Source organism: Pseudorca crassidens, chromosome 1, assembly GCF_039906515.1.
Source record: "Pseudorca crassidens isolate mPseCra1 chromosome 1, mPseCra1.hap1, whole genome shotgun sequence".
Classification (NCBI taxonomy): domain Eukaryota; kingdom Metazoa; phylum Chordata; class Mammalia; order Artiodactyla; family Delphinidae; genus Pseudorca; species Pseudorca crassidens.
In genome coordinates, this window is record NC_090296.1 from 46,324,594 (window position 1) to 46,468,772 (window position 144,179).

At 38.1% G+C, this 144,179-nt stretch overlaps 3 protein-coding genes and 1 pseudogene across 6 annotated transcripts; 1 reads left to right on the forward strand and 3 right to left on the reverse strand.

The window, feature by feature from the left end:
• Positions 1–6,417: 6,417 nt before the first annotated feature.
• MAPK1IP1L (mitogen-activated protein kinase 1 interacting protein 1 like) lies at positions 6,418–21,547 on the reverse strand. The gene is made up of 4 exons (XM_067735092.1): positions 21,415–21,547; positions 13,154–13,175; positions 11,752–12,459; positions 6,418–10,745 (listed from the first exon to the last, which is right to left on the reverse strand). The coding sequence occupies exons 2-4, from the start codon at positions 13,169–13,171 to the stop codon at positions 10,734–10,736; spliced, it is 738 nt and encodes a 245-aa protein (XP_067591193.1). The 5' UTR covers positions 13,172–13,175; positions 21,415–21,547; the 3' UTR covers positions 6,418–10,733.
• A 1,783-nt stretch (positions 21,548–23,330) lies between these two features.
• On the reverse strand, positions 23,331–42,389 carry SOCS4 (suppressor of cytokine signaling 4). 2 transcript variants are annotated; one of them, XM_067735084.1, is made up of 3 exons: positions 42,080–42,389; positions 29,842–29,953; positions 23,331–29,664 (listed from the first exon to the last, which is right to left on the reverse strand). In XM_067735084.1, exon 3 carries the CDS (start codon positions 29,570–29,572, stop codon positions 28,250–28,252), a length of 1,323 nt encoding a protein of 440 aa, XP_067591185.1. In that variant the 5' UTR covers positions 29,573–29,664; positions 29,842–29,953; positions 42,080–42,389; the 3' UTR covers positions 23,331–28,249. The 2 variants fall into 2 exon arrangements, with proteins under 2 accessions (XP_067591185.1, XP_067591174.1); XM_067735073.1 differs by lacking the exon at positions 29,842–29,953 and having other exon boundaries at positions 42,080–42,387.
• A 28-nt stretch (positions 42,390–42,417) lies between these two features.
• On the forward strand, positions 42,418–111,844 carry WDHD1 (WD repeat and HMG-box DNA binding protein 1). Of its 3 annotated transcripts, none has more exons than XM_067735065.1 (26): positions 42,418–42,542; positions 42,775–42,867; positions 48,352–48,463; positions 52,895–53,046; positions 53,716–53,827; positions 54,003–54,053; positions 55,036–55,131; positions 58,803–58,895; positions 59,725–59,831; positions 60,050–60,191; positions 64,174–64,384; positions 67,014–67,201; positions 69,063–69,247; positions 72,057–72,298; positions 74,424–74,561; positions 76,190–76,346; positions 85,693–85,807; positions 86,676–86,807; positions 88,865–89,088; positions 89,173–89,291; positions 89,482–89,538; positions 91,989–92,032; positions 92,464–92,634; positions 93,258–93,388; positions 95,108–95,246; positions 111,371–111,844. In XM_067735065.1, the coding sequence occupies exons 2-26, from the start codon at positions 42,791–42,793 to the stop codon at positions 111,398–111,400; spliced, it is 3,225 nt and encodes a 1,074-aa protein (XP_067591166.1). In that variant the 5' UTR covers positions 42,418–42,542; positions 42,775–42,790; the 3' UTR covers positions 111,401–111,844. The 3 variants fall into 3 exon arrangements, with proteins under 3 accessions (XP_067591166.1, XP_067591154.1, XP_067591161.1); XM_067735053.1 differs by lacking the exon at positions 111,371–111,844 and adding an exon at positions 98,152–98,970; XM_067735060.1 differs by lacking the exon at positions 111,371–111,844 and adding an exon at positions 98,115–98,326.
• On the reverse strand, positions 46,542–47,801 carry LOC137206862 (Krueppel-like factor 17; annotated as a pseudogene).
• Positions 111,845–144,179: the final 32,335 nt, after the last annotated feature.

Genomic DNA, 144,179 nt, shown 5'->3' on the forward strand with positions numbered 1-144,179 from the left:
TCTGAGACAGGACTTTTTCTGAAGTGCCAGATGCCTTGAATCACTGATGGAGATCTGCATCGCAAAGGGGAAAGAATGCGGCTCTGCATTCACAGAGCTGAATTTTACCCCCTGACTCAACGGGATAATGTGATGCAAGCCCTTAGGAGGCTGTAGTGCTCAAAATATGGTAGCCGCTTAACTCTCAGGTGCTGCTTGGGTCTTCTGAGTCATCTGCACCTCCTGCACTTGGAACATCACACCGAATGAAAACGACCTGTTCACTTTTCTCTTTCTTCTGCTAGACTGTTAACACCTAGAAAAGTGCCTTCCGGGTCCCGTGGTACATTCACATTTGTTGAGTGGTTATGACATCAAGCACTGTGTGCTTTACCTGGATTACTTCATTTAATTCTCAAAACCCTATGGAGTTAGGAATTATTGTTATCCGCCTTTTATAGCTGAGGAAATGGAGGCAGCAAGAGGTTAAGTAACTCACCCAATGTGACATATCTAGTAAGCGGTATATATGGCTGGTCAGGTTCCAGAACCTGTGCTCTTTACACGCTCCTGCACCACTTCATCCTCAGTCTGTGTTTTCCTCGTTTTTCTCCACTTATCCTAATATCACCATGGAGCATACCATCCCTATCATCTCCTCCTGTGTGGGAGGGGCTATATTTATTCTGTGATTCTCTTTGTACTAGCCTAACACAATGCCTTATAAAATCGAATGCTTTTAATCGCCTCTCCACTTGTCTCGTGCTGGGTTTAGGTACCAGTTATGCTCTTTCACAGAACATTTCTTGTTGTCATTGTCAGCCTGGATGCTAGACTGAATGGACCACTATGCAGACCCTTTATGTTTTGTGTTCTTAATGACAACCATCTGTCTCCTAAAGCAATTGAGATCTTCAGTTATCAGGACAAAGGAAAAACTGACGCTAGGCACAGCCCTATGATACTGTTACATGTCTCAGGAATCAGTCACACTGAAGCCTGGCCTTTCTACCTTTCTCAAAGGGAGTCTGGGTGAAACTGGGGTTTCCTTTCACTATTAGGTGCTCAGGCCCCATATGCTTTAACAAGTAAATTGTACATACAAAAGAGTATTACATATCTTTGGAGTTAAATAAATAGAACGAATACTCATGTATAGCCCTCACCCCACTCAATAGAACATTATCAGACTCTAACAAGTCCTCCATGTACCCATCCCAGTTGCATCTCCTTCCAACCCTCCCCCTGGTAATGCTAATATTCTTTTCATTATACAGAGTATGGGCTGTTTGAGAGCAATAATTTTCTGATGAGTAAGTCAGATGTGATTCCCAAGTACTTTGTTATGAAAGGTACTAGCAGCAAATGGATATTCAAACTTATTTTGAGGTTTCACTTTCTATTCAATCGGATGTTTTCAGTGAGCTGTTTCCGATTCTAACTTCACAACCACTGCAGCCTAATAGTGTGCTGAGAACAGATGTGTCACTAAACTGTGGTCAACATGCAAAACTGATTTTTACCACCGTGGGGGACATGTACTTTTATGGCAGTGCTGTCGGAATGCTAAGCTAAGAAGCCGCTGCCTGTGGTAAAGGGCAGGACTCAAACTGCAGGAGGGACGAGGGAGTGTGCTAGCACACCAGCACCGAGGAAACATGGTTTCCAGCAACTCCAAGTACTTCGCCAGGCAGCCATGTGAGAGAACTTGATCGTTCTGAGAACTTGGTCGTGGCAGCAGACATTCTACCAACAGCTTGATGAAGACTAGCGTGGCAACCCCTGAAGCACTGAAACCTTACAGGAGATGCCAAGTTCTAGTATTAAAAAATGTGCTTAAATAGCAAAAACTGGAAAACTATTACTACAGCCAACAGATATTTCTGAAATGGTTTAAGTTTTCATCATTTATTTCCTGCCACTGATGGACCCTATGAAATAATAATTTCAGGGTCCCCTCCCCTCCACCATTATTGTGAATTAGAAACACTCGTGTCAGCCCAGGACTGGAGGAAATGAAATGCAGTTCTACCAGAGGTTTAGTGATGTTTGTATGTAGCAGCTAAAGACCCCCAAAATTGGACATGATTTTCAGTGCTACTGAGTTTGTGAGAAGATTAAGTGAGGAAAGAACTTGGAGCTTTAAGGGAAATTGCTTTCAGAATGGGGGAAAAAAAACACATTTGAGGCTATGAGGCAAGAACCTTTGGACAGATGCCCAGAAACGTAGGAAGCCTTATTCCCATCTCCCCTTCTCTATCTAGCTTCTCTGTTTAAAAAAGGCATGGCTTCCTGTTCTGGGACTAGAATGTGCTCTCTTCTTTGGGGATTTTCTGAAGACAATTGTGGCTGCAATTAAGTGACTGGGATATTTTTCTTCACCTTTATAAGATGCAGTATAAGTTGCACCCTAGATAATATATGTGAAGGAAAGGTTAATTCTATGCTAAAACATGTTTAGGATGTTTTTTATCTCAGGAAACAAACATGGAAAATCTTCACTTGCATTCTATTTTGTTATAGTTAAGATAACCATATAATTTATCCTTAAATCCGGGACACTTTTGAGAATGCAAGGAGGGTACTGTTAATAATTACGCCTGGACAACATAAACCAGAGTTGTCCCAGGCAAACTGGCATGTACGGCCACTTATAAGGCAATCTTTGTGTTTAATAAATATATCATCACATTGTGTAAATTTTAGCCTTCAAGCTTGACAATCTGATTTTTTTAAAAAGCATTAACAGTGATACTATATATTAGATGTGTAATCTTTTAGTTAATGCTAGTACACTAAATAGAATCCCTCCAAGAAAGAATGTTCCATTTTTCCCTCCTGGTGCTTTGAGTATTTTGAGCGTTATTATCTGTTTTATAGATAAGGTAAATCAGCACAGGAAGCTAGTCAATTGTACCAAATCACACTGCCAGGCTGAGCTCAAAACTAAAAACTCTGCCCTTGAATCCCTAGCAATTGTGCTGCTCACTGAACCGTGAAAAACTGCATTCTAGAATTTGATCAGATTTCTATTACGGACTCGCCAGAGGTGCAGACTTGTTACCACCTTTCAGATAAGAAGTCTTGTGAAGTTTGTCAACAGGCTTCTCCTAGTTTACATTAATCTTCTTCATCCCCCTTCTATAAAGAGCCCAAGTACCGAGTCCTGATCGTTCGTCGTGTAGTTTGGGCTTTTTTAGTAAAGATTTCTTTGCACAGTCAAGAAGGGATCCAGGTATTCATTAAGTTTAGTACTTGGGATTTTTCTGTGTTGCAGTAACTAAGCAACAGTTTAGATGTTTTAACTTAGCATGTCCTGCATCGGCAAGTTTAAAAAAAGAACTGTCAAGCCATACTCAGTAGAACCTCCCTTGGACTCTCCCACCCTCTGTACAGTTCCTGTACATCTTGGCTGCTCATCTACTACTAACAGAAACCTCTTTTGTCTCAGCCGCTCTGACAGCCTTGTCCAAGCCTTTCCCACTTTGGGGCAGCTGGATAAGCAGTGTCTTCAATAATCGGTAGGGCTGAAACCAGTGATTTGATCATCCAGGACCTTTTGTAACAATTCTCACATCCATATTTTAACCTACTCTTAATGCTACACCTCTGAATATTATTTGTCTTTGTTTGTGAAAATACAACTCTCCAAGTTAGCAGTTTAAGAACTGTGCTTATTCACCAGACACTAAGGATATACATTTCAAACAAACACTAGATTTTTAAAGTGAATATCTAATGAAACTTATTCAGTGACATAAACTGTGTGAAAGGTCTGCTACATAACATTCAATACATGTTAGATGGATTTGACTTTCCAGGTATACAATTTTGGAAGCAGAACTACAGCACTAAGGCAACCATGGCAGGCACGTGTAAGATGGAGAACCTGTTCTTAGGAAAGCAGCATTCTGCAGCAAACTGGAACAGAACAAAGCTTTGTGATCGGTCACACCTAGGATTCTCAGTTCCATAACATACCAGCTATGTGATCTCTACCGCTTAGCTGTAGTTTCATCATCTGTAAAATGAGGATTAAGAACTGTCCTTGTCTTAGAGGTTTGTTGTCTTAATTGGGACAGTGCATTTCAACAGTCAACTAGACTTGTCTTCTCCTAGATTGTGTATATCTCAAATGCAGGGTGTTAAGAGTTCCATGAGCTAAAGTATGTAAAGTGTACAGAAGAGCTATAGTTACTAGCTCCCAGGAAATGAAGCTGGGTAAGAAGTAGGACAATACATGAAGCTCAGTTTAACTTGGCCTCTTTATCTAAAAAGTTAACCAGTTGAGTGTTTTCCTAGTTTTCCCATAGCTTTGGAATCTACTCAGTGGTTAAGGGGACAAGAACAAGTCAGGATGTCTTGTGGAAGAGAAAAGGCAAGGATCTAGATTGGTAATCAAGGAACTGCATATAAAGGGTACTGGATATCTAAGCAAAATATAATCTACTGGACAAACCCTGTTTTGATGCCATTGTCATGTAAGGAGACCTTGGGATTTACTTAACCTTTTTTTTTTTTTTTTGCGGTACGTGGGCCTCTCACTGTTGTGGCCTCTCCCGCTGTGGAGCACAGGCTCCGGATGCGCAGGCTCAGTGGCCATGGCTCACGGGCCCAGCCACTCCGCGGCATGTGGGATCTTCCCGGACTGGGTCATGAACCCGTGTCCCCTGCGTCGGCAGGCGGACTCTCAACCACTGCGCCACCAGGGAAGCCCTACTTAACCTCTTTTAAAGATTTCCTTATCCCTAAAAAAAAAAGGCTGTCTTTTAAATCTACCTATCTTTAAGGAATGCTCATCCAAATGACCATCTTAAAAAATAAGGCCTAATATAAAACAAGGCAGAGCAAAAACTTGTTAAATAATCCTCTTTTCTTGTGTGACACTAACACTTTAAGCATAGTTTAGAATTCTAGATGGATGGAGATTCGATTGATTTTAGCTAACCTCAGCTAGAGATGTGGTCATCTACAATAGTTTTTAAGAATTTAAAAGCAGCAAAACTTTGTGTCCCCTCAAACACCTTATCTGTAAGTGCTATGAACCAAATTGTGCCCCTGCCACCCTAATCCATGTTTAAGTCCTAAACTGCAACATGATGGTATTTGGAGATGGGGCCTTTATGATGGGATTAGTGTCTGTATAAAAGGGGACAACTGAGAGCTTGCTTCTCTCTCCACATGGGAGGAAACAGTGAGGAGCCGTCTGCAAGCCAGGAAGAGCTCTCATCGAAACTGAGAACTGAACTAGCTAGCACCTTGATCGTGGACTTCCTAGCTTCCAGAACCATAAGAATTTATACTGTTTAAGCCACCCAGTCTATGATATTTTGTTATGGCAGCCCAAACTGCCATACAGTGGAACTGCTCTAGAGAAAGCAGAGAGGAACTAAGCTGAACCTGCTTTGTCTCCTCCTCGTTCTGGGAATCCCAGAGAACTGCAAGATACAGTATGAAAAGAAATTGTTTAATGCATCAACATAAAAACCTGCCCTCATTGAGAATACTGTTCAAATGCGATAGGAACAAACTCTATGAGAAGGCCCAAATTCTCTTCTGGTATTAGAATTCTATTGCCTTGTCTTATCTAAAATAAATGAGCTTATAGTTAGGATTCTATTTTGCAAAAGGACTGTTGCAAAAGGACTAGTGCTAAGTTTTAAAAGGGTGGTAAAAAAAGAACTTGCTTGTGTCAGGTACCCAGGCAAGAATGTGTTGGTCAAAGGAATGTCATTTCACGATGGGAAACCCCCAGCCCTGCTCCAGAGTGATCTTATATTTCACTACCTATTTCACAGCTCCACTTTAGGTGGGTACTTTTAGGAGATATGTTAAGACATCAAATGCAACTTTAAAAATTTATGGTTTTTTTGTCCAAAGGCAAAAAGCAGAAATCCTTTCCGAAAACAGAATATACCACAAATTATTCACTTGTTTATAGCCCCACTCACAATGGGTTTCAAGAAAGGCTAGCAAACCTTTTCCTGTGGAAAGAAAACAGCAACTATATACCAAGTTTAATAATGTGACCCTTACTACAGGCATAGCAGTATCTTTCATAAAAGAAAGCGGGGTGGTGGCAGCAGGGGCAGATAGGGAAAGTTCCCTGACTTCATGTGTAGATAACTTGGTTACAAAGCAAGGCTAGCCTTGAAGGGAGAAAAGGAAATCCTCACAGTGGACAATGTGTTGCTGAAAGAAAGATGGTTTGTGGAGGAGGGGTTGTTCCCAGGCAGCCTGTTTAAATGCCTTAGTGAATGGCAGATCACATACAGAGGGATGTCTCGGGCTGTTTTTCTTTCTCTCTTTATGACAACAAATTTGCAGTTAATCAAGCTTTGGACTTGCTCTGGGAAGCCCAGAATTAGGCTTAAAGATTAAAAGAAATGGAAAAACTGTGAAACCATGAAAATACATTTAAAAAAAAAACTTTTCAGGTGTAATACACAAAAGCAAACAAGTTTATCTTAAAAAATATCAAGTATCACATCCATAGACTATTCCTAATTATAATTACGTCTTAAAGCAACATTTGTCTTTGTTTACAAATACAGCAGCAGGTGATAAAACCTAACATCTCAAACAGATTGCTTACAGTTCATAATACAAACAAATGTGTATGTGTCAAATCACATTTTAGGCAGTTTAACTTAAAATGCATAGACAATTACATACATTAAATTTGTCATTATTAAGTCAATGAAAAAAATCACAATATCAAGAAAAAATACAAAAATATCAAGGAAAAAAAATGCTTTATATAACACGCATAAGAAGTCAAGTTTACTTAATGGCAATAAATCAGGATCTACTAATCAGTGACAGGCAGTGAAAGTGCCTTTATCCAGGGGAAAATTACAGGAAAAACATCCCATTACTTTGCACTCTTGATAGTTGCACTGACAAACTCTACAGTCTTGAAAGCATTTTCTTACTTTAAAAAAAGGTATGCCCTACTTTGTTCTTTAAATGCTCAAAGGCTAGTCTATAAATTCCACCAGCGGCAATACTAAAATATGTTTGTCCAGGTAAACTAATACTGGATGTACTCATCAATTCTGTAATGCCTCCCCCTAGGCTGTAAGCCTCTGAAAGACAGGCATTCTCTTCGTCTCTGTATCTCTGGCATCTGGCAAAGCACCTGGATCATTGACATCTGAGTGTCTGCTGAATGAATGCAGTTTTCAGATGCTGTCTATTGCCAGAAGCTTGCATGGCCATTTCTTTAATACTGATTATTTTATTGGCAATTTTTGTTATACTTGGCAGAATTCTGAAAATAAAACAGTGTCTGTCTTCAATACTAAATATTGCTTTATTAAGATAAAATTATAGTCTTCCCTGAAAGCCACCCACCACTTTCTATGCACAGTACAGTGGATCAGTGTGATTCATCTGAAGCAAGCTTTACGCTTTTCAAAAACTTGAACACTTGAAGGTCTGTGCTTAGGTTGAATTTCCAAGGTTTATAAACCAGGCATTTTATAAATGTAGCACTAGATTATTCAGGGTGAGGAAGGAAGACATTGGCACGAATCTTTTGGAAGTGTAGGCAACTGATTGATATGCAAACTAGGCACAGTATTTTAACTGAAACTCTTGAGTAGAGCTATGTTGATACACACGAATAGTTTCAAAAGCTGTACATCTGACTACAACAGGTAGCACTAATAACTGTGAGGTAAAAACAGCAGGGGAAAAACTGACTTCTTTCCTAGAAAATATTCTAGTATCCCATTGTAGTGGTATGACAGACCAAGGCCCAAAATTCACCCCCTTTCTTCTCTGCCCTTTTATTATTCTCTACTGAAAACAATAAACAGTAAAACTGACAAAGAATGAAGGAGGACCTTGGGTAATTAAAAAAATGTATTGTCTATTCCCAAATAATCAATATATTACTTTACAGAAAACAGGGCTATGGAGTCACAGCTGTAAACAGCCATGTTCAAAAGCATGAAAAAGTGTCAGGCCGGGTCCAGTTCAGACAACCCAAGGCATTGTAAGCACTCCTTTAAGGAGCCTTCATTCTCGAGGACTGAGTGTGTGAATGAGGACCTAAGGTCTATACTTTAATTTTTCATTGTCATTTTTAGGCTCAAAGTTTCAAAATCTAAGATTCTAACTTCAGAGACACTATTTCTCAACACATCTCAACTATCTCCATCAAATTTATCTTAAAATTCCTGCTCTGAAAGTCCAAATGGCAGCATATTCCATACTTCATATCCCTTTAAGACCAAACATACTTTCTAACAAGCAGTCTCTTCCACAAACCAATCTCAGCCTAGCATAACTTGTTTTAAAAGCAACATTATTCCCTTGTAAAGACAAAAACCTTCTTAGATGCTTTCCTCCATTCCTCCCTTGAAACAACTTCTGCTTTTCTTAACTCCACCCTGAACCTAAAAATACCTTTTGCCCCCAAGTACCCACAAGAATTGAGATGCCCCTCCCTCAAGTTGAGAAATGATGCTTGAAAATTAAAAAGAATGTAAAAGTAAATTCTATTCCCTTTGATTTCAATTCTTATATTTAAAAAAAATTTCCCCAAAATCAGTTGGAAAATCCTCAAAAAGCCAAGTTTAAAACGGCAGTATCATCTAGGACACACTGGGCAGTATGGGTCACCAGCAGTTGATATACTTATAAGGGGTAATAATTCCAAATCTTGTATTCATGGCCCTTTAAATCCTTTAGCATAAGATTTTCTCTGATAGTAAATGGTCTCCACAATAAGAGATTCCCAAACTTGCTACCTATTCTTCTTGTAGTCAAACGTTATCCTCTCTAGTGTTAAATATTTTATCTAAAGCCAGAGTTGTCAACTTATTCCAAGGTAGGACAACCAAAATAACCAAAAGGAGAGATATCTTTGCTGCCATCTCACTTTGCCTTTCATCCCTCCAGAGTTAGCTGACATTATGATATTGATTGATAAGTTAAGCTATGACACCTTCTAAGGCTACTGCCTTATAAACTGAAGGCTACAACAGATTCCAAGAGTGTTGCAGATAGCTGCCACTTGTCCCTGCAAAGAAGTGAAAGAAAGACTGTGCCACTATGAAAGGGCTGTCTAACATTCCCCAGTCTGAAAATATCTAAACAGATTAGTTTCAATTCTGAAAGCCTGAATCTATCATCTACTTAAGGGAGGCCTAAAGACTGAATGTTCCTCTCAAAGGTGACAATCTTGCTTTCTTAAAAGGAGGTAGCTATCAAACCATTAAATTGGCAGCATTTGGCATTCTTGACATTTTAACTGTAAGAGAAATAAACTACTAAATATTTTATTTCTAAGCAAAGGTAAGAGCTCCAGCATAAATCTCTCATATACTGGTCAAGAAAGTCACAATACATTTTAGGAACCTAATGAATACATTCAAAATTTGACAAATAACATGGTCAGTTCTATCCCAAATCTAAAAATCGGATTTAAAGATAAGGTGCCAAAAAGCTATTCTGGAGGTTACAAACACCACTTATTTTTAAGTAACACAGTCACACTGCTTTAAACTCAATTGCAGAGATCTACACTTTATGATTATCCTCAGTGTCACAGCTAGAGAATAATTTTTGAGGATGGCACTCATTCTTCTACCTATTTACCTGTCTTACCTGTCAACAAATACAGAACTGAACTGTCAGCCATAAGCACGTTACAAACAGATCCAGGAAAACTATGCAAGAGACGATGACATAGCTTAACCAGACTCTGAAAGACGTAACGTGTTTCGATCACGCTTGTACAAAGAGAACAGTCATGTCTGTATGACTAAGGTTCTCTAAACATAACTTCTGTGTTTGTGATAGACCCCTAGAGTGTGCCAGTTTTCTGCATCAGGATGGAATGAAGGGAAGTGCTCCTTCTAAAGAACCGAGGGGGAGGGGACTACAGGAAGACTCCTGTAGAAGAGTGTTTTGTAGGACTGCAAATTACTTGTTACTATGAAGCAGTTCCTAGGGTCTCTTCTAGTTTGAGGTTCAAGACAAAGGAGAGAAATATTTCCGTCCTTGAGCTCTTTCCGAAGTAATATGGACACATCATAATCTATTCTACAAGTACAAAGAGATCACCAATTCTCTAAGAATATAATTCACATATACATGTTAGCCTGCATTAAAAAGAAAACAGTTTCCATAAAGGGCAGATTTTAGAGCTGTATGACCCATATGGCTAAAAATAAATCAGGTGGAACTCAAAATGAAGTTTTTACTAAAAGCTCAAGGATAAAAATGAACTCAACATCTGACAATAATTACCAAGTTTTAAAATGTATATCCAAAAGATAACCTCAGAAGGACCAGGTTTATTTATCCTATAGATAGAGCAGCTCAAGATGTTGAGAGGCATCATTTGTTTAAATTATGACAATGTGATTGTTTTCAAAGTGTGTTTATTTAGGGGAAAAAGTGATAAGTATTTAGTTTCATAATTTAAACAAATCGAAAATTTGTTTTAAACAAATTGTATCAAAGAGCTATTCAATATACTTAATTACTTTAACTTTCCATAAAAACCGAATAAAAATCACATTTGAATGATTTACTTTTACATTTTTATCTGATTGTTTCCATCAGATGTACTATACATCCAAGCACAAGAGGCAGATATCTTCTGAGAGGTGCAAGAGTTGTTCTTTCATGAATGCCCTCTAAGAATAGTGAAACAGCAATTTTTATATATGCATTCAAGTGCATATATATATATGTACTTCAAAAAGCAAAGCGTCATCTCTTCATCCATTGTTAACTTAATGGTAAGACTGCAATAGAAAAAAGAAAAAGTAAACTTCTAGATTTTGTAAATGGAGTTGATTAACTCCTTGCTGTGGCTTAAAATAAACTTATTGCTTAATAAAGCCAAACAGCTAATCATCTCACTTATTCTGGCATACAATTTACAAAAATAATTTTTTAAGACAATATATAGAGAGCAAAAAGTTACACTAATGAAAAGAAGTTTTAGGGGCACTTTATTAAGGTATTTCTCCTTTACAATTGAGGTGGATGTTTGATTAATCTGGCTGGAGATCTGATTAGTACTTTGTTAAGAATAAATAGATTTTTTCGCCCCTATGGAGCATCTGACTTGGCTCAGTTCATAGGGAAACAGGGTGCTTTTCTATTTGGTCATACGCCCAAGAAAGGGTCCTCAACTAAGATGTCAACCCTACTCCAGCCTGGCTGACAGTAAAGCACACAGCATTACATATAATTGGCAATGCAGAGATCATAATCTCATAATCTTGAGATCAGTACTGTTAAGGATCTAACAAAACGTTGGCTGAGAAACACTATGGACAGTTGCATGAAAGATGGGCAACGTTACACATTCACTGCCCTGGATTCTCTAAAAATCTACCTCTATATCTAGCCAGACTGGCAGAGATTACTTTTAGTGAACTTGTGCTTTGGTGTGATGCTATAAAACAGTACTGAGAAATGTTAAAAAAAAAAAAAAAAATCCAATGAAACACATCTTTGAGTTTACCTCAAGGATGCTGTTGAGGACACTGCTTACTACATTACAAAGTCTTTGGGGATATTTGGGGAATTTTTCTATTTTTAGTACCAGGAATATTGTTTTCATCCTTTTAAATGCTTTACCTAAGTTTACCTGAAGTTTGAAAGTTACTCTTTTTTAATATACACACACCTTTTTTAAAAAGGTTTAAAAGCTTTCTAATCTTCCATCCGAAAGTGCAGACAATCTTTCAGTTGTGCTTATGGGACTATTACTGCATGTTAAATAACAAATTAAACACTCACATGGGGGCCACCGGGCATCGGTGGAGCACCGGAAGGTCCTGAAGGCACTTGAAAAGGATTGTTGGGACTGGGATAGAGTCCTGGTGTGGGATATGATCCTGCAGGGGCAGGATATGGCGCTGGTGGTCCCCAGGCTCCTGGTGGAACAGTGCCCCATGGAACAGGTGGTGCAGCCCCTGGTGCTTGGGGAGGAGGAGGGGCGGGATACGGCCCTGGAGATGGATATGGCATATTAGGGGTAGGATACTGCCCTCCCATTCCTGGTGCCCAAGGTCCAGAAGACATGGATCCCCATGGACCTAAAGGACCAGCTGCAGCTGGATCTGTGGGCGCACCATAGGGTCTTGGAAGCTCTGGAAAGGGCATATTTGGTGTCGGATATGGCCCTGTGGGGCCAGGGCCTGGCACAGTTGGGGCTGGATAAGGACCACCAGGTGGGGGGCATGATGGTCCAGAAGGAGGAAAGGGTGCAGGGGGTCCTGGAGGTGGTCCGGTGGGAGGCACAGAGGGATACATTCCTGTTGGTGCTGGTCCAAAAGGCACAGTGGAGGGTGTTGCACTTGGTGGGAGTCCAGATGGCACAGAAGGTGGAGCACTTGGGTTATTCCAAGGGTTGGAACCTGGCCAGCCTTGAGGAGGTTGGCCGGGTTTTGTATTGCTCACAGCAGAAGTTTTGGCAGGGGAGTGTTCAGGTAGCGCATCTGCCAACTGGAATACAAAACAGGCGTGTCTTACTGACCTTATTCAGGGACAAGCAATGCCAAACATAATTACAAACCCATAAAGGATAGTAAGCTATAGGGTCAGGGATTCTTCAAAAGCCAAGCTGTTCAGTTTTTTAAAAAACAACTCATTTAATACAAAATTTAGGAGTTACCTCAAACAGCAGCTTTACAATGCAAATTCCTCAGAGAAGCTCAAGTTTTCTAAATACAACTGATTAACATAGTGTGATCTCGATCCTGGCTTTACCTCAAACAAGTTATATACCCTCTCTGAGCTTCAGTTTCCTCATTTTCAAAACAGTTTAGGGTTAACCTGAGGCCTAAATGAGATAACTCATTTAATGCACTTAACACAGTGCCTGGTATGTAATTTTCAATAAATGTTGGCTATTATTAACACTATCAGGTTAAAAGAGAACAGAAGTAACCCTTTAAAAAATTTTTTACTTAAGGATTCATAAAGAAATAAATACGACAGAATGCATTTTCAAACATAGCTAAGTAAATTAGGGCAAATCATCTATCAAAATCACATGCTAAAAAAACAAAAACAAAAACAAAAACCAAGAATCACAAAATGCATCTCTTTTACATTGGAAGACTTAGGGCCCACAGTTAGGACCATGTCTTTTTTCTAAGAGCCAAAAAACTTATGAAGAGTAAATGCATCAACTTACCGAAAATTCATCAGACATTTTCCTAAAAACAAGACCAAACAAACAAAAAAAAAAAAAAGAAAAAAAAAGAAAGAAGGAATATTTCAAAACCAGTGTTTAATTTCTTATATATTCTTTAAGGAGCTATGCATACACTATTTTTACTTAAATGGAATCTTAATCATTTATATAATGATTTTCTTTATATAGGAAAAATTTCCATAATAGTTCATACACCTCTGTAAACTTCATCCCTTTTTACTGGCTGCACATCATATAAAAGTGATCCATAATTTAGTTTACAGTCTCAAGTTGGTGGCAGTTTAGGTTGTTCACAGTTTGAATTGTTTTAAACAATGACACAGTGAACATCTTTAAACACCTATCTTTTCGAGTCTATCACCAGGAAAAAGTACAGAAGTGAAATACATAGTCAACAGGTAAAGTCATCTAAGATCCATCTCAAAAAGCCCATGCCAATTTACACTCTACCTTTTTAAAACTCCTCTTCACCACTGGATGTTATTAAATTTATAAATCATTTTCCATTATAATAGGTTAAAAATTGGCATCTTGTTTTAACTTACATTTCTTTAAGTGGAAAGTAGAGCATCATTTAAATTTAATACCACATTTAGACTTCTTTTTCTGTGAATATGCTCATGCCCTTGGACCACTTTTATCAATTTTTATAACTGAAGTATAATTCACTTTCAATAAAATGCACGGATCAGTGTTCAGGTAAACAAGCTCTGACAGTTGCATATGCCCCTGTAACCATCCAAGACAGAACATTTCCTTCACTCCATAGGTTTACTCATGCCACATTCCAATCAATTCCCCTTTACCACTCAGCAATCACTTTCTTAGTTTTCGCTTGTTCCTTGACTTCACATAAATAGAATAACACAGTATGAACTCTATTTTGACTTTGATCATTTTACTACTTAGTAGTACATCTTTTTTTTAATGCGTTGTAAGACATTAAGGAAATTAGATGTCTGTCATATGAGACAAAAAAAAATTCACCTATGCCTTCTAATAGTACTTCTATGGTTTAACTTGTTTAAAATCTTTCTGTTCTTTCAAACAACAATTACTGAATAATCTATCTTATTTCAACAGACTTGACAAGCTACTTTTTTTAAAAAATTTATTTATTATTTATTTATTTTTATTTTTGGCTGCGTTGCGTCTTCGTTGCTGTGCATGGGCTTTTCTCTAGTTGCGGTGAGGGGGAGCTTCTCTTGTTGCGGAGCACAGGCTCCATAGCGCAGGCTCAGCAGTTGTGGCGCACAGGCTTAGTTGCTCCACAGCATGTGGGATCTTCCCGGACCAGGGCTTGAACCCATTTGACAAGCTACCTTTAACACATTATACAGTTGCTATTGACAACAAACACTGTATATACATACATACACACATATATGTAAATATATCATGGAACAGGCACCATGCTAAGTGCTTTAGGTGTATAATCTCGTTTAATAGATGCAGATTCTATTACCACTCCCAGTGTACAGCTGGAGGAAAGGAAGCTTAGCAAGTTACCCTGTTTAAGGTCAGAGCTAGTGACAAGCAGAGAAGAGATTCAAATCCAGGTATCGTCTGACGGTAGAGCCAAGGCTCTTTTTGTTGTTTTTTAAATATATATTTTAAATAAATTTATTTATTTTACTTATTTATTTTTGGCTGTGTTGGGTCTTCATTGCTGTGCATGGGCTTTCTCTAGCTGTGGTGAGCAGGGGCTACTCTTCTTGGCGGTGTGTGGGCTTCTCTCGTTGTGGAGCACAGGCTCTAGGCACGCAGGCTCAGTAGTTGTGGTGCATGGGCTTGGTTGCTCCGCAGCATGTGGGATCTTCCCGGACCAGGGCTCGAACCTGTGTCCCCTGCATTGGCAGGCAGATTCTTCTTTTTTTTTTTTTTTTAAATAAATTTATTTATGTATTTTTGGCTGCACTGGGTCTTCGTTGCTGTGCGCGGGCTTTTTCTCTAGTTGCGGCAAGCGGGGGCTACTCTTCATTGCAGTGCACTGGCTTCTCATTGTAGTGGCTTCTCTTGTTGTGGAGCACGGGCTCTATGTGCGTGGGCTTCAGTAGTTGTGGTGCTTGGGCTTAGCTGCTCTGTGGCACGTGGGATCTTCCTGGACCAGGGCTCAAACCCCTGTCCCCTGCATTGGCAGGCGGATTCTTAACCACTGCGCCACCAGGGAAGCCCCGGGAAGCCCCCAGAGCCAAGGCTCTTAACCACCAAGTCATAGAGCCTCCATCATTTCCCAAAGGTATTGTGAACTCTATTCTTTCCTACTGATCCACACTATAACATCTCATCTTATCAGGGCAGCTTTAAATTTTAAACAAATTTTATGACCTACTATTACTGTTTATTTCAGATTTTCCTGAATATTTTCATGCTTATTTTTTTCTAGATCATTTTGTAAAAAAACAAAACAAACAAAACACAACAACACAACAAAAAAACATTAAATTTACAGATTAATTTAGGGGACATTTCATACATTTAAAGTATAAAATATTCCCATTCAAGAACAAGGTATGTCTTTCTAGTTCCCATCACTGTCATTTATTATCACTCAGTAGTGATTTTTTTTTAAATAAATTTATTTATTTTACTTTTGGCTGCGTTGGGTCTTCATTGCTGCGTGCGGGCTTTCTCTAGTTGCTGGTAGCGGGGGCTACTCTTCATTGCGGTGCATGGGCTTCTTATTGCGGTGGCTTCTCTTGTTGCGGAGCACGGGCTCTAGGCACGCGGGCTTCAGTAGTTGTGGCACATGGGCTCAGCAGTTGTGGCTCATGGGCTCTAGAGTGCAGGCTCAGTAGTTGTGGCACACGGGCTTTGTTGCTCCGCGGCATGTGGGATTTTCCCGGACCGGGGCTCGAACCCATGTCCCCTGCATTGGCAGGCGGATTCCCAACCACTGCGCCACCAGGGAAGTCCCCACTCAGTTTTTAAAAATCAAGACTCCTACACATTTTTTGAGTTAGATTTCTAAATGGTAAACGTTTTCTTGTGGTTGTAAATTGGTTCTTCCATTATATTTTCTAATTGGTTGTTCATATATGGGAAAGCCTTTCAAATTTTAGTGTGTTACTTTTGTAAGCAGTGACATTATTGAATTATTTTATCCTGAAAGTCTCTCAGTTGACTCTCTGGAATCTGCAGATAAAGGATTATGTCATTAGCAAAAAATCATTTTACCTTCTCTTTGCAGTATTTACACCTCTTTTCTCTTTGGCCTAAGCTAGGACTTAAACAATGAAATATTAAATAAGATAGTGTGAGCACAGCAGTCTTCTTCTCAACTCTCCTGGCAATGCTTCTAATGTTTATATATGACTCATTTTTAGTTTTGAGATTTAAAAAAAATTACAGTAAGGAAGTTTCTATCTATGCCTATTTTGCTAAACTTATTTATTCCTATTTTGCTAGTTAAAAATAAAAAATCCAACACTGAATTTCTTCAGATGATTTTTTTTGGCATCTAATGAGTTGATCTTGCAGTTCTTCTCCTTTGTCCCATCAATCACAATATAGTTACATATATATTGCTTAATATTGAGCCATCCTTGCATTTACAATTTTATTATTTATGATTTGGTTATCATGAGGAATGATAAAGAAAATGAACAGGAAGCCTACTGCTGCAACTGCTATAACCCTGCTCTTAATTCATAATATTAAAAAACACATCATGAATGTATAGCAAATACAATTACCTAGTCATTCCCATGTTAAGGTTTGTTTTATACTAAAATGTCACATCACACAATAGTAAATTCTTAGGACTAAAGTTTATCCATGCACAAGTTTAAAGTCTACCTAAGACTAACATTCTTTTCAAACAGGGTGAGCCTTTTCGAAACAGAAAATAGTTCTGTATCAAAGTTCACACTAATTCTGGAGCAGAAAACCTAACCAACTAAGCAACTCAATGAATTTCACGTGGTCTTACAGTTTGCGTTTTCAGAATTACTCATCTCCCTCTTAGTTTTTGAAAAACTATAGTTAATTAATCATAGCATTACATTAAAATATATTCCATTAGTTAATAATATCAAACTGATTCACAACTCTGGCTTTCAAAAGTTTAAATTCAAAATCAAATCCTGGAAGACAGAGGAAATAATAAAGCCCTGACCAAAGGGATTAGAAATAAGTCACTTCCTGTTCTACAGAACTGCATAGTAAAGTGACCTGCTCTCCATGCCTAGAATAAACAGTGTTCATATTAATTGGAAACATTCCAATTTATTACTTGGAGAATACTTTCATCATAAAAAGGTTAAAAAATAGAGTTGGGGGCTTCCCTGTTGGCGCAGTGGTTGGGAGTCCGCCTGCCGATGCAGGGGACGCAGGTTCGTGCCCCGGTCCGGGAGGATCCCACATGCCGCGGAGCGGCTGGGCCCGTGAGCCGTGGCCGCTGGGCCTGCGCGTCCGGAGCCTGTGCTCCGCAGCTAGAGAGGCCACAACAGTGAGAGGCCCGCGTACCGCAAAAAAATAAAAAATAAAAAAATAAAAAATAGAGTTGGACATCACTATTCCAATATGAGAAGAGTTGCAGAATGTAAAAAAAAAACCACCACAAAAACCCCTAGGTTTTCTTATTTCTTTTTTTTGGCCGTGCCGCGTGGCTTGTGGAATCTTAGCTTCCCCACCAGGGATTGAACCTGGGATCCCAGCAATGAAAGTGCCAAGTCCTAACCAATGGACAGCCAGGGGATTCTCCAAACCCTAGATTTTCTAAAAAACGATTCTCAAACATATGGATTATGCTAATTAAGATGAGGCCAATGCAACCTTGAACTAGGAAAAAAAAGTGTAAAATCAAGGAAGATTTTAATTTTCTTTTCAGAATAATCTAAAGCTATCACTTCCAAAACTTTCTGTTAATACTTTATGGCAGTACATGTGTGAAGAATAATCACTGTATTTTTATTTTTTTTAATTTTTGGCTGTGTTGGGTCTTTGTTGCTGCGTGTGGGCTTTCTCTAGTTGTGGCAAGCAGTGGCTACTCTTCATTGCAGTGCATGGGCTTCTCACTGCGGTGGCTTCTCCTGCTACGGACCATGGGCTCTAGGCGTGTGGGCTTTAGTAGTTGTGGCACGAGGGCTCAGTAGTTGTGGCTCCCGAGCTCTAGAGTGCAGGCTCAGTAGTTGTGGCGCACGGGTTTAGTTGCTCCGCGGCATGTGGGATCTTCCCGGACCAGGGCTTGAACCCATGGCCCCTGCGTTGGCAGGTGGATTCTAAACCACTGCGCCACCAGGGAAGCCCAATCATTGTATTTTCTGAGGAGCAATTTTAAAACAAGAGTACAAAATTTCTTTCAACATGCACTAGAAAAGTAAAACATTTCTGTAAGCGTATGGCCTTTAGAGTAAAAATGGTAATTCCATCATGGGGAGGTTTAAAAAAAGTTGAACTCCATAAATTACTAGTGACTATTGGAAAAGGAATATTTCAACAGGCCATCAAATTGTAGTGGAGTCATAAACAGTATGGGACTACACAGTTATGAAACATGGACACCAATCCTTTTATCTGAATCTTTTGACAAAGGCAAACTTTTTAACCAGAGACCATCTTCCCATCAGCAAAACAGTTATAATTCCCGACTACTTCACAGATAAGTAAAATATTTAATAATCTACAGTTATAAACAAGTAACACATTTATTAAGAGTCACTAAGGGAAATCAGGATTTTTGCATGGTTTTGTTTAGTATGGAGAGAGGATACAGTAGTGGTAATATATTGTACTGAAAATATAAATTTTGAATGAGCATATAGGATAAATTTTAGTATTGGCGTTTATCAGATACACTCTAATTTACATTTGGGCAACTCAAGAAATTGGGGATCTACAAGTTTTTGAACATTTTAAATTACTTAAAAACATGTAATTAAAAAATTTTTTTTCCCACAACCTCATGTCAGCCGTATTTTCTACACTCAGATACTTATTGGAACATAGGTGCCAGGTACTGCGTTGGGCCTTGGGGAAATGAATAGTATTGCGTGGAATAAACGCTTAAAGGCGTTCACAGTATGGCGGAGAACTACCATTTAAACAGTAGGTTACCTGGGGTAAGCGCAGGGCTCTATGGGAGCACCTCAAAAAGCTCCTAAAGGAATCAAGGAAAGGAGTATCAGACAAGGAGTCCCGAGGAGTGGTGCCTTTGCAGTCTGGGAGAACAATGAGGTGAAGAGCTACGATAGGCCCTAGGGAAAGGAGAAGTTTGTGCAAAAGCTGAGAGGGGGACAAGGGATCTGTGGGAAGTGTAAGCCAGCAGTGCCCAACCTTTTCAGCACCAGGGGCCGGTTTCACGGAAAACAAATTTTCCACGGAAGCGGGGGTGGGGGGAGGGGATGGCTCAGGCGGTAATGCGAGCGATGGGGAGCGGCAGATGAAGCTTTGCTCGCTCACCGCAGCTCACCTCCTGCCGTGCGGCCTGGTTCCTAACTGGCCACGGACGCGCGGGTCCGTGGCCTCGCGGTTGGGGACCCCTGGTGTAAGCACTTCCAATTGGTTAGAATGTAGAAAATGGAGGAATATGAAAGCCTTAGCAGAGAGTCTCTAGACCAAGGTTTGAATGTCTCTGAGTCAGCTCACCTGAATGAACCTGTTACTTCAACTATAAAGAACGGACCAGTAACAGGAGAGACTAAATGGGACTGGTAAATCAAGTGCCTATAATAAAAGTGCCCGGAAAACAGACACATTATCTTGTCCTCCTCTGTGTGTGGGCATATTGCTTATGGTTAAAAAGAGTGAACGCCAATAGTATGACAGACTACGTAACACTGCACTTCACTGGCTGGCTCTGAACAAGCTGAGCTGTGCCAACCCCAGAGGTGAAAGTAGACAGGAGTAGCATCCACTTCATAGATTTGCTGTGAGACTTACGTAATAAACAACTCTCTTGGTCACTGTCTGGCACATAGCGAAAACTCAACAAATGTTAGCTTTTACAAATTGCTACGATAGGTCCACAAACCTTTATCTACAGTTCTCAGTTCAGAAACCTCTAAAAATGAAAGAAATGCTCCCAGGTCTGGCATAAAACTTACTTGGTGGCAAAACCTGATCTGAGGCTATTTTACAGTTTCCATTAATTCTCCCCTATTCGCTGAACAAATATTACTGTTGGATTAGAGGATGCTGCCCCGACTCTGCTGGTGTGATCTCTCATCTTTGCACCTTATTGTCTTTCTAAAATCTAAAGATAAAATCCAAAGATTTCTGAATTCCAAAACACACTGGTCCCAAGGATTTCGGTTAAGGGGTTGTCTCTGGGTCTCCGTTCCTCCTGGAGATGGGAAAAGGACATTCTAGTACACACAGCTCAAGTTTCTGAAACAAACTAATTTTGAATAGGAGGTTCAAGACACCAGTAGCAAGAAAAATGTCTGTTCTCCCTGCCCAAAGAACACTCCTAAACAAAGAACTTCTGAAAGATTTCTGAAGGCTACCTTCCCCTGTAATGAGGCCCATACAACCACCACGTGTACGAGTATTTCTTTAGTAGCAATGCTATAAAAAAAATTTTTTTCAGTCAGGTGAGTACGATTCGATGCTCCAACATTAGAATCCTCATTTATTAAAAGCACTACGCTTGGTTTTCAGAAGAAAACGGTCCAAAGCCACCAAGTGCTCCTAAATCCTACAAAAAGGGAGTATTACAGAACTCAACACTTCTCATCGTTTCTGTCATGGGTATTCATCTAAGGTATCTGCTAGCAACTCCTCTAGAAAATAATGACCAAAACGTCACAATGCGAAAAATCTTAAACTAGCGTCACAGACTCCACCAAGAATCTGTTTAGGCCTCCCTCTCCCTTTCATTGGAAATTACTGAGTGGGGGAGGGGGTCAGGGCCAAGGGGCGGGAGGCCGGCAGCCCTAAAGGGCCAAACGAACAAAAGGAGTCCGGGATCAACCGGAGCGAACCGGCCTCCGAGCGGGTCGCGCCTGCCCGGGAAGGGGTGGGGGAGGGGCCAGGCCGCTCCCCGCCCCGCCCCCAGCCAGGCCTGACGTCACGCGCGGAGAAACCCATCGGGCGCGACGTCACCCGCCTCCGACGCCTTCTCCTTGGGGGGCGAGAGGGCCGACATCCCGCAGCCGGGAGGAAGACGACAGGGAGAAACCCTTAGCCCCCGGCCCCCAAAGAAGCGACTCAGGCATCTCCGTTACTGCGCCCGCGTCCCGCTTGGGCGTGCTCCTTTGCTCCCCTCCACGACCCCGCCAGCGCCGAGGCAGCCTCACCCGGCAAGATCCGAACCCGCAGCAAGGTCTAGAAGCGGCGATGGGTCCGAGGGAACTGATCGCTGAAGAACTGAGCGCAGCCCGACCGACAGCAGCGGCGACGGAGATGGGGGCGGCAGCAGCACCAGCAGCGCGCGGCTCCTCCTGGCGCCGGAACAGGAAGCGCAGAGCTTCGAGCGCGCTGCCCCCGCCCGCGCTCCGCCTCTCCTCTGGTCGGCCGGGCCCGGCCGCGCGCGCTCCCTACAGGGCCCGGGTGGCACTGCGGCCCGCCCGGCCCCGGCGGCGCCGGCTGTTCCTTGCGCTCGCTCCCGGGCGGCTGTTTTCTCTCGGTGGGCGGGAGGAAAGAGCCCCGATGTTCCGGAGTTCTGAGCAGTCTGGAGGAAACGCCAGTGGCCGGTGGCGTTCTGGGCACCCTGGCGGAAATTGTTAACTTGTCTCCTGAAGAGAAGGTTGAAGGCAGGTTCTGGATTCCCTACGCTTGCGGTCTTTAGGGCCAGGCCTCGAAGCTGGCTAGGTGAGAATGCAGCCTAACCCCGGGACATGGATCCGTTGGCCAAAATTGGAGAGAGCTAAAAGCAATACAGGAAGGGGAAGACGTTTGCAAATGGCTTGACAAATCGATATTAACTAAAGGAACGGATGTCTCTGCAGATTTTTTTCTGATCAGTATTTCTTCTCCCACAGTTCAGTTTTGAATAAACCTTTACCTACCTACTCTATGTCAGGCCCAAAAGATGATGGATTGACACGTGGCCCCAGCCGTCAGGGAACGTGCTAGCTACTAATGAAGATGTCATAATTATGTGGTGTACAAAATATACACACATAACATACATATATTTTAATGTAAAACTTAAAAGTATGCAATATTCTTACAACATTTTACTTCTTTGTTTTCATTTGCTGTTAGTGGATCGGTGGGTGGACATTTTATATAAACTTCTTAAACGACTTGTTTGGGTTTACTCCACAGTACACATAATTCTCATTCTGAAAAATGAGCAACAGAGAAATTTCAAATACCTAAGCCTGGGGAAGACATGTTTTTGGTTAGGGGCAGTGGTCTATGGAAAATAATACCACTAGTGTGAACTACCTACCCTGCCCTAATGGGAGGCAGTGAATCAGCAGTGCCTTGTGGCATGGGAAGCAGTGCCATAGGAAGCCTGAAGCAACAGTAAGTCAGCAACATAGTGCTATATTTTTTTGATATTTTGCTTATCATAGGGCCTTTTGTTTTGCATTAATTCTGATTTTTAAATGTTGCACACAAAATTTTCATTACTGAGTTTATGGTCAAAAAAAATTTGTGCCCACGTTGTGTCTCATTCTACTCCTAGTCACGTGCATTAGAGTGACCAACAACCTCCAGCTTTTCCCATGTTCCCAGTCAATAACCGAGCATGGCGGGAGTTCTAGAGGTAGGCCATTCCTGTCCCATGTGGGCTCCTACAGGTAACCTGTTGGGAACTACATCCACGCCTAGCATTTTTAGAACTACATTGCCCACCCTACCCAATGCTTCCTTCAGTTTCTTTCACAGATGTCAGACATGTAGTTTGGTATGATTTCCCCACCTTCTCCTGCTCTCTTCCCCTTTATTCTTTTGTCTGTGTGTTTATGTGTGTGTAAGCCCAGAGTCTTAACCACTGGACCGCCAGGGAAGTCCCATTCTCATTTATTCTTCATAGGTGTCCATCCCCCTCCAATAAATCTCTTGCACATTTAATCACATCTTGACATGTTTCTGGAAGACCCAAAATGACACAAAAAACTGAAAGGAAAATGTGTAATACAGATTTTAAAATTTCTCATATATAAAGTTGAATGTGCCAGGTAACATACAGTACAATGTTTTTAAAACTACAAAGCTTTTGGATTTTATATATGAAGTTTTAATTAATAAGAAACGAAAATTTATTCAGATCAATTTATTTGAACTCACATCCAAGAAGAAACATTCAACTTCAGGATTAGAAATAAAAATGGGAACACTCTACTTCTTTTTGGGTAAGGGGTGGATATAAGCCTGATAAGAGTACTAATAGCTTTGTGAAGTTACTACTTAAACTCTGTATATTCAAGTATATATCGAGTGCGTACTTGGTTTATACAGAATTTATCCAATTCTAGCAAAGTCAGAATAAGTAAATCTCCTTGAGTTTTACACTCTCAAGTCTGAAAGCTTAGATTTGATTATAACCATGGCAAAAGTGATTATCTTTACTTCCTGCAAATGTAATCAACTTTTAAAATAACTTAGGCAAACATCAATTTCACACAAACCTTATTAAGGGTAGGAGGAAATTGCAACTGTTCATCTAATTGCAGAGTCTAAACCATAAATTCAAATTGTACCATTATCTTTATTGTCAAATCAAGTCAAGAAAGCCTATTACAGGCTAAAAGAAGTGAATGTGAATCTGCAGGGTCCACTAAGGGAATACGTTGAAAACCTATCATCACATTAGTACTTAACAGCTGTACAGAAATTATTTTCAAGTATGCTCCAAGGGTCACCTCTTAACTGAAGAATTAACCTTCAGGAAGTCAAGAGACAAGTATTATTATCTATATTTTATGTGCTAGGAAATGAAAGTAAAAGATTTAGGATTGAGTAATCTATTCAAAATTAAAAAGTAAATTAAAAAGACTGGCTTTATTTGAAACAGGAGTCATGTGCCTTAAATTCCTTTCCATTGGGTTATATCCATTAGTTTACTATTCTATTTAGTCTACATTTCTATTTAAAAGCCAAACCATTTCCAAAAGTTACCTCCATTTTGTCTCCAATATCTAATGTGTTAAGAATAGTATAGACAGACTCTTGTAGTGTTGCTCATTTCTAGTAGACCATTAAAAAAGGAAAACCTCTTGTGCTTTCTGTTCTTTAGAAATAAAAATGGATGTAAAACTGATTATGTAAAACTAAGATTGTAAAGATTTTCTTCCAAAGTAGAAACAATAATCTGCTTGACTTAAAATCTTTTATTCATTTGGGCATTAAATTACCTAACACACAATCTATTTTACATTTAAACACTGTTTCCCTTGTGTTATCTCCAGGAATATTATATAATTAAGTCCACTTCCTGTTAAATTTGCTCTACCAAAATCAATATATAACCTATTTGACTCTGATTATAGCTAAAAGTGACAAAAAAGACTTTTAATGCAAACTAAGAGTATATTTGTAAGAGTTAGGTCTCAAGGCTTTTGTTTCATAGGAAGGAAGCTCTCTATTACATGGATCTATAAAATGATCCAAACTTCAGACAGACAGGAAGCTGATAACTTGATTTATCTTCCTAATGGCTTTGGCTCATGAATAAATGATAATGGTTTGTGTTTTTCTTATAAAAAGAAATGTAATTTGTGTAATGATATGAGTCCTATTTGCCACATTTGCTCTACTTTTCTAAAAAGGATTTCTAATGACTTAGACATTCTTTATATTATTTACAATAAGAAGTCAAAACTTTTAACTGAAAGCCATTTTTTTGACCACAGTTTGCCATTAGCTGACATTCAGGAAGGAACACAGGTCTGATCACCAAATCAATAAATCTAGCCACAGACTGACTAAAAGCTTCCTTTAATCTTCTTCCTATTAGGTCTTCCTTTAAATTAAACCCTTCCCTCTGTGAATTATTTAAGTGAATGGCATGGTTATAGAAAGATCAGATATGATTCTTCATACAAAAATGCTCAAGGAACCTAAAAAATCCATTCAGCATGTTTCAGGAATTATAGTATGAATCAAGATGCTGTAGCTTAAAAAAGGAGAGGGGGGCTTGGGGGTATTCCTGAAAGCTTCAGAGAGAAATAGAAAAGTCAAGTTTATTTCCTGGTTAGGGCAGGATGATTCCCAAAGCACATTTAAGTGTCTGGTCCAGACTAGCTATTAGTGATCAAGTAGTCCCCTTTCACTATCAAGGCTTTCCCCTGAGGTAATGCCTAAAGTCTTAATTTTAATATTTTATCTTGTTTCTTTTAGCCCCATCCTCTCTCACCAATAAGGGCCACACATTCCCACCATGCTGAATGCTTTCTCAACCCTGCAATTTACACTTTTCAAACGCTCACCATGTCCAACTTAGTTACAAAATTTATTGGGTTGGCCAAAAATTTCGTTCGGGTTTTTCATATACGGAAAAACCCGAACGAACTTTTTGGCCAACCTGATACATTTGTATCTCCCCACATTGTTCCTTTCAAAACTTATACTCATTTACTTATACATAATTTCAGTAATTACATTTTTAATGAGTTAAGTTTCTGAATACCGAATGCTCTTCCAAATGTGTCCACAAGTCACTGAGAAAGGGTTAAACCTTTCTAAATTCCAATTCCTTCACGCTTTAAAAAATGTATTATTACTCTTCTTTTTCCTTCATGGTAAACAATTCCTTTCTCAAATCTTACATTTCTACTTTCCCGATTTCTTTTCTGTAGCAAATACCAAAGGAAAAAATACAAACCGTTTCAGCGTAAATGAGTCTCCTTCCTGCTCTCATTAGATCACCTACTTCAAGGCTATATAAATGGCAGTATTTTGAAAATGTTAACAGCTATCAATACCTTGAAGGTGAAAAAATAAGAAAGCCAGAGAAAATATATCACAAGCAACCAGTTTGAATATACGAAAGGCTACTTAGATCTTGATTTTCATATAAATACTAATTTTTACCATTATAAAAGACAATGTAATATTTTTCTTTATAAAATTACCTTTTAACAGAATATTCACTAGCTAGTCATTCCTTAGGTTCTTCTGTATTGATAAAAAGTTATTTTTAAAAGAAAAATATTTAAAACAATATTGTTTCATAGAAACAGAAAGTCTCAATATCAAATTCTGATAAAAAACTATAATTATGGGTAGAGTCTTACCATACTATTAATTTTCTTTCACCAAAGATGGACATTTAGGAAGTGCTATATTGGTAAATAAGATAAGCTTCTCAGTGATCTACAAAAGCGCCACAATAAAGATGAGGTAGTATGAGACTGTCCCACTTTTGTAAAAGGGAAATATCATCTTTAGAAGAGATATTTATCCTGACACTGGTGTTGATATCCCGAGCCTCATCACTGCTAAGAGAGGTGCCATTTTAGTAGCTAACCCTCACTGGAACCAAGACAATCTTGAGATCACTGAGAAAAAAATATGTTAGAAGACAATGGTAACAGATTTTAATTTTGTGATAATTGCTAAAAAGTTATTTTTTTAAAACAATTATTTTTAAATGCCATCTTTATGTTATCAGCAGAACTGCAGGAAAGGGAAATGCTACTTCAACACAAAAGCAATGATGCTTAAGAAACATCTATTCTAACGTGGAAATCTAAGTCAAATTTCTTTCAATACAGGTAGAAGCAGCTTCCTACTAGAGCTAAACTAGCATCAAGAAATCAGTTACTATGATATTAAAAATGCCAACTTGTACAAAGGGGTAGACAACTCACCAGAAGGAATAACTGTCTAGGATATTTATTATTCACTGATTCTTTAAAAAAGAAGAGTAGGCTATCATTCCATCTATCTTATTATATAACATTTCTAAAAATACTTCCCCGTTCTGGGGATGTTAAATTCAAAATATTACGCCTGGTGCCCAGTATTGTTCAGTATGGCATAAGCCACGTATCTCTCAAAATGTTTCCTTTTTGAAGCCATACTAAAGACATGTTAGTTCTGAAAATAGGAATAATTATCTGGAACCTGAAGATCAAAACCATTATTAAGCTCCCTGAATACTGAGCTCCACGTTTACTTCTTGAATCTTTATTCAAGCTCAATTCAAAATAATGAAAAACTACCTAGTTCTCTTTGGTTACCAATGGAAATTTGTGGCTGTTTATATAAACTGTGGCATCTCTCCAAACTAACAGGCTCAGAGTTTCTAAAACAGAGCTAAGCAGAAGCAACAGTTCATAAGTAAATTCAGAAAAACCTTAGTTGCTTTATTACTTTAGTAACTACTAGTTACTAATAGTGTTACCATTATTTTTAAAGCTTCCAGTGAGAAAGGAACAATACTTATGTTCTGAAGATGGTAACTCTTCCTAGTTTGAGAGAAAGATCTACTCAAGGAATAATAAATGACCATGCCACATTATAGAAGAATAAATTCACCCCCAAAATATCATGTCCTCATTTGATTCTTACCGACCTGATTAATCAAATTTAGTAATTCTGCTTTACAGTTAATATTTAAAATTAAAACACATTAAGTTTGATTTTAAGCCATTTTGCTAACCTTTAACATCCCTATTAGTAAATTATAGAAGTCAATTACATTAGTATGGATTGTAAATGACAACACACTCAGCTTTACTGAAGACTTTTAAACCAAATGAAAAGGATGATGGGGAAACTGTATCCTATGTATAGGAATGCCAATGGCATAGGTTAACAAAGCATTTTATATGTAAGAAAGGACAGGATTACTTTTAAAGAAAAGTATGAAATACAGATTATTTAACTGTGTTTGCAATGCCTACCAAACTTCAAATATCCCTGGATCATATGCAAATTACAGTTAAGAAAAGAAAAAAATTAAGTATGCAATCTACATGGTAAAAACAAAAACCAAACACCTCGTCAAAAATATCCATTAACTCCTAGTGTGTAACAATTATTAAACAATTATTATTGTTAAACAATTATTGTATCCTAAGAAAAATAAACTGATCTGGAAGTAAAATTTAGGGCATAAGTTTATTTTGGACTTTAACTGCCCCTGTAGAAAAATTCAAAGTGGCATAATAAGAAAAATAAAATATTAAATGAAAATATGTATATAATCACTCCTGTGTTCCTACCCTTTTCCTAGCATTGCTGTTCTGGTGCATCAATCCTGAGTACTCTAACTTTTGATTTATAGTGATATTCTTTCAGATATAATTTCATGGAAGAAGGAATTGGAAGGGCATCAATGCCATCATAAGTTGTACAGTTACAAATAACTGTTCTGCATATATGCTGCAGGGGAAAGGGGAAAGTCCGAATTAAAGGAGTGGATAAAAGTGGTTCAAAGAACATACAGGCACTCGGGTCCTTATAATGCTCTAGGAGCCCAGTTATGTCAGGAGAATGGAAGACACAAGGATCATGTGCATCAAAGCTAAAGTTGTGATTCCACTGTTCAATTCTAGCATGAAGAGAACGACTATAGCGTCTAAAACTAACGGAGAATAAATAGTCTTCCTGTGCTGAATCTCGCAGTAAAAAGGTACCCTCTGGTTTTCCTTCTAGTAGAGCTTCAGCTGCATATTTATCCATAACGCCCCAGTAACATGGATTATTATTGATCTGAAGGAGGTCTGGTACAAGACAGTGGACATAATCAATCTGGGTATGGTACTTAGGAGGTGTTTCCAGTTGCAGGGTTTCTTCATCAATTTCCCATTTGGGTTTGTTTCTTTTCCTGGAACTTGTGCAAAGTGTTATAATTTCATCATCTGAATCCATATCACTATCTTCTATACTGTTATTTGAAGCCAGGTTCATTATAGAGCCAGTCCCAGGACCACCTCTACCCGAAGAATCGTTATTGGTTATGACACAGGGCTGAACACTGGTATGTGAGAAGCAGTTGACCTCTTCCATGTTTCTTCGTTGTTTTAGTTGACCATCCCTCAATTCAGTCTGAGACAAGTCTGTGCTTACCCATTCATCTGATTTGGGACTTATAGGAGCAGTGTGTCGTTTAATAAAATGCCACCTAAAGGCTAAATCTGATCGAGGTGGGAAAGGACACTTATCTAACATGAGTTCACTGATATGAATTTTTCTTTTAGACGGAAGCCCTGAAGAGTGCCGACTACTACAATTCTTTATTGGAAAACACTGCCCCACAGCATCTTGCAGCTTCTGTTTAAGAGATCGGCCTAAAAATCTATGCCCACAGGAATGATCTAAATCCAACTCGATAGATGAACAGCTGTGCTTCCTTTCTTGGCTCCTTAAAGGAACTTCAGTTTTCTCTATAGCACTCACTGTTTCAGCATCTGAACAACTTTCACTCTTTTTTGACCAAGATAACTTCTTTCCACTCCATACATAACCATCCTTTCTGTCAGCACTTCGACTCCGACTAGTTTTGGGCCTTACATCTACATTTTTACTATTACTTTCACTATTTTCTGCCATTTTAACAAACTGTCCACAAATTCCAGTGTTATAAATACTGCTCTTTCAGTTTTTCCGGTAGAATGTTTCTTCTGGGCACTTTCTGGATATATCTAAGGAAGAAAAAGATCATTAATCGTTTGTCATTAACATTGTATAGATTATATATCAAACCCCAATTATACATAAGATGAAAAGATGAAAAAGGATAATACATTAAAAACAAACTATTAGAAATGTTGGAAGGCAGTTCCAAGATATTTTGTTCCCACCTAAATAAACTACTTTACCTTATGCTAATAATTCCATAGTGCCATGGAGTCAAGAATCTGAGTTCCTTTCCCACAGCTAGTTTCGATGTGAATCAAAAAAGCTAAGCATCCTCTCAGCCAAAATATACATCTGAAATATGAACAATTTCCGGTTTTGAGGTACATCTTATGCCCATCTCTCCTCCCCTTATTTTTTAATTTCACAGCAGACCAAGAAATTCTTTGTTAAGAGATGAGAAACCTATGAGCTGGTGTATGATGACCACTACCCTCCTTCTCTCTGTTTTCTTTCCTATTGATTGAAAATATGAACAGTTTTAAGTTATAAAAGCTGTTAAGAATTTATTAAATAAATAATCATCACTGAATACTAGGAATGTCATGCAAGAATTCCCAATGCAATTTTTGTCAACTCATTTAAATATCTGGTCAACTTCACTATCAGTCTAGGCAGTTTGTAGAAAATTTGGAATTGGATAAAAATTTGTTATTTTATACACACATACACTTCCTTATATTCTTTTTTTTTTTTTTTTTTGCGGTACGCGGGCCTCTTACCGCTGTGGCTTCTCCCACTGCAGAGCACAGGCTCCGGACGCGCAGGCTCACCGGCCATGGCTCACGGGCCTAGACGCTCCGCGGCATGTGGGATCCTCCCGGATCGGGGCACGAACCCGCGTCCCCTGCATCGGCAGGCAGACTCTCAACCACTGCGCCACCAGGAAAGTCCTATTCTTCTTGATAATTTCAAAAAACAAGCAGATAAAGTTCTATAGGGCAATGCCTTTCCTATGAAATTGGCTAGCTATACTAGAATTTATAATGTAAATAAAGTTTTATTAAGACTAATAGTAATGATTGGTCATAGGTAGAAACTACTTAACTATTCTTAGATGGAAAAAGATTTAAGCCCAGAATTGGGGGGAGGGATTCTATAATCTCAAATATTTTACAAATGAAAGTTGAATTTTGAGACTGAGAAAATCAGTTGTACTCAACATTCTGATCATGATTAAGCTTCTGATTATATCAGAGGAACATTAACAATCCCAACAGTCAAGTAAATGTTTAGAACTATGTGAATCTATTTTCATGGCAGTAGGGTTTGAAACAAGCATCTGCAGAGGCAAATATAATTGGGAAGTGCTTAAAAGTGTGAACTAATGACACAGGCTTGCCATATAAAGTACCCCATTACTAAACAATGAATAGCATCGGGTGATTATACGTATTACTTTGATTTAGTGAGCTCACTGGTACGTAATAATTTAAAATCCACAGGGAAAAAATATTTGAAAATCTAAATTTGAAAGAAACATCATCACTTAGTATACCAAAATTATATTCAACAGCATGCTTTGGTTGTTCATTGACTAAATTCCACTGAACAAAAATAAACAGGCAGAAGATACAAAGTAGGCTGAAGTATATGAAGAGTCAGTGATCAGAAGAGACACTAGTTACTAACAGCTTACACTTGTATTTTTCAAATAAAAAATTAAAAAGGAGCCCCAAGCAGATATTTTTTTGTTAACACTACATACTTTCAACTTTTTTATTCAGCATAATAATGTGAAAAGTTATCATGTAAGGTTTAAAATACCTGGTGTTTTTATTTACTTTAAAAATATGAAAGTAGCAGATTATTAACTCTATGATCAACTTTACTCCACTGGGTGTGAGCATCTTCATCTTCCTTTATTTCTATATCAAAGCTAAGTCTGTACCTCTGCTCTCTCTCTCTTTTTTAAAAACATCTTTATTGGAATGTAATTGCTTTACAGTAGTGTGTTAGTTTCTGCTGGATAACAAAGTGAATCAGCTATACATATACATATATCCCCATGTATCCTCCCTCTTGCGTCTCCCTCCACCCTCCCTATCCCACCCCGTACCTCTGCTCTTGATGACATTCCCACCTTTACCAGGGCCTGCTTCCATTGCTAGCTCTTAACTTCTCTCTGCCTTCAAAAACAACCAAGTCTCCTATAAACTGTTTTAGTGATTCCAATGCTTCCTTTAGTTATAATTGCTGCATTCCATATTAAATTTCTTAATGAGTAGTATAACTTGATTTCCTCTCAAAAAGAAAATAGTTTTGTTTTTCTCTAATTATAAAAGAAATAATGATCCAGTTTAAAATAGCTATGTGAAAATCTTTTTGCTCCATCTTTCTCTCAGAAGTCAGCCCAAAACAAGGGAAAATGAGAAATAAAAACAAACCTCATCTTCAATGAAACTAGCAGATATCCATAACCTGAGTGACAAAATACAAGGACAGAAAATGAACAGAGGAGCAATGACTGACTCAGCAGTGGAGAGGAAGGTGACACCAGGCACAAAGGCAACGTTGATGAGAAGCAAGCCAACAGAGCAGGCAAAGTCCAGGACACCCAGAGGTACGAGGTGCTACAGAAAGTATGGATGGAGAACAGGGCAGAAAATGGGGAGGTAGGTTGAAAATTTGCATATGTGCAGTTAGATGTCTCTGGTTGTTACTCTCATACTTAGAGGAGATGGGAAATTTATCAATATTATTTGGAGAAGCTGAACCAGAGAGGCTCAGGACTTTGGATACTAGGCATGGTGAGGATAGATGGGAGGCTTGGGACTAAAATCAGAAAGAAAATTCCCTGCTTCCTTCTTCCATCCAGCTTCTAGAACTCCAGCAGCCAAACTTACACCTCCTAATAGGAGACTGGAAGATACTATGCTGGAGAAACAGAATGGCCAAAGAGAAAAGACCTATAGATGCTGATAACTGGAAATCTTCCAATAAGAAGCTGGAGGGCCACCCAAGCATGCTGTGAAGCTCATCCATCCATAAGCCCAGCCTACTTACATAGTGCTTTCAGGCAGCACTGCTGTGCTTCATTTACTCTAGAATATGGCATGTCACCAGACTTTTGAGGAAAGCCTCTAAAATAAACAAGCGAATAAAACAAAGAACTTGGAGAAAAAAGTAACCATGAAAGCAGCAGGTAATAAAATAGATCTCTTCCAAGTTAAAAGAATATATTATACCAATGAATAAAATGAGGTAGGGACTATCAGAGAATAAGAAAAATTTGGAAATTAAAACCATGATTGCAGGAAAAAAAATATTCAATAGGAAAGTTGGAGGTAAGCTGAGGAAATAATAGGAAAGAGGAAAAAAATGGTTAACTAGACAGAGAAGACAAGAAAATTAGAGGATCAATACAGACTTCACAGAAAATACCAAAATGGAGAGGGAAATTATAAAAGAAAATATATTAGAAAATTTCCCAGAACTGAAGGACATGAGTCTCCATACAGAAGGAGCACAATGAGTGCCCCGCACAAGGGAAAATACACACCAAGTTACATTATTCTAAAATGTTAGAACCCTAGAGATAAAGAGGTGATACCGAAGTCTTCCTACCTTATAGACAACAATACTCTAAGTATTGTATGCTTATAAATCTGTTAAAGAGAGTAGACCTCATGTTAAGTGTTCAATCAATCGATTTATGTATGTAACCCAGCCAAAAAAAGAAAAAAGGCTTCCTGAGGGAAAAAAGTCACAAAGGACTGTAAATAAAATAACATCTGTTTTCTCAACAGTAACAGTGGAAGCTAGAGGATAGTTTCCAACCTTGAAGATAACCAGCCTAACAATCAATCAAATAGGATAAAATAAAGAAATTTTCAGACATGAAAGTAACAACAATTTTACCTCATATTGGAGGATGTGCTCTTCTAAAATAAGAGTGTAAACCTAAAACAAATGGCATAACATAGGAAACAAGGTATTTAACATATGAGAAAGGAAATGTGAATTCCTGGGATGCTTAAGAAGGGAAGTTTCCAGACAACAGGGTGTTTGGCGCTGCTGGAGAGCAACTAGTTCGTATAACCACATAAGGACGTAAGGCTCTTTGTGTAGTAAGAGAATAGAAAGAGAGTAAGGAGGCTAAAAGAGAGGTAAATCCTCATCTATCAGAAGAGGAACTCAACCAATAATGTCTAATAATTGATGCATCAAGAGAGAAGTATAAGCATATGATTTAGAAATGTGAAGATAAATACCAGAAAGACAAATTATGAAAGTAGAAGCCTTTGAGATGGGTAGGAGAGGAATGCGGCATTACTTAGCTTATCTAAGCTTTTCAGCTTAATTTAACTTGAACCTATGTACACATATCATTTTGATGACCATAAATAAAAATAACAGTACTTTATACTCACTGTGAAAAATTCAAACTTAAAGTTATGAAGAAAAAAGTAAAAACTATCCATAATCCTACCACCCAGCAGTAACCGTTATAACATTTTCAGTATCTCTATACATGTACATGACAAGGATGCAGTTCCATAGCACAATGATGGCAGACATTAGAAATATGGTTTGAGCCCAGTTTATTTTGTACTAGCCATATGACCTTGAAAGCTCAGTTTCTTCATCTGTAAAATGGAGGTTACTGATGCTATCTATTTCATTAGGCTGGTGGGAATTAAATGAAATAATGTATGTGAAGTATATACCTAGCTCAGATTCTAAATGTACCAAGTATAAAATAAAGTTTAACATATTTTTTCTTTTTTAAAAAAAGAAACAGATATTACATATGTTTTATCATAGCGCCCAAGCCAGTTTTATAGAAATGGTTCATAAAGGAAAAAATCACAGAAATACCTCTGTCTCTAGCCCATGCTAACTATAAAATTTATGAGCAAATATAATTTTCAGGATGATAACTAATGTTTCAAAATGAAAAAGGATCAATACACTAAATACAGCTGAAACTCAACAGACCATGAAGCTACAGAACAATTTGACATTTTCCCTCAGAGAACTGATTTCCAGCCTTACTCTATACAAGTTTACATGCTAACATAACAGATTTACTTTAGCAAGGCTTACCAACTTGTACATAATAGGTAGCAATCCATCAAGTACCTCTGGATTTTAGGTTAATTGTTCTTACGTATGCTAATGCTGCAGGGATCCATAAAATAAAGCAAAAAATGCCATTGCCCTAGATGAATTTTCCACACATTTACCTATACTTAAAGAGTTAATGCATAGAAAATCTTCTTTTGACTGGTTATCTTTTTGTATCTAAGAACTACAGCCTTATATAAATTTTACATAGCATTCTTGTGATAGAAAACTGAGTTCATGCTTCAGAAGTCCCACTTTTATAAATTGTTATGGTAAAAAATATATTTGGTGGAGCTCCCCTGGTGGCGCGGTGGTTGGGAGTCCGCCTGCCGATACGGGGGATGCGGGTTTGTGCCCTGGTCCGGGAGGGTCCCGCATGCCGCGGAGTGGCTGGGCCCGTGAACCATGGCCACTGAGCCTGCGCGTCCGGAGCCTGTGCTCCGCAGCGGGAGAGGCTACAACAGTGAGAGGCCCGCGTACGGCAAAAAAAAAAAAAAAAAAAAAAATTTATATATATATATTTGGTAAAATATACCGTATCACTATATGGGCCAGAATGTCACTTAATGTTGTAATCTTCAAAGTAGGAAGAAAATTTAACTTCTATTTATACTTGCCTAAAAATTAGAAAACTTAAAATTTATGAATATTGAATATATGATTGACAATGTTCCCATCACTCATTGTGAGATGGTTATTTGTCTGATGAGGTGCTATTCCTGAGGGAAGAGTGGGAGCTCCAAAAAGCTAAGGACTTGATGGCAACCCTCTCCATTTCTTTGTGCCCTTTTAGTGCACCGCAACTGATTCCATGTTGCTGGAATACATTTGTGGATTATATTATCCTAGGTAAGAGAATCTTTACAATACTTTGTAAATAGACACAATCACAGAAATTTTATAACACACGAGGTTTGCTAGTTATTTCAGGGCAAAGTACTTAAGTTGCTGAAATTTTAAGACAAGTTATGTATTTTTCTTTTACAAAATGACAAGTGTTCTAAGTTTGATGACCTTTATTGGGATAATAATTGGCTCTGAGAAGCTACTTAGCAGATACATTAAGAAAAAAGGCAAAACAAAACATTTAACTGGTCTCTTCATGGTTCAGGTAACTTAAAAAAAAACTTATGCTATGGTGAGATCTTTTTAGAAAAAAAGATATTCAGAATTTCCTTCACTATCCCATGATTTTATTACAATAATGATAAAAATGCATCATGTATATAACTCTCGCATCTTTACACTTTAAACAGATGGCAAAAGATCTTCTAATCTCTTCCAAAAGTTGCATTAAATCAAAATTCATAAAATTAAAAAAATTCAATCACATTTCTCTCAATAAAAATAACATTATTAATTTTTTAAACATCTTTATTGGCGTATAATTGCTTTACAATGTGTTAACATTACTTTTAGTGAAAAAATTTTTTTATTTTTAAAGACTAAAAATGAGTTTTAAAAAAGTGCTTTTGGTGTCTTGCCTATACATGTAAAATCTGAATGTTAAAAAAAAAAGTGTAAGGTTCTGAATCTGAATGAGTCCTTTCAAATACCCTATCATTAATCGTTGGAATTTTATACAAACTTCATAGAAATGAAGTAGAAGATGAGATACAAAATGGAAAAAAAGTGACTTTAATACCAACTTTATGTAGTATAGAAATCAACGATGATACTTTGAAAAATGTTCACAAATCAACAATCTTTGTTAGTAACTGCAAAGAAGCTTTTTTTTTTTTTTTTTTTTTTAAAGAAGGTGAAAGAATCACTTGGGAGAAAGTGCTTTGACTCTTGATTCAATAATTAATTTTTTATGAAGGCATCTAAGTTACAATGCCCTGGGGAATACACAGTGACTTTTTTTTATTGTTATTTCTTAATGAGCAAGAGGCAAACGTCTAAAGCAAGTTTATTTAAACCTTTTTCAAAAAATCAAGTTCTCAGATTCACTAGCCATTTGACCCCAGGTTCTATAATCAATTGCACTGAACAGTGATAAACGAATTAATACCCAATGTGACCCTTCTATGCTAACAACAGATTTAAATAACATTTAGTTAGTACTCTTGAATAAGGTTGGGAAGGTGATTTTAATTCAAATTCCTTGAAAACTTTTTTAAAAGCCAGTAATTAAAGGGTTAAACTTCATTCATCTAGAAACTGCATTGTATCTCTATGATGTTGGATAACAGAGCATTATTGTACATATTAATCATTCATTGAACTACTGTGTCTACAATGCTGATGTCTACCTAAGGCCAGAATTCATGTAAATATTAAATTTGATGTTATAAAGAATAATTTACTATACTACAAAGAATTCACAAATAACTTATTATTCTGGTAGTTATTTAACCCTGGGAACTACCTTATCAAATCTATGATTCCAAAGTTTACCTGCCATTATGTGTCCCCAAAACTCCTTGAATGCATTCTGATCACAGTCCATGTTATTTGAATTGGATTCTGTGGGTTAGAGCCCTTGATGTTTGATCATAGCCTAATATTTGAGTTGGATTCTATGGGAACACTTAAGAGTCCATGAATGGAATATACTGGATAGTACAAGAGAGGTAAATTCCTTGGAATGTTAATAAAAAAACATAAAAAATGGGTTTGTTCAAATGAGAAACATCTTTGAAGTATAAAGTGTTTTTTTCTCATTACGAAAGCAATACAGGTTCATTTTCCAGTAAATATTTTAAAATATCTCCTTTTTCATGCTACCAACACACACACACACACACACACACACACACACACACACACACACACACACACACACTGATTAGCACCACTACACCCTTCCTTCCCTTCTCCAAACTTTCTCCACTTACTTTCCTAATTATATTTTGCTTAAGTCAGTGTCCCCCAATCTGAACTCCTGTGTACACTAGTGCTAAAAGATGTTAATATATACATGTTCTAGAGAAACAGAGGTTTCCTTATTAAACAAGTTTGGGAATCACTTCCCCCCTGAAAGATTACAAGGCACCTTCAGCAAAAGGTTCCAAGAGGTCCTTCAGTTAAGAAACCTGCTTAAGCCACAGTTTCCTTTATTTAACTCATCATAGAGCCGTTTTGTGGAAGAAACTGTGGGAGAAACATTAACTTGGGCTAACATTAAAATAAGTGTACATTCCTTGAGCATGCTAGCTAAAGATTAAGAGGAATGTCCAGGACCTGTCACTGAAGAGGGTTAATTTAGTGTGAAGAGGGAACAGAAAACTAAGAGCTGGCACTATAAACTTCTAAAAGTGCAAGAACCAGGACTTCCCTGGTAGCACAGTGGTTAAGAATCCATCTGCCAATGCACGGGACACGGGTTCGAGCCCTGGTCCGGGAAGATCCCATCTGCCGCAGAGCAACTAAGCCCATGTACCACAACTATTGAACCTGCACTCTAGAGCCCACGAGCCACAACTACCGAAGCCCGCCCACCTAGAGCCTGTGCTCCGCAACAAGAGAAGCCACCGCAATGAGAAGCCCATGCACCACAATGAAGAGTAGCCCCCGCTCGCTGCAACTAGAGAAAGCCTGTCCACAGCAATGAAGACACAACGCAGCCAAAAATAAAAATAAAATAAATAAATTTATTTTAAAAAATTTTTTTAAAAATTAAAAGCGCAAGAACCTTAACAGAATCTTAGAAACCAGAATATTTAAGATATTCAATTGTGACTCTTAGAGAATAAATTGGATTGTACAGATGTACTTCTTCCTTTCAATTTGTAATTTTTTAATTATAAAAATAATATATGCTCATTATAAAATATATGGAGCATTCAGAAAAGTTCAAAAAGGAGGGAAAAAACCTGTAATTCAATTACCTAGAGGCACTCAATTTAGACATTTTGGCCAATTTCCTTGTAGTCTTTCTTCCTATGAGTACAATTTAGTCTAAAGAGGAAATTTTTAAGTTATAAAGATCTATAAAAAATTAACAATCTAGTTTTTCACTATACCATATTTAAAAATGAAGCATGGTGCAGATGAAACAACAGCATGAGTTGCTAAATCATCAAACATGATCTAAAATTTAGACTTTGTCACTTACTAGCTATCTCTCCTGACTTTTAGAATCTCATTTAGCTTCAGTGTTCACATTGTTAAATCTGGATACCGTCAGCTGCCCCATGTTTTTCCTGCCAGGATTAAAATCTATGAAAACAGCATACATTGAGCTTAATGAGAATACATACTACGTTCTGTAATACGTTGTCTTCTCAGAACCTTCCATGTAGAATAAGCTAATTTCTAAAAATGAGAGATGGGAAAGTGGCAAAATTAAGGAAAAAGAATGAAAGGAAACAAAGGCTACATATAAGGCTAGCAAATCCAGACAAAAACATCTCAAAAGCCTGAGGCTGAGGATGCTTTGGCATTTGTGAGATATCATAAAGCACTTTCTATTACTCCTGATACTAAACATGCTCTTTTAAAAAGTGTTTTTAAGCTTTAAATTCTTGAAAAGTAGTATGGGTGTAAATAACCAAACTTAATTATAAAAAGTTTGTAATTTCTTACAAGCTAACTTAGTAAATAAACAGGTTTCAACAGTAATAGTAGGCAAAGTTTTTTTTTTAAAAAAAACGATCATAGATTATTCTTTTCATTGCTTTATGATAACTACGTCTGCTTACATTTAAGCTTGGGTAACAAGTTTTACCTACAAACTAGTATAATGTTATTCTAGAATTAAATAAAATTGTTTTCATGTTCTGATAAAACTAAATTCTAAGTTTTATGGCAACAGTTATGACTTGGAGAGGCAGTATGGTAGACTACTTGGATCAGAAGTTAATAGACCTGGGTTCTATTTCTAGTTCAGACAGTTGGTTAGGTGTGTGACCTTGGACAACTCACAACCTTTCTGAGCCTTGGTTTTTTTCATTCATAAAACAATGATTATATCTGTCTCGCCGTAGTAAGGATCCACTGCCACTGTAACAACACAACAGTCAAATATTAGCCGTCTTTGGCCAGCGGAACTGGGTAGGTTGAGAGTAGGACTTTCCTGTATTCCCTTTTACACCTTAGAAAGTTTATACATGCACAAGTATTATTTACCCCCAAAATAAATTAAATAGGCTGGTAAGATTCAGGACACTTTCAGAGATATAAAAATCTTCATATTTCTAAACTGCCTTCAATGTTTTTTTTTCAATACTCTGTTCTCAGTTTTGTTATTACTCTCTTCTTCTAGCCTTATGTTTCATAGGATTAATAATTTTTACATCAAATATCAATACATATTTTATTAAAAAGGAATTTAAAAACTCCTCTCATAAGGCAATACTGATATGCCTCCTGGATAAACTAAGATTATATGACATTTATAGATAATACTGCCACAAGTAGAACGGTAATATATTCATGCTTTCTCACCCTATTGTCCTTGAGAACAACAATATTTGTGAGCCTAAGGGTACTATGAATGGTCACAACAGAGAAATGGTAACTAACCTTCACTGCAATCGAAGCTGCGACCTTGGCATGATTTTCAGTGAGTTCATTCAGCTATCCACTCCTATGAGACATGCACCTGACACCCACATTGGTGACGGACAGCTACACTGGTTTCTTTTTAAAAGCTATATTATCTTAAATAACCAGGCAATTTAAGATTTAAGTTACACATTTCATTACCACACTATTAGTCTTGTACATATTATTTGAATGTCTGTTTCCCTCACCAAGATTGTGAATTCACTGAGGACTTTAAAATTTGTCTTTTTAAAATCTGACTGAAATAGAAATGGACATGTGAAAACATACTGGCAAAAGCAAGAATACATCTTTTAACAGTTGAAAAAATTTAATGGATAATGATTCAAACAACTCCATTTTAAATGAAACCATTAAATGCCCACCCAAAGTACCCCATTAATAACACAAGACAATTAGTTTTATACATCCATGAGTGTCTTCTATATATGGAAGAAGGTGTCATCTTCATTTTAGAGATGAGGAATCTGACATTCAGTAAAAGTAAAGAAGTATATTCAAGGTCACACGAGTAACTGTCAGAGTCAAAATTAAAATCTAGGATTGTTCAACTCTAAGGCCCAAGCTCTTTCCATACATGTGAAATTTGTAAAAAAACAAACAAACAAACAAAACAAAAAACCCTATGAATCAAATGTGTTCATTGCTAAAGCAGAGTGAAAGGAGAGAAGCGCAAACACCATTCATAGTTTTGAAGTCACATGGTGTTAACATATTTTATAGTTACGGCATTTTATAGCTATAAATCTTGTTCCAAATTGGCAGATTCTTCTTATGCTGAGCTCTGAAAAGCACTACACTGAAATCTCACGATGATTTATTTGATGTATTATCGGACTTCTTCTTGAACCCCAGTCTATCCAGTGATATTGGATTTAAAAAAAATTAGAAATCAGTCTATCTAAACAACGAATGCTATCCAAATAAAATTAAGTCACTCGGAAAGAATCATCTCAGGTATCTTTTGCTCTTGTGGGAAATCAAGGATAGGTTGGTTATTTTTCCACAAATCCCAAGTTCTTTTTCAGCCAACCACTCTTCCTCTTCATTCACGTACCAAACCTCAGTGTCTAGCAAGCCTATTTGGAGCCCTAGTACTCAAAGCAACACCTTTCACAATGCCACCACGGTAAGAACTATACCACGGTTTGTCTAAATCTGTTCTCAAGTTTTCCCAATGGAACTAGACTGAAAAACAATGGGGAAAACTCTACAACAGAAAAACGTTTCTCTTATGTCATAAACAAGTTCCGATTGAGAATAGAAGGTGGGTAGCACGAAAAATATCATTGTGAAGGTTTTCATCAGAGACAGGTCTCCCAACATGGAGAACGTGAAGACCCAAGCAAAGCATAAACTTAATGGCCAAGACCTTAGCAAAGATTGTAAGGATCGAATGAAGTATTCAACAATATACTTTAGTTCTAGCTCTTCTTTTACATCTAAATATGCACTTCAGTGAACTTTAGGTGGGGTTTGAATAGGGAAACCCGAATTACTTTCTTCTTAAGGGATATATGTAAAATGTCCTATAAAGTAAGCATTAATGTACACGCCAGACCTCCAGGAACCATGAACTGAGATTAAGTCTTCCTTCCTTTACCGGTATAGAAATGACAAGATGAAGGCGCCAAGGATGCCAAGATTAAAGGCTTGAGAAGGGTCTCAGCTTCCTTTTCTCGAAAGAACATGCCCAAACATCTCGTTCTCTAGCCGGGTCCCAAGGAGGGGCTGGACCCGTACGGGGACCCGGATATGGCTGCCTGTGAGGAGCGCCCGGAAAGTAGAAGCAGACCCCGCTGGGCAAGGCCAAGCAGCAACCACCCTTCCCCCACTCACCTCTCGGAGCGCAGTTTAACTGGGGCTGTCCGAGTAACTGCCGCCATCACCACCGCCATCACTCTGGGTGCTCGCTAAGCTGGAGAAGGGAGACCCAACCACTCCGGCACCTCATGTAGGTCCTCTAAGACTGATGCCTGCCTGCAAGCCCCCACCCTTCGGTGCGGGGTTCTCATCTCAGACGTCGCAGTCACCGCCCCCACCTGCTTCGCCGGCGCTGCCGCCACTTCCGTGTTCGGGTCCCTCCCTTTCTTCCTCACTCCCCCAGCAACCGGCTTTTTCCCTGCCGGCGGGCGCGCAGCTGACGCCACCGCCCAGCGCCCTGGGTCGGGACCGCGCCGGGCGTGGGCGGGCCGGCGCAGGCGCAGTGTGGGAGCACGCCGAGCGCGGGAAGCTCCATGCACCCGTGCTGCTCCTCCACCGGTGCTGCTCCTTGTCGCCTTTCCTCAGTCGCGGAGCTTCGGTGAGTGCTCCCTCCCGCTGCCTGCGTGCGTGCGGCCCAACGAAGAGAAGCGTGTCCTCTTCCCGGCTTAGTGTCGGACAGACCCATCCCTATTCCCTGTTTGTGCCCCTCGGGTGGGGGAAAAGGGGCTGCTGAGGGCGTGTCCCGCAGGAGACTAACCTCCCTTCTTCCTGTTCAGCCCCCGGCTTTCCTGTCCTTTAAAATAATACTGACTTTTATAAAACATTTTCAGATAGGTAAAGGAAAAAATGCCTGCTACAAAGAAGCCGATGAGATATGGGCACACAGAGGGACACACAGATGTCTGTTTTGATGATTCTGGGAGGTAAGGTACTTTGAGAAACAAAAAGAACGTTTCAGGTGTAAATGTTAGAAGTTATTCTTGTATGTCATGTAAGCAGTTCTGCCTAAAATTACTCATCCAGATAGAAATAAGGTTGATATCTAAAACGGCACATAAATGTTCTTAGATTTACTGTTTAATTCGGACCAGCATGGCAGTTTTAGTATATCAAGAAAGCCAACGAGTGTGAAATCTTACTTCCAGAGGAGTTGGAATGATATGAGCTTTCCCCCACATTTCCCCTTTGTTCACTTCCTTTCTGCATCTCACATTATCAGTTATTTTGTCAGAACGGTAGCTGCCTGCTTGTCAAATTTAGTGGCCCATTCTAACTTTTTGGTATTTTATCCTCCCTTGCCTTTTGTGATGCTCTTTTCTTTTTAAAATTGTTTTTAACTTTCTGACAGCTTTTTTTTCTAATTTATTTCCTCTGCTTGATTCCTAAATGATGATATTTTCTCAGGGTTATTCTAGTCCCTGTTAGAGGGGTATAATCAATAAACAATCTGTGCGAGGAATATAAAAGAGTTTTATTTGAGCCAAACTGAGGACTATAGCCCAGGAGACACAGATTAAAGAAGCATTTGAATTGCATTCTGTCGGACTACAAAATGGGGGAGGCTTATAACAGCACAGACTGCAAAATTACATGTTGTTTGTGAGAATTATAATTGGAGTTGCAAGAAGTAAGGGTGCTTGTTAAGTAAGGGTCCAATATGGTTGCCTAGTTATAAGGGGAGACCTTGAGACCATAAGGTTGCAGTTGGCAGCTGCTCTCAGATATTGTTTTGAGAACAGCTGGTGGTATCCTTGAGTATGATACAGTTAAGAAAATTCAAGTTCTTAGTAATGTAGGAACGTGTCTAAAACCGTATCCACAATGGCCACCCAGCTCCATTATTGAATGCTTGAACTGTAGTTACTCCTTTTTGATTTTTTTTTTTTTTTTTTGCGGTACGTGGGCCTCTCACTGTTGTGGCCTCTCCCGTTGCGGAGCTCTGGACGCACAGGCTCAGCGGCCATGGCTCACGGGCCCAGCCGCTCCGCGGCATGTGGGATCTTCCTGGACCGGGGCACGGACCCGTGTCCCCTGCATCGGCAGGCGGACTCTCAACCACTGCGCCACCAGGGAAGCCCTGTGGTTACTTTTATTCCTACAGTAAATGACAAAACATTGTAGGAAGAATGTTCAGACTACTCCAAAAGCCCTTCAAAGGACTTCTTAACTCTAATTCTTCCATATGTTTCTCATTAATTCCGCTATTATTTCATTGCAATTTCCCGCTGGTGTCTCCAGCTGGCACCTGTAACATCTCCCTCGGTGCACCTAGCTGATACACCAAATAGCCAGTAGTGACGGGGATATGAAATGCTCCTCCCATCACCACTGGAGACGGAAAGAAATTGCTCTTTCTAGCGGCTCTTGTCTGACTCCAGTTTTTTATCAGTTAACACCTATTGTCCTTGAAAGGAGGTGTTATGTTACATCAGGAAAGGGTTGGAAAGGGAGAGATGGGTTATCACTGGTTGTCTTTCAGATTTACCTACATGTTGAGGTGAGAACACTATTCATTGCACATGTTATACTACCAAACAAGATCATGACAGAAGCTGGAAGTGCAAAGAAGTCTGTCAAACTCACCAATTTTGATTCAACTAATACTAATGTGTTTTTAAGTGAAAAATCAGGACGAATGCCAAACCAGCTGGATGCATAAATCAGGAATGTCCTGGGCAAACTGAGACTTATAGTCCTCTTATTTATTTCTTATAGAACCGAGACCAAGGTCCTTACTCTGGCCTTAAGGTCATCTTAAATAGGATGACCCCAATCTACTTTTTTTCCCCTCAATTTCCTGGCCTGCCTGCTCCATGTAAACTCCCCTATGCTTTACTAACTTCATATTTTGGTTCATGTAGTTTTGTCTGTTTGGAACTGTCCTTTTTACCAATCTCAGCATATCCAGTCCTACCTGTCCTTTAATTTCCCAATGTAAATACTTTTCTTATGAACCCTTCTGATTTTCCAAGTGGGAATTAATTTTTGTCTTCTGAACATCCATAGTTTTTTATATGGCTTCTCTTTGCCATTTACCTTTTTAAAATTATTATTTATTTATTTAGGCTGCACCAGGTCTTCACACAGGACCTTTGTTGTGGCATGTGGGCTCTTAGTTGCAGCCTGCAGGTTTCTTAGTTGTGGCCTGTGGGTTTCTTAGTTGCAGCATGCGAACTCTTTAGTTGCGGCATGCATGCGGGATCTAGTTCCCTGACCAGGGATTGAACCTGGGGCCCCTGCATTGGGAGCACGAAGTCTTACCCAGTGGACCATCAGGGAAGTCTCACCATTTACCTTTTTTTTTTTTTTTTTTTTTTGTGGTACGCGGGCCTCTCCCGTTTTAGAGCACAGGCTCTGGACGCGCAGGCTCAGCAGCCATGGCTCACGGTCCCAGCCGCTCCGCGGCATGTGGGATCCTTCTGGACTGGGGCACAAACCCGTGTCCCCTGCATCGGCAGGCGGACTCTCAACCACTGCGCCACCAGGGAAGCCCCCCCTTTTTTTTTTTAAATGTGAAAATCTCGTTTTGTGTGTGTGTGTGTATGTGTGCTTTCTTATGACATTAGCTTATTTTTTTTTTTTACATCTTTATTGGAGTATAATTGCTTTACAATGGTGTGTTAGTTTCTGCTTTATAACAAAGTGAATCAGTTATACATATACATATGTTCCCATAGCTCTTCCCTCTTGCGTCTCCCTCCCTCCCACCTTTTTTTTTTTTTTTTTTTTAAGTACCAATGTTTTATTTGGGTGATACAAATACAGAGCATTGAGAGTGAGAAAAGGGACTCGACTCAGGAAAAATGGGAGGCAATGCCAGGTGATAGATTGAGTCTGCTTCATGACAAGCCTGGAAGAGGCACAGAAGGTGTGTCCACTGGCTACTTGGGAGGTCTCCCCACTGGGAGAAATGGTGTCTTGCACCAGTTCAGGGAAGGGAGGGAAGAAGAGGGAATTTATCATCCTGGATTTCTCCCATCTCCCATTAGTTAAATATTACCCCAGGAGCACTAACTCTTCCACATTCCTGGGTTGCTAGTGGGTACTTGAGGTGCCAGATCCCATGTCCAGTGGGGGCATTCCATCCAAGTCTGCAAATGATGGGAGGAGGCAAACTCTGGGCATGAGGCTGGTGAGTGCCGGAGAGAATCTGATTTTGTACATAAGATGTGTTCACAACAGTCCAATACTGTTTTTCTTTTACCAGAAGAGAGAATCTGACATAATGATCGAAGACCTTTCCCAAAGTCACATGGCTAGTAAGTGGTAAATTCAGGATTTGAACATAGTCTGTCTCTGGAAACTGTCAAAGACCAAGATAAGGAACTTGGATTTTATGTAGCAGGCAAAGGAGAGTGGCTAAAGGGTTTCAAGCTGGGAGTGCCATAAGATAAAGAGCTTTTTATAAAGCTCCCAATCTCTACTTTGCTCCATCTTCCCATGTGGCTGAACTTGGCACAAAAGTAGGTGGCCCCAGAGATGTGAGGACACCCAAGACAGTTTTTGAGGAGCCCCGACTAGGTCCAGAGCTCATATGGGCTTCCACACTGTCTCATAATCTTTCTGTCTTCATCAAAGCCTACACCTACCAAAGAGACTAGCTGGTCAGAGGCAGGCAGGATCTGAGCAGAGAAGCCAAAATGAGGGGAAGAGCAGATTGACCTAAAGACCAGAAGCAGGAGGACCAGCCAGCCGTACGTCCACTGTCAGCCGGTGGGTCTGGGGATGTTGGCACCCGCATACGAGTCCTTTGGTGTTGCCTGAGATGGTCAGATCTCATGAATTGTCGGCCGCACTGGTCACATTTACGTCGTCGGTATTTGCTGTGTATCCGAGTATGTCTTCTAAGTTCGTTGGAACGGAAGAAGGGCCAAGTGCAGTCTTCTCACATGCATTTATAGGGCCTTTCACCTGTGTGTTTGCGTTGGTGACTCACGAGGTGGGAGTGCTCAGTATAAGCTTTTTCACAGTTCTCATAGTCGCAGCGGTAAGGCCTTGAAACTGGGGGTCTTCTCCTGGGAGCCCTTTCTTGGGCCCCGGAGTACTGCTCTGCTCTCTGTGGAGCAGGTAAGGGCTGCTTAGGTAGGAAGGGGTCTTCCTGGGAGACTGGCTGTCTCACAAGAGAGCCCTGGGATTCCAAAGCCAGCAATAATGGGGATCCAGCTGGGGGCATCGCAAAGTTGTGCGGTTTCTAGGAGGCAACATCTGATCCAAAGAGGGGAGCATTGCCGGGGCCTCAGTGGAAGGCATGGTTGGATCCAATAACGTTTTAGGTGTTAAAGGGCCTCTGTTAAGAAGTTACTGTTGGGAGGCCAGAATAAGGCATTGTTCACATTCTGATGTGGGACATCATTGGGATTCCACTGGCAGGTGAGAACTGGTGGCCCATTGGGGGGCATCCTTAGATTCCCACCAAAGGTCGGGGCCACCCCTGGAATACTGGGCTCTCCTAAAGGCATCACCTGGGGCCCCTTGAATATCATCATTCCTGGCTGGGCAGGAGACATTTCCGGAGTGTAAATCATCTGGGAAGGAGTGAAAGTCACTTGAGGGCAGTAGCTCACACCGTAGTCAGGCAGCGATGTACTGAAGTGTGGCCCCATTTCACTGGCATTCTGCCTGGGTGCCTCAGCAGAGACCAAGGGGATCCTCTCCGGCTCTGTGCACTGAGGAGCATGTTGAATGCCTGATGGGCCATGATTCCAAGAGGTGTGCACTCCACTGCTTCTGGAAGATGAAGACACGTCCAAGATGGACATTGACTTCTCAGTATCCTGAGTGGGAATGCTGTGGGCAGGTCTCTGAACTGGTGCAGAGCCACATGCCACTGGCTTAGGCCCTTGGCTCCCTGCTCCATCTTAACCTGGGATCAGTTGCACATCGAGACTCCACCATTTACCATTTTATTTTTGTGTTTTATTTGCTTTTGTATGTGCCCAGAGAGGACACATACCGAATGAAGAAAAGCACTCAGAAAACAATTTGGGAGTTGACAGATAGCCATTTGAATAATCGCCTTTGGATAATTGAGCTCTTCCATTCATCCATTTATTCATTCAACATTTATCAAAGCTTCTATTTGTTAGAGACTACTTTGTGCTAGAGACACAATGGTAAGCAAAGTAGACCTGGTCCCTGTTGTTACAGAGATTACATTCATTTTTCTTACATTGTTACAAATGTATAAGGAATTTTATGCCAAGGAGAAACTGTAGGAAGCATAAATTTACCTTTCATTTTACAGAATAGGAGGTTAACAGTCCTTGTTATTGAGGTTTATGTATGTAAAATGAGGAAACATATTGGCTAATACCTTGATTTTATTAGAAAACAGATAAAGTAGCATTCCAAAAAAATTAATAAGCCTAAAACGGGGTGACTTTTTAACGAGTGTGTTTCCTTCACAGTTGTATTGTAACTTGTGGAAGTGATGGTGATGTGAGGATTTGGGAAGACTTGGATGATGATGATCCTAAGTCCATTAATGTTGGAGAAAAAGCATATTCATGTGCTTTGAAGGTATTAAAACAATTACAGCAACTGATATGAAGTGTTACTGCCATGTGATGTTTTATACATGGATGAAAAATACTTCTATAGAAGTTTTGAATATAGATAAACGTTTTCATTTCTCTTATGAAATAATAATATTTAAAAATGTGTAATAATGCCATAATTTGCCCAAAACTTTTACAGGTAAAATCTGAATGGTTTATTAAAGGTGATTAATGGATAGTAATGATGAGCCAATTAAAATATATGCAGGAAATTATACTTTATCTTTTAAGAGATTTAAATGTATCTTTTTTTTTCTTTGAAGGAAAACTCAGTGCAGTTTCAAATTTTTAGCTCACTAATTCAGATAATGAGGAATTGTACTGGAAAAAAGGACTGTTTCATTAACTTTTTCAAGATATATACTTATTTCACATTTCTAATGTTTTATGTAAAGTAAATATAAGAATGAGATGTACTTGGAGAATGGAGATATGTTTTCAGAAGGACTTTGCAAACTAACTATCTAACCTTTTTATTTGTGATGAATTTTAAGTTGAGTGTATTGTATTTGGATAGGAAAAAAAAATCTTTCTACATAATTCATATTTTTTTCAAACCCAGACTCATTAAGGTAGATGAGATGGTCTTTAGATACTTTAGATGCTTTTTAAAAAATGGTCATATATAATGGAAAATGCATTCCTAGGAGAAAAAATATAAATGACTAATGTACATTAAATATGAGCTAAATCTCACTAATAAGTAAAGAAATGCAAATTAAACAATTGGATTTTTTTTCCTGTAAGATTGACAAGGATGAAAAATATTCCTGATCCCAGTAATAGTGAGGGCTTGGAGAAGTATTTATAAAGGAAAAACAACTGTTTTCCTGTGTTTCTCCTTTACTCTCACACTACCATGCTCACAACACTTCTGACACCAGATATATGGGTTTTTCCCCATATCAATAAGTTCTTTGCAATACTGGGTGTCCTACAATTCAGTTCAATTTTGACATTAACTGGAGTTAGCTCAGACCTCACAGGTTAAGGTTCCAGTCCCACAAGACTATCCCCCACTTCAGACACCAGTTGCGAGTATTAGGTCCCCAGATGACCTACAACTTCTGTTCAGCTTGGCTGCAAATGGGGATTTCCATGACCCCCTCCTTGGATAAGATCATTTGCTAGAACAGCTCACAGAAATCAGGGAAATAAGTTTACCAGTTTATTACATAATAAAGGATACAGATGAACAGCCAGATGAAGAGAACATGGGGTGAGGTCTGGAGAATGGAGATGTGGAGTTGGGGTGCACCACCAACCTGGAAGCTCCTTGAACCCCATGTTATTGGGATTTTTATGGAGGCTCATCACATGGGCATGACTGATTATTAACTTCATTTCCAGCCCCTCTCCCCTTCCTGGATGATAGGGGTGTGGGACTGAAAGTTCCAAGCTTCTGATCATGACTTGATCTTTCTGGTGACCAGCCACCATCCTGAAGCTATCCAGGAGCCCACCAAGATGCACCTCATTAGAACAAAAGACATTCCTATCACCCAGAAAGTTCCAAGGGATTTGGGAGCTTTGTGTCAGGAATCAGTCAAAGACCAAAGTTTGGAACAAAAGATGCTCCTGGTGCTCTTATCACTTAGGACAGTTCAAGGGTTTTAGGAACTCTGTGCCAGGAACTGAGGGTAGAGACCAATATATATTTTCTGTTTCACAGTATTTTCACACAACAGTTGCTGGAAGTATAACTGATGAACTTTTTTTGGAATAAATTGATAATGGTGTATCACAGTTAGAATGCACACAGTCATTTCTGGCTATTTACCCTAAGGAAGTACACACATTCATTTCTGTGGACAAGAATATTAGTAAAACCATTGTTTATAATAGCAAAAGAAACAATTGAAGTGTCCCTGAATAGAGAATACATTTTATAAATTTTGGTAGTCATATAATGTAATACTATGCAGCCACTAAAAAAATGCGAGAGTGCTGTATACCTTCATTTGGAAAGATGTTTACAATTAATTGAAAAAATGAAAAATAGAGTTTCATAACAGTCTGTTATAGAATAGTCTTATGTTTGTTAAAATAAAGGATTTAAGTACACAAATATTTGTAATTTGTATATCTATAGAATAAAGTTAAAAAGACTTAACCCCAACAAGTTAATGGAAATTGCTTCACAAGAGTAGGAAAACTCACTGTCTGCTCAGGACAGTTTCGTGGTTTTTTTCCTACAATAAGTATGTACTGCTTTTGTATATGAAAAAGACTTTAAAGAAGAAAAAAATGAAAGTGGACTTATGGTAGTTTCCTAGGGCTACGGTAACAGGTACCTGGGCTTAGGATTTAGACATGTCTTTTAGGGGCCACTATTCAACTGACTACAAGGCTCATGTTCAGTGCTAAAATGTTTGGCTTTAGGAATGGAGTTTATAATTCTTCAATGAAATGATGTTACCAAATAGCCATGCAAAGTTGACAATTTCATTTAAAGCATAATTGCTTATAAATACGTAAATACATACTTTATGGATTCAGTGCTATAGGGAAGTACAATTAGGTGCTTTATTTGAGGACAAAGCAGAAAAAAAATCACCCTCCAAAATAGTGAAACTGGGATATATCAACATATTTGTAGGTAGTAATAGTTAACACTTGCATAGTATTTTACGTTGTCTTTAACAAAGGTAAGGAGAGGTATGTGGAATGATCTCCATTTTATTCTTGGGAAAATCAAAGCTCAGAGGAAAGTCAAATGACATAGTTAGGAACACAGTGGGCCCAAGTCATCCTGTGCTGGGTTCCATTCCTCCCTATCCACCAGGGAGAAGAATAGTCTGACCAGATCCGGACCACAGCTCTGATCCTTTGCATGGTTTCTTTTTTTTAAATTTTTACTAGTTGACACCGTATACTGGTAGTGATTTGGTTTCCCAGTAGATTTGTTTGAAAATGACTTCAAAGCAAGGCCTTTATTCAGATCTCCCAGGTGAGTTAGTGCTGTTATATACTTTAACATTTTCACATGAATAGAGGGCTAGTTAAAGTTTTGTTAAAGAATTACCAAGATTATTTACTAGAGCTAACTGAGGATGTTTAGTCAGTAGTCTACTAAGAAATCTGTCTGTGAAGTAAAGCACAGCCAAGGTTGCAAAATTTCTGTACATGCACACAAGTAAATAGTTGGTGTTTCTGCAGTTTTGCCAAAGAACACTTAGCAGTATCAGTGTTGTGTTGAGTTGGTTATAGCATATTGTTGATTCTCTTCTGGTTTTCACATTTAAATTATTGTTAGCTTAACTTCAACATTATGAATTTAGTTTATTATGGACTTAATTATATACAGTAGTTGCAATGTAGGCATAAACAGTATTTTTCACCAGTTTTCCAGTAATTGAACTTGAAGGTGTTTATCACAGTTCAAATTTGAATCATCTGAACTGTTATTTGAACAAATGTACACATTTCCCCAAATGTTGCTATATAGTAACATGTCATTGTATTACCAGGTTCTTTTCCCATTAGAATGGGAGCAGATGCTGTAGATAAGCTAAGGGTCCTAAGTGCGCAAATACGGCTGAGACCTATTGCTGTAGGGTAAAGTATGTTCATTAACAAACTTGAGTAGTTTGTTTCTTTTGGTAGTTATTTAACATAAATTAATAAATTGACCATATGATATATCGAATTGTGTATGAGGTTGGTAGACTATGATTTAGTGCATCAGGACTTAATTCCTCCTGGGTAAGTAATAAAATTAAGGTGGTAGGGCAGATCCCTGACCTTTTATGATTCTTAGCTAAAAGCTGTGCAAAACAACAGTGTTTGCAGATCATTTTCGGATCCTAAAACTTTCTATTTAGTGTTTTTAAAACACTAAATAAACACTGCGCTTCCACTGCAGGGGGCACAGCTTCGATCCCTGGTTGGGGAACTAAGATTCCGCACGCCCTGCAGTGCGGCCAAAAAAAAAAAAAACAGGAGCCGTGGATTTATGGATTCGCATTTAGACTTTACCCTACTCTGAAAACACATCTAATGATTGTTTTCTGGAAACACAGGGCAATACTAATTGTGTCCATTGTGCTCTTCCCTCATTGAGATTAGCTATGTTTTCTTGTTCTGAGTCTCCTTCTTATGACATTTGGGAATCCACAAAAACACTATTTAAATATTTTTCTTGCCAGAAGTACAAGAGAAATCAGAGGCTAAAAGTTTGGCTGATGAAGAGGGAATTAAATTTTCTAAAGGCAGCAAGTAAATTTTTCTTGCTAATAGCCATTTCAGAAAAATTATATATTGATTATTTTTCTCTTGACATGAACTACATTTATAAGTTTTTTTTTTTGTTTTTTTACCGGATTTTTAACTATGGAGAGACTCCCAGTTAATTAACTAATTTTTGCCAATGTTTCTTTCATTTTTCTTTTAGAATGGGAAATTGGTCACTGCAGTATCTAACAATACTGTTCAAGTGCACACGTTTCCTGAAGGAGTTCCAGATGGTATATTGACTCGCTTCACCACAAATGCAAACCATGTGATCTTTAATGGGGATGGTGCAAAAATTGCTGCTGGATCTAGGTAAGGCTCTTTGATATCAGAAAATGAAATAATATTAGAACAAAATGGCCTCATTCATTGGATTCAGGGTAACATTTTCAGGACTCTGTACCGTCTTTGTTGTTGTTATTTAATTATTATATTCAAGTCTTCTTTCTGGTAAAGGTTTTTGATGACAAACTTGTGCTTCTTTGTGAATTGAGGTATATTGCTTTGCCGACAGCCTGCTCAGTAAATGCTGGAAAAGACTGGGGAAAGATGATAGTTGGATACAAAATTTTAAAAATTATTTTTGGTACAACCTAGACTGTACAATCAGGATTTTTGTTGTTTTTCTTGTTGCTTATTTGTCATAGGAAAAAAATGTAATTGATGAATTGCTGAGTTGGAGTAAAAGGCATAATGCTTTTAAAAATGGTTGTGGCTGTAATTAGATTAGCAAATAATAGAAGCTTAAGATCTAACTAAGGAAGCCACTTTCTAAAAGTATTTATATTTTAACATGAGAAATCTTGAGTTATGTTTTTAGCATCTTTATAGACCAAAACTAAAAGGTAATACGGGTGCCAAATTTCACATGTTGCTATAAAGAAATTATGGCATTTACTCATTACTTTGAAATATTTGGGTCATAGCTTTTGAGAGTCTTTTGTATTGACATTTATTGATGTACGTTACACTTGTTCTTAGTGATTTTCTAGTCAAAGTTGTGGATGTGGCGGATTGCAGCCAACAGAAAACATTTCGAGGACATGATGCCCCTGTTTTAAGTCTTTCCTTTGACCCTAAGGACATCTTTCTGGTAATCATTTTTTTCCCTCTCTTTTTGCATTTTTTGCGAATATGTTTAAAACTGTGAAAGAATTAGCAGAAAGTTTCACACAATTGTTAAAAGCCTCTTTAATTTATCAGTTGAACCAGTCTCCATATAGTATTATGGCTGTAACTATAGAGAAATCTATTGTTTTATTCTGCAGGCATCAGCTAGTTGTGATGGATCTGTCAAGGTGTGGCAAATTTCAGATCAGGTAAGCTCATCAATTTGAATTTAAAGCTTTTTGCCTACTTCCATCATATATTGGACGTTACATAATGTATTATTGGACCAAATTAATAATTCTTCATAGTTTGTTTCTTTTGAGTAGCATTAAATACTGGTTTTGTGATCAACTTCCCCAACAATCTAAGCAAAAGTAAATATGTTGACGACTAATTGATTCTGTATCTAATCATAAAGGGAAATTCAATCATTATATATTTATAAGCTAACTACCATATGTTGGTCCCCAGATGTTGGGGATACGAAAGTAAGGCATGGGCCACACTTGATTTGGAGAGTCACATAACTTACTCTGACCCAGCCTGGTAATAGCTTTAAAGGAGGTATGGAGAAAATGCTTTCTGGATTGGCAGAGGGAACAATGAATTCTTCCTGAGGCAATCAGAGAAGGCTTGGCATTTCTAGGAATGATGTAGCTGATGAGGAAAACATCCCTCACAGATATGCTTCAGCTCATAGCCACAGTTTCTTCCCTCACTTTTGAACTATTTAAAAGGATTGACTTTGACACCTTAACATTTCGTAGTAGATCTCTCAAGTTTATTTTCATAGTTACTTTAAGATTTTAATGTATTGGGGTTTTTTTTGTTTGTGTACGTTTATTCGGTGAGTATACTGTTTGCTTATTCTACATAGGAAATACTCCTATTTGAGTTAATTATTTAAGACTTGTGCTCTTTATAACTGTGAAAAACATAAAGTAACTTAGGTAAATCAAATATTATAATTAGGTTAAAGTGAATTAAGTTGCTTTTTTCCGAGCTATCTATCAGTTTGAAGAAACCACTTATTAAATGTACTCAGTGCTGCATATCTTTTTTGGAAGAATTTTCATAAGGGGAAATAAATTTTCTTTTTTTTCTTTTGGCATTTTATTTTTCATTTTTATTTATTTAAAAAGATTATTTTTCAGTCACAAGACTTACATTTTCTTTTTTTTCCTAAATCAGACATGTGCTATCAGTTGGCCACTGCTGCAAAAATGCAATGATGTGATAAATGCAAAATCAATCTGCAGACTTGCTTGGCAGCCAAAAAGTGGGAAGGTGAGTGACTCTTATTTTGTTTTTTGTTTTGTTTTGTTTTTAAAATATTTATTTATTTACTTCTTTGGTTGTGCTGGGTCTTAGTTGCAGCACACAGGCTCCTTAGTTGTGGCATGCGAACTCTTCAGTTGTGGCATGCATGTGGGATCTAGTTCCCTGACCAGGGATGGAACCTGGGCCCCCTGCATTGGGAGCACAGAGGCTTAACCACTGCACCACCGGGGAAGTTCCTTATTTTGTTTTAATTATATGTTCCAGTCCTTGTTATCTTTGAATGTAAGAATAGTTTTTTTAATTGTAACTATTTCATTTAGATTATAAATTTTAGAGCTCCAAGCAAATTAATTATTGAAATGCTGTAAGAAACATTTCAACTTTTTAAAGGTTCTTTTTTGAAGAGTACATTTGGCAGGAATGAATTGATTTTAACTTTTTCTTTACATTCATGTTTTTTTGGTTTTTTGGGGTTTTTTTTGTGGTATGTGGGCCTCTCACTGTTGTGGCCTCTTCCGTTGCGGAGCACAGGCTCCGGACGCGCAGGCTCAGTGGCCATGGCTCACGGGCCCAGCCGCTCCGCGGCATGTGGGATCTTCCCGGACCGGGGCATGAACCCGTGTCCCCTGCATCGGCAGGCGGACTCTCAACCACCGTGCCGCCAGGGAAGCCCTACATTCATGTTTAATGGGGCAACTTTGGAAACAGTCTTGTTATATCAACTCTTACTACTAGTGTTTAACATTTTGGAGGTACTAGCTGATACAGTTAGACAATAGAAAGATATGAGAGGTTTGAAAGAAGGGAAGGAGAATGCTCATTATTTGCAAATGAAATGCTTATATATGAGGAAATCCCAAGAAAATCAACTGGGGGAAAAATATTACTAATAAGAAAATTCAGTAAGGTAGTTGGAAGCAAAATTAATATACGAAACCTATAGTCCTATATACAAACAGTAGCCATTTAGAAAACATGGTGAGAGAAAATAATGCACTAACTGTGAAATCAAAAAAGATTTTAAAATTTTAAAAAAAGATAAAATAACTAGGAATAAACTTACCAAAAAATGTGAAAGAGCTATGTAAAGAAAATTTAAACATGCTACAAAGAAGAGTAAAAGAAGACTTAAATAGAAAATATGTATCCCATTCTTTTTCGTTATTTATTTATTTATTTATTGAGGTATAGTTGATTTACAATGTTATATTAGTTTCCGGTGTACAGCATAGCAATTCAAAATTTTTATAGATAATATTCCATTTAAAGTTATTATAAAATATTGGCTATATTCCCTGTGCTATATAATATATCCAAAAGGATAAGCTAAAAAGCTTATTTATTTTATACATAATAGTTTGTATCTCTTAATCCCCCACCCCTGTTTTGCCCTACCCCCTCCCCTCTTCCCACTGGTAACCACTAGTTTGTTCTTTATATTTCTGAGTCTCTTTCTGTTTTGTTGTATTTATTCATTTTATTTACTTATTTTTATTTTATTTTTTAGATTCCGCATGTAAGTGATAGCATACAGTATTTGTCTTTCTCTCTCTGACTTACCTCACTAACCATAATACCCTCTAGGTTCATTCAAGTTGTTGCAAATGGCAACATTTAGAAAAACACATAGAAAAATATATCCTATTCTTAGAAATGAATTTTTGTTATAAAGATGTCAGTTCTTCCCTGAATTATCTATAGTTTTGAAGCATTCAATATAAAATATCAGTAAGATGTTTGGGGGGACCAAATAGAACTGATTCTAAAGCCATATGGAAAAGCAAAAGTCTTGAAAAACAAAAGTGGTAAAGTCTAATTCAATCAGATATAACATTATAATGCTATGGGAATTAAAAGTGTGATACTAATTCATGAATAGATATCTATTAAACAGAGAGATAGATCCAGTATATATGGGAATTTAGTGTATTATAAAGGTGGAGAAAAGGAGATTTAATAAATGTACTGGCAAAGGGCATGAATACCAGGAGGTGAGAATTACTGAGAACCATCTTGGAGACTTCCTATCACATGGTGAATCTCATTGTATAGGTATTTGCTGTATCATCTTTTTAACTTCTCTGCATATGTGAAAATTTCCAGAAAAAATTTATAAACTCAACAATATGAAAAGTAAAAAAATAAATATTTCAGTGTCAAAGGACAAATGATAAACTGAGAAAAAGTTTGAAACAATATGACAGAGCTAATTTCCTTAATATTCAAAGAGTTCTTATAAATCAGTAAGATCCCAGTAAAAAGATGAACAAGGACATGAGCAGACAGTGTACAGAAAAAGATACACAGATGGCTTTTAACATATGAAAATACATGCAACCTTTCATACTAAAAGAAATACAAATTGAAATATGATTTTCTATTTTTCATTTGTCAGATGGTCAAAGATCAGAAGTTTGATATATACTGTGTGGAAGAGGATGTGGCAGTTTTTATTAGAATGAATGACCAGTAGTACTAGTTCTAGGCATATATTCTATAAACATACTTATTCATATGCACTACAGAGTATGTATAATGAAAATGTTGTATCATTTATAGTAGCAAAAGATTGTAAACATCCTGAATGTTCATTAATAGAGAACTGGTTAAATAAACTGTGGAATTTATTCCTGAAAATGGAATACTCTGCAACTGTTAGAATGAGGTATATCTGTGTGTCTTCACATGGAATAATCAGTCTTTAGATATATTAAAAACATCAAGCTGTAGAGCAGTAGGTATAGATAGTAGATAGAATGCTACTGTTTAATTGTGTGTCTACTTGTGTATAAGTACATATGCATTCTTATATGGTCTATGCTTATGTTTTTTGCCTTTGGGAAGTAGAAATAGGATTTAGTGATTGGAGGGAGACTTTCTTTTCAATGTATGACCTTTTGTGTCATGTAAACTTTTAAGGGTACATTCTGCACTAAAGTGATAGTTGGGAAATCCAGTATCTATTTCTTCTTTGCTTATGAAACAATCTAATTAATTAAAAAAAATTTAAACATAGTTTTACTATTCATAAATAATACATTTTTTCTTTGTTTTTTGATAAGCATGGAAAGAATATGTCAGTTTTATTTTCTACTAATCTGTTTTTTGGAAGTATATGTAAGAAGATAAGTTTCCTTTTCCAAAGATATTCAAAGTATTTTGGCTCTGTTTCTCTCCTGCCAGCAAATAAGATGAACTTTTAGATCCAAAGGGCTTATATTCCTTAAGAAATAGTGTTAAAAATATTAGTGACTATAAGTTCTCTGTCTTTCAGTGCAAGCAATAATGATCATCTCCCATTCTTTTTTTTTTTTTTTTTTTTTTGTGGTACGCGGGCCTCTCACTGTTGTAGCCTTTCCCATCGCGGAGCACAGGCTCAGCGGCCAAGGCTCACGGGCCCAGCAGCTCCGTGGCATGTGGGATCTTCCCAGACCGGGGCACGAATCCGTGTCCCCTTCATCGGCAGGCGGACTCTCAACCACTGCGCCACCAGGGAAGCCCCATCACCCATTCTTTATCAAAATTTTAAGTAGCTTTCTGAGTTTTGTTAGTTGCCAATTAAAATACAAATTTGCTTTTATGTTTTTTAGTCTTATTTAGATGAATTTTCTGCGTTTTTTCTCTTTAAACTTAATTTAGTGTAAACTTTTGTTTAAATCATTTATCTTTCCTAATAGTTACTAGCAGTTCCTGTGGAAAAATCTGTTAAGCTATATAGAAGAGAAACTTGGAGTAATCAATTTGATCTTTCAGATAATTTCATCTCTCAGGTAGGTTTTGTAAGTGATACTTTCAGTAGGCTAATGGGAATAGTTAATGCATACTTTTCTTTAATACAATTACAGCTAAATATTGTTGGAAATGGAGAACAACTCTGGACTGCTGTGCATGTGTCCACCTTTTACCCCTCAGCCTTTCTTCACTTAGTGAATAACTAGTAGATAAGTCTTTGCTAGGTCCTATCTGACCTTTCTCCTTTGTGAAATTTGGTAAGAAAAATCTTTTAATTTATAAGAAGTCAAATTTAACCCTAGCATAGTATTAGAATAGGTAATTCTCACATTATTAGTAATATTTATTGTTAAGTGAGTTTCACTGAGACTTGTGACTATGGACACTGGAGTTTTAGAGCAGGAAAGGTTGTTAGTCTGTGTTTCTTTCTCTCTCTCTCTCCCTCCCCCCGCCCCCTTCTCTCATGTATACCCATTTTGCAGTTAGGAAACAGAGACCCAGTAGGTCAGCAATGGCTTAGTACGATTCACTTCACTTCCTAGTTCTCTTCATCTTGATGGTGACTGCTAAGAGGATAACTTGTGTTGTCTTTCTTTCTAGGATAAAAACATTTTTTAGCTTTTGCTTTTAAAATTGTGCTAGTGTAATTTTCTTGTGATAAAGTAAAAGCTGCTATTACTTTGATTGTTGAATATTATTGAAAAAGAAAGTTAAAAAGTAAGCAAACTTTGTCTTGCTGTTTATGTATCAGATTTAATTAGAAATTGCATACAATAAGGGTTATAAAAATTTGAATTTGGTAATAAAATGAGTTTTTAGTTTTAAATTATATGAAATTATTATTTATTTATTGTTTTTCTTTACTAGACCCTAAATATAGTAACCTGGTCTCCTTGTGGACAATATTTAGCTGCAGGGAGTATTAATGGTTTAATTATAGTTTGGAATGTGGAAACCAAAGATTGCATGGAAAGGTATGATTCAGTAAATCTTTTGTCTCTTTTTTGCTTATTTCTATTAGATGTTTGTTTTTTTTATTATTAAACATTTCACATCTGCAATCATTAGACTGTTAAAATGCAGACATATAGCTATGTTTATCAAAACTTTTTCTAACTAAAATTTACCTAAAGAAATGTATAGCTTATATTTTCCTTGACAGTGTTTTAAGAATTCACTTTTTAATTTTTAGGGTGAAACATGAGAAAGGTTATGCAATTTGTGGCCTGTCATGGCATCCTACTTGTGGTCAAATAGCTTATACTGATGCAGAAGGAAATCTGGGAGTCCTGGAGAATGTTTGTGACCCCAGTGGAAAGATGTCAAGCAGTAAGGTAATAAGTAATAGGGTAGAACAGTTTCTTCAAAGTCTTTCTGTGGTCATATGAATATGGGAAATACCACAAACTACATTACTTTCTTTGAAAATTATAATTTATGTTATTAGATGTTCAGTAATGCTCTATCACAAAGAACGTTTAAACTTGTTTAACCTAATGTTTCCCAAATACGATTTACTAAGGAACTTCTTTCCCTCCATATAATATCCATTAATATTTCATGGCTTTCCAAGGAATACCTTTGTGAAAAACTAATTTTTTAGTATCCTGGTGTTCTGGGTGTTTTTAGTTAAATAAATGTTTTATAGATGAAAATTAGTTAATAACTGTAACTTAGTTTAGCCTAAGTTTTTCTGTCATGAATTCCCTTAACTCTTAGAGCTAACTATATACTTCTTATGCTTAGCTGCACAGCCTGACTGAACTGCTTTAAACAGGCTGCCTTGTTTTATATTTCCTTGTTTTTGTTCATTATTTCCCCTGAGGTGCCACTTAGCTTGCCTGAGTCCTCAAAGATTCAGATCCAGGGACACTGGGTACAATTGAGTGGTGTTGGGTGAAGGAGGAATACTGTACTGAAAAGGATTAAATGAAAATGTATATACTTGAACGTTGAAATTCCCAGCTCACTTTTCATACTTGGCTCCCAGAGTGTTGTCAGCCAGTCTTATGTTTTTCAGGCAGGAGATTGGAAGATCTTTGGGGAATCCGTGTAAGAAAAAACCAAAAGAGAGAAATTCTTTATTTTATTTTATTTTTATTGAAGTATAGTGATTCATAATTTTTAAAGGATGTACTCCATTTATAGTTATTATAAAATATTGGCTGTATTCCCTGTTGTACATATCTTTGTAGCTTATTTTATACAGTATAGCTTGTGCCTTTTAATCCCCTACCCATATATTGCCCCTCTCCCCGCCCCTCTCCCCGCCCCTCTCCCCACTAGTTTGTTCTCTGTATCTGTGAGTCTGTTTCTTTTCGTTATACTCACTAGTTTGTTATATTTTTTATATTCCACATGTAAGTGATATCATATAGCATTTGTCTTTCTCTGTTTGACTTATTTCTCTTAGCATAATACCTTAAGCTCCAAGTCCATCCATGTTGTTGCAAATGGCAAAATTTCATTCTTTTTTTATGGCTGAGTAGTATTCCAGTATCTATCTATCTGCCTATCTATATCACATCTTCTTTATCCATTCAGCTGTTGATGGACACTTAGGTTGGTTCTATAACTTGACAACCGTAAATAATGCTGCTATGAACATTGGGGTGCATGTATCTTTTCCAGCTAGTGTATTTGGTTTTTTTCGGATGTACACCCAGGAGTGGAATTGATGGGTCATATGGTAGTTCCATTCTTAGTTTTTTGAGAACCCTCCATACTGTTTTCCACAGTGGCTACACCAATTTACATTCCCACCAACAGTGTAGGAGGGTTCCCTTTTCTCTAAATCCTTGCCAATATTTGTTATTTGTGTTCCTTTTGATAATAGCCATTCTGACAGGTGTGAGGTGATATCTCATTGTGGTTTTGATTTGCATTTCCCTGATGATTAGCAATGTTGAGCATCTTTTTGTGTGCCTGTTGGCCATCTGCATTTCCTCTTTGCAAAAATGTCTATTCAGCTTTTCTGCCCCCCCCTTTTTTTTTTTTTTTGCGGTACGCGGGCCTCTCACTGTTGTGGCCTCTCCCGTTGTGGAGCACAGGCTCCGGATGCGCAGGCTCCGTGCCATGGCGCACGGGCCCAGCTTCTCCGCGGCATGTGGGATCTTCCCGGACCGGGGCACGAACCCGTGTCCCCTGCATCAGCAGGCGGACTCTCAACCACTGCGCCACCAGGGAAGCCCTCTCCCCATTTCTTAATTGAGTTGTTTGTTTTTTTGATGTTGAGTTGTATGAGCTGTTTATGTATTTCAGATATTAACCCCTTATCGGTCATATCATTTGCAAATATTTTCTCCTATTCAGTAAGTTGTCCTTTTGTTTTGTCAAAGGTTTTCTTTGCTATGCAAAAGCTTTTTGGTTTAATTAGGTTTCATTTATTTATTTTTGCTTTTATTTCCTTTACTTTAGGGTTCAGCTATGAATAGCATTTACATGGTCATAATAAATCTAAATACTGTAAATTGATCCAAGCAAAATGAGAATATATCTGTATTGGGTGGACAGGAGTAGGAGAATGGTGTATATGCATACAAGGGAAGTAGTGGTAGTTGAAAAATGGCACCAAATCCTCATCTTTCTTAACAGAAAGAAGTTAGTAACATCATTAAATAGGTAATTAAAACTGAAAAATCAAAATATTTCACTGGAATATGATTTACAAGTGTGGAGGAAAGTATCAAAAGAAACAGTTGAGAGCAGAGAAGTAAGTCGGAGGCTGTGCAGAGGATTGTTTTCATTTTTATGTTAAATCTTATAACTGACTAATTTATATGCATGTCTAACGTTGATAAAAAAGAAAATTAAATTAAGAAACAATTTTTAGTTCAACAACAATGTCCTGTTGTATAGCACAGGGAACTATATTCAGTAACCTGTGATAAACCATAATGGGAAAGGATATGAAAAAGAATACATATACATATAACTGAATCAACAGAAATTAATACAACACTGTAAATCAACTGCGCGTCCGGAGCCTGTGCTCCGCAATGGGAGAGGCCACAGCAGTGAGAGGCCTGCGTACTGCCAAAAAAAAAAAAAAAAATTAAAAAGATTTTAGTTTAAAGGTCACCTCTTTCTTATAAAACCTTAACCCTTCTATCCAGAATTGCCCACTCTCTCCTTTTTGCTTTTACTCCTCATAGTACATGTTTCTGTTACAACACCTCTCACCGTAAGTTAAAACCCTCATTTTTGATAAGAAAGTCCGAAAAAAGTTCGCGCAGGCTCAGCGGCCATGGCTCACGGGCCCAGCCGCTCCGCGGCATGTGGGATCTTCCCAGACCGGGGCACAAATCCGGGTCCCCTGCATCAGCAGGCAGACTCTCAACCACTGCGCCACCAGGGAAGCCCCCTCCCGAAAAAAGGTTTTGACCAACTTGAGTACATAAGCTTTTAGGACTATGGATAAAATAGTTAAATATCTTCTTATAGCATTTATCAATAGTTATTAATTTAATTATTCAAATCATTTGTTTAAACATATGAATTTAGAAGTATTTTTTCTGTTCTCTCATTTCTTTAAATGTCAACTTTCCAGAACACAGTTATATGCACTTCCATCTAAAAGATTTGTGATATAGTCCCTTTTGAATCCATTAATGGTGTTCTCATTAGACTTTTATACCCAACTATAAGTTTCCATTGACTTAACATTGTTCAGTTTTTATTCATTCTGTAGGAATAATTGTGATCCTTACAATGTATCTGCTTACTATTCACTTTTTAAAGTGATCTCAAAAATTGTTTACAGTGACATTCAGTACTTGCAATGATATGTTCATGTTCCTAGGAATCAATGATTAATGTTGGATTTATTTGCCACTTTTGTTTTTCTTTTGGTTCTATTTGTTTACTTCTATAAGCATCAAAAAATAACCCAAAGACAAGCTTTAACTGAGATCATTTAAAGTAAACATCTTACCTAAGCAGTATCTTGTTCAAAATAAAAGTAAGTGAGAGAATATCTTATAATGAGAGACTTTGTAAGTACTCATAGGTGACTTCTTTTCTGGAGAATGATTGTGAGGAATAAAATTTTGCTTTATATTTGGGTATACACATGTATTTCTTTACATGTCTGTCTTATACTTCCACCTTATCCGTAGACTATAGGCATTTAAAGTAAGGACTAGGTCTTATATAAATATAATACAATCCTCATAAACATATTTGTTAATTATTTTTACCAAGGCACTTGCTTACTTGGTAGAGTTTATAGGCGCATATTAAAAGATTGCCTTTTGAGTACTTGTGTTTATCTAAGTAGTTCACTAATACTTTCTAATTTGTATTAATTTGTTCAAGGTATCTAGCAGAGTAGAAAAGGATTATAATGATCTTTTTGATGGAGAAGATACAAGTAGTGCTGGTGATTTTCTAAATGACAATGCAGTCGAAACCCGCTCTTTTTCAAAACGGATTATAAATGATGAGGAAGATGATGATGACCTCATGCTGGCTTCAGGTCATCCTAGACAGCGAAGTCATATCCTAGAAGATGATGAAAACTCAGTTGGTATGAATTGACTTTGTGAATGTGATGATCCATCTTACTGATCAATATTTTCAATTTTTTATTAAAACTATTATTTAAAGTCAGTACTGGATTGGTAGAATGTAGCTATAGCATTAAATATGTATGTTGAAAAAGGTTTCAAAACAATGATCTAAGCTTCTGCTTTAGCAAACTAGAAGAGGAAATTAAACCCCAAGCGAGCAAAAGGAAGGAAATGATAAAGAACAGAATTCAATGAAATTGACAACCAAAAGCTATAGAAAAGTCAGTAAAACCGAAAGCTTATTCTTTGAAAAGATCAATAAAACTGATAAATCTCTATCCTGATTGATCAAGAAAGAAAGACACAAATGACTAATATAAGAAATGAAAGGGGTATCATCACCGTGTATCCCATAGACCTTCACTATCCAATATGATAGCCACTAGCCACTTATGGCTTTTGAGCACTTAAAATGTGGCTAGTTCAAATTGAGGTGTGTTTTAAGTATAAAATGCAACCAGATTTTGAAGACAGTACAAAAAAGAGAATGTAAAATATCTTGGTCGTTTTTTACATTGAGTACATGTTGAAATTATATTTTAAATGCAGTATATTATTACAATTAATTATACTTGTTTCTTTTTACTATTTATGGCTACCAGAAAATTTTAAGTTACATATGTAACTCATATTATATTTCTGTAAGATAGCACTGCTATTAATAACAAAAGTTTAATAGGTGAATATTATGAACAACTTTGTGTCTATAAATTCAACAACTTAGATAAAATAGATAAATTCTTTGAAAGACACAAACTACCAAGCTAACTCAAGAAATAGGTAAGCTGGCCACAACTAAAAGATCCTGTGTGCTGCAACTAAAGATCCCACAAGTGGCAACTAAGACCCGGTGCAGCCAATTAAATAAATAAATAAATATTAAAAATTTTTAAACAAAAAGAAATAAGTAACCTGAATAGTTTGGTATCTGTTAAAGATACTGGGATTGTAATGAAAAACCTTTAAATAAAGTGACTGTTATAACTTATATGCTAAAATTAACACATTTGAACATTACCAAGTGAAATGCCAGTGTACAGTGGTAAGTTGTGCTGCATTTAAAGCATATAGGGTTTATAGGATAGCACTCCTCAAATGTTTGGTTTCAGGAGCTCATTACATTCCTAAAATTTTTTGAGGACCCCAAAGAAAATTGTTTGTGGAGTTCTATTTATTGTTATTTACTATGTTAGAAATTAAAACTGAGAAATTTTAAAAATATTCATTTTAAAGTAACATTAATAAACTCATTATATGAAAATAACATTTTTTATGAAAATAAAACAACTCTAGAAAAATGATATTATTTTACCATTTTGCAGATCTTAGCATAGAAGACAGCTGGATTCTTTCATGTGCCTCAGGATTCAGTCTACTGCCATATATTTGTTTTTGTTTGAAGTATGTGAAAAAAATTTAGCCTCACACAATATGTAGTTTGAAAAAGGAGAAGTATTTTAATAGCCTATTGAAAGAATTGCGGATATTCTTCTTCGATGTTGCACCAAAATGCAACAAATGATAATTTCTTAAAGATTACTTGCAATGTGGAATCTGAAAACTTTTCGGTGAACTTTTCAACTCTATTATTACATTAAAATCCATTGGTCTAACTTGAATGGATCTTTTACCATGTTTGATTTTTTCACATATGCATTGTTAATTTGGAAAATACTGTTTCCTGAGCTTTGCAGACCTTCCTAATATTGACACGTTATCCAGAATAATATTTGTTAGTATCATTGCCGGTCTCATCAGAAGTTTTTAAATATTACAAAGCAGTCAAGCTCATGGTGGCAGATACAGGTTTTTCACTATTCTGATTTTCACTTGAAAGCTCCAGTTTTATCATTGACCACAAATTCTGTCAGTTATTTTTCTTAAATGACCAGCTCACTTCATTTTTAAGAAAATGTTTGCCACATACTTGATAAACCATAGTTTATCTGGTATTTCCAATAAAAATGGTGTTACATGAAAAAATTAGCTAGTTCAGCTTACAACTCAACTGCAGAATTGCTTTTTTTTTTGAGACAACCATCACAGTTCTTTTTTTTTTTTTTTTTTTAATTTTTTGGCCACACTACACAGCATGTTTTTTTAAAAAATTTTTTGACCGTGCTGCACAGCATGTGGGATCTAGTTCCCTGACCAGGGATCAAACCTACAACCCCTGCATTGGAAGCACAGAGTCTTAACCACTGGACCACCAGGGAAATCCCCCATCACAATTCTTTATGCACACTTCCCATTTTAACACAGAGAACATTTTTTAAAAATCTATGCAAAGATCAAGATTTAATAAAATTAATATTTTTACTATTTTTACTGCAATTGGTTAACAATATACTGACTACTAATACAGATTGGTTCCACTGCTTTGATTCATGCTAAGGTACCAGCAGTTATACCCTCCATTGCTTTTGAATGATCACTGCAGATGTTAACACAGTGAAAGAGGCAAGTAGTATTAAAATGTTAGTATTACTAAATATGAATGGACAAGGTTATTAGATTTCGTAATACTTTTCTTTTTCAAGGTAATAGGTATTTATGATTCTCTAATTATAATCCTTTGTTTTCTAGATGTTACAATGATAAAAACTGGTTCTGGTTTTCTCAAAGAAGAGGAGGAGGATGATCAGGCAGGCAGCATTCACAATCTACCAGTTGTAACATCCCAAAGGCCATTTTATGATGGTCCTATGCCAACGCCCCGGCAAAAGCCATTCCAGTCAGGTTCTACACCCTTGCATCTCACTCACAGATTCATGGTAAGCCTTTCATCTACATGTAACTTTAAAATAGTTTTATCTCACTTTTAAGCATTTTATCTCACTGTAGTTAATTTTGTGTGGTAAAAATATTTGTTAAAAACCTTGGTTAACTGGCCTGGAACACTTTGATTGGTTATAATTTTGTGCTTGATTTATTTTATGGTTAACTCACAGTTTTAATCTTATTTCAACCTTATTATTGAATGTTGTGTTAAATAAAATTCTGCTTTGCAAAATGACATATAATGAACATAATAAATGTGACTGTATATCTTGTAGTACCTCTTGGCTATACTTCCAAACTTTACTTCTCATATTAGTTTTTATATAGGAGATTGTACTGATTCCAGCACACTAGTTAGAAGGTGTTTTTAGAAAGCAACCACTGGTATAGTATACTATTAGAAGGTGATAAGTGCTATGAAAAAAAAAGCTATCTGCCCCTTTTCCCCATGCCAATGGAATATATTCTCCAGAAGCACAGAGATTTTTCTGTTTTGTTTACTGATAGCACTTAGAACAAGGTATGGCACAATAGGCATTCAATATATATTTATGGATGAATGACTATATTAACTTTTTGTCTTAAGTTTGAGAGCTAAAAAAGTTTAATATTTTTATTTGTTGATTATTTGAGGTTTTCCACTGAGGACTTTGACAGTTGTCCTTCTTAAATTGTATGGTCCTGGCATAAATTTGTAGATAAATATTAAAGGTGATGTTTTATTAAAAAAAAAACAACAACCTTTTTATTGCCATCAGTAATCATCATCAAGTAATAGATCTTAATTTTTCTAATATTGTCAAATACTTTATAGTTGTATTTGTGGTAGGGGAAAGGAAACACTAGGGCCTACCCTGCGTAGTGTGAGCCTGTAGTGTACATGAGTGGAAGACAGGTTTTCCAAATGGTATCAATTTATGCTGCCTTTTTTTTTTTTAATTCCTGTTTTGTGTGTGTGTGTGTGTGTGTGTGTGTGTGTGTGTGTGTTTAATTATTTTTATTTAGTTTTGGCTGTGTTGGGTCTTCGCTGCTGCGAGCAGGCTTTCTCTAGATGCAGCGAGCGGGGGCTATTCTTTTGTTGCAATGCACAGGCTTCTCACTGCGGTGGCTTCTCTTGTTGCAGAGCACAGGCTCTAGGCGTGCGGGCTCAGTAGTTGCAGCACATGAGCCCTAGAGCATTTGGGCTTCAGTAGTTGCCACGCGTGGGCTCAGTAGTTGCAGTGCACAGGCTTTAGGGCTCATGGGCTTCAGTAGTTGTGGCACGTGGGCTCTAGAATGCAGGCTCAGTAGTTGTGGCACACGGGCTTAGTTGCTCCATGGCACGTGGGATCTTCCCAGACCAGGGATCGAACCCGTGTCCCCTGCATTGGCAGGCGGATTCTTAACCACTGAGCCACGAGGGAAGTCCTATGCTGCCTTAAAATGTATATATTTATGCCATAACTATAAACCAGTTAGTTGGACCAAAAGAAATATGCAGTCATATTTGTAAGTAAATACATTTTTGAAATGTTTTGTTTGATGAATTTAATGGTTCAGTTGTCCAAAGGTGAATTGTAAAGTATTTTTTTATGACAGTAATATAATTTTTTAAAATATTAGGTAAAATATTCCATTTGCTAATAAATAAGTATATATGTACCTTCTTCTCATGAGGAAGAGAATAATTAGTAATTGTTGCTCCGATGTTACTACTGTTACCTGAAACTATTTAGAGGTAAGTAAGCTGTGGTTGCTCCCATAACTTAATCCCTGATACAGACTACATTATTTGTTAATTTGTACTATTTTAGTCTGTTGATTCTAAGAACTTTACTCTTTCTCAGACTTGTATTTAACCTTACATGTTTGTAGGTGTGGAACTCTATTGGAATTATTCGCTGCTATAATGATGAGCAAGACAATGCCATAGATGTGGAGTTCCATGATACCTCCATACACCATGCAACACACTTAGCAAACACTTTGAATTATACAGTAGCGGATCTTTCCCATGAAGCTGTTTTGTTGGCATGTGAAAGCACTGATGAACTAGCAAGGTAAATTCAAGATTATTAGGAAGAATTTGTTACTGTTGAACTGTTGTACTAAAATGTTGAAATTCAGTACAGAAAGTTTGTAAGACAAAAAACAAAATTATGTCTTTTATAGTATGGAATTTCAGAAGGAAGAGTTTAGTACAAATAGCAGCACACCCGTAATACCTCAGAACATATGTCTGTTTTTGCTTATTTGTCCCCTTCTTACATAAGAGTAATAAACGGATTAATTGTAAACAAGCAAGCTTAAGTAGTACAGAATTTTTAGAAAATGAAAATTCCCCCCAGAATTCTACTCTCAGATATAACTACTGTTAACAATTAACAGTTAATCTAATCCCAGCTTTGGACAACTACTGATGTGGGTTTTGTCACTATAGATTAGATTTGAAACTTCTCTTTAAAAAAAAAAAAAGGAAAAACACACTAAAAATGTTATTAGTACTATTTGTCATTTTGACTTTTTAACTTGAAAACCTTTAACTTAGATATATTGGTTGCTAGGTAGGTAGGTAGATATAGAGACAAGAAAATTATGATGGAAAAGCAGTGGATGCAGAATCTGTATTTTTTTTAAAGAAGAAAAAATATTTTATTCAGCTTTGTTATTTCAGCCAGTTTGCCCTGTTAATTTTTTCAGCTGATCATAGTGCTTATACACTTGATCATAGATTTTACTAACTCCCAGGTGATTTGAAATTAAAATCCTTCTGACTGGATACGTTAGTTCCTCGCTGCTCAAATTATGGTCCACAAACTAGGGGCGTGGGTCACGTGGGAGCATGTTGAAAACACAGAATCACAGACCCAAACCCAGACCTTCTGAGTCAGAATCTGCATTTTAACAAGATCCTCAGGTGATAGAGTATGCATTAAAGCCTGAGAAACACCAAATTGGGTCATTTTAATATTTTAATTGGTTTCCTAATTTACACATTGTAAAATCAACTCAATACTTTATTATTGAATTAAATCAGTTTACTAAAATAATCACTGTTGACTCAGTGTCTCTAACTCAGAATATCTTACATAATTAGAACATTTATTTCCATGGCAATTTTTTTAAATTGAAGTATAGTTGTTTTACAATGTTATGTTAGTTTCTGCTGTATAGCAAAGTGATTTAGCTATACATATGTATACATTCTTCTTTATATTCTTTTCCATTATGGTTTATCACAGGATATTGAATATAGTTTCCTGTGCTATACAGTTGGACCTCAGTGTTTATCCAATTCTGTGTATAATAGTTTGCATCTACTAACCCCAGACTCCCAATCCATCCCCTCACATCCCCCTTCCCCCTTGGCTCCATGTGCAATTTTGATTTCAGATTGTTAAGATTGTTATGGTTTCCTGATTGATCATTGTTCTTCTCTTTGTTTTCCTAGATATATTATTTCAGAGTCATATACAATGTTATCCTTTTATTTATTTTATTTTATTTTTTAAATATTTTATTGAAGTGTAGTTGATTTACAATATTATGTTAATTACTGCTGTACAGCTAAGTGATTCAGTTATATATATTCTTTTTCATATTCTTTTCCATTATGGTTTATCACTGGATATTGAATATAGGTTCCTCTGCTATACAGTAGGACCTTGTTGTTTATCCATCCTATATATTCTAGTTTGCATCTGTTAATCCCAAACTCCCAATCCTTCCCTCCCCCACCCACCCTCCCGCTTGGCAACCACAAGTCCGTTCTCTATGTTTGTGAGTCTGTTTCTGTTTCTTGGATATGTTCATTTGTGTTGTATTTTAGATTCCACATATAAGTGATATCATATGATATTTGTCTTTCTCTTTCTGATTTACTTCAATTAACATGATAATGTCTAGGTCCACCCCCCCACCCTTTTTTTTTCCCGGCTGAGCTGCATGGCTTGGGGGATCTTAGTTCCCTGACCAGGGATTGACCCGCATCCTCAGTAGTGAAAATGCAGAATCTTAACCACTGGACCGCTAGGGAATTCCCATCCCCCTTTATTTTATTTTTATTTATTTATTTATTTTGACGGCACTGGGTCTTCGTTGCGGCATGCGGGATCTTTTAGTTGCAGCACGCGGACTTCTTAGTTGTGGCATGCATGCCGGATCTAGTTACCTAACCAGGGGTGGAACCCAAGCCCCCTGCTTTGGGATTGCGGAGTCTTACCCACTGGACCACCACGGAAGTCCCTCATCTCTCTTTATTTTAAATTTGAATTTTAAATTACTGTTTAGGAAGTCAGTACTGCCTCTGATTCTAAATACTATGGTATCTACGTTTTGAAGCTTAAGTTTCATAATAACTTGCATGTATGTAAATATGCAAAGAAAAAAGACTGGAAACACAAATCAGATTGTTAGCAGTGGTTGGTAATCTTGCTGGTGGGATTATGATTTTTTTTTTCTTTTTCTCTTTGTTCTCCCATATTGAATTTTCTTTTTTGCAAAGAGAGGACTCTTGCCTAACATTTTGATGCTTCCTTCCTTTTTAAAAATTTGGTTGTGATTTTTGTGTGTATTTGCAGCCTAGGATCACACTCTGCTGATTTTATCCTGCTTTTTTTCATTTAACATTATATTGTGAGCATTTTCCTGTATCTTTAAATATTCTTCAGTAACATGACTATTAATGGTTTTAACATAGTTCATTTTAAGGATATTTCATAATTACTTTCTTAAAGCCATTTTTGTATTATTTGTGTGTAATAGAAAAATAAACTATTTGATTGTTACTGGGTGTAATGATTAGTTATATATATGTATAAAATATCAAATGTGAAAGTTTGATTGTTTCTGTCTTGTTTTAATTTTTAGCAAGCTTCATTGCCTGCACTTTAGTTCATGGGATTCAAGCAAAGAGTGGATAGTAGACATGCCTCAGAATGAAAATATTGAAGCCATATGTCTTGGTCAGGGATGGGCTGCTGCTGCCACTAGCGCCTTGCTCCTTCGCTTGTTTACCATTGGAGGTGTTCAGAAAGAGGTCTTCAGTCTCCCTGGGCCTGTTGTGTCAGTGGCAGGACATGGAGAACAGCTTGTCATTGTTTATCACAGAGGTAGATTTTTTCTACTATTTTATAGTTTTACCATGACCTGAAGTAAAATGGAAATTACTTAAGCTTTTTTTCTCTCTGTTTTGGATTGTATCTCCTTTTGCATTTATTTTAGTATTTGAATCAGTATAATCTTTGTACAGAATTTTGTTGTATTCACTAATAGCAATGAAAATGAAAACATTTTATTTATAGAAAAATTGTACTATAGAAAGAATTCTAAGGTAGAGTTTGGTTAATTGCTTCCATGTCTATATCTTATAAGAATTATCAGAGTTTAAATGCCTCAAAAAATAAACTAACTCCTTGTGTGAAGTACCAAAGCAACTTTGAATGTGACTTAAAAAGTTGTTGCCTCCTTTTCCTCACTTCATATTCTGTCCTCAGTCCCCATCGCTGTGCTAAGGCTGGTTTTATTAAGGTTAGCGATGATCTTTTTATGCTTATTTATTTAAATAATTCCACCAGAAATACTTTCTTCTCTTGGCTTCTGTGATGTCACTTGCCCATTTTTTTTTCCTTAGGAGCTGATAACTCTTTCAGCTCCTTTGCTGGCTCCTATTCCTGTGCCCCCCTCTTAGCTGGAGTACTCCAGGGCGCAGTCACAGCCCCCTTCTCTTCCTTTCACTAGGTCAGGAGCTATTAGTCTTTCGACTGCTTAGCCCTAGTGAGAAATATATTCTATGTTGCTGTTCTATACATACCTGCAGATATAACTAGAATGAAAGTCTCATGGACAATATTTACTCTTTGATTTCATTTTTCTTTAAATTCTGGTTGTAACTCTGGATTGATTTCATGACTCAAAGGTCAAAAAATGCAGTTTGAGAAACTACTTTGGGATATCTCATTAACACCCATGGCTTTAATACATCTATATGTTCATGACTTCTAAATTAATATCACCAGCCCTACCCGCTCCTTGTGTCTCCAGACTTACATATCCAATTGCCGACTTGAAATCTCTATGTAGAGTTTTGATATTTATCTCATACTTAACTTGGTCACAATAAAGCCTCTGGGCTTTCTTTTTCCCTCCAAACTTGCTTCTTAGTTTTTCCATTTCAGTAAACGGCATACTATCAATCTAGCTACTCAAGCCAGAAATGTTAAGAGTTATCCTTTCTTTCCCTCACATCCCCACATTTCTGACTTTGTCAGCAAAGTCATTATCACGTCAGTTCACACAACGCATTGCACATCTGTCTCTTTTTATCTCCACTAAAACCCCAGTGCAACCCAGACATCATCTCTTGGACTGTTGGAATAACCTCCTAACTAGCTTTTTAGCTTCAATTCTTGCCTGCCACAATCCATTCTCCACATAGCAACCTAGGTGATTTAAAAACAAATCCAATCACTTCCCTCTTCTGCTCAGAATCCTCTGATGTCTTCCTATTGCTTTAGAATAAAAATCAAACTTGTTATCCCAGGTGGCAAGGTCCTACATGATCTGACCTTTGCCTGCCTCTTCAGCCTCATCTCTTACCACTTTTTTTCTTGTTACTGGTTCTGGCCCTACTGGCTTCTTTGTGTTCTTCAAACTCACCAAGCTTGTTCTCAACTTAGGCCCTTTTCATTAGCTTTTCCCTGTCTACTGTAGTGCCCCTCCCCCTATCGTTTGGATGGCTGACTCCAACTTGCAAATCATATCTCGGTTTAAATTTCACTTTCTCAAAAGGCCACTTTTGTCTGTCCAATCTAAAGTAGCCACTCAGTCTGACACTCTGTATCACATTAGTATTTTCATCTTTGATCATGACACTTAGTATTTTCTTTCTTTTTATATTAGTTTTTCCTCTCCTACCTGAATATGAGTTTCATGAGAACGCTGACTTTGTCTTGTTTACCATTGTAGCCTCAGTACCTGGTACAAAGTAAGCTCTCTTTAAATACGTCTTGAGTGAATGAATTACCACTTAAAAACACTTTATATAAATAGTCCACGTAACATACTATTCTGCTTCTAATCCCTGAATGGTGCCTCAGGTAAGTGGATTATCTATAAAAAGTACTGCTAATTTAGGAGTTTATCACAAAATAAAATTCAATTCAGAGAAAATAATTTAAACTACATCATAGCTAAAAAACCTTTGATACCTGATTTATATTTACATTTTCTCACTAGGTACAGGATTTGATGGGGATCAGTGCCTTGGAGTTCAACTGCTGGAGCTGGGCAAAAAGAAAAAACAAATTTTACATGGTGATCCTCTTCCTCTTACAAGGAAATCCTACCTTGTATGGCTTGGCTTTTCAGCTGAAGGCAAGATAAATTCATTTATATTAAAGTCATTTCTCAAGAAGAAAATTGCTTCAATATTTATTCCTAATTAATTTGCTTAAAGATAAATTGTCTATATTTTATGTTTAAATTTATTTATTTTAATATATTGGCAGAGCTGGAAACTGGAATTTCCAGGCGAGGTAGCCACTGTTTTATGTACAATATCTCTTCATCAGAATTCTGATTAGAAAACTTACAAAGAGGGAAATAAATTTTTCTGAAAGTTTATTAGCTAGCAAAAAGGAGATACAAATCAGTGTTCAAGTTTTGGCTTTTTTAGCGGATTCTACGTGAAAATCAGGAATTTTCTACTGATTTCCACTATAGTAACCACTAACCACATGTGGCTATATATAGAGCACTTGAAAAGTGGCTAATTTGAGTTGAGATGTGCTATAACAATAAAATACTCTCCCAAGTTTTGAAGGCTTAGTATGAAATTAAAAAAATGTAAAAATTTTCAATAATTCTTTTATATTAATTACATGTTAAAATGATAATATTTTGGATATATTCGATTTAATAAAATATATTATTAACTTCACTTTTTTTTCCCCTTTTGTCATGTGCCAGGAGGAAATTAAAAATTACATTTGTGGCCCACATGATATTTCTGTTGAACAGTGTGCTGTTGTAGACTCACTTAACAGTGGGTTATGACAGATGATTTGAAGGACACTGAGGAGTACCTTATTTTAAGGCACTTGTTAACCCTGTCTTCTGGCTTAAATATTTCTATTATTGGAGATTCATGCCCTTTAATTACATCATTGGAAACTCCAGTTTGTCTTTAAAAAAACCCAACCATTTCTGGATGTGTTTTCTATTGGGATATTAATTAGTCACTTATGCTTTAATAATGTGACCATTAATAACTTCCATTCATATAGCTTTATTTTTTTCTCCCAGTTACCAATCAGATCTAGACCCTGAGGAAACTGCTGTTTGCAGAGTAAGAGGGGTGTGAAGTCGTAGATAAAAAAAGGATAATTAGGGAATTTGCCATGTACTTCCTGAAATGGGAGCAGAGTAGGTGGGAAACAGGGATGCTTACTTGTTTCCTAGGTAAGTCTAGGAGCAGAACAGTGGGGAACTGTTGGGGAACAGAACAGTGACAAGGCCGAGAGAGGGGGGAGGAAGAAGAGTACTAAAGACAGATTTCTCTATATCATCACCTTGCATTAGGTTCTCCTCATTTTTCCAAGTCTCTCTTGACCAAGGAAACTTCAGATTCAATTTTAACTTCTTTACTGAAATTGGCTTTGAAAAACTGCTGTATTCCAGCAGGTGGCATAGTTTTCTCTGAATTGATCAGGGTTTTTTTTCCTCTTTTTTTTGGATAAATTTTAGTCACATCACATGCAATTTTTTTTTCCTTTGATTCAGTTAGGTCTTACTCTATGTGGTTAGTGAAATTTTATGGGAAATAATCTTGGATTATTTGCCTTTTGGGTTTTGGGAGGATTTTTTTGGTTTGGGTTTTTTTGTTTGTTTTTTGTTTTGCTTTTGAATTGAAAGTTGATTGATTGGTGTTTGTATTTGAAAAAGGTTATTTAACAAATATGTAGCTATGTTTCCAAGTGATTTGTTTTTCTGTTGGTATATAGGTACCCCATTTTACGTGGATTCAGAAGGCATTGTTCGAATGCTTAACAGAGGACTTGGTCATACATGGACTCCTGTATGTAACACAAGAGAACACTGCAAAGGAAAATCTGATCACTACTGGGTGGTTGGTATCCATGAAAATCCCCAGCAACTGAGGTGGGCTATTAGAAAATGCTTAGTTGACTCTTTTTAAAAAGTACTTTGAAATTCTTTATTATGCTTATCTTTAAAGGTATTTTAAAAATCTTTAACCTTAGCTCATTTACTTGCTTTCCATATTCACTAAATTAGGAATTTGTTTACATTCACTTTGAAGTTTTCAACCAGTTGCTTGACTTGGAACCTATTGAGCAAAATAGAAACTAAGGGAATTCCCTGGAGGTCCAGTGGTTAGGACTCTGCGCTTCCACTGCAGGGGGCATGGTTTTAATCCCTGGTCGGAGAACTGAGATCCCGCAAGCCGAGCTGTATGGCCTAAAAAAAAGAAAAGAAAACAATTTTATTAGTGTGACTAGCATTATTTCAGCCAGATAGGGAGGGGAGTTCGGGGTAAACATCACATTTCATCTTTTATTACAGCCTTTTATTTTAAACTTTGATTTAGAATTGAATATATAATTTAGTTGCTTTTTGAGATTTTTAGCTTAATTATTGTTATAGGGGAGTGGGCTAGTAGAAATTTAGTAGTTGACTGCAAGTGTAGAATTCTCAGTACATATAGTCTCTATTCAGTATTGTGTTGAGTATTTACCTCTTTTTTGACACCAGATATCTTCTTGGTCTAAAAGACTGTCAGTGACATTGGACAGATACTTGGTGAACAAAGAAGTCTCTGCTTTCATGGAGCTTATAGTCTGACTGGGGAGACAGATAACAGAAACAACTAAATATTAATTACTATTAGAATAAATACTACCCATTAATCTGAGCAGACCCATGATAAAGAATAACAGAAGAGCATTTTCTAGATAGTATGGTCATAGAAGACTCGTTTTTTTTTTAAATAAATTTATGTATTTATTTATTTATTTTTGGCTGCATTGGGTCTTCGTTGCTGTGTACGAGCTTTCTCTAGTTGTAGTAAGTGGGGGCTACACTTCGTTGTGGTGCACAGGCTCTAGGCTTGCGGGCTTAGTAGCTGTGGCACATGGCTTAGTAGCTGTGGCACATGGCTCAGTAGTTGTGGCTTGCGGGCTCTAGAGCGCAGGCTTAGTAGTTATAGTGCATGGGCTTAGTTGCTCCGCAGCATGTGAGATCTTCCTGGACCAGGGCTCGAACCCGTGTTCCCTGAATTGGCAGGTGGATTCTTTTTTTTTTTTTTGGCAGGTGGATTCTTAACCACTGCGCCACCAGGGAAGTCCCAGTCATAGAAGACTCTTAATGGAGGTAGTATTTAGAATGAGACCTGGTGGCCAAGGGGGTCTGTTATGGAAGAATGGATTGAAAAGCAATCCATGAAGAGTAAACAGCATGTACAAAGGCTGTGAGTTCAGAAAGAACTTGGTGTGTTTGAGGAATTAAAAGGATGTAAACATGGCTGGAGTACAAAGAAGCAAGAGGTAGCAGGGAATATAAATCCAAGCTGGTATCAGTAAGTTAGACATAGGCTGCATTATAGGCCATGATAGAGAAGTTTGGATTTTCTTTGAAGTATAACAAGAAGTCATTCAAGTGTTTTATCCAGGGGAATGATATAATCTGATTTATACTATAAAAAGAAAAACGTATGTGGTAAATGGATTGGCAAGGGTAGGACTGGAAGCAGAGAGACCAATTTTTCAACCAGGGGTTTTTCCACTCTTCTGGGGATGTTTAGAAATGTGGGGTATTGTTTTTAGTTGTCACAAGGATTAGGACTTACTCTATCATTCGGAGTAGACTGGAACTAGTGTGGGGAAGTGGAAATGAAGAGAAGCAGATTCAAGATAGAAACAGGATTTGCTGGTAGTTTGGGGGTTGGGAATGAGAGAAGAATCAATGACACCTACATTTCTAGTTAAAGCTACTAGATAAAGAGTTGTACCATTTATAGAAATAAGGAAGATAAAAATGAATACTCTCTTGGGTGTGTTAAGCCTGCACAATATCCAAAGGAAGATATCAAGAAGGTATTGGGGGCTTCCCTGGTGAAGCAGTGGTTAAGAATCCGCCTGCCAATGCAGGAGACATGGGTTTGGGCCCTCATCTGGGAAGATCCCACGTGCCACAGAGCAACTAAGGCCGTGCGCCACAACTACTGAGCCTGCTCTCTAGAGCCCACCAGCTACAACTATTGAGCCTGCATGCCACAACTACTGAAGCCCACGCACGTAGAGCCCGTGCTCCGCAACAAGAGAAGCCTCCGCAATGAGAAGCCTGCACACCACAACAAAGAGTAGTCCCCGCTCACCGCAACCAGAGAAAAGCCCGCTCGCAGCAACGAAGACCCAAAATGACCAAAAATAAATTAATTAATTAAAAAAAAAAAGAGAGAAAATGCTTAAGTTTAAAAAGAAAAAAAAGGAAGGTATTGGAATATATGATTCAAACTCAGAAATTTTGGCTGGTTATATACATTTGGGAATCATCAGATTATAGAAGGTATATAAAGTTATAGTAATAAATGAGAAGAAAGAGACAAAAGGTATCAGTCCAACCCCAAAGAAATTCCAGCATTTAGAGGTCAGTTATTGGAGTAGAAGCTTTTGAATGAGAAAAAGGAAGATTAACTAAGCAATTAAGAGAAAAATCGCCTGAAGAGGGTCATGTCATAGAAACTATAAGTGGAGACTATTTCAAGAAGCAATAATCAGAAAGTAAAATTAAAATGGCTTTCAAATATATGAAAAGATGATTGATGTCACTTGAAGTAAGCTTAAACACAAATGAGAACTAAAAAGAGATTTCTCTTTTTACTTATTAAATTAGAAAAATTTGAAAATTTGATAACACTCTTAGCTGGTGAGGCTGTGGGGAAATAACCACGTTTATGTATTGCTGATGGGAGTGTAAGTTGGTCACAATCCCTGTGGAAGGCAGTTTGTCAAGAACTATCAGAATTAGAAATGCATATGCCCTTTGATCCAGTGAATCTGTCTTTAGGATTTATCCTTCTGAAAAACTGGTACTTGCTATTTCAAGTATAATCCATGGAAAAGAACACATATAATAAATGTTGGCAAGGGTGTGGAGAAAAGGGAACCCACATATACTGTTGTTGGGAATGTAAATTGGTACAGCCACTGTGGAGAACAGTATGGAAGTTTCTTAAAAAGGTAAAAATAAACCCAGAAATGACCCAGAAATTCCACTGCTGGGTATATATCTGAAGAAAACCAAAAACACTAAGTGGACAAGATTCATGCATCCCCGTGTTCGTAGCAGCGTTATTTACAGTTGTCAAGTTACGGAAGCAACCTAAGTGTCCATCAACTGCTGAATGGATAAAGAAAATGTGGTATATATACATGATTTTTTTTTTTTTTTTTTTGCTGTACGCGGGCCTCTCACTGTTGTGGCCTCTCCCGTTGCGGAGCACAGGCTCCGGACGCACAGGCTCGGCGGCCATGACTCACGGGCCCAGCCGCTCCGCGGCATGTGGGATCTTCCCGGACCGGGGCACGAACCCGCGTCCCCTGCATTGGCAGGCGGACTCTCAACCACTGCGCCACCAGGGAAGCCCTACATGATTTTTTTTTTTGCGGTACGCGGGCCTCTCACTGTTGTGGCTTTTCCCGTTGCGGAGCACAGGCTCCGGACGCGCAGGCTCAGCGGCCATGGCTCACAGGCCCAGCCGCTCTGCGGCATGTGGGATCTTGCCGGACCAGGGCACGAACCTGTGTCCCCTGCATCGGCAGGTGGACTCTCAACCATTGCGCCACCAGGGAAGCCCTATATGATTTTTTTAAAGATATTTTATCAGGTGTAACGAGAGGGAAGAAGATAGGTGCAAATGCAGATAGATTTAGTGGATGAAAGGTGACAGGAATTCTTGTCTGATGCCTTCTGTTTTGGTGGCAGATTTTGAAGCAAGATAGAGGGTATTTTTGAAGGCATTGGTTGGCAGTGTGGATGTTTGAGAAGACATAGTCTTCTTAAAGAATATGAAATTGAGCTTAGTAGAAAATCATAGAGGAATTGCTGGTTATTATTTCTGTATGTCGTGTGTTTTCAAAGTCTCCAGATAGTCCATTATTGACATATTTAGTATCAGAAGGAATTTATTAAACTTTTAAAAAATTCTAATTAAGTTTTGGCTGCGTTGGGTCTCTGTTGCTGCACACGGGCTTTTCTCTAGTTGAGGCAAGCGGGGGCTACTCTTCGTTGCACTTCACAGGCTTCTCTTGTTGCAGAACACAGGCTCTGGGCACTCGGGCTTCAGTAGTTGTGGCTCGCGGGCTCTAGAGCACAGGCTCAGCAGTTGTGGTGCACGGGCTTAGTTGCTCTGCAGCATGTGGGATCTTCCAGGACCAGGGCTCAAACCCGTGTCCCCTGTATTGGCAGGCAGATTCTTAACCACTGCACCACCGAGGAAGTCCCTAGTTAACTGTTTCTAACAGTTCTTAGAGTGTAGGTTGTTCTCAGGGATATTTTTACATGTCTGTTTCCAGGAATCAAGTTTTTAGTAACTTGAATGAAAGAATTCATATTTTATCTTAATCAGAGGTTTAGTTTTTAACCTAGAAGGATTTTTACTGTTCCATCTAATGTTTATTCAAGTAAGATGATTCATTTTGTTTGTTAATATTATTATCTTAAGGAAGTACATGAAGTTACTCATTTGCAATGAATAATTTTGGTTTTTCATTTAATATTAAAACTATTTTATCAAGTTCAATTTTTACACCCCCTAATAATTTGTACAGCTGGCTTTTTTTTCTTACTTGCTTTATAGTTAAGATCTGTGAAGAGTTGTAACTCTCATTAAAAGACATGATAATTACAGCTGGTAACATTTAACTTAAATTCAACATGGGAGGGCTTCCCTGGTGGCTCAGTGGTTAAGAATCCGCCAGCCAGTGCAGGGGACATGGGTTCAAGCCATGGCCTGGGAAGATCCCACATGCCACAGAGCAACTAAGCCCATGTGCCACAGCTAGTGAGCCTCCGCTCTGAAGCCCGTGAGCCACAGCTACTGAAGCCTGCACGCCTAGAGCCCGTGCTCTGCAGCAGGAGAAGCCACCGCAATGGGAAGCCCGTGCACCACAACAAAGAGTAGTAGCCCCTGCTCACCACAACTAGAGAAAGCCCGCGTGCAGTAACAAAGACCCAACGCAGCCAAAAATAAATTAATTAATTAATTTAAAAATTTTTCAACATGGGATAAAAAAAATAATGGACTCTAAATTACAGTTTTTAGACTTGGAAGGATTTTAGAAATTGTCTAGGCCAGTGGCTCCTGACATTTTTAAGCATAAGAGTCCTTTTATATGTCAAAGCATTTCATGAACTACAGATGATAGCAGCTTGTACAGTGAGTATCAGTTGATAGAGAAAATCCATAATAGCAGGAAGTTTCTATAGACCTAAAGATTATATTTGAACCTAAATTTGTATTATAAGTTACATCATGTACATGCATGTGAAAATTCTAGTACATAAAGTGGAAACTCTTTTATTCATTCTGCAGACAGTTCATGGTGCCCTTGTGAATGCATGGTCATTTTGCAATAGCTCAGCAGCCCTACAGGGATAAAAAAATGAGAACCACCAGTTTCTTTTGGTCTAGTTCCTGTGCTCTGCCTTTACTCCTGGTCCTTTTCCCCAATTTTTACAGGTGAGAAAACTGAGGCCCAAAAAGATTAAGTAACTTGGGATCACACAGCTAGTTAGTAGCAAAAAAGTTCCTATATTTTCTCTTGAAATACAGGAACAGTGGAAGTTGAGTTGATAAATAGATTGAAAGAATAAACTTATCCCTTAAGGACTGGCTTATTCTAGGGGAATAATTGAATTACTGAGGGGAATCTCATACAGCTGACATTAGAAACACTGAGAAGATAATGCTGAAAAATATATGTACTTGTATATACTGTGATAAATTGATCAGAATGTTTTTCATTTTTTCCTGGCTTTATTCTGGAAGAATCAACTTGAATAAGAATGTTTTTCAAAGATTGGAAGTTACATTTCTCAGTATGGCCTACTGCGCTTCTCATACCAGCTTTCCTTACATTTAGTCACACGTAGAGGATATTAATTTCCTTTCTATTGTTAGAGAGGTCCGTGAAAGCCCAGGGAAGAAAACTGTACAACCATCTTTAGTAGCCTGCTGCTGTGTTTAATGAGACTTAATTATCCTCGCTATCAAGAAATTTATTCTTGGGCTTCCCTGGTGGCACAGTGGTTGAGAGTCCACCTGCTGATGCAGGGGACACGGGTTCATGCCCCGGTCCGGGAAGATCCCACATGCCGCGGAGTGGCTGGGCCCGTGAGCCATGGCCGCTGAGCCTGCACGTCCGGAGCCTGTGCTCCGCACCGGGAGAGGCCACAACAGTGAGAGGCCCGTGTACCGAAAAAAAAAAAAAAGAAATTCATTCTTATATTTATTTAAATCTCACACTTCCGTTTGCTCTCAGTGTTCGTGGTAAAGATAGCAAACCACTTGCTCCTCTGGAAAGGCAGCATTTCATAATGGTCCAGCGCTGGAGCCTGCTGCAGTATCCTGGCTGAAATGCTCACTGTGTAGCCCTGGCCATGACATTTAGACTCTCTGTGCCTCTGTTTCCTCATTTCTAAAACCAGGATGAAGCTAGTACCCATCTCACAGAACTACTGTGAAGATGAAGTGTTGTAGGAGTACTTAGAACAGTGCCTGGCCCTTAGTGAGTGTTCATTGAATGTCAGTTGTTAATAACAACAGTAGTTTTCTTACCGTCACTACTTTAAGGCCTTGTATTTCATGGTTAATGATTATCTGTTTCTATAATCTTTCCATTTAAAATACATTTTCTAACCCAGATTCAGCAGTATTTATGCTTTCTTTTTGGTGAGGAAATACATTTTATTAAAAATAATTTAAAATAATTTTTTTAAAAATAATTTTTAAAAAATTCATTTGAATCAGTACAAAACACCTGCCTTTAATTACTGATGTGTAGCATATCTGATTTCCTACCTCTGTTTGAAATGAACTTCAGTTTAGCAGAAATTGTCTTTATGGTTTCCTCTGAAGATTTTTTTTATTGTCACCACTGGTTAATACATAACTGAGAGTTTACTAATTTTCGTGCCACAATCTAATTTGCTTTCTACAAACATCAGTGTTCCTTTTCTCTTTAGTTTAGTTTTTTACCTTATTCTGCTTTATTTTTTGATATTAGAACATATTTATTTAACGATATTTTATGCAGGCACTTCATATCAGGCATTCTCTTTGGTTTTTAAAAACTCTTAAGAGTTATTTAATGCACTTGCAAACAGACTTTTTTTTTGCAAGTTATGTTCATTTAACAAGCATTTGCTAAAAGTACTGACTACATGTCCTATGCTACATGAAGATAAATTGGGCCAGCAGCCTGGAAGAGTTGGCTGGTAAAGTCATTATCTACTCCTGAGTCAGTGCTCTAAAAGAGTTAAATCCCCTCGAACACTGAAAAGAGTCCCACGCAACACAGATGACAAGCAAAACTCACTAACTCTTAGAAACTTATTCTGGACATTGGCCCCCGTTTTCTCCAGTTTGATATTTTTCAACTCTTTAATATAAGAGAACAAATTTTGTGATTTGTTTGGAAAGGAATTGAAGTAATTTTGTCTCCTTAGTAAACTGTGGTTTATTTTTTCACATTTTATCCTCCAAATGGTTTAGCCACAGTTTCCAGTTTCCAGGAAACTCATTCATTGTAGGCAGAACCCATCAAATTAGCAGTCAAATGAGTTTGTTTTTTCCTCTTCTTCCATGAAAGAGATATCTAACAGAGAAAAGGTCATTTTACTTCAAGTCTTTAGAGCTAAGAAAAGGATAAGAAATATGAATTGGTGCTCTGCTTTGATGTAAATGTGGCTTTAAAAAAGCTATTAGTAAAATCCTTATCAATTTTTCTTTATGATAATCGCTTACTATGCCTAAATAAAGTATTTGAGTTGTAAAATGTTTTTAAACAGAGTCTAAGTCACTTTATAGAAAAAATAATGTTAAGGCAATTAAGATTATTCCCAATGTTCCTCCTAGTTTTGTTAATGTACATATATGCATATGTAATTGCACTCGTCCTTTCTGAATGCACATGTTCTGTCTTCCGTTTTGCATGACTAAAATGGTTTTGTGAATAGGTGCATAACAGAATTACTACAAGAGGTTTTTCAAATGCTCAGTATTCACATTGCCACCTCATACTATGTGGTGAGAACCACTGATTTATGTGAAATCATAAAAGGGGAGGAGGTAGAAAGAAATGAGGATTTATGTTAAAAAATATTGTAACTCTAAAAACATGTTTGTTTTTATTATATTTTCGCAAAAAGAAGGAAAGGGAGTATTTAAATCTTACTAGAAAGGGAGCCTATGTAATATTCCTGGGTAATGCCACTTATTTATTTTTTAACTATTCTAGTGGACATTTGATAATATTAGAAGATATTTATGAAAAAAATTTTAAACCTAAGGGCCTAATTTCTACTTAGTATTTTCCTTCAAGAAAGTCATAACTTAAAGCCCTGATTAAAAGGCTGTATTACCAGATGGCTGTTAGTAAGCATTGAACAAGGGTGTATGTTTTTTAAATGACTTTATGAAAATTAGAAAATTTGTCTATAGTACTTAGAGTGTGCAATTATGTTTTTCTTATAAATAATTTGGAGTAAATACATTAAAAGAATATTCTGCATATATAAATCACTCTGATGAATGGATACTTTTTAATTCATAAATTGCATTAGTACTCAATCCTGATGGGCATATATGAGTGCCTTACATATTCTAGTCAGAAGAGTCCTTGCCAAGGGAACTATTACCGCATAAGGCAACCCTTCATTTAGCAGAGCAGATGTACAGTATAACCTTTTTATAATGATAATGGATTTTCTGCTTCACTCTCACCAATATCTAATAATAAACACTTATTGGACATTTCACCCTCTTTTTCTCTTATATGACACTTTCTACCAGCAGTACCAATATTTCCAAACTGAAGAATGAAAGTGAATATGCTTTATCAGCATTTTATCTTAGGGCGATCTGTTTTATAACATGGATCCCATGACAAGTGTTTACGGCACAATTTCTGTATTTTGGAAGTGGGCATTTTGCTAAGGAAAATCTGAAAAGAGCTGATTTCACTTTTAGTGATTGTTAATTTAATAAAGCTGATGTGAGGAGGGATTTTTGAAGTATGTGGAGGGATAATTTTGATACTTAATCAGGCCTAAAGTACTTCTTTAAAAGAGGAATCTTTTATATATTATTAAGCCAGCTATTGGAATATTATTATTCCAAGTTACTAACTTTTGGAAAATTTATAATGTAGCAGTTTTTATGATATTTTGGAAAGTTTTTATGGTGAGACTGTTTCTTTCCTGACAGGTGTATTCCTTGCAAAGGTTCCCGATTTCCTCCCACCCTTCCACGCCCCGCTGTAGCTGTATTACCCTTTAAGCTTCCTTACTGTCAGACTGCCACAGAGAAAGGACAAATGGAGGTATGCACAAATCTTACCTTGACACTCTGAGTTTGATAATACCCTGCCTGTGACACAGACATTTAAAATTATTCTGATGACCAGTGTTGAGTATTCATTACTTTATAATTAAAGAAATAGCAGTAGCTGTGAGGGAGGAGGGCTGCTTCCAGGGACTTTATCTAAGAGGTAAATGGGTGTGACTGTCAGGGCCTCCCTAGGGTAAGGCGCTCACTCTCGGGCTTGGACAAGTGCCTAAGAGGACAATGCCTTCATGAATTTTGTACCCTTAGGTGCCAGGCTTGCCTCACCTTACTCCTAGCCCTGCGTCATCAAAAGTCATTCGATATCTTGCAGTTAGTTATTCTAAACAAGAAACAAATCAGCTTATAAAAATCTAGTTTACCAAGTTCTCTGAGCATCAACTATGATAGCTAGGAAACTTTAAAATGCTATATACAGTTGACCCTTGACGAACATGGGTTTGAACTGTGTGGGTCCATTTATACATGGGTTTTTTTCAGTAGTAAATACTACAGTACAGCACCATGCAAGATTGGTTGAATCTGAGGATGCCGAACCTCAGATATGGAGGAACCGCATATATATGGAGGGCTGACTATAAGTTATATGCAGATTTTCAACTACACAGAGGGTAGGCACCTCTACCTGCTACATTGTTCAAGGGTCACTGTGTTTCCCTTTTTTTTTTTTTAAGGATAGAAGATAAAGTCAAGCCATAATATCACATTAGAATTGTAAAATAAGCTGTAGAAAGGAGTATTTCAAAAAATATTTTATTCAGAAACTGGTGTCATATGATAAATGTTTAACACTTGCGTGGTATTCAGCTGATAGTTGGCTCTAAGCAGTTTTTCTACTTTTGCAGGAACAGTACTGGCGTTCAATTACGTTTCACAACCACCTTGATTATTTAGCTAAAAATGGTTATGAATATGAAGAGAGCACTAAAAATCAAGCAATAAAAGAACAACAGGAACTTTTAATGAAAATGCTTGCGGTGAGTAAAATAAGTATAGTGGGGAAGGAAAGTTAATTTTTTTTCTCTAGGTTGAATTTCTTAATGGTATGTGAATTAGCACCAGGTTCCATAACCTAGAATTTCTAAGTTGTATCTGGTGGTGTTTTTCTCCCTTAAAAGTTCTGTTTCCCAGTTTACGTTGCAGATTAAATATTTACGACATTGCCTCGTATCTAAGATCATAGGAAGAAATAAACTCTTCTGGTGCTACCTCCCTGTTTTGTTTTTGCCGACTGGTCTGTGTTTTAATAGGCCCTGTAGGTGATTCAGATGCTTATTAATAAAGTTTGAGGACTGGCCCTAGCTCCTGCTCTTATCATGTGCAGCAAATAAAGTTTGAGTGTAGACTTTTAGGTCTGCAGGCTGAGCAGTCTTAAGAACTTTGATCAGGCTTTTAGACATGCCTGCCTTTTGTTATCCTCTTAGGTAAAAGTTTGTCTGTAGCCAGTGACCAGGTTTGGTCCCCTGGATATTTACATACATTTATCTTTAGAGATAAAAAACTTTTTGAAACATAAGATTCATAAGTTTGTGTCCTCATTCCAGGTTGGCTTATGAGGAGGAGTATAATGTAATTTCTTCTGTGCTCTTCTTGCACTAGACTGTAAACACCTTGAGGGCAGTGACCATGTCCTGTTCACTAATGTATGCCAGGCACTGATGTAGTGTCTGATACATAGTGTACCTCAGTATTTCCTAAGAGAGTAAATGGCCCAGACTTTCCATTTTAAAGTTGAGGAAAAAAACTTCTGAGGGCAAAGTGATATCTGAGACCACAGAGCTTATTGTAACTTGTCTCCAAAAGGTGATATTCACTACTGTCACCTCTATGCAACACTGCCTTGCATTTAGTATTAAAGAAATTTAATTAGTTTACTATAGAGTAAGTTTTGTTCCATTCACAAAGTCCCATTTGTACACCAACATGAACTAGTAACCTTTTTATTTTCTACAACATATGTAAGGAAACATGTTTGATTTATTTACCATTTAGCCTTAGAGGAGCTTTTCCGCTGGAGTGCAGTGTTCCTCAGCAGGGTGCTAGTAGCATCCTGTTAGTTCTTTAGCATTCCTGCCCCCAGGCAAATGCCCATAGTTCCACCTAATTACTGGGAAAACCATACTACTTTCATTTCCAAATGCCCTCTGAGGCAGAGTACTGCCCTGATTGAGAAGTACTGCTTACAGATAAGCGATTCTGGAAAGCTTGAGAAGGACATGCAGGTAAATATCTAAAGCATCTATGCTGATGAATCAGACTTGACATGTCTAAGTAACAAAGTAATACTTCTGTGAATTATGAGACCTTTAGTAGTCTTCAAAATATTAGTTTTCCTCACATTGTACTTCAGTTGCCTCACTTTGAGTCGTCAAAATCCATACCAAAAGAAAAAGTCATGATAAATGAATGTTTTTCATTTTATATTGTAAGTATAAAAAATAGAGCAAGAAAAAGGAGGTTGTTTGCTAATTTGGAAGTTGTATAACTGTTTCTGGTAGTTAGAGATCATAGACAATCATACTTAAAAAGCTAATGGGTAAATCTATTTGCCCACCCACATTCACTTAGTAGCATTTGTGTGCCAATTCTAGGCAAAGTAATAACAAATCATTTACAATTTATTCTTTCTTTCACTTTGCTACCCTGTTCTGTGAGTGCAGGTGGTGGAATGGGCAGGAAAACAAATTTAGGAGAACCATTTTTGAATTTTTAAATAAATCTCTTACTCTCCTTGCAATCAATAACTTGAAATAATATGTCATATTTCATTGTTGATTGTGAAATGCACCAGTACTTTACTTATTTAAGTCACTAAGACAGAAAGAAATGCTTCCATTTAAACTGACTCACCATCAATTGTAAGATGGTTCTCAACTTCAGAGACAGATGTTAAAATGTGTAAAAATGTGCCTCTTAGAATCAGGGATACAATATCTAGAAAACTTTTCTCAGTTCTACTAGTAGTATCATTCTTTTATTTTTAAAAAGTTTTACTCAACATAATTTGACTTTTTTCCCCCTTTTTTTCCTTTAGCTTTCTTGTAAACTGGAGCGGGAATTTCGTTGTGTGGAACTCGCTGATCTAATGACTCAAAATGCTGTGAATTTAGCCATTAAATATGCTTCTCGTTCTCGGAGATTAATATTGGCCCAGAGACTTAGTGAACTGGCTGTAGAGAAAGCAGCAGAATCGGCAGCCACCCAAGCTGAAGAAGAGGAAGAAGAAGAAGAGGATTTCAAAAAAAAGTTGAATGCTGGGTAAGAAATGTTTGAGTTTTACCATCCTGAATATTGACTTGGTCTTTTTATAGCCCTTTATTGAATAATATCATTGTCTTTTAGTTACAGTAATACTCCTACAGAGTGGAGTCAGCCAAGGCTCAGAAATCAAGTTGAAGAAGATTCAGAGGATACTGGAGAAGCTGATGATATAGAAGAAAAACCAGAAATACATAAACATGGTAAGATAACATCTTGAAGGCAGTTGAAAGATGAGATGTGTCATGTGTGTGACTTCTCCCCTTTTACTTGGCTGAGGGAAATTGAATACCCATACTTTTTCAAGACATCTTTCCTGTCTGATTGTTGATTACAGAAGATGACTTTATCTTCCCATTTACATTGTATTGTTTTATCTTAATTATTCTGTAGGAGAAAACCCGTTTTTCAAAAGTGTAAATTCCTCTGATATGCCAGCTATTAAGTCAGGTAGGAAAATTTGGATTTTGTAATATTGAGAAAATTTTGAAGTAGTCTTTACAGTGATACATCTACTCAAATACACCTTACTCTTCAGGGCCTGTTTTGTTGTTGTTGTTTTTAATCAGAAATGTTTGTGAAACAGTGGTCATTTAACAAATACTTATTAAATGCCTATTTTGTATCTAGTATTTGCCTGGGGTGGGGGGCTACAGTGGTCAAGTAGACATGCATGTTTGATCCCTGAATAAACATTATAGTACCAGCTGGCTTTTAAAAGTATACATATATATATATGTTTGATTTTAATATACTTTTACATGTGTACAGATTATTGAAAGAGCATATAACAGGTAGCTGTAATCTAGTCAGTGGTGGGGGATGGTTTGGGACCCCAAGGAAGGCCTCATGGAATGTTTATTTATTTTATTTTATTTTATTTTTTATTTGTGGTATGCGGGCCTCTCACTGTTGTGGCCTCTCCCATTGTGGAGCACAGGCTCCGGAAGCGCAGGCTCAGCAGCCATGGCTCATGGGCCTAGCTGCTCTGCGGCATGTGGGATCTTCCCAGACCGGGGCACGAACCCGTGTCCCCTGCATCAGCAGGCCGACTCTCAACCACTGCGCCACCAGGGAAGCCCTATTTTACTTTTTAAATTTATTTTTGGCTGCACTGGGTCTTCATTGCTGTACGTGGGCTTTCTCTAGTTGCGGCGAGCGGGGGCTGCTCTTCATTGTGGTGCGCGGGCTTCTTATTGCGGTGGCTTCTCTTATTGTGGAGCACGGGCTCTAGGCCCGCGGGCTTCAATAGATGTGGCACACGGGCTTAGTAGTTGTGGCGCAGGGGCTTAGTTGCTCTGCAGCATGTGGGATCTTCCCAGACCAGGGCTGTAACCCGTGTCCCCTGCATTGGCAGGCAGATTCTTAACCACTGCGCCACCAGGGAAGCTGCCACGTGGAATGTTTAAAGCAGAGATCTAAAGGATGAATGAGTCAGCCAGGCAAAGGTGGGTGGGAGCAGAAGCAGAAGAAAAGCATGTGGGCTTAAGGAACAGCATGTGTGAAGACTAAAAGAGAGGCTTGAAGAGCACAGAGAGCAAAGAGGAAGTGGTGCTGAATGGTTTTGGAGCAATGAGCAGGAGCCAAACCTTGCAGATCCATGTAGGCCATGGTAGGATTTGGACCTTTATTCTGAGGTTGTTGGGAGGCTGTTGTAGGTTTTAATGAGGGGCAGAGTATGGCACACTGAAGAGGAGGACTGCGTATAAGGAGACTTCTGAGGTAGTCCCAAGTGAGATTGAATAGACTGGGGTGGTGGTGATTGCTGGTAGAAAGCATGGGAGGAATTGAAGAGGTGTTTCTGAAGATGATATAGAGAGGATGGAAGTTCAGGGTGTGAAGAATAACTGTCAGTTTCTGGCTTGAGTACTTGAGTGAATGATGGTGCCATTTACTGAGTCAGGAAACACTAGGAAAACGTGGGTTTAGATAGGAGGACGATGAATTACTATTGGCTGTTCAGGAAAGTAGGATCTCTGGGATGGAGATATAAAGTGAAAACTGTTGACATAAGTATAGCAGTTTAAACCATGGGTATGGGTGAGTGAGCACTGGCGGAGGATCAAAGTGAGGAGAAAAATGAGGTTAGGCCTAGAGAGGAGGAGGACAAACCATCAAAAGAAAGTGAGGAAGGAGGTAAGCCAGGGAATGCAGTATCTCAGAAGTCAAAGGGGAGATAGTTATCAAGAAGAAAGGAACACTCCGCTATGTGGAATGCTGTTGAGAGGTCACACAAGGTGATGGCTGGAAAAGATCCACCAGTTTTGGCTGCATAGGGTTTACTGAGTTCTTAGCAAGAGCAGATTCTGCAGGGTAGTAGGGCTGGAAGCCATGTATTGGATGGAGGAGCATGTGAATAGTGAGGAAATGAGAATAGCTGTGTAGACAACTCTTGAGAAATTTGGCTGCTTAGGGGAGGTGAGGGAAAATTATGTGGGGGGCGAGAAGGGGATGTGGCAGAGAGCGTGTTTGGTTTTTGTTTCTTTAAGTTGGGAAACTTGAGCCAATAAAGAAGGAAAAGTCAAAGATGACACGTGTAGCCATTGATAACACAGGTTTCTTGAAAAGCAGGAGTGGGTGGGATCTAGAGCATTTGTAGAGGAATTATTAACTAGCTAAAATAAGGCACCATTCTTCCCTGGTAACAGGAGAAAAGAAGAGATCTCTACATATTGTATCTGTCTATTTCATAGTGGCAAATTGGGATAGTTCCCATCATCTAATAGCTTTTATTTTGTCTTAGAAATAGGAAGGAGGTCATATATAGTTATTTATAGTTTTAAAGTTGCAAAGTACATTATTTTCATATAATACAGATTAAAATATTCCATAATTCTTATAGAAGTCATAAGTCTTCTGAGTTTTACCACTATTAAGTGAGGGTTTCTTTCTTATGAAAGGTGCAGTTACCTCTAGCAACCAAGGACGAATAAACCCCTTCAAGGTAAACTCTTTCCAGTGATGTTTTCTATTATTTAAATACATTTCCATACAAAGAAATATTTCCAAACTACCAGACGACCCTCCCCAGACTTAAGAGGCATTAAAGACTGCAACAGATTAAATTTTAAAATATTTAAATAAGTAAATATTTTAAAATAAACAAAGATGAAAGCAGCACTAGTTCCTGCTTGGACCAGGAGTTACATTTTCTACTTATCTTCTGAGAACCTACAGTTTTGAAGGTTTTCAGAACTTGGGGATGTGGTATTTGGGAATATGCGCATCAGTCTTAATTTGGATTATACCAAATATATTCATTTCCGAAGGTGAGACTACAATACAAACTTAACAGAAATTTAAAGGAAAAATAAATCTCTTGGCATTTTTTTTCCTGCTTTAAACATTAAATGCTAATATTAGTTTGCTTTGTAGGTATCAGGCAATTCCAAAGAGCCATCCATTTCAGTGAATTCAGTGCGTTCAACTAATATTTTAGACAATATGAACAAATCATCCAAGAAATCTACTGCACTTAATCGAGCTACAAATTATGAAAAGTCTCCAGTTATAAAGCCTCTGGTTCCAAAACCAAAGTCTAAGCAGGTATGATTTCACCTGCCCCCATCTGCAGTACACAACTCATAGTCTGTTTGTCTTACTTTAGTTTTGTTCACTCTTTCGGGTATGAGACAGGAGGCTCCAGTTGTTTATAAATGATTGTCTAGTGAGGGCAATGGTTCTCAATTCTGGTTTTGCATCAGAATCACTTTTTAAAAATATGTAGACCCAGGACAGGGACTCATGCATCTATCTGTATTTTTTTTCATTTTCCAGATGGTTCTGATGCATGTCCCTATTTAACGACAGCTGGTTTAGTACCTAGCCCTAATCTTTCCTTGTTTTGTATTCTGATTTTGCCTCCCAGATTGTGTCCCAGTTTTGGTATTTTATCACAGATTTGTCATCAGTAAAATAGACCTATCATTTGTAATTTCCATTTCATATAATTTTATTCATCTAGAATACATGAAATTTGAGGTACAGTTTTTTTGGGTTTTGTGTGTGTGTTTATACATGTTTATTTTCAACAGAGAACCTCTTGGGACTTTACATGTTGGTGTAAGAATTCTAAATAATTATATTTCTCCACATTTTTCAAAATTCGCTTGTAACATATAAAATCATACTAGATTTTGTTGCGGTGTTCATTATGTTTGTTTTTACAGGCATCTGCAGCATCCTTCTTCCGGAAAAGAACTTCCCAAGCTGATAGGACTGAGGAAGTAAAAGAAGAAAATCCTAAAAATCCATCATCTGAAACCCCAGCTATGTGTCCTCAAAACACTGAAAACCAAAGGTCAGTACGTAGAGAAATTTAGTGGTCTCAAGATGTAGTATTCCAGTAAAAGGCATACAGAAGTAGCAATACAAAATTATGTGGCCCTATTATTCATTCATGTAGATAATACATTGGCACGGGTAGTAGGCATTCTGAACACTTGTAACTTTAGGGAAGCCACAAATATTGATTAATGTCTATTTATATTACTTATTAAAGTATGCTTTGATAAACTGCATACATGTTTTAAATTGTGGATACGTTTTGCTGGGACACTATATTTTATAATTAGTTCATTTTTTCATTTGTTTGTTTTCAAATCGTTAGTATAGTTACATGGGAGAAACACAGTCAAAAGATAGAAAGAGATTTGTGATGAAGAGTAAATCTTTTCCCTACCCACCCAGTTTCCCCTCCACAAATAGTCACTGCACAAGTTTCTTATGTAGCCTTCTGGAAATATCCTATGCATGTACACTTAGATTTATCTGTTTTTTTTTAGTTTTACAGAAATGGTAGTGTACTCATTGTTCTGTGCCTTATTTTTTTCATTTAATAGCTTTTGCAGATGATTTCTTATTACTACATGAAGAGTTTCTTTAATCTTTTTACTTCCATTGAATGGCTATACCATAATTTATTTAGTTCTCTACTGGTGGACAAAAGGTAGTTGCTGGTCTTTTGCTAGTACAAATAGTAGTACAGTGAATAACTTTATATGAATATTATATACCTATAGCTGTAAGATGGATTCCTGTATGATTCAAGCTAATGTACAATTGTAATTTCGATAGATACTGCAAAATTGTTCTGCATGGATGTTGTATTATTTTATACACCCCCAGCAATATGAGAGTTCCTATTTGTCCATATCCTGTTTGTCCACCAACTCCTTGTTACCAAATTTCTTGATCTCTTGTATGTTAGATTTATTTAAAATACATCAGCTAAATTGAAAAAGTCACTGTTTCATTTTTAGTGTTATGTATCTCATTTAACCAATATCTGATGTTAACCAATTTAATTTGAAGGGATAGCTGTGGTTTTTATTTTTTCCTATTTTCTGAATTTAATTTAGATATTAAACAGTGAAATTTTTATTTAAGAAGATTCCATTTTTTATACTATCAACAGGCTATACAGAAACAAAGTGCTCAGTAAATATTAAATGTTTGCATTAAATCTTCACTTGTGACCTAAAGACAGTTTGTGTCAGAACTGAAATCTAATGAAACTGACAAGTATGCTGTGTCCATGCTTTACATAATAATGGTACAAGAAAGGACCCACACTCTCAGGTCAGCTGTGAGGGCAGGGGTGAGGAGCTTGAGAGAAGTCATGATGATTTCCAATAGCTGGTTTGGGAAATGGAGAAAGGCTACCAAAGATACATGGAAGGGTTATATTGGGCTAGAGGGGCGAAGTAGGATTGGAGACCTTGAGCCTGTCAACATTCATAAAAGAGTTGAAAGTTCAGAGTTTTGCTGCACTTGGAAAATACAAATGTGAGTAATCCCTTTGAATTGATCTTATAAAGGATTTTTTCAGCTCATTATTCCTGCAGTCTCTAGGCAGTTTTAAGTAATATGTAATTATGAATATTAACAAGTGTAATTAACTGTGTCTCTCTTACTTTATATATAGGTATGCTAATGGTTAATCACTAACCTGAAAAATCATGAAGCAGTTTTAAGACTGTCTTAATTATAAAATTTTTTTACATAACTGCTATTTTAGGCCAAAGACCGGGTTCCAGATGTGGCTGGAAGAAAACAGATGTAATATTTTGTCTGACAATCCTGACTTTTCAGATGAAGCAGACATAATAAAAGAAGGAATGGTTCGATTTAGAGTATTGTCAACTGAAGAAAGGAAGGTAAGTAAGGATAATTGTATTGAGAATGAGACTTTAGTGAATTCCCAGGGTTTTTTTTTTTTTTTTTTTTATTGGGGTATAGTTGTTTTACAATGTTGTGTTAGTTTCTACTGTACAGCAAAGTGGAGTTCCCTGTGCTATACAGCAGATTCTTATTCGTTATCTATTTTATACATATTAGTGTATATATATCAATCCCAATCTCCCAATTCATCCCCCCGCCCTCACTTTCCCCACTTGCTGTCCATACATTTGTTCTCTACATCTGTGTCTCTATTTCTGCCTTGCACACCAGTTCATCTGTACCATTTTTCCAGGTTCCACATATATGCATTAATATACGATATTTGTTCTTCTCTTTCTGACTTACTTCACTCTGTATGACAATCTCTAGGTCCATCCACGTCTCTATAAATAACCCAATTTCATTCGTTTTTATGGTTGAGTAATATTCCATTGTATATAAGTACCACATCTTCTTTATCCATTCCTCTGTTGATGGACACTTAGGTTGCTTCCATGTCCTGGCTATTGTAAATAGTGCTGCAGTGAACATTGGGGTGCATGTGTCTTTTTGAATTAGAGTTTTCTCTGGGTATATGCCCAGTAGTGGGATTGCTGGGTCATATGGTAATTCTATTTTTAATTTTTTAAGGAACCTCCATACTGTTCTCCATAGTGGCTGTGTCAGTTTACATTCCCACCAACAGTGCAAGAGGGTTCCCTTTTCTCCACACCCTCTCTGGCATTTATTGTTTATAGATTTTCTGATGATGCCCATTCTAACCTGTGTGAGGTGATACATCATTGTAGTTTTGATTTGCATTTCTCTAATAATTAGTGATGCTGAGCAGCTTTTCATGTGCTTCTTGGCAATCTGTATGTCTTCTTTGGAGAAATGTCTATTTAGGTCTTCTGCCCATTTTTTGATTGGGTTGTTTGTTTTTTTGATATTGAGTTGCATGAGCTGTTTATATATTTTGGAGATTAATCCTTTGATTGTCCGTTGATTCATTTGCAAATATTTTCTCCCATTCTGAGGATTGTCTTTTTGTCTTGTTTATAGTTTCCTTTGCTATACAAAAGCTTTTAAGATTCATTAGGTCCCATTTGTAAGGATAATTGTACTGAGATGGCGACTTCAGTGATTTCCCAGGTTTTAAAAATTCTTAAAGAAAGTGCCTTTTTCTGTTTTTAGAAATTGAATACATTCTGATAAACTCTTGGTGGAGAGGAAATACAACAAGCAAAATGTCAGCTTTGAACCTATGGATATGTAATAATTATTATTTAGTGCTGATGGTTAATTTTTTGGCAGATGTACTGCTTACATCTGTATAAGTTTCTGCATATTGTAAGTTAGGGGAATACCCGAAGAAAAAGTGCATTACTTATCAAAAGCAAAAAAGATTAATAAGTAAAAATGAAATTAATTCACATTTTTGGACTACTACTCTAAAGTCCTTGTAAGCAGAATTTCTTAAAATGCTGTTTACTTACACATTGAATACTAAATGAGAATACTGCTTTGAGGGGAAAAATCTGGTGTTCTGTTCATGTGGAAATTAGGACAGGTGGCTTGTACCTATTGCTCCTCATGTCAGTTTCTGCCATGTGAAAGAAGGCTAAGAGCAGCTTTCTTTTGCAAGGGGAAGGATTGTGTGTGTTGTATCAATAAATCTCAGACTTCCCTTCCCTAGGAATGACTGCGTGCAGCATGGGCACCTTGTGACATAGTTACTTACCTTGATAAGCTGGTTTTTACGAATAAAACTAATGCAAAATTAGGAAGCTAGAAACTGGTCTTACCACCTCTAGCCTCCTTTAGAATCTCATTAGCATCTTTGTATTTCTCATTTTTTATAAGTATTTATAAAAGGATAAAAATTGTAAAGAATTAGATAAAATGGCATCTGAATGAATAAGACCTTATTAGGAAAAGAGGAAGAGATTTGGCAAAAGTTGTGATTGTGTTCTTGAATACTTAAAAATGTAATCAATATTTTTAGTGTAAAGCTTAAACATTTCTTAAATCCAGTCTGTTAATGTGAAAAATACTACAGGTCAAATGGTCCCATTTCAACAACAATGACTAGGAAGGAAAATAAAGTAGGAGGAGGAGGAATTGTTATAGATTAAAAGAGGTTTAAGAGGTAAATGAAATGAGTGAAGCTTGTTAGGTTCTTGCTTAGTGAGTAGAAACCAATCCCAAAAGCGTGTATACCGTATATAACGTTCCTGATATGACAAAGTGATGGGGATGAAGAACAGAGAACTGATTGCCAGGGGTTAGGGCCTGGGAGAGGAGTGGGGTGGGGCAACATGTGGAATCCTCATGCTTATGGAACTACTGTTCTGTATCCTGAATGTGGTGGTAAATACACAGCCTACAATAGAATTATACACACACACACACACACACACACACACACACACAAACAAGTAGAAATAAAAAAGGGGATTTTATCAATGTCAATATCCTAGTTGTAATAGCGCACTACAGTTTTGCAAGATGCAACCATTGAGGGAAACTGAGTAAAGGGAACACGGTGGCTTTCTGTATTATTTCCTACAACTGCATGGAAATCTATAATAATCTTAAAAGGTTTTCTTTCTAAAAAAGTACCTGCAGTTATAGTGTTTTGCACTTAATATGCTTAAATACAAGCAGAGTTTAGATTTAAATATTATAGAGGTAGAATGTAAATTTTTTAACGTGCCCTGCAATTAAGTAATAAAAGATTTGTTTAAAAAAAAAAGAACCCTTAATGATTAGTTTAACAATTCAAATGCTAATTATGCTGCTTTACATAAAGGAATGTTGCCTGCAAAAGTAACGAAATCATGTCCTTCCTATTTCTTTGTTAGTGCCTAAAAACTTTTCTCCTGCAATATTTTTATAAAGGCATGGGCTGCCAAGGCCAAAGGAGGAACTGCAAGTGATGGAGCTGAAGAAAAGAAACGAAAACGTGTGGTCGATGATAGTCACGAAACTGAAAACCAGAAAGAAAAAACGAAGGAGAATCTGAATTTGCCTAAAAAGCAAAAACCTTTAGATCTTTCTACGAATCAGAAACTGTCAGCTTTTGCATTTAATCAGGAATAGAGTAAGGAAGTGTACTTAGGAAAGTAATGGATTTTTTACTCATCTTTGATGAATCTAGACCTTTTAAAAAAAATCTTTAGGAAACTCTTTATATATTTTTAAAAGAGTTTAAAGACTGCTATTTGTCTTTATAAGATACTGTAGTAATTCTATTGGTGTAGGTAGCAGGGCATCTGTAAAAACTATCATCTCTTCAGATTGCTCTGCCCCCAAATGGAGGGCCATTCAGAAGCATTGTGGTCATGGTCACTGACTGGAGGCCACTGTCATGTCCCATTGGAAGCTGATTTGTTTTTGTTTCTTACCTTAAAAATCATCAAAGCCAAGGTCTTAAAACCTCTGAACATTGAAGTACCTTGTAGGGTTTTCCTTCTTTGGTTCACGTCATGTACTGGGAAGTACTACAAAAGTCCTCTTCCCAAGTGTGCTACCATAGACTGCTCTCTATGTCTATACTGGCCCCAGGGGACCATGTTTTTTTTTTTTTAGTATGGGCCCTAAACATGTAAATAATTTTGTAGATGAGACCTTTTGTTTGTTTTGGCAGTTTCTTCATATATTACCTTTAATTATTTGTGTAGCCTTTTTTTTAAAATAAAATTTTTTCACATTTCCATATTTAGCTTGATATGGTCTTCACATTGTATTTCCATGAAATGGAAGTATTTCTAGAAAATATATTTTATATTTATTACCGTAATTTCTACCACCCCCCATCCTATTACACAGTATACACACAGAAGAGAATTGAAGATACTGTTTTGATAGCATTACAGCCCAGCACGTAATGTGCTCCTTGTAAGCTACTCTGGTTATCAGCATCAGCAGTGCTTTTCTGAGCAAGTCTTTGAAGCCTTGATAAGAGAGTGGTTGAAGAGTAATGGAAAGTGTTTAACTCCTCTTTTATTTTGAACAAACAAGATTTAATTAAGTAGTTCATACATTTTTTGGTTAGTATTCTAAGCAGAACTTAATACAAATGCAGCCACTTAATGAGGGCAAAGTACAAGGGGTGAGGTTGGGGTAGAGGGATAGTAGTAAAATAAAATCAGGTGGCTCAAAATCTAGGGTAGTTTTATAGGTTGGAAGGAACAAAATATGTTGAAAATTTAGTTGTATAGGAGCCAAAGGATATTCCTTGTCTCATGATGATTAAGGTTGCGAAGGAATACATTTCTGATTTTTTAGTTAGTAGCTGGTATTGAGAAACATTGTAGCATAGAGGTTAGGAGCACAGATTTCAAAGCCGGACTACCTGGGCTCAAAGGACCACTGCAATACTACCAGCTAAATAACCTTGGGTAAGTTCTAGCCTTTGTCCACTCATCTGTAAAATGGGTATATTAATAGTAACTACTTTAGAGGGTTGTTCTGAGAATTAAATGAGGTAAAAGCACTTACCTGGCACATGGTAATGTTTTATATACATATCAGCTATTGTTACTATGCTGTTGGCTGGTTCATCTTGCTTTGTCATTAGGTTTGATTCTGAATTAATTATGTATGAATTAATTTTGATTTCAAGATCCTGAAGGAAAAGTTTATTTATATTACTTTGGAAAGCATGTTTATAGACATGTATTTTGTTTTTACTTCCTCAACTTGCTTATTACCACAGTGTATAATACTTAAGGATATAATCCTTGAGTGTTATATTTCAGATCCATAGGAACCTGATAACACCAAGGATTTTCAAAAGGTTTTTTCTTTCTTTTGTTCCTTTGACCACGCCGTGCGGCATGCAGGATCTTAGTTCCCCGACCAGGGATCGAACCCATACCCCCTGGAGTGGAAGTGTGGAGTCTTAACCACTGGACCACCGGGAAGTCCCTGCAAAAGGTTTTTTTAATCTCCTACTTTTGTTTGGTTGAAGGAAGGTTTTTGTATTGACCTGGTTTAACTTACAAATCAGAACTTTGAAACCAAGAAATATCATACTTATTCCTTTTCTATATAATATTAAACTTCTTTTAAGAAAAAAAAATCTTTGGGACTTCCCTGGTGGTCCAGTGGGCAAGACTGCACACTCCCAATGCAGGGGGCCTGAGTTCAATCCCTGGTTGGGGAACTGAATCCCACATGCTGCAACCAAGAGTTCACATGCTGCAACTAAAATCTGGTGCAGCCAAATAAATAAATGTTAAAAAAAAATTCCCCCAAAGTACCCTTTTTAGCCTTCCCCCCCGCCAAATCTAGGATTAATCAAGAATGTTGAATTGGGACTTCCCTGGTGGTTCAGTGGTTAAGAATCCGCCTACCAATGAAGGGGGCACATGTTCGAGCCCTGGTCTGGGAAGATCCACATGCCATGGAGTAACTAAGCCCTTGCACCACAACTACTGAGCCTGCGCTCTAGAGCCCATGAGCCACAACTACTGAGCCCGTGTGCTACAGCTACTGAAGCCCGTGCGCCTAGAGCCAGTGCTCTGCAGCAAGAGAAGCCACTGCAGTGAGAAGCCCGTGCACTGCATCAAAGAGTAGCCCCCACTCACCACAGCTAGAGAAAGCCTGCATGCAGCAACAAAGACCCAACGATGAAGACCCAATGCAGCCAAAAATAAACAAACAAAATATTTTTTTAAAAAAGAATATTGAATTGTATTTAATTATTAGAAGTATATACTTTTTAATACAAGAAAGAGTGAGGAAGAACATCATCCCTAATCCTAATATCCAGAGATAACCACTGTTAACATTTTAGTGTATGTCATTAGGCGTTTTTCTGTATATGTGTTTTTTGTTTTTTGTTACATAGGTGTGCAGTCCAAATTCATGCTGAGTAGAGGCGTAAAGGAAAAAACAAAACAACTCAAGCCTGCAGTTTAAAGTGTGGCCTTTTGCTTGTAGTGTTCCTGTAATTGACACCAATTTCTACCTACTCTGCAGCTGTGTCATAAAGGGCAAAAACGTATGGAGTAGAAAGTAAACATAATGGAATCAGAAAGCCAAAAGTTGGTTCTTTGAAAGACTGATAAATTAGAAAAATATCTGACAAGATTAATCATGATACAAAGAGAAAAGCATGAATAAGTAATATTAGGAATGAAAAGGAAATTATTAACTACAAAAACAGTACAGATTTTTTAAAGGTACGAGGCTTATGATGGTCAGTTTTGTGTGTCAACTGGCTAGGCTACAGATGTTATTCAGTCAAACACCAACCTATGTGTTGCTGTGAAGGTATTTTATAGATTGTCTTAAAGTTCATAATCAGTTGACTTTAAGTAAGAGATTATCCTAGATAGTCTGCGTGGTCCCAACTCAATCAGTTGAAAGGCCTTAAGAGCAGAACTGATACTTCCCTGAGGGAGAAGAAGATACCACACCTGTAGATCGCAGCTTCCACTCAGGCCTTGAGATTTTTCAGTCTGCCTTTCCTGAAGGTCTCCCCTATGGTTTGGGATTTCAGACCTGCCTTCCAGCCTCCATAATCATGTGAGTCAATTTCTTGCAATAAATCAATATATATATTCCTACCGGTTCTGTTTCTCCAGTTGAACACTGACTAATTCGAGACTTTTAAACAGCTTTCTGACAGTAAGTTGGGAAATTCTGATGAAATGAACAAGTTTCTACAAAAAAGACTAAAATACTTAGGAATAAATTTAACAAGTGCAAAACTTATTCTTTGAACTATAAAACATTGTTGAAAGACATACAAGAAGACCCAAATAAATGGAAAGATCCTGTGTTTAGGGAGCAGAAGACTTACTAGTGTTAAGATGGCAATACCCCCCAAACTGATCCACAGATTCAATGCTATCCTATCAAAACCCCAGCTGGCTTCTTTGTAGAAAATGACAAGCTAATCCAAATGTTCATATAGAAAATCAAGGGACTTGGAATAGCCAAAATAATATTGAAAAAGAACAAGTTAGAGGATTCATACTTCCCAATTTAAAAACTACAAAGCTATATTAATCAAGACAGTGTGGTACTGGCCTGAGAATAGACCTACAGATCAATGGAATGGAGAGTCCAGGAATAAACTCTCACACTTAGAGTCAGTTGATTTTTGACAAGGTGCCAGGGCAAGTAAATGGGGAGAGGATAGTCTTTTCCACAAACGGTGCTGGGACAACTGGAAACATGCAAAAGAATGAAGTTGGACCCCTCTCTCACACCATATAAAAAAATCCCAGCTGTATCAAGACATAAATGTAAACTAAAACTACAAGTCTTAGAAGAAAACATAGGTGTAAATCTTTGTGACCTTGGACTAAGTAATGGTTTCTTAGGTATAGCACCAGAAGCACAAGCAAAATAGGTGAAGTCAACATCATCAAAATTAAAAATGTTTGTGCTTCAAAGAACACCATCAAGAACGTGCAAAAAACAAGCCACAGAAAGGGAAAGGTTTTTTGGAAATCATATATCTGATAAGGAACTTGTAACTAAAATGTATCAACAACTCTTAAATACATCAACGTTTCTCCAAAATACAATATACAAATGGCCAATCCTCACGTGAAAAGATACTCAAGATCCTTAGGCATCAGGAAAATGCAAATCAAATCACAAAGAGATACAACTTCACATCCACTAGGATGGCTATAATGAAAAAGATGGACAATAACAAGTGTTGCTGAGGATGTGGAGAAATTGGAACCCTCAGACTTTACTGGTAGGATGTAAAATGGTGGTTTGGCAGTTCTTCAAAAGGTTAAACACAGAGTTATCAAATGACCCAGCATTTCCACAACTAGGTATAAACCCAAGAGTAATAAAAACATGTCCACACAAAAACTTGTACATGATTGTTCAGAGCACCGTTAATCTATAATAGCCAAAAAGTTAAAACAACCCAAATGTCCATCAAGTGACGAATGGATAAACAAAAGTGGTATGTCCATACAACGGAATATTATTTGTTAATAAAAAGAAATGAAGTACTGATACATGTTACAACATGGACAAACCATGAAAACATGCTAAGTGAAAGAAGCCAGTCACAAAAGATGATATTTTATATGACTTCATTTCTATGAAATGTCCAGACTAGGCAAATCTATAGAGACAGAAAGTAGATTGGTAGTTGCCTTGGGCTGGAGGTTAAGAGGAAAGGGTGGGTGGCTGACTGCAGGGTTTCTTTTTGGAGTGACAAAAATATTCCGGAATTGGATAGTGGCAGTGATTGCACAACTCTAAATTTACTAAAAACCACTGAATTGTACACTTTAAGTGGATGAACATATGGTATGTGAATTATGTCTCTATAAAGTTGTTATAAAAAAACTGAATCAAGGTACAAACTTCCAGTTGCAAAATAAATGAGTCATGGGTATGAAATGTACAGTGTGAAGAATGTTGTCAATAATTGTGTAATATCTTTGATGATAGATCATAACTAGATTTATGTGATCATTTTGAAATGTATAAAAATATCAAACCACCACGTTGTGTTAATGGGAACCAACAAAGTATTGTAGGTCAATTATACTTCAAAACAAACAAACTTATAGACAAAGAGATCAGATTTGTGGTTACCAGAGGCAGGGGTGGAAGGGAGGGGAATTGGATGAAGACAGTCAAAAGGTACAAACTTCTAGCTGTAAGATACAAATAAGTACTAGGGATGTAAAGTACAACATGATATATATAATTAACACTGCTATATGTTATATCAATATATGGAAGTTAAGAGAGTAAATCCTGAGTTCTCATCACAAGAAAAATATTTAATTTCTTTAATTTTTTATCTATATGAGATGATGGATATCCATTGAACTTATTGTGATAATTACTTCGTGTTGTAAGTCAAATCATTGGTTTTTTTTGTTTTAATTTATATTTTTATTTTTGGCTGGTTGGGTCTTAGTTGCTGCACGCAAGCTTTCTCTAGTTGCAGTGAGTGGGGGCTACTCTTCATCGCAGTGCGCAGGCTTCTCATTGTGATTGCTTCTCTTGTTGCGGAGCACAGGCTCTAGGTGCACGGGCTGCAGTAGTTGTGGCACACAGGCTCAGAGTTGTGGCTCGCGGGCTCTAGAGTGCAGGCTCAGTAGTTGTGGCTCACGGGCTTAGTTGGTCCACGGCATGTGGAATCTTCCTGGACCAGGGCTCGAATCCATGTCCCCCGCATTGGCAGGCGGATTCTTATCCACTGCGCCACCAGGGAAGTCCAAAATCATTATGTTTTACACCTTAAACGTATACACTACTGTACATCAGTTATGTCTCAGTAAAACTGGAAGAAAAAAACTGACTCAGAGAAATAGAAAATCAGAATAGTCTATAACCAATTTTAAAAATTAGTCTATATTTAAAATTCTGGGTGAAGAGTCAAGTTCTATCACAGTCAAGTAAAAGTTATAATCTTCTACAAATTATCTAGTATAGCAGCTGTCATAACCTTGATGTTGAAACCTGACAAGGTTAGTTTTAAGAAGGAAAATTTTAAACCAATCTCACTCATGAACATAGAAGAAAACTCCTAAGTAAAAATTTTAGTAGACCAGATCCAACATTGTATTAAAAAAGATACTATTTAGTTACCCCATTGACTTAATCACAAGAATACAACATTGGTCTAACATTAGAAAGTCAGTTAATGTTGATTAAAGAACAAAAAGTGTCTTGCATAAAGCATGTATCTTGTTTAAAGGGATTTGTGCATTCTGGTTTTTTCTGACACTGTATGGAATTAACTTTGTATGTTACTGAACCATTTCACCCAAGGGCTCATAAACACATTAATGTATTTTTATAATGAGGGTAATAATATAAGCATAAATTTAAACTACTGCCAAACTTTTTTAAAAAGAGAAGAATGCTATTGTTCTTTTAGTTGTAAATTGTATTTCATTTAATAGACCTCTGTCTGCTGTTTTCTCCGGGTATATTTTTCTGTCGGATTGTATGTGTCTCTATTATATCAATAATTGTAGATGCTTGTTGATCTCACCAAGAGACCCAGGTTTTCAAGGTCAAGAGCTGTGTTGGTGGCGTGATTGGCACAGTCGATACAGTGTAATCTTTGGAACTTGGTAGGCTTAGGGTTTATATACTGCCTCTGCCACTGGAGCCATGTGGCTCTGGGAACCACTTAATCTCTCTAACTCCTATGGTCCTTGTAATAAAAATGACAGCAATTTTTTGCTCAGACCTCCTTCTCAGAGAACCATCCCAGGATAGTCACATATCACTTGCTGTCACTTCCGCAGGCCACACTGCACCAGAATTGCATGACTGACCCCAGTATTCAGTGATCCCATCTCTCTCCCTGATATTTGGAATTTGGACACAGAAGCAGAATTCTTTAATCTGAGGAACTGAGCTGCACAGGGATGTAGAGGCAAGTGTCATAGCAACAGCAGGGGAAAGCTAAAGTTGTGGGAAAGCAGAGAAACAAGTGAGCAGAAGAAATACATCTAGTGAAAGTGGAAAAGTGAGGAAAAAATTAAAAACAAACAAAAATTGTCAGGTCAACGTTATCTCAGCTGCTTTTGTGGCCCTGATAACAAAAGTCCTAGAGAAAGGAAGATGAAGAGTGGCACTCCAATTCTTCAAGAATAGCGTGGAGGATATCAGTGGCAAATAAAGTGTTCACCGAAGGTTGGAAACTGGCCCCCACAAAGAGTGTTCCTCTCTGAAAACAGCTGGATTGGAATTGATATAGATGGGTTTTCTAAACAGGGAGGAGTATTAATGTGCTTCAGTGAGATAGAGACTCTTCATGACATCATTTCTCCCTCAAATGTTATAGCAGCTGATTAAAAATAGTAGCTGGGCATATCTAGAATATATAAAGAACTCACAAACTCAGCATTAAAAACAAAACATATAATCCAATTAGAAATTAGGAAAACACACATTTCACTAAGAGGGTATACAAAAGGCAAACACATGAAAAGATGTTCAAGAGCATTAATTACTAGAGAAGTGCAAATTGAAACTACAGTGAGATTTCACTGTACACCTATCAGAACAGCTAAAATGAAATATAATGATAACACCAAATACAAGTAAGGATGCAGAGAAACTGGATCACTCATGTTGCTGGTGGGAACGTAAAATGGTACAGCCACTCTAGAACACAGTTTGGCAGTTCCTTTCAAAACTAAAAGGGACTTACTGTATAACCAGCAATTGCCCTCTTAAGCACTTATCCCCGAGAAATGGAAACTTATTTTCACACAGGAACTTGTGCAGGTTTTTTTTTTTTTTTTTTTGGGTTCGCGGGCCTCTCACTGTTGTGGCCTCTCCCGTTGCGGAGCGCAGGCTCAGCGGCCATGGCTCACGGGCCCAGCCACTCCGCGGCATGTGGGATCTTCCCGGACTGGGGCACGAACCCGTGTCCCCTGCATCGGCAGGCGGACTCTCAACCACTGCGCCACCAGGGAAGCCTGCAGCTTTATTTTTAAAAGCACCAAACTGGCAACTACCCAAATGTCCCTCAATGACTAAATTTTAATCTATAGTACATTCATACCATGCATGGTATACTACTCAGCAATGAAAAGGAACAAACTATTGATGAAAGCAACAATTTGGAATAACCTCAAGAAAATTAAGCTGAGTGAAAGAAGGCCAATCTCAAAAGGATGTTTTGATTCCATTCCACTGCATGATTCCATTTATATAACATTCATGAAATAACAGAGAGATGGAAAATATATTAGTGGTTGCCAGAGTTAAAGATGGGGCAAGGAGGGATGTGGCTATACAGGGATGAGTGAGAGCAAGTCTTGTGGTGATGGTATAATTGAGTATCTTGATTATGGTGGTGGTTTCACAAGGATTTACACATGATAAAATTACATAGAGGTACACACACACACAAGTAACTCTGTACTGGTAAAATCTGAATAAATTGTACAGATTATTTCAGTGTCAATTTCTTGGTTTTGATATTATACTATTGTTCTGTAAGATATTAACACTGGGAGGGGATATCTGAGGATATCCTACAACTGGAAATGAAAAACCCTAATGAGGCATTTGTAGCTAATGGAAGAGAATTTATATTCCTGACCCCCAACAGGGTTATAAGCTCTTTAAGAGCAGACCTGTGTTTCCTTGTATTGTCAGAACCTGGCACAGTGCCTCTCCTAAACAAGATAATCAGTATGTTTCTCTTGTCAACACTGATAAAGGATTTTGAGCTCACAAATGAGAAATCTGAATGTTCTTTGTCAATATACCAAGAAAAATATTCATTATATTTTTGAAGTCATTTTATGATTAATTTGCAGAAGAATAAAGGGATAGTAAGAAGAAAACTTTATTAGGAATGTCCACAAGAATTAAAACATACCAAACCTCTTCAACTCAAACACCGGTGCACAACCAATAAAAAAGATGAAAGAATATCATCATACATCATTTTGACAAAACAAGACGGTCCAAGTTCTTATCACAAAATATTGCATGATGACATGCTTCCTGTCAAATGAGTAACTGGATGAAAATACCACATTGCTTTTGTGTCCTTAGGAATATATAGGTCACATTAATTCTTGAGTTTGAGAACAATTCATCTACGATAACTTGATCTGAAAACTCATAACCTGAGATTCCATTTATATGACCAATTCCACCATCATTAATAGAGTCTAGGGTGCTGCTATTTGTCTCCTTGCATTTATCTTCTGATTCATCTAATAACTTTGAAACATCTTCCCCTGTCAGTTTCCTTTTTTTTGCCACTATGGATGGAAAATGAAAAATTCTGAATTCTCAACTTGTTCTATGAAATCTTAAAGCAAACTATAAAGATAATCCCTCCAGTCTTCTTCTTTTCCTTCTTGAAAATGAGGCAATACTTTGGGCATTATAATAAGAAAACTGCAATATAGCATTTTTGTAGACATTGCATCATCCTTTTAGGTGATTCCATCATTTTTCCATTTTCTTATAATTTAATTCCTTTTTTAAATATAGCTGGGAAAAATTGAAGTGTATGATAAAAGAATTTCTTAGGGCTTCCCTGGTGGCGCAGTGGTTAAGAATCTGCCTGCCAACGCAGGGGACACGGGTTCAAGCCCTGGTTCAGGAAGATCCCACATGCCGCGGAGCAACTAAGCCCATGTGCCACAACTACTGATCCTGCACTCTAGAGCCTGCGTGCCACAACTACTGAAGCCCACATACCTAGAGCCCGTGCTCCACAACAAGAGAAGCCACCGCAATGAGAAGCCTGAGCATCTCAGCAAAGAGTAGCCCCTGCTCACCACAACTAGAGAAAGTCCGCGCGCAGCAGCGAAGACCCAACACAGCCAAAAATAAATAAATTTATTTTTTTAAAAAAAGAATTTCCTAAGTGATGAAATAGCAAAATCTGAACTAAGAAAAATGAGATCAGTAAAATCCCCTAATGTATCTTAGATTTATAAAAGCGTCAGTGGCCCATATGGTAATCACCAGGATAGAATGAATTTTATTCTATTTTTTAAAATTAAATTTTCCCTTTGTTATTTGGAAGACCTCTAAGAAAGAAAAAGTCAAAAGATTACTCCTTACAAATAGTTAGAACTGCTCCAAAAGGAAATTTAAAAACAAATATCAGGTCCAATGGAGCCTGATGGTATTCCACGGGTTAATGATGAATTACATCATTAACATATGAACAAGTTCCCTACATATGAACGCGTTCCGTTCCTAGAGCATGTTCGTAAGTCCAATTTGTTCATAAGTCCAACAAAGTTAGCCTAGGTACCCAACTAACACAATCGGCTAATTTGCTTTGGATAACAAGGCTACAGAGACGCTGTTGGTTGCCTACCTAACAGCCTTTCCCTCTTTTTACTTAGTGTAATGGCACCCTCATTTTGTTTTGTAACAGCAACAATTGATGTAAGCCATTCTTTGCCAGCAGTTGGTCTTTGGGTGGCTGTGTTTTAACCAAAGAAATAAGGAGAAATCTCCTGGGGTGGGTGGCGGTGGGGAGCTTCTTAGAAAGTCTTCCTCGCTGACAAAGAGGAGGAGGCGGTTTCATTTTCCCTGCTGTGTTTGAACACTTGATGCTCAGAGCGACAGCAGCCATCTGTGTCTGGAAGGGCAGGCACTGACAACATGCTGAGAATGACTAAGGAGGAAGTCGGGGAGAGCCTGGGTCCTTGATAACACTCTTGAGTCTCCCATCCATGCCTACAATGCCACCTCCAGGACTCTGGTTAAATGAAACAATGTGTCTGAATTGTTTAAGCAGGTGGTTCTCAACCTTGGCTGCACTTGAGAATCCCTCTCAAGGCCCAAGTCATACCCCAGACCAATGAAATCAGATTTCACCATGTAGGAGTCAGGTTTCCCAGGTGATTCCAATGTGCAGCCAATTTTGAGAACCACCAGTCAAGGCCACTTTTAGTTGGGTATTCCATTTTTGGCAGGAAAAAAAATATCCTTCATGATACAGTTTCTGATTGCAAACATTTATTTCAGCCAGATAAAACTCAGATTCCCCAAATGGTGAAAAGATCAGAACCAGTTTGTTTTCTCATCAGTTTTGGTTCATCCATCTGTGAAACATTCATAACATTGCAGTTAATTTCCACAAAGACTTGGATGACTGGCTGGGACAAATGTACAGTAGCAGTCGTGATGCTAAAAATACAAATACACCCAGAACAACAAAGAAACATGGCATTGCACAACTCTGCTAAGCTGTTCCATTCCCTTTGTCTTTATTGTAATTCCCAGTTTGCTTTTTCTTATGCTGATATCTTCTGGCAACATGGTGGCCACCAGTCTTACAGGCAGCAATGTCTCTGAGTTTTTCAGGTGTAAAGTAATCAACTGAAACCAGGTCCCGCTAAAAACGAGCTCCCCTGAAGAGTTTATGGTTAACCTCTCTGTACAAAATTTTATTCCCTGTCTTGTCGCCTCTGACCTCAGTCCTGTGCATACTGAAGACTAATCAACCAGAGTCAGAGGACTAAAATTGCTGTTGTCAATAACATCGTTAATGTGCTAAAGTTGCTGTTGTCAATTACTTACCACTAACATACAGGTTGTTTTCTCTAGGGCAGGATGAGCTAACAGATCACCCGGCCATTGGACCCTCAGACCAGAGACTCATAAACTGTAGGCATCCAGACTCTTGAAACTACGATTAAGAAATGTCACAGGGACTTCCCTGGGGGTCCAGTGGTTAAGACTCTATGCTTCCAATGCAGGGGGTGCTGGTTCGATCCCTGGTTGGGGAACTGGGATCCCATATGCCACTTGGTGCAGCCAAAAAAATAAAAATGTCACAAGACAGAGAAAGACAAATATCATATGATAGCACTTATATGTGGAATCTTAAAAAATGATACAAATGAACTTATTTACAAAAATGAAATAGACTCAACAGACATAGAAAAATAACCTCTGGTTACCAAAGGGGATAGAAGGAGGGTGGGATAAATTAGGAGTTTGGGATTAGCATATACACACTACTGTAATATAAAATAGGTAAACAACAAGGACCTACTGTATAGCACAGGGTACTATACTCACTATCTTGTAATAACCTATAATGGAAAAGAATCTGAAAAAGAATATATATATGTATAACTGAATCACTTTGCTGTACACTTGAAACTGACACAACATTGTAAATTAACTATACTTCAATTTTTAAAAAATGAAAGAAAGGAAATGTCACAAGACGATACTTAATCCCAGTTTCTTTGTTCTTCCCATTTAAAACCCCCTAACTCAAAGACCAGGTGGCAATGGATCTGAGGCTTGTCTCCCACTCCCTTGCTTGGCGCCCTGCAGTAAGCCCTTACTTTGCTGCAAACACCTGCGTCTGCCCACAGGCACACAAGCCCTTGCTCAGTTAGGCAACCAAAGGGCATCAGGAGACTCTCACATGAGGAGCTCTTCCATCAAGATCATAAACATCTATCATCCCCTCTCACATCTGTGTTCTTACTGAGATAACAGCTATAAAACACAACCAAGCCAACAAAACAAAACAAAAACAGGGCATAGCAACACTTTCTATTACTCTAGTGTTTTAATACCTGTGTCTGAAAACTGTCAAACTGCTTGCTGAATTACTGACCATGCAAAATTGTTTTCCCTTTGCCTCCAGAGATCCCACAAAACAATGGAAAAGAAATGAATATAGAAAGTAAATAAACCCACAAAATTGATGATGAAGTGAAAGGGATGAGGGACATCCATGAATGAGAGAATTCAGTAAATTTAGGAGGACAAAAAGCGAGGGATGCCCAATGAAGCAAGGCAGGGAAATTATAACCTAGGCCAGCTCTTTTCTTAACTGGCCTACTAATCACCAAGAGAGCTCATTAAAATGCAGATTATGGTTCAATAAGTCTAGGGTGGGGCATGAGGTTCTGCATCTCTAAAAAGCTCCCAGGTGATGCCCCTGAGGCTCTTCTGGTCCGAGGACCGCCTGTTGAGTAAGTAACAAGGGAGAATATATAAGGAGGGGCTATGGCCCAGGAGGGCACAGCCTGCCCTGTGGAACATGAGAGAGGCTTCCGATCAGGGCAGGGGTGAGGCGTAGGGCTGGAGCCAAGGAGATTAAGTCTGTATTTCAAGGGGTGAGGCGTGGGGCTGGAGCCAAGGAGATTAATGTTGAACCCATTACCATAGGGTCCAGACAGGTAAAGGGAAGAGAGCTAGTACAGTTGCACCCTAGGCCATTGCTGTAGAATTTGAGCCCAGAGTTACCCAATCTTACCATTTTCAGTAGAAGACAGAAATCTAAAATTTGTGTGAAGTCTCCTGAATTTGTTTCATTTTTGGCAACTAATTAAAATGGAAGGCTATTCTAAAGAAAGTGAGCAAATTTCCTAGGGAGAACCAGAGCAGTGAGTTCTGGTATTCCGAAGGCAGAGGTGGGGGGCTGAGGGGGAGGCGGAGGGTAAGGGAGTGGTGTTCCTGATGCTTACAAAGACTGAGAAGGAAGGAATAAGCCAGAGACAAAACACAGATGCCAAGACAATGACTGATCAGCTAGTAGCCAGGAGTTGGAAAATCACAAAGATACGATTCAGGGATTTGGCGGAGGTCAAAGGTAGAATCCCACTTCAGTTTGACGCAGGGAACTTCTCCACTAAGTGACCGGCGGTCATGATCCCACCCTGCGGAGAAGGACTCCTAGCATGCTACTTGGTCACATCGTCATGGAAATGTAAGTTATTAGCTTTCCACCTTGTAAGGTGAACTCATAGACAAATTATGGACGTTTGAATGGTGCTTCTAGAACAGAATGATAATGTTATATATTGACAATGTAAAAGTAAAGGTACAGCCTTTAAGTGAAGGGAAGAGGGTAAGGAATTAGAATGCTAATATCCTCTGCTTACTAAGCAGGTCATTTCACTTTCCTTGGTGACTGGAGCCAAAGTTGAGACTTAAGTATGTTGATTGAAGATACAGAGGTGACTAGAGTAAGAACTAAGAACAATGATATCACTAAGAGAGAGAGGGATTAAATGGGCTAAATTCTTGTTTTTCATGTTGGGAACTTAAAACTAAATGTCCAAAGTTGATTAGTAAGAAATAGCAGTAGAAGCATATTGTTTTGAGATGTGTGGGTTTGGGAAAAACCCAGAGCAAAAAGTGTTGCTTAAAATATGCCTCTGGGGGCTTCCCTGGTGGCACAGTGGTTGAGAGTCTGCCTGCCGATGCAGGGAACGCGGGTTCGTGCCCCGGTCTGGGAAGATCCCACATGCCGCGGAGCGGCTGGGCCCGTGAGCCATGGCCGCTTAGCCTGCGCGTCCGGAGCCTGTAAAAGGCATTTCAGAATCTTTGAAAAGTAGCTTTCAATAAATTCCAAATGTGGGCTCCAAATTAAAAAATTGTGTTTGGGATAACATCTAGATATTTGAAGGCTAAAGAGAAATAACAGGTCCTGTGCTTTGCAGGAAAACATTAAGACCTGCTTGATAGCTGAGAGGGACAGGACGGGCAGGCTTGGTGGGAGGCACTGAGCTGACCAGTGCAGAGCCCCGAGGTGCCGCTGTGCTGTGGTCTGTGATTCTGCCAGAGACAGAGCTGGCAGGGGCTGAGGAAGGCAAGCTTGACACTGCTGGATCAGGAGATAACATTCTGCACTGACTGTACAACTTACATTCCTTTAGCTGCCCCCTACACATTGGGCAAGATCGTAACCTAATTGGACATCTGTTAGGAAAAGTCCAACTGTTCCTTTTCCGTTTATTTTGATGGGAAATGAATCCTGTTTAAAACATACATTTATCAATAGCATTTATTGATTGCTTAGCGTATGAGAGGCACTGATCTCACATCTTCTTGAGCTGGGGTCTCTTATTCCCATTTTACAGATAAAGAGGCTGAGTTTAGAAGCTAAATAACTTACACAAGGTCACATTGTTTGTACTTAGATTTTTATGTAAGTACAGAATAAGCAAAAATACCTTACAAGCAAACAGTCATTTACTTATCAATATAAATTGAAGACCCTTCTGCTGTACAGTGAAGTGAATCAGCTATACGTATACATATATCCCCTCTTTTTTGTATTTCCTTCACATTTAGGTCACCACAGAACGTTGAGTAGAGTTCCCTGTGCTATACAGCAGGTTCTCATTAGTTATGTTTTATACATAGTAGTGTACATATGGCTGTCAGTCCCGATCTCCCAATTCATCACACCCCCTTTTCCCCCCTAGGTGTCCATACATTTGTTCTCCCTTTTTAAAAAATTTATTAATTTATTTATTTTCGGCTGCTTTGGGTCTTCGTTGCTGCACACGGGCTTTCTCTAGTTGCGGCGAGCTGGGGCTACTCTTCATTGCAATGCACGTGCTTCTCATTGCGGTGGCTTCTCTTGTTGCGGAGCATGGCCTCTAGGCGTGTGGGTTTCAGTAGTTGTGACACGCAGGCTCAGTAGTTGTGGCGCATGGGCTTAGTTGTTCCGTGGCATGTGGGATCTTCCTGGACCAGGGCTTGAACCTGTGTCCCCTGCGTTGGCAGGTGGATTCTTAATCACTGCACCACCAGGGAAGCCCCATACGTTTGTCTCTTAAAGTGATTGTCCTTGAGCGAGTCAGTGATGAAGTACTCTATCGTTAATAGATTTTATCAAATTAACTGGGTAGTAAGCCAGTTTTTTTAAAAAGTAGCTATGAAAGTTTTGTTGTAACATGGAAAAATTAATATAGTGGTAAAAGAAAAAAGTAGATTGCCAATGGAATATAAAAATACAAAATAAAACCACCATTTGTACATAGGAAAACTATTAAAAAGAAATATAGCAAATTGATAACATGGTGGTGAGATTAGGGAATATTTTAATCCTATCAAAAATAATTGTCATCATTTTTCAAATTAAAAAACCTATACATCATTATTAAAAATACGATATGTTTGCTTAGCAATCACAAAAACCTATTTGATGAATATCAAAGTAAAAGTCTTGCCTGCAGGGATTCAAACAACATAAAATTTTTTTAAAAAATCAGACTTGGAAGGATAAACAGAATTTAAAGTGAAGAATATTTACACTTAAAACATGGAAAATTCATATACTGTTTGCTAAATGGTTTAGCAATAACTTGACTGTTACTTTGCTTTAAACGTATTTGCCAGCCTGCTCCCAGTGGAAAGAAAGAGAAAATGTCAGGGTAGACCCTTGTTCAGGAAAATCAGATTATTTCCTGGGTCTCTTCTGATCATCAGCAATAGTTGTTGAGGATTCACTGAGGGTACTCCTTTTGCTTCTGGTCAGAAAACCCTAGGAATAAATCTGTTCTGCTCTGTTTGCATGGCACAAAAATACCCACCCAGCTGCTTTCAAAGAGACTGTGGTGGCCTCAGCTGATGGCTCTTTGCTCAGTGTTGTAAAATCCCAAGAGGAAGACGGTGTATAAACATAACCTTTGCTCAGTTTCCCTGTAGCCAACATAATTCTAATATTTATGGAAGGTTGCAAGGAGCCGCTTGATGCAGGAGCCAGGTGACCATAATGACAGAGAAAATTCACCTGAATTGGCTCAAGATGTGTGTTGCCGGGAAACTATGTCCAGGGGCAAATAATCTTATTGATTCCCAGGAAATGATGACACTAAGTAAGTGAATAGACAGGTGCAGCCACACAAACACCCTTTAGGCTTTTTTTTTCTTTGAAAGACGAAAGCCTTGGTCTCATTTTGTTTTAAAGCTGAAGGAAGATTTTGAGGACAAAGAGGCATAAGGAATGATCATTTACTATAATCATCATCATAATTATTACTTATGGTACTTTTGCAAGGTCCTTTGCATACATTATTTCTAATTCTCAAAACAACTTTTCCCTTTTTGAAAATGAGGAGATTGCAGCCCAGAGAGATTATTTCCCCAAGGTCACACAGTAAAGGGCAGAATTAGGATGTGGAATCCAGGTCTGTCAGACATCAGCCTGGACTATTTTTACCATATCTGCCAAATGGTCATTTCCTTGTGGTCAGAGGAAAATATTAAAATAAAAGAAACTAGGGCTTCCCTGGTGGCGCAGTGGTTAAAAATCTGCCTGCCAATGCAAGGGACACGAGTTTCAGCCCTGGCCCAGGAAGATCCCACATGCCGCGGAGCAACTAAGCCCATGCGCCACAACTACTGAGCCTGAGCTCTAGAGCCCGCGAGCCACAGCTACTGAGCCCATGTGACACAACTACTGAAGCCCGCGCGCCTGGAGCCCGTGCTCCGCAACAAGAGAAGCCAAGACAATGAGAAGCCCGCGCAACGCAACGAAGAGTAGTCCCCACGCACCGCAGCTAGAGAAAGCCCACACTCAGCAAGGAAGACCCAACACAGCCAAAAATAAAAAATAACATAAATAAATAAATAAATTTTAAAAATAAAAAAATAAAAGAAACTATTTTGTGGGCCCAAAAGGATGTTGAATATGGCCTTAAATTTTGTTTATGGAAATGAGTTGGATGTATGTTTGCCAGTGAAAATTTTTTCTGATGTTTTCCTGATAATACAAGAGGAAAATATTTTGGGTCCCAATTAGATTTCAAGTGTGTAGAGGGTAGGATCACATTTCTCTTGTGTCCATGATGCCTATTGCAAAATGGGAGCAGATGGAAATAGCAAAGCCTCCAAGGTTGACGTCAGCTATGTGTCACTTGCTAGCTGCATGACCTTGGGGGGGGTCCCTTACATCATCTGAGTTCCATCTACATATAAGGATAACAGTACCCATGTTGCAGAGGTGTGTAAGGGATCTGAATTCTACTTCACAATCCTGGAGGCAGAAATCATGTTGTTTGGGGCTTCCCTGGTGGCACAGTGGTTAAGAATCTGCCTGCCAATGCAGGGGACACAGGTCCGAGCCCTGGTCCGGGAAGATCCCACATGCTGCGGAGCAACTAAGCCCGTGTGCCACAACTACTGAGCCTGCGTGCCACAAGTACTGAAGCCCGTGTGCCTAGAGCCCATGCTTTGCAACAAGAGAAGCCACTGCAATGAGAAGCCTGCACATGGCAATGAAGAGTAGGCCCCGCTCGCCGCAACTAGAGAAAGCCCCCGCGCATCAACGAAGACCCAACACTGCCAAAAATAAATAAATAAAATGAATAAATTTATAAAAAAGAAAAAAGAAATCACGTTGTTTTCTAAATCAAATTTAACCTGACTTCAGCCCCTATGTCAAGGTGGGGCACTCTTTTCTTGGAGGACTACACCAGAATGGGGTGTTGAGGTGGGTGTTTGAGGGGGTATGGAAAATAAAGAAAGGTCTTTATTACTCAGTCCACCTGCTTGCTGCTGAGATGCTTGCCATCTAAGCTGTCTGAATCCCCATAAGAGAGGCAGCTCCATGCCTCCTCAGAAGCTCAGATCCCACTCTGCCTCACTGCTGCCTCCAGGGCCACGGCTCGTGGTGGCCAGTCTTTGGGTGGCCGGAAATAGCACTGTTCAGGAGTGGGCCTAGAGCTTCTACCACCCGGAGAGATTCCCCCCAAACTCCTCTTCCTTCATCCAGGGAAGAGTTTCCCAACATATGTGGGTCTGTTACTACCACATCATAACATGATTTCAGAGGTACACTGAGACAGAACATTTCTTTTTTCTTTTTTGGACGCACCACACGGCATGTGGGATCTTAGCTCTCCGACCAGGGATGGAACCCGTGCCCCCTGCAATGGAAGGGCGGAGTCAACCACTGGACCACAAGGGAAGTCCTGAGACACAAGCAATTTTTATTTTAAGGGTTATATATTTACTTAATGTGTATTAACAACTTGAGTTCATATATTAAGCCCATGATATATGTAGCTTCCTTTAAAAATAACTTTAAGTAAAAATGTGAGTCAATATTGAGTACATAATAATAGTACCACCAGTAATAGCAGATATTGCAAAAATCTTACAGGGCTCTGGGGATGCCTGGGATGTGGGAAGCATTTGTCTAGGCACAGAGCTGTTCGATAGAAATATGTGAGCCACAAATGCAAGTCACCTATACAATTTAAATTTTTCTAGTTAGCCACATTAAAAAAGAAATAGGTGACATTAATTTTAATAATATATTTCATTCAACCTAGTATATCCAAAATATTATCATTTCAACATGTAAGCAATATAAAAATTATTGATGAGATAGTTTACATTTTTTAATACTAAATTTTGAAACCCAGTATGTATTTTACACTTATAGCATTTGTTTCTTATTCAGACTAACGATATTTCAGGTGCTCAAGAGTGATATTGGCTAGTAGCTACTGCACTGCACAGCACAGGTTGAGGGGAAGTGAGGTTACATGCTGCCACTTAAGTTTCCAAATCCCACAGTGGTTGTCACCAAACATTTTTGCTCAGGTACCTCCAAAAGAATTTTAGAAATCTATGTGTCCGTCTACCTTTTCCCTGCCTCACACATACACTGTTAGACTGATTACTAAAAGTTTTATAAGATTGTAGTTGTAAAGGATATATTTGCAGTGTATTTTATTTTTTATTTTTACTTTATTGAAGTATAGTTGATTTACAATGTGTTAATTTCTGCTGTACAGCAAAGTGTTTCAGTTATATATATATTCTTTTTCATATTCTTTTCCATTACGGTTTATCACAGGATATTGAATATAGTTCCCTGTACTATACAGTAGGACCTTGTTTATCCATCCTATATATACTAGTTTGCATCTGCTAATCCCAAACTCCCAATGCTTCCCTAGACCTCCTCCCCCTTCCCCCTTGGGAACCACAGTCTGTTCTATATGTCTGTGAGTCTGTTTCTTTTTCATAGATATGTTCACTTGTGTCATATTTTAGATTCCACGTATAAGTGATATTATGTGGTATTTGTCTTTCTCTTTCTGACTTACTTTGTTTAGTATGATAATCTCTAGTTTCATCCATGTTGCTGCAAATGGCATTATTTCATTCCTTTTTATGGCTGAGTAGTATTCCATTGTATATGTGTACCACTTCTTCTTTATCCATTCATCTGTCGATGGACATTTAGGTTGTTTCCAAGTCTTTTCTTTTTTTTTCCAAGTCTTGGCTATTGTGAATAGTGCTGCTATGAACACAGCAGTGCATGTATCTTTTTGAATTATAGTTTTGTCTGGATATATGCTCAGGAGTGGGATTGCTGGATCATATAGTAATTCTATTTTTAGTTTTCTGAGGAACCTCCATACTGTTTTCCACAGTGGCTGCACCAACTTACATTCCCACCAACAGTGTGGGAGGGTTCCCTTTTCTCCACACCCTCTCTAGACTTTATTGTTTGTAGACTTTTTAATGATGGCCATTCTGACTGGTATGAGATGGAACCTCATTGTTGTTTTGATTTGCATTTCTCTAATAATTAGGGATGATGAGCATCTTTTCATGTGCCTATTGGCCATCTGTATGTCTTCTTTGGAGATGTGGTGTATTTTAAACACGAACTTTAAAACAAAACCAGAACAGCATTCTGAGAGTAGCCAATGGAATGTAAATACATAGTAGTTTGTTACCACCATCCAGTTAAACAAATTATTGAATAAGTTCTTCTTTTTCTTCATTTTTCTCCTTAAATTTACATTTCCATTTCTCTTCCCTCTACTGAACTTTATTCAACATTCTTTTTTGAAAGTCTCTTGTTGATTGCCCTTGTCAAGCCTCTGTGGAAAAAGAATTTGTGTATAATTTTTTAAATAAATTTATTTATTTTTGGCTGAGTTGGGTCTTTGTTGCTGCATGCAGGCTTTCTCTAGTTGAGGCGAGCGGGAACTACTCTTCATTGCAGTGCATGGGCTTCTCATTGTGGTGGCTTCTCTTGTTGCAGAGCACGGGCTCTAGGCATGTGGGCTTCAGTAGTTGCAGCACGCGGGCTCAGTAGCTGTGGCACACGGGCTTAGTTGCTCCGTGGCATGCGGGATCTTCTCGGACCAGGGCTCAAACCCGTGTCCCCTGCATTGACAGGCAGATTCTTAACCACTGCACCACCAGGGAAGTCCCTTATTGATGTATAGTTGATATACAATATTGTATTAGTTTCAGTTGTACAACATAGTGATTCAAAAATTTTATAGATTATATTCCACTTAAAGTTACTATAAAATATTGGGTTGGCCAAAAATTCCTTTGGTTTTTAAGTAAAAATAAAAGACATTTTTCATTTTCACGAAGAGCTTTATTGAACAACGTATTCACTGTTCCATTATCTTCTGCAATTTTTCTGGCAACTTCATAATTCCATCTTCCCAAAACTTTTTATCCTTTTTTTTTTTTTTTTCGGTACGTGGGCCTCTCACTGTTGTGGCCTCTCCTGTTGCGGAGCACAGGCTCCGGACGCGCAGACTCAGCGGCCATGGCTCACGGGCCTAGCTGCTCCGCGGCACGTGGGATCTTCCCGGACCGGGGCACAAACCCGTGTCCCCTGCATCGGCAGGTGGACTTTCAACCACTGTGCCACCAGGGAAGCCCAAACTTTTTATCTTTTTGAGCAAAGAACTGTCCCGGGTACCTTTTACAGTCTTCCAAGTAATTTACATTTTTTCCATTAAGAGAATTTTGTAAAGACCGAAATAAATGGATATCCAAAGGTGCAATGTCTGGTGAATAGGGCAGATGAATCAGAAGTACCCAGCCAAGCTGTAACAGTTTTTGCCTGGTCATCAAAGAAACATGCAGCCTTGCATTATCCTGATGGAAGATTATGCGTTTTCTGTTGACTATTCCGGACACTTTTTGTTGAGTGCTGCTTTCAGTTGGTCTAACTGGGAGCAGTACTTGTTGGAACTAATCATTTGGTTTTGTGGAAGGAGCTCATAATAGAGGACTCCCTTCCAATCCCACCATATACACAACATCACCTTCTTTTGGTGTGGTTGGTGGTGGTTCATTTCACTTGCTGCACGATCTCTTCTCTTCCACATTATTGTGCGGTATCCACTTTTCATTACCCGTCACAATTTGTTTTAAAAACGGAAAGTTTTCGTTACTTTTTAAGTAGAGAATCGCATGAGGAAATATGGTCAAGAAGGTTTTTTTCACTTAACTTACGTGGAACCCAACCATCAAAGCGATTAACATAACCAAGCTGGAAAAATGATATTCAATGCTTGATTTGGATATTTTGAGTATGTCGGCTATCTCCCACGTGGTATAACGTTGATTGTTCTCAATTAATGTCTCGATTTGATTGCTACCAGCTTCAACTGGTCTACCTGACTGTGGAGCATCGTCCAGTGAGAAATCTCTAGCATGAAACTTCGCAAACCACTTTTGACATGTTCGATCAGTCACAGCACCTTCTCCATAGACTGTACAAATCTTTTTTAGCGTTTCAGTTGTGTTTTTACCTTTCTTGAAATAATAAAGCACAATATGCCGAAAATGTTGCTTTTTTTCTTCCATCTTTAATAGTAAAATGGCTACACAAAGATTCACCAACTTTGATAATTTTTTTTTAATGCACGCTGATGTGACAGCTGTCACAATACAATCTAACAAAATTGTTTCAAATGAAGTTACAGACAACTAAGCGCTACTAGGGCCATCTTATGGAAAAAGCTGAATGAACTTTTTGGCCAGCCCAATATTATAAAGTATTGTCTATAGAGTCCCTGTGCTGTACAATATATCCTTGTAGCTTACTTGTTTTATACATAGTAGTTTGTACCTCTTAGTCCCCTACCCCTATTTTGCCCCTACCCCATTCCCTCTCGCACTGGTAACCACTAGTGTGTTCTCTATATATTGGAGTCTGTTTCTATTTTGTTATATTCGTTTGTTTGATTTTTTAGATTCCACATAAAAGTGATAACATACAGTATTTGTCTTTCTCTGTCTGACTTATTTCAGTAAGCATAATATCCTCCAAGTCCATCCATGTTGTTGCAAATGGCAAAATTTCATTCTTTTTTTATGACTGAGTAGTATTCCTATATATATATGTATATATATATACATATATCACATATATATATAGGAACATATATTCCTATATATATATGTGATATATATATATATCACATCTTTATCCATTCATCTATTGATGTACATTTAAGTTGCTTCCATATATTGGCTATTGATACTCATCATCATCATCCTGCTATGAACATTGGGGTGCATGAATCTTTTTGAACTAGTGTTTTTATTTTCTTTGGATATATACCCAGGAATGGAATTGCTGGATTATATGGTAGTTCTATTTTTAGTTTTTTGAGGAACCTCCGTATTGTTTTCCATAGTGTCTGCACCAATTTACATTCCCACCAACAGTGTACAATGGTTCCCTTTTCTCTACATCCTCGCCAACATTTGTTATTTGTGTTCTTTTTGATGAGAGCCATTCTGACAGCTTTGAAATAATATCTCATTGTGTTTCTTTTTTTCAAGTAAACTTTTTATTTGAGTGTAACATACATAAAGAAATGTACACAAATCATGGGTGTCAAAAAGTAAGTACACCTATGTAGTTTGCTCACAGATAAAGAAATAAAACATGACTAGCACCCAGAAATACCTCTCAGGGTCCTGTCCCAGTCACTGGGGTCTCCCAAGGGGATCTCACTGTGGTTTTGATTTGCTTTACCCTGATGATTAGTGATGTTGAGTATCTTTTCATGTGCTTGTCGGCCATATGTATGTTTTCTTTGGAAAAATGTCTATTCAGGTCTTCTGCCCATTTTTTTTTGTTTTTTTTTGTTTGTTTGTTTGTTTGTTTTGCGGTACGCGGACCTCTCCCTGTTGTGGCCTCCCGCTATTGTGGTCTCTCGCGTTGCGGAGCACAGGCTCCGGACGCGCAAGCTCAGCGGCCATGGCCCACGGGCCCAGCCGCTCCGAGGCATGTGGGATCCTCCCAGACCGGGGCACGAAGCCGTGTCCCCTGCATCGGCAGGCGGACTCTCAATCACTGCGCCACCAGGGAAGCCCCTTCTGCCCATTTTTTAATTGGGCTGTTTGGTTTTCTGATATTGAGTTGTATGAGTTGTTTATATGTTTTGGATATTAACCCCTTATTGGTCATATCATTTGCAAATATTGCTCCCATTTGGTAGGTTGTCTTTTTGTTTTGTCGATGGTTTCCTTTACTGTTCAAAAGCTTTTGGGTTTGATTAGCTCCCATTTGTTTATTTTTGCTTTTGTTTCCTTTGCCTTAGGAGACAGGCCCCCAAAATATTACTATGACTTATGTCAAAGATTGTTTAACCTATGTTTTCTCCTAGGAGTTTTTTGGTTTCTGGTCTTCCACTTAGGGCTTTAATCAATTTTGAGTTTATTTTTGTATGTGGTGTTAGAGAATGTTCTAATTTTATTCTTTCACACATAGCTGTCCAGTCTTCCCAGCACTACTTATTGAAGAGACTGTCTTTTCTCCGTTGTATATTCTTGCCTCTTTTGTTGTAGATTTATTGGCCATAAGTACGTGGGTTTATTTCTTTTCCATTGATTTATGTATCTGTTTTGTGTCAGTACTGTACCGTTTTGATTACTGTATCTTTGTAATATCGTCTGAAGTCAGGGAGTATGATACCTCTAGCTCTGTTCTTCTTTCTCAAGATAGCTTTGGTGAGTGAATGCTTTTTAATATTAAAGGTAAGCTGGTAAGAAACTAGAATTTGATTTTCTTTCTGTTAAGAGGACAGAGTTTTCTTAGAATATTGATCTGCTTTTGATAACAGATTATAAAGTTTTTTTTACCTTTTAAGTAATGTGTTGTAACTTTCTGTATTTGCCTTTGAAACCTTTTATTGTCACTTTGATTATATGAATAAATATTGTTTCACAGTGACCTATGATCCTATTTGACCAAGTGTTTAAACAAATTTTGATATCTTTGACAAACTTTCTGCAATTAAATTCTAAATGAAGTCCTTTTGACCTCTAGCTAACTTTGGGATGTTTCAGAGGGCCCTGAAACATCTCAAAAGAGCAATATTAAATTAATTAGTTTTATTTAGTATGTTAAATTACATGGGAAGCATTGTCAAAGGGTGTTGGTAAACCTTCTTAGGTTATATTATGTGGATAAACGTTATTAATATAAATGTTCTAGAAATTATATGAAATTTCTGAAATTCAGATATGTCCTGATATAATATTACCCATCACAATTCTAGTTATTATCTTAAAATATTGTATATTGCAGAAATAACCAAATTTCTTTGTCAACTGCATTGTGATTAGATCTTTAACCATGCCATTTTTGTTATTTATAAACAGTTATTGTTTTACTCTGATGCTTTTGCAAAAAAACTTCATCTTCAAGAAGATTCATAGAATGGACTTTTTGACATATATAATTTTCTGATAACTTTCAGATCATACCACTGAATTGGGCAAGAAATTACAGAACACTAATGAAAAACTTGATGGCTCCATAAAACTGCTAAAAGAAGACCAAGATCAACAAAAATTAATCACATGAAACTGAATAAACTGATGAATATGATTATAATTTTTATGACTCTTTGTCTGAAATACTAAATTTTTGTTCTCCAAATATAAAGAAACCTTTCCTTTTATACTATGACTAACAGCAATTTAGTAAATTATGCATTTGTAAGCAGAGTTCAAACATTTGTCCCTACCTGATTCCTCCAGAATTTGGAAACTCTTAGTGAATATTCTTATTCTCATGGCAATATAGTTATTTACATAAGTTCATTAAGAATCTATCTTCTTTATTATAATAGGACACATTTGGGAACATTGGTTATATTACCAAGGCTTTGACTGGAATGTCGTATTTGAGAAAGACATGCATAGACTCAGATATGACTGGATGGCTTTAAGGAACTAAGGTTGACTTTATGAAGCCATAAAGCCCCTTGGAAAAAGAGCCTGGTACCTTGCTTACAGGGTTCCCAGCAGCCTTACCAGGTGAGTAAGGGAGGCCACTTCCCAGCAGATGCAGGAACCTCAGGACCTTTGGGGGACCTTAAGAAGAGAGGAATTGACCCAAATCTATAAGTATTACAGACAAGTCTGATGGCATGTTCTTGGCATGGTCTCCTGGTCTCGAGAGTCATGTAAAAGTTCAATCTGGGGATTCCTTATGAAACGTGCACGCAAAGCAGATTCAAAAGAACCTCTATGGTCAATTGCTTTTCTTGCTGGACTTATATAAATAAGCAGGCCAAGTTTAATGAGACTAAACTTATTTTGCAAACAAATTTGTCTTCATTTGGCTATCTTTGATAGAACTGAGGGTGAATTTAGAGAGAAAAAATTGTGTTTCAGCAGAAACTGTATTAGACACTTGTGGATATTAGAATCTAGTTGTTAATCATCTTTGAGGTTTTCTTTTTTTTTTAACATCTGTATTGGGGTATAATTGCTTTACAATGTCTGTTAGTTTCTGCTTTATAACAAAGTGAATCAGTTATACATATACATATGTTCCCATATCTCTTCCCTCTTGCGTCTCCCTCCCTCCCACCCTCCCTATCCCACCCCTCCAGGCGGTCACAAAGCACCGAGCTGATCTCCCTGTGCCATGCGGCTGCTTCCCACTAGCTATCTACCTTACGTTTGTTAGTGTATATATGTCCATGCCTCTCTCTCGCCCTGTCACAGCTCATCCTTCCCCCTCCCCATATCCTCAATTCCAGTCTCCAGTAGGTCTGTGTCTTTATTCCTGTCTTACTCCTAGGTTCTTCATGACATTTTTTTTTCTTAAATTCCATATATATGTGTTAGCATACGGTATTTGTCTTTCTCTTTCTGACTTACTTCACTCTGTATGACAGACTCTATGTCTATCCACCTTATAACAAATAACTCAATTTCGTTTCTTTTTATGGCTGAGTAATAGTCCATTGTATATATGTGCCACATCTTCTTTATCCATTCATCCGACGATGGGCACTTAGGTTGTTTCTGTCTCCAGGCTACTGTAAATAGAGCTGCAATGAACATTTTGGTACATGACTCTTTTTGAATTTTGGTTTTCTCAGGGTATATGCCCAGTAGTGGCATTGCTGGGTCATATGGTAATTCTATTTTTAATTTTTTAAGGAACCTCCATACTGTTCTTCATAGTGGCTGTATCAGTTTACATTCCCACCAACACTGCAAGAGGGTTCCCTTTCCTCCACACCCTCTCTGGCATTTATTGTTTATAGATTTTCTGATGATGCCCATTCTAACCTGTGTGAGGTGATACATCATTGTAGTTTTGATTTGCATTTCTCTAATAATAAGTGATGCTGAGCAGCTTTTCATGTGCTTCTTGGCCATCTATATGTCTTCTTTGGAGAAATGTCTATTTAGGTCTTCCGCCCATTTTTGGATTGGGTTGTTTGTTTTTTTGTTATTGAGCTGCTTGTAAATTTTGGAGATTAATCCTTTGTCAGTTGCTTCATTTGCAAATATTTTCTCCCATTCTGAGGGTTGTCTTTTGGTCTTGGTTATGGTTTCCTTTGCTGTGTAAAAGCTTTGAAGTTTCATTAGGTCCCATCTGTTTATTTTTGTTTCTATTTCCATTTCTCTAGAAGGTGGGTCAAAAAGGATCTTGCTGTGATTTATGTCATAGAGTGTTCTGCCTATACTTTCCTCTAAGAGTTTGATAGTTTCTGGCCTTACATTTAGGTCTTTAATCCATTTTGAGCTTATTTTTGTGTATGGTGTCAGGGAGTGATCTAATCTCATACTTTTACATGTACCTGTCCAGTTTTCCCAAAACCACTTATTGCAGAGGCTGTCCTTTCTCCACTGTACATTCCTGCCACCTTTATCAAAGATAAGGTGTCCATATGTGCATGGGTTTATCTCTGGGCTTGCTATCCTGTTCAATTGATCTATCTTTCTGTTTTTGTGTCAGTACCCTACTGTCTTCATTACTGTAGCTTTGTAGTATAGTCTGAAGTCAGGGAGCCTGATCCTTCCAGCTTCGTTTTTTGTTCTCAAGACTACTTTGGCTATTCGGGGTCTTTTGTGTTTCCATACAAATTGTGAAATTTTTTGTTCTAGTTCTGTGAAAAATACCAGTGGTAGTTTGATAGGGATTACATTGATTCTGTAGATTGCTTTGGGTAGTAGAGTCATTTTCACAATGTTGATTCTTCCAATCCAAGAACATGGTATATCTCTCCATCTATTTGTATTATCTTTAATTTCTTTCATCAGTGTCTTATAATTTTCTGCATACAGGTCTTTTGTCTCCTTAGGTAGGTTTATTCCCAGATATTTTATTCTTTTTGTTGCAATGGTAAGTGAGAGTGTTTTCTTGATTTCACTTTCAGATTTTTCATCATTAGTGTATAGGAATGCAAGAGATTTCTGTGCATTAATTTTGTATCCTGCTACTTTACCAAATTCATTGATTAGCTCTAGTAGTTTTCCGGTAGCATCTTTAGGATTCTCTATGTATAGTATCAGTCATATAGTATCATCTGCACACAGTGACAGCTTTACTTCTTCTTTTCCAATTTGGATTCCTTTTATTTCCCTTTCTTCTCTAATTGCTGTGGCTAAAACTTCCAAAACTATGTTGAATAAGAGTGGTGAGAGTGGGCAACCTTCTCTTGTTCCTGATTTTAGTGGAAATGCTTTCAGTTTTTCACCATTGAGGACGATGTTGGCTGTGGGTTTGTCATATATGGCCTTTATTATGTTGAGGAAAGTTCACTCTATGCCTACTTTTTGCAGGGTTTTTATCATAAATGGGTGTTGAATTTTGTCAAAAGCTTTCTCTGCATCTATTGAGATGATCATATGGTTTTTCTCCTTCAATTTGTTAATATGGTTTATCACATTGATTGTTTTGCGTATATTGAAGAATCCTTGTATTCCTGGAATAAACCCCACTTGATCATGGTGTATGAACCTTTTAATGTGCTGCTGGATTCTGTTTGCTAGTATTTTGTTGAGGATTTTTGCATCTATGTTCATCAGTGATATTGGCCTGTAGTTTTCTTTCTTTGTGACATCCATGTCTGGTTTTCGTATCAAGGTGATGGTGGCCTCTTAGAATGAGTTTGGGAGTATTCCTACCTCTGTTATATTTTGGAAGAGTTTGAGAAGGATATGTGTTAGCTCTTCTCTAAATGTTTGATAGAATTCGCCTGTGAAGCCATCTGGTCCTGGGTTTTTGTTTGCTGGAAGATTTTTAATCACAGTTTCAATTTCAGTGCTTGTGATTGGTCTGCTCATATTTTCTATTTGTTCCTGATTCAGTCTTGGCAGGTTGTGCATTTCTAAGAATTTGTCCATTTCTTCCAGGTTGTCCATTTTATTGGCATACAGTTGCTTGCAGTAATCTCTCATGATCCTTTGTATTTCTGCAATGTCAGTTGTTACTTCTCCTTTTTCATTTCTAATTCTATTGATTTGAGTCTTCTCCCTTTTTTTCTTGATGAGTCTGGCTAATGGTTTATCAATCTTGTTTATCTTCTCAAAGAACCAGCTTTTAGTTTTATTGATCTTTGCTATCGTTTCCTTCATTCCTTTTTCATTTATTTCTGATCTGATTTTTATGATTTCTTTCCTTCTGCTAACTTTTGGGGTTTTTTGTTCTTCTTTCTCTAATTGCTTTAGGTGCAAGGTTAGGTTGTTTATTCGAGATGTTTCCTGTTTCTTAAGGTAGGATTGTATTGCTATAAACTTCCCTCTTAGAACTGCTTTTGCTGCATCCCATAGATTTTTGGTCGTCTTGTCTCCATTGTCATTTGTTTCTAGGTATTTTATTTCCTCTTTGATTTCTTCAGTGATCACTTCATTATTAAGTAGTGTATTGTTTAGCCTTCATGTGTTTGTATTTTTTACAGATCTTTTCGTGTAATTGACAGCTAGTCTCATAGCATTGTGGTCGGAAAAGATACTTGAAACAATTTCAATTTTCTTAAATTTACCAAGGCTTGACTTGTGACCCAAGATATGATCTATCCTGGAGAATGTTCCATGAGCACTTGAGAAAAAAGTGTATTGTGTTGTTTTTGGATGGAATGTCCTATAAATATCAATTAAGTCCATCTTGTTTAATGTATCATTTAAAGCTTGTGTTTCCTTATTTATTTTCATTTTGGATGATCTGTACATTGGTGAAAGTGGGGTGTTAAAGTCCTCTACTATGATTGTCTTAATGTCTATTTCCCCTTTTATGGCTGTTAGCATTTGCCTTATGTATTGAGGTTCTCCTATGTTGGGTGCATAAATATTTACAATTATTATAACTTCTTCTTGGATCGATCCCTTGATCATTATGTAGTGTCCTTCTTTGTCTCTTCTAATAGTCTTTATTTTAAAGTCTATTATGTCTGATATGAGAATTGCTACTCCAGCTTTCTTTTGGTTTCCATTTGCATGGAATATCTTTTTCCATCCCCTTACTTTCAGTCTGTATGTCTCTCTAGGTCTGAAGTGGTTCTCTTTTAGACAGCAAATATATGGGTCTTGTTTTTGTGTCCAGTCAGCCAATCTGTGTCTTTTGGTGGGAGCATTTAGTCCATTTACATTTAAGGTAATTATCAATATGTATGTTCCTATTCCCATTTTCTTAATTGTTTTGGGTTTGTTATTGTAGGTCTTTTCCTTCTCTTGTGTTTCTTGCCTAGAGAACTTCCTTTAGCAGTTGTTGTAAAGCTGGTTTGGTGGTGCTGAACTCTCTCAGCTTTTGCTTGTCTGTAAAGGTTTTAATTTCTCCATGAAATCTGAATGAGATCCTTGCTGGGTAGAGTAATCTTGGTTGCAGGTTTTTCTCCTTCATCACTTTAAATATGTCCTGCCAGTCCCTTCGGGCTTGCAGAGTTTCTGCTGAAAGATCAGCTGTTAACCTTATGGGGATTCCCTTGTGTGTTATTTGTTGTTTTTCCCTTGCTGCTTTTAATATGTTTTCTTTGTATTTAATTTTCGACAGTTTGATTAATATGTGTCTTGGCGTATTTCTCCTTGGATTTATCCTGTATGGGACTCTCTGTGCTTCCTGGACTCGATTAACTATTTCCTTTCCCATATTAGGGAAGTTTTCAACTATAATCTCTTCAAATATTTTCTCAGTCCCTTTCTTTTTCTCTTCTTCTTCTGGAACCCCTATAATTCGAATGTTGGTGCGTTTAATGTTGTCCCAGAGGTCTCTGAGACTGTCCTCAGTTCTTTTCATTCTTTTTTCTTTATTCTGCTCTGCAGTAGTTATTTCCACTATTTTATCTTCCAGGTCACTTATCCGTTCTTCTGCCTCAGTTATTCTGCTATTGATCCCATCTACAGTATTTTTAATTTCATTTATTGTGTTGTTCATCATTGTTTGTTTCATCTTTATTTCTTCTAGGTCCTTGTTAAATGTTTCTTGCATTTTGTCCATTCTATTTCCAAGATTTTGGATCATCTTTACTATCATTACTCTGAATTCTTTTTCAGGTAGACTGCCTATTTCCTCTTCATTTGTTTGGTCTGGTGGGTTTTTGCCTTGCTCCTTCATCTGCTGTGTGTTTCTCTGTCTTCTCATTTTGCTTAACCTACTGTATTTGGGGTCTCCTTTTCGCAGGCTGAAGGTTTGTCATTCCTGTTGTTTTTGGTGTCTGTCCCCAGTGGCTAAGGTTGGTTCAGTGGGTTGTGTAGGCTTCCTGGTGGAGGGGACTGGTGCCTGTGTTCTGGTGGATGAGGCTGGATCTTGTCTTTCTGTTGGGCAGGTCCACATCTGGTGGTGTGTTTTGGGGTGTCAGTGGACTTATTATCATTTTAGGCAGCCTCTCTGTTAATGGGTGGGGCTGTGTTCCTGTCTTGCTAGTTGTGTGGCATAGGATGTCCATCACTGTAGCTTGCTGGTCATTGAGTGAAGCTGGGTGCTGGTGTTGAGATGGAGATCTCTGGGAGATTTTCGCCGTTTGATATTACGTGGAGCTGGGAGGTCCCTTGTGGACCAGTGTCCTGAAGTTGGCTCTCCCACCTCAGAGGCACAGCACTGACTCCTGACTGCAGCACCAAGAGCCTTTCATCCACATGGCTCAGAATAAAAGGGAGAAAATGTAGAAAGAAAGAATTAGTAGAAGTAGAAAGAAAGAAAGGAGTGAGGGAGGGGGGAAGGAAGGAAGGAGGGAAGGAAGGAAAAAAGAAAGAAGATAAAATAAAATAAAGTAAGATAAAATATAATAAAGTTATTAAAATAAAAAATAATGATTAAGAAATTTAAAAACGGACGGATAGAACCCTAGGGCAAATGGTGGAAACAAAGCTATACAGACATAATCTCACACAGAAGCATACACATACACACTGACAAAAAGAGGAAAAGGGGAAAAAATCATAAATCTTGCTCTCAAAGTCCACCTCCTCAATTTGGGATGATTCATTGTCTAAAGGAGGGAAGGAAGGAAAGAAAGAAGATAAAGTAAAATAAAATAAAGTTATTAAAATAAAATAATTATTAAGAAAAAAAATTTAAAAAAAAAAGGAAGGATAGAACCCTAGGACAAATGGTGGAAGCAAAGCTATACAGACAAAATCTCACAGAGAAGCATACACATATACACTCACAAAAAGAGGAAAGGGGGAAAAAATAAGAAATCTTGGTCTCAAAGTCCACTTCCTCAATTTGGGATGATTCGTTGTCTATTCATGTATTCCACAGATGCAGGGTACATCAAGTTGATTGTGGAGCTTTAATCTGCTGCTTCTGAGGCTGCTGGGGAAGATTTCCCTTTCTCTTCTTTGTTCTCACAGCTCCCAGGGGCTCAGCTTTGGATTTGGCCCCGCCTCTGCGTGTACGTCACAGGAGGGCGTCTGTTCTTTGCTCAGACAGGACGGGGTTAAAGGAGCCGCTGATTCGGGGGCTCTGGCTCACTCAGGCTGGGGGGAGGGAGGGGCACGGAGTGCGGGGCGAGCCTGCGGCCGCAGAGGCCAGCGTCATGTTGCACCAGCCTGAGGCGTGCCATGCGTTCTCCCGGGGGAGTTGTCCCTGGATCCCTGGACCCTGGCAGTGGCGGGCTGCACAGGCTCCCCGGAAGGGGTGTGTGGATAGTGACCTGTGCTCGCACACAGGCTTTTTGATGGCGGCAGCAGCAGCCTTAGCGTCTCATGCCCGTCTCTGGGGTTCGTGCTTTTAGCTGCGGCTCGCGCCCATCTCTGGAGCACCTTTAAGCGGCGCTCTTAATCCCGTCTTCTCGCGCACCAGGAAACAAAGAGGCAAGAAAAAGTCTCTTGCCTCTTCGGCAGCTCCACACTTTTCCCGGACTCCCTCCCGGCTAGCCGTGGTGTGCTAATCCCCTGCAGGCTGTGTTCACGCTGCCAACCCCAGTCCTCTCCCTGCGCTCCGACCGAAGCCCGAGCCTCAACTCCCAGCCCCGCCCGCCCCGGCGGGTGAGCAGACAAGCCTCTCGGGCGGTGAGTCCCGGTCGGCCCTGTTCCTCTGTGCGGGAATCTCGCCGCTTTGCCCTCCGCACCCCTGTTGCTGTGCTCTCCTCCGCGGCTCCGAAGCTTTCCCCCTGCGCCACCCACATTCTCCGCCCGCGCAGGGGCTTCCTAGTGTGTGGAAAGCTTTCCTCCTTCACAGCTCTCTCCCACTAGTGCAGGTCCCATCCCTAATCCTTTTGTCTCTGTTTATTTTTTTTTCTTTTGCCCTACCCAGGTACGTGGGGCGTTTCTTGCCTTTTGGGAGGTCTGAGGTCTTCTGCCAGTGTTCAGTAGGTGTTCTGTAGGAGTTGTTCCACGTGTAGATGTATTTCTGATGTATCTGTGGGGAAGAAGGTGATCTCCCCGTCTTACTCTTCCGCCATCTTCCCAGAATCCGAGAAATATTTAAACAAAAAAGTTTTTAAAAAATATATGTAGTAGAGGAAAAATATTAGTTTGAGTTAATACAATATTCTTATTTATTTATTTTTTTGGTTGGAGTATAGTTGATTTACAAACGGAATTCCTTTTAGGGAGGAAAATTACCTACAATAAGCAAAATATCTTTTGGGAGTAGAAAGTACATGTTCATCAGCACTGAGCTAGGCTGAGGTCTGGAGTGGTAAACTGACTAATTCACAGGATAAATGGACAGGAACGAGATGGTTCAGGTGGTAGGCAAACAGAGCTAAACTTGAGAAGAGGGGAAGTGGTAGGAGAGGGATCCAGCATCTGGAGGGAGATGTGAGCCCGAGTGGGATTGAAGAGGAATATGGCCAAAGGCTGTCTGCTATTATCTACAATGATGTCTGCATATTTTGCACTATGTCAGAAAATTCTTACTCAATAGCAGTTGTGGGTATATGACTGTTAATACACTAAAGTTATCACTAAAAATTTGACTTGTTACTTATAACTGTTGTGTTTAGGTTTAACTTCATATAACCCAACCCCCTAAATAGCAATGGTTGTAAATACACAAAAGATTAGTTTCCTCTCTTGTAAAAGTTCTGAGGTAGGCAGTTCAGGACTCCTGTGGTTGCTCCACAATTATCAGGGACCAGATTCCTTTTATCTTTCTGATCTGCCACCATTAGTGCACTCATTTTGAAAGATGCCTCATGGTCCAAGATGTCTGTGGCAGTGCTAGTCATCACCTCTGAGTTCCAGCAAAACAAAGAGGAAATGGCAAAAGAGCTTGCCCAGCTGTCTGTCCCTTTTTTTTTTTTTATAGACAGCCAATATATTATTTTAAAAGATATATTTCTATTCACTTACTAATCAGTCTCCTTGAATTTGACTTTTTAAAAAATTTTTTTAACATCTTTATTGGAGTATAATTGCTTTACAGTGGTGTGTTAGTTTCTGCATTATAACAAAGTGAATCAGCTATACATATACATATATCCCCATATCTCCTCCCTCTTGCGTCTCCTTCCCACCCTCCCTACCCCACCCCTCTAGGTGGTCACAAAGCACCAAGCTGATCTCCCTGTGCTATGTGGCTGCTTCCCACTAGCTATCTATTTCACATTTGGTAATGTATATATGGCCATGACACACTCTCACTTTGTCCCAGCTTACCTTTCCCCCTCCCCAGGTCATCAAGTCCATTCTCTACATCTGCATCTTTATTCCTGTCCTGCCCCTAGGTTCTTCAGAACCATTTTTTCTTTTATTTATTTTTTTTAGATTCCATATATATGTGTTACCATATGGTATTTGTTTTTCTCTTTCTGACTTACTTCACTCTCTATGACAGACTCTAGGTCCATCCACCTCACTACAAATAACTCAGTTTCATTTCTTTTTATGGCTGAGTAATATTCCATTGTATATATGTGTCACATCTTCTTTATCCATTCATCTGTCGATGGACAGCAACTTAGGTTGCTTCCATGTCCTGGCTATTGTAAATAGAGCTGCAATGAACATTGTGGTACATGACTCTTTTTGAATTATGGTTTTCTCAGGGTATATGCCCAGTAGTGGGATTGCTGGGTCATATGGTAGTTCTATTTTTAGTTTTTTATGGAACCTCCATACTGTTCTCCATAGTGTCTGTATCAGTTTACATTCCCACCAACACTGCAAGAGGGTTCCCTTTTCTCCACACTCTCTCCAGCATTTATTGTTTGTAGATTTTTTGTTGATGGCCATTCTGACTGGTGTGAGGTGATACCTCATTGTAGTTTTGATTTGTATTTCTCTAATGATTCGTGATGTTGAGCATTCTTTCATGTGTTTGTTGGAAATCTGTATATCTTCTTTGGAGAAATGTCTATTTAGGTCTTCTGCCCATTTTTTGATTGGGTTGTTTGTTTTTTTGATATTGAGCTGCATGAGCTGCTTGTAAATTTTGAAGATTAATCCTTTGTCAGTTGCTTCATTTGCAAATATTTTCTCCCATTCTGAGGGTTGTCTTTTCGTCTTGTTTATGGTTTCCTTTGCTGTGCAAAAGCTTTTAAGTTTCATTAGGTCCTATTTGTTTATTTCTGTTTTTATTTCTATTTCTCTAGGAGGTGGGTCAAAAAGGATCTTGCTGTGATTTATGTCATAGAGTGTTCTGCCGATGTTTTCCTCTAAGAATTTTACAGTGTCTGGCCTTACATTTAGGTCTTTAATCCATTTTGAGTTTATTTTTGTGTATGGTGTTAAGAAGTGTTCTAATTTCATTCTTTTACATGTAGCTGTCCAGTTTTCCCAAAACCACTTATTGAAGAGGCTGTCTTTTCTCCATTGTATATTCTTGCCTCCTTTATCAAAAATAAGGTGACCATATGTGCGTGGGTTTATCTCTGGCCTTTCTATCCTGTTCCATTGATCTATATTTCTGTTTTTGTGCCAGTACCCTACTATCTTGCTTGCTGTAGCTTTGTAGTATAGTCTGAAGTCCGGGAGCCTGATTCTTCCAGCTCTGTTTTTCTTTCTCAAGATTCCTTTGGCTATTCGGGGTCATTTTTGTTTCCATACAAATTGTGAAATTTTTTGTTCTAGTTCTGTGAAAAATGTCATTGGTAGTTTGATAGGGATTGCATTGAATATGTAGATTGCTTTGCATAGTATACTCATTTTCACGATGTTGATTCTTCCAATCCAAGAACATGGTATATCTCTCCATCTGTTTGTGTCATCTTTAATTTCTTTCATCAGTGTCTTATAATTTTCTGCATACAGGTCTCTTGTCCCCTTAGGTAGGTTTATTCCTAGGTATTTTATTCTTTTTGTTACAATGGTAAATGTGTGTGTTTCCTTAATTTGTCTTTTAGATTTTTCATCATTAGTGTATAGGAATGCAAGAGATTTCTGTGCATTAATTTTTTATCCTGCTTCTTTACCAAATTCATTGATTAACTCTAGGAGTTTTCTGGTAGCATCTATAGGATTCTCTATGTATAATATCATGTCATCTGCAAACAGTGACAGCTTTACTTCTTCTTTTCCGATTTGTATTCCTTTTATTTCTTTTTATTCTCTGATTGTTGTGGCTAAAACTTCCAAAACTATGTTGAATAATAGTGGTGAGAATGGACATCCTTGTCTTGTTCCTGATCTTAGTGTAAATGGTTTCAGTTTTTCACCCTTGAGAACGATGTTGGCTTGTCATATATGGCCTTTATTATGTTGAGGTAAGTTCCCTCTATGCCTACTTTTTGCAGGGTTTTTATCATAAATGGGTGTTAAATTTTGTCAAAAGCTTTTCTGCATCTATTGAGATGATCATATGGTTTTTATCCTTCAGTTTGTTAATATAGTGTATCACATTTATTGTTTTGTGTATATTGAAGAATCCTTGCATTCCTGGGATAAACCCAACTTGATCATGGTGTATGATCCTTTTAATGTGCTGTTGGATTCCGTTTGCTAGTATTTTGTTGAGGATTTTTGCATCTATGTTCATCAGTGATATTGGCCTATAGTTTTCTTTCTTTGTGACATCTTTGTCTGGTTTTGGTATCAGGGTGATGGTGGCCTCATAGAATGAGGTTGGGAGTGTTCCTCTCTCTGCTATATTTTGGAAGAGTTTGAGAAGGATAGGTGTTAGCTCTTCTCTAAATGTTTGATATAATTCTCCTGTGAAGCCATTTGGTCCTGGTCTTTAGTTAGTTGGAAGATTTTTAATCACAGTCTCAATTTCAGTGCTTGTGATTGGTCTATTTACATTTTCTCTTTCTTCCTGGTTCAGTCTCGAAAGCTTGTGCTTTTCTAAGAATTTGTCCATTTCTTCCAGGTTGTCCATTTTATTGGTATAGATTTGCTTGTAGTAATCTCTCATGATCTTTTGTATTTCTGCAGTGTCAGTTGTTACTTCTCCTTTCTCCTTTCTCATTCTATTGATTTGAGTCTTCTCCCTTTTTTTCTTGAGGAGCCTGGCTAATGGTTTATCAATTTTGTTTATCTTCTCAAAGAACTAGCTTTCAGTTTTATTGATCTTTGCTATTGTTCCCTTCATTTCTTTTTCATTTATTTCTGATATGATCTTTATGATTTCTTTCCTTCTGCTAACTTTGGGGTTTTTTTGTTCTTCCCTCTCTAACTGCTTTCGGTGTAAGGTTAGGTTGTTTATTTGAGATGTTTCTTGTTTCTTGAGGTAGGATTGTATTGCTATAAACTTCCCTCTTAGGACTGCTTTGGCTGCATCCCATAGCTTTTGTGTCCTCGTGTTTTCATTGTCATTTTTTTCTAGGTATTTTTAAATTTCCTCTTTTATTTCTTCAGTGATCTCTTGGTTATTTAGTAGTGTATTGTTTAGCCTCCATCTGTTTGTAATTTTTTTACAGATTTTTTCCTCTAATTGATGTCAAGTCTCATAACATTATGGTCAGAAAAGATACTTGATAAGATTTCAATTTTCTTAAATTTACCAAGGCTTGATTTGAGACCCAAGGTACGATCTATCCTGGAGAATGTTCCATGAGCACTTGAGAAGAAAGTGTATTCTGTTGTTTTTGGATGGAATGTCTTATAAATATCAATTAAGTCCATCTTGTTTAATGTATCATTTAAAGCTTGTGTTTCCTTATTTATTTTCATTTTGGATGATCTGTTCATTGGTGAAAGTGGGGTGTTAAAGTCCTCTACTATGATTGTCTTAATGTCTATTTCCCCTTTTATGGCTGTTAGCATTTGCCTTATGTATTGAGGTTCTCCTATGTTGGGTGCATAAATATTTACAATTATTATATCTTCTTGGATTGATCCCTTGATCATTACATAGTCTCCTTTTTTGTCTTTTGTAATAGTCTTTATTTTAAAGTCTATTTTGTCTGATATGAGAATTGCTACTCCATCATTCTTTTGATTTCCATTTGCATGGAATATCTTTGCCCATCCCCTCACTTTCAGTCTGTATGTGTCCCTAGGTCTGAAGTGGGTCTCTTGTAGACAGCATATATATGGGTTTTGTTTTTGTATCCATTCAGCCAGTCTATGTCTTTTGGTTTGAGCATTTAATCCATTTACATTTAAGATAGTTATTGATATGTATGTTCCTATTACCATTTTCTTAATTGTTTTGGGTTTGTTATTAGGTCTTTTCCTTCTCTTTTGTTTCCTGCCTAGAGAAGTTCTTTTAGCATTTGTTGTAAAGCTGGTTTGGTGGCACTGAATTCTCTTAGCTTTTGCTTTTCTGTAAAGGTTTTAATTTCTCCATTGAATCTGAATGAGATCCTTGCTGGGTAGAGTAATCTTGGTTGTAGGTTTTTCCCTTTCATCACTATAAATATGTCCTACCACTCCCTTCTGGCTTGCAGAGTTTCTGCTGAAAGATCAGCTGTTAACCTTATGGGGATTCCCTTGTATATTATTTGTTGTTTTTCCCTTGCCGCTTTTAATATGTTTTCTTTGTATTTAATTTTCGACAGTTTGATTAATATGTGTCTTGGCGTATTTCTCCTTGGATTTATCCTGTATGGGACTCTCTGTGCTTCCTGGACTCGATTAACTATTTCCTTTCCCATATTAGGGAAGTTTTCAACTATAAGCTCTTCAAATATTTTCTCAGTCCCTTTCTTTTTCTCTTCTTCTTCTGGGACCTCTATAATTAGAATGTTGGTGTGTTTAATGTTGTCCCAGAGGTCTCTGAGACTGTCCTTAATTCTTTTCATTCTTTTTTCTTTATTCTGCTCTGTGGTAGTTATTTCCACTATTTTATCTTCCAGGTCACTTATCCATTCTCCTGCCTCAGTTATTCTGCATTGATTCCATCTAGAGAATTTTTAATTTCATTTATTGTGTTGCTCATCATTATTTCCTTGCTCTGTAGTTCTTCTAGGTCCTTGTTAAACGTTTCTTGTATTTTCTCCATTCTATTCCCAAGATTTTGGATCATCTTTACTATCATTACTCTGAATTCTTTTTCAGGTAGACTGCCTATTTCCTCTTCATTTGTTTGGTCTGGTGGGTTTTTGCCTTGCTCCTTCATCTGCTGTGTGTTTCTCTGTCTTCTCATTTTGCTTAACCTACTGTATTTGGGGTCTCCTTTTCGCAGGCTGAAGGTTTGTCGTTCCCGTTGTTTTCGGTGTCTGCCCCCAGTGGCTAAGGTTGGTTCAGTGGGTTGTGTAGGCTTCCTGGTGGAGGGGACTGGTGCCTGTGTTCTGGTGGATGAGGCTGGATCTTGTCTTTCTGGTTGGCAGGACCGCATCCGTTGGTGTGTTTTGGGGTGTCTGTGACCTTATTATGATTTTAGGCAGTCTCTCTGCTAATGGGTGGGGTTGTGTTCCTGTCTTGCTAGTTGTTTGGCATAGGGTGTCCAGTACTCTAGCTTGCTGGTCGTTGAGTGGAGCTGGGTCTTAGTGTTGAGATGGAGATCTCTGGGAGAACATTTGATATTATGTGGAGTTGGGAGGTCTCTGGTGGACCAACGTCCTGAAGTTGGCTCTCCCATCTCAGAGGCACAGGCCTGACACCCAGCCAGAGCACCAAGACCCTGTCAGACACACGGCTGCTAGTGTTGAAGGGTCTCCTGCAGAGGCAGGTGTTGGCTGTAGCTCACCGTGGGGACAAGGATACTCTGTCTGTCCCTTTTAATCAGTTTCCCCACCCATCCAACAACTTCTGTTTGCATTTCTTTAGCCAGAACTACTAGAACTTGTTTCTGTGTGGGAGAAAGATTCAGATAAAAATTTCATAAAAGATAAGAAATCATGAATAATGAGCATCCTTTTCCTGGATTTGTTTTATACTGATCTTCTGTTCAGATTAAAGTTCCATTAAAAAGGAAGGATTGGGCTTCCCTGGTGGCGCAGTGGTTGAGAGTCCACCTGCTGATACAGGGGACGTGTGTTCGTGCCCTGGACCAGGAAGATCCCTCATGCCGTGGAGTGGCTGGGCCCGTGAGCCATGGCCACTGAGCCTGCGCGTCCGGAGCCTGCACTCTGCAGTGGGAGAGGCCACACGTGAGAGGCCCACGTACCGCAAAAAAAAAAAAAAAAAAAAAAAGGAAGAATTAAGTGGATTAAGTGGTAAGAGGCAACTACTCAGCAACTTCCCTGCTTGATGAACATCTAATCATTTTTAAGATGCAGATGAAATGTCCCCTTCTCTATGAAGCCCTTTCCTAAATCACCCAGTACCTTAAATTACTTCTTCTGCATTCCCCAAATATTTCACACTTACCTCTTCAACTGAATGTACTATACTGTATTATAATTAGATTTATACATCTGTTTCCTTTAGTAGATGAAAACTTCCTGATCCAACTACTCTTTGTACTTCTCCAACACCTAACATTATGCTTGACACATACTGGACAACAAATGACACATGAGAATGAAAGTAGAAAGGTAGCGGTAGATAAAAACTGAGAAGCTCTGAGAAAAGAAATAGCATAACATATTTAAAGTGTGACCAACTATCCTGGTTTGATCAGGAATCAGGGATTTTCTGTCATTCCAGGCTTTCAGTGCCTTTTTTTTTTTAACATCTTTATTAGAATATAGTTGCTTTACAATGTTGTGTTAGTTTCTGCTGTATAAGAAAGTGAATCAGCTATATGTATACATATTTCCCCATATCCTCCCTCTTGCGTCTCCCTCCCACCCTCCCTATCCCACCCCTCTAGGTGGTCACAAAGCACCGAGCTGATCTCCTGGGAAGATCCCAGGCAAACTGGGATGGTTGTCACCTAACACTAGAACCTGGTTGTCAACTCTAGAGATTCAAACCCTGAATCAAGCAAGAAAAAAACAAAGTCAAAGAGAGTGGCAAGATCATTTCTCCAATCATGGTAAACGGAGTCCTTTTCAGCTACAGAAAGGAAGGCTTTGAGGCTGTAAGTCATCAGGAGGCTTTGAGACTGTAAGTCATCAGGAAGGGGTCTGATTACAGGAAAGATTCAGGGTTGTTTTTATTCAAATGTGGGATTTTCCCTATTCAACCCAGAGTTATACAACAGTGATGGATGTCAATTAAAGATTGCTGAGTCAGGTAAATCATGCAGGATACTAACATGATATGATTGACATTTTCATTTCTTTAGGTCTGGCTCTGATTGTATACCTCAGTTGTATTAATTAGAATTAATTAATAGGCTCTGCTGCCAATAATAGCGGTCCAAAATACCAGTGACTTCGGAATTCCCTCACGGTCCAGTGGTTAGGACTCGGTGCTTTCACTGCCATGGCCGGGGTTCAATCCCTGGTCTGGGAACTAGGATCCCACATGCCATGCAGTGCGGCCAAAACCAAAAAACAACAAAAAAGCAAACAAAACCAAAACCCCCCCAAAACCCCAAAATACCAGTGGCTTAAACAACAGAGGAGTTTATTTCTCTCTTGAGTATATGACTGGATTAATAAGGTGGCTTTGCTCTGTAATGTTACCAAAGCTCCAGGCTCCATCCATCTGGTTGTTCCACCATCTCTAGGAGACTGCTCTTTCTACATGGTCCATTATGTTCCCATTCCAGGGCATTAGAAATGAGATGCAACCTACGAGTTGTATACATCCCTTCCATTCACATCCCACTGACCAGCACTCTGTGGCCTCATCTAAGTGTGAGAGTGGATGGAAGTGTCATTATTCAGAGTGGCCATGTGCCCAGGTTAATAATAGGATCTGTTACTTTAGAAGAAGGGGAGCAGGGATACAGGAATATCTAGAATTCTCTGCCACACTAGTCAACATAGTACCAGCAAATGATTATGCCTCACTGTTATAATAAACACAAACATTATGATTTTGCTTTTCAAAAAGCATCAAGTGTAAACATTAATCATCCCTACAGAGAACCTGCCTCCAGCGGACTATGAGGTCTGAACCCAGGAATCACCTCCTCACAGGTGAGAAGAAGAAATACACAGCCTGGCAAAGCAAAGACTTTAAACACTCAAACTCACAGGGTGATAGCAACTGTCACAGAAGCCCAAAGCCTGGAGTGAGGAGGAGGATGAAGAATGAAGAAAAATATACTAAAGCAAAGTTAGAGTGTAGTAGCTGAGAGCTAGAACACCTGGATTAATCCTGGCTCTGCCACTCATTAATTCTGATTGTGTGATCTTGGACAAGTGACCTAGCTTATCTGTGCCTTCTGTACCTAGAAAACTACTATAATAATAGTTTCCCACCTATGGAATTATTATCATAATAATCATATGTTATCGGATGGTAGTAAGGATTAAATCAGTTAACAAATTTCTTAGAACAGTGACTGGCACATAGAGGGCATTCAAAAACTGTTAGCTATCATCATTGTCTTATGGTTTCGTCGAGGGCTAGATACCACAAAGTCCAACCTCACTTTTTTTTTTTTCTTTTGCGGTACGCGGGCCTCTCACTGTTGTGGCCTCTCCCGTTGCGGAGCACAGGCTCCGGACGCGCAGGCTCAGCGGCCATGGCTCACGGGCCCAGCCGCTCCGCGGCATGTGGGATCTTCCCGGACCCGGGGCACGAATCCGCATCCCCTGCATCGGCAGGCGGACTCTCAACCACTGCGCCACCAGGGAAGCCCCCAACCTAATTTTTTAATCAATCTGTAAACTGTTTATTTTCCTGGAGCAAGGCATAATAAATTGGCAGATAAGTAACAGTAAAACCAACAAAAGCAAGGTCCTCATTTATGTACATTCTGAAGTGAGACAGATAGAATGATAAGAGCTTCCCATTTAGTTATTCAACAAATTTTTTAAATCTTTTTTTAAATTTAATTTAATTTTTATATAGCATGTTCTTACTAGTTATCTGTTTTATACATATCAGTGTATACATGTCAATCCCAGCCTCCCAATTCATCCCACCACCACCGCCCCCCAACAAATTTCTATTAAATAGTTTCCATATGCCAGGTACCATGCAGGGTATTTGGAATTATTCCTCTCATTTATATGCCTTAAGTAGAATGCACTCTATAACGTAAAATGCAAAGAAAATATAGATCATTCTTCTTACCCAATAAGAGGTCTGGGTGTGGCAGACCTGGTCTAGAATAACTTGGCAATACTATCAATGAACAAGGTCCCAGCTCTCTTCCTCTTCTGCCATCAGAGTGATGACTGACGTACTGCAAGAAAGGTACAGCAGAGAACAGTCTGACCAAATGCTTTGCCTTGCTGAAACAGGGACCACTAGCCTTCCAGGCTCCAGTAGGTGGATCTTTAAAGCCCTCTGTCAAACACTTAGTTTCCCATTTTACTTGCAGCATTCCACTACAGGCTAGGAACTGTGTTTGGCTTCTAATGACAGGGACTCAAACGCCAGTGGCTCAGTAAATTGTTTCCCTTTTCTCAAATAATGGCAAGCTGGGGTGAGGTGATCCAGGGCTGGAACAGAGGTTCTTCTGTGTCACTGGGGACTCAGGATCTTCGTATCTTTCTGCTCAGTTATCCTGAGCATGTACTTGGGGCACAAGATGGCTAATCCACTTCTGCATGACCTCTGCGTTCCTAGCAAGAGAAAGAACGTGAAGGGCAGGAGGCACCTATAGGCTGAGCACCTATCTTCACCCTTTCAAAGGCCTTTCCCAGAAGTGCCACCTAGCAACGGATATCTCATTGGACAGAATATGTGATCATTGCAGCTCCAGGAAACTTGGAAAATTTGTGTTTTTTAGCCAAGTCCAGGCACACTGCCTCTCTGAACTAAGTTGGAGATATTTCAGTAAAAAAAGAAGGGGAGAAAGAGTATTGGGTAGGCATCTAGCAGTGACTTCCAGAAACCAATGGTCCACCCAGTACTGGGCTTCATCTCACTATATGAAGATGCATGACTGGCTTCTAAGATTTGATCCTGCAAAGGACCAACCATGGTCTTGGAAACATCAGATCAATACAGATTCGCCTATATCTTCCCAGACATCTCTTCTGGTAATAAAGATGTTTTCAATTTATATAGGATTCTTTCTCTGGTTATTTAACAAGTTAGTGGGATTTAAAAATGTATTAAAATTGCTTCAGATCCATCACTGTCGTGAATGATGTTAGGAAGTATTTGCCAGAAGCCAAACATTTGAACAGCTTTAAGCACGGCATCAGAAAAACTACAATTACACTCAGGAAAGATCTGCTTGACGTGCGACATCAAAATGCAGTTCCCCGGGCAACTGAGACGGAGATGCATTCAATAACGCAGAGCTTCCAAGAATTGCTAAGATCATCCAGAATTTGCAACACCATTTATTTATTTTTCATTGACAGTTAAATTACCACTTGAAAGCATCTGCTGACTAGCAAACAAATCCTTGATTCTGGATAAACTAGGCATCCTCCAGCAATAACTCCCACACTTATTGATAGAGGGGATCAGGGAGAAGACATGAGCCGTGGAAATATGTGGCTGGATGTACAGCCTTGCCATCAGACCCGGCTGTGTTGGAGATGGCACTCTTTGCAGATAAATGTTGGTCAGTGTTCAGGTCATCTTTGTCTCAGATGACAGAGCGCCAGCCCAGTGTTCTCATCATACATGAGTCTGACAACCTTTTATTGAACTGTGCCATTTCACAATGCCTGGTTGGGAACTCAACAAATAAGGTGTTTACTAGGAAACAATATTCAGCAAAATGCATTGTCTAAAGTATAATTCTGTACTTCCATGATCGGGGGTTGCACCAACTGTGCTTAAAAAAAAAAAACCAAACTCACAGTATTTACAACACAGTATTTACAATACAGTATTTACAATACACTTAACACTATCTATTACTGAAAAGCTTGAAACAA

Excerpts from the sequence above, each read along its gene's own strand:
- SOCS4 (XM_067735084.1), bottom strand. The coding sequence starts at position 29,572 with ATGGCAGAAAATAGTGAAAGTAATAGTAAAAATGTAGATGTAAGGCCC.
- WDHD1 (XM_067735053.1), top strand. The coding sequence starts at position 42,791 with ATGCCTGCTACAAAGAAGCCGATGAGATATGGGCACACAGAGGGACAC. Across the intron at positions 85,808-86,675 it reads CAGAGAAAGGACAAATGGAG|GAACAGTACTGGCGTTCAAT; the intron begins GTATGCACAAAT and ends CTACTTTTGCAG. Across the intron at positions 89,539-91,988 it reads TATGCCAGCTATTAAGTCAG|GTGCAGTTACCTCTAGCAAC; the intron begins GTAGGAAAATTT and ends TTCTTATGAAAG.